This window comes from Xenopus laevis, chromosome 3L, assembly GCF_017654675.1.
Source record: "Xenopus laevis strain J_2021 chromosome 3L, Xenopus_laevis_v10.1, whole genome shotgun sequence".
Classification (NCBI taxonomy): domain Eukaryota; kingdom Metazoa; phylum Chordata; class Amphibia; order Anura; family Pipidae; genus Xenopus; species Xenopus laevis.
This window is the reverse complement of record NC_054375.1, coordinates 161180897-161312768: the sequence shown is the minus strand read 5'-3', so window position 1 is coordinate 161312768 and position 131872 is coordinate 161180897. Positions and strand designations below refer to the sequence as shown.

At 44.4% G+C, this 131872-nt stretch overlaps 4 protein-coding genes and 1 long non-coding RNA gene across 5 annotated transcripts; 3 read left to right on the top strand and 2 right to left on the bottom strand.

Annotated features, from left to right (window-relative positions):
- Positions 1 to 17225: 17225 nt before the first annotated feature.
- polr2a.L (polymerase (RNA) II (DNA directed) polypeptide A, 220kDa L homeolog) lies at positions 17226 to 33411 on the bottom strand. The gene is made up of 29 exons (XM_018253921.2): positions 33170 to 33411; positions 29490 to 29622; positions 28726 to 28862; positions 28378 to 28551; positions 27920 to 28201; positions 27388 to 27549; positions 26941 to 27161; positions 26727 to 26859; positions 26149 to 26273; positions 25857 to 26067; positions 25545 to 25754; positions 25294 to 25462; positions 25086 to 25180; positions 24736 to 24939; positions 24402 to 24624; positions 24130 to 24313; positions 23737 to 23908; positions 23513 to 23618; positions 23221 to 23426; positions 22910 to 23134; positions 22581 to 22827; positions 22407 to 22507; positions 21613 to 21717; positions 20428 to 20610; positions 20071 to 20274; positions 19811 to 19997; positions 19225 to 19338; positions 18977 to 19126; positions 17226 to 18806 (listed from the first exon to the last, which is right to left on the bottom strand). Exons 1-29 carry the CDS (start codon positions 33254 to 33256, stop codon positions 17650 to 17652), a joined length of 5907 nt encoding a protein of 1968 aa, XP_018109410.1. The 5' UTR covers positions 33257 to 33411; the 3' UTR covers positions 17226 to 17649.
- A 447-nt stretch (positions 33412 to 33858) lies between these two features.
- On the top strand, positions 33859 to 35369 carry LOC108711841. Its single transcript, XR_001934950.2, has 2 exons — positions 33859 to 33997; positions 35289 to 35369. It is a non-coding gene; the product is annotated as an uncharacterized LOC108711841 (long non-coding RNA).
- Positions 35370 to 63258: 27889 nt separating this feature from the next.
- On the top strand, positions 63259 to 68381 carry atp1b2.L (ATPase, Na+/K+ transporting, beta 2 polypeptide L homeolog; the record flags this gene model as incomplete). The annotated part of the gene is given in 6 exon segments (NM_001086893.1): positions 63259 to 63487; positions 64410 to 64538; positions 64838 to 64948; positions 67055 to 67260; positions 67531 to 67602; positions 68271 to 68381. Coding segments are annotated over 6 exon segments (741 nt in total), but the record flags the coding sequence as incomplete, so codon positions are not given.
- A 12766-nt stretch (positions 68382 to 81147) lies between these two features.
- tp53.L (tumor protein p53 L homeolog) lies at positions 81148 to 103930 on the bottom strand (the record flags this gene model as incomplete). The annotated part of the gene is given in 11 exon segments (NM_001088098.1): positions 81148 to 82215; positions 82323 to 82405; positions 84829 to 84914; positions 87302 to 87423; positions 87505 to 87614; positions 87764 to 87876; positions 88456 to 88642; positions 89103 to 89279; positions 89419 to 89467; positions 93877 to 93969; positions 103851 to 103930. Coding segments are annotated over 10 exon segments (1089 nt in total). The 5' UTR covers positions 93948 to 93969; positions 103851 to 103930.
- A 478-nt stretch (positions 103931 to 104408) lies between these two features.
- slc16a13.L (solute carrier family 16 member 13 L homeolog) lies at positions 104409 to 110714 on the top strand. The gene is given in 5 exon segments (NM_001095423.1): positions 104409 to 104657; positions 107482 to 107685; positions 108499 to 108642; positions 108855 to 109589; positions 110194 to 110714. Coding segments are annotated over 4 exon segments (1560 nt in total). The 5' UTR covers positions 104409 to 104657; positions 107482 to 107486; the 3' UTR covers positions 110676 to 110714.
- The last annotated feature ends 21158 nt before the right edge of the window (positions 110715 to 131872 follow it).

Sequence of the window (131872 nt, the reverse complement as noted above, 5' to 3'; positions counted from 1 at the left end):
TCTATAACCCACACATTTCTGCTGCACTTTAGAGAGAGATTGTACATCATTCCCATCAGCCCCAGTGAACTTACACTCTAATGTCCCACATTCCCATAGGTCTCTGCCCCAGTGAGCTTACAATCTAATGTCCCTATCATATTCCCATCACTCCCTGCCCCAGTGAGCTTACAATCTAAGGTCCCTATCACATTCCCATCAGTCCCTGTCCCAGTGAGCTTACAATCTAAGGTCCCTATCACATTCCCATCTGTCCCTGTCCCAGTGAGCTTACAATCTAAGGTCTCTATCACATTCCCATCAGTCCCTGCCCCAGTAAGCTTACAATCTAAGGTCCCTATCACATTCCCATCAGTCCCTGCCCCAGTGAGTTTACAATCTAAGGTCCCTATCACATTCCCATCAGTCCCTGTCCCAGTGAGCTTACAATCTAAGGTCCCTATCACATTCCCATCAGTCCCTGTCCCAGTGAGTTTACAATCTAAGGTCCCTATCACATTCCCATCAGTCCCTGCCCCAGTGATCTTACAATCTAAGGTCCCTATCATATTCCCATCAGTCCCTGTCCCAGTGAGCTTACAATCTAAGGTCCCTATCACATTCCCATCAGTCCCTGCCCCAGTGATCTTACAATCTAAGGTCCCTATCATATTCCCATCAGTCCCTGTCCCAGTGAACTTACAATCTAAGGTCCCTATCACATTCCCATCAGTCCCTGTCCCAGTGAGCTTACAATCTAAGGTCCCTATCACATTCCCATCAGTCCCTGTCCCAGTGATCTTACAATCTAAGGTCCCTATCACATTCCCATCAGTCCCTGCCCCAGTGATCTTACAATCTAAGGTCCCTATCATATTCCCATCAGTCCCTGTCCCAGTGAGCTTACAATCTAAGGTCCCTATCACATTCCCATCAGTCCCTGTCCCAGTGAGCTTACAATCTAAGGTCCCTATCACATTCCCATCAGTCCCTGTCCCAGTGAGCTTACAATCTAAGGTCCCTATCACATTCCCATCAGTCCCTGTCCCAGAGAGCTTACAATCTAAGGTCCCTATCACATTCCCATCAGTCCCTGTCCCAGAGAGCTTACAATCTAAGGTCCCTATCACATTCGCATCAGTCCCTGCCCCAGTGAGCTTACAATCTAAGGTCCCTATCACATTCCCATCAGTCCCTCAGTCCTGCCCCAGTGAGCTTACAATCTAAGGTCCCTATCATATTCCCATCAGTCCCTGTCCCAGTGGATCTTACAATCTAAGGTCCCTATCACATTCCCATCAGTCCCTGTCCCAGTGAGCTTACAATCTAAGGTCCCTATCACATTCCCATCAGTCCCTGTCCCAGTGATCTTACAATCTAAGGTCCCTATCACATTCCCATCAGTCCCTGTCCCAGTGAGCTTACAATCTAAGGTCCCTATCACATTCCCATCAGTCCCTGTCCCAGTGATCTTACAATCTAAGGTCCCTATCACATTCCCATCAGTCCCTGTCCCAGTGAGCTTACAATCTAAGGTCCCTATCACATTCCCATCAGTCCCTGCCCCAGTGATCTTACAATCTAAGGTCCCTATCATATTCCCATCAGTCCCTGTCCCAGTGAGCTTACAATCTAAGGTCCCTATCACATTCCCATCAGTCCCTGTCCCAGTGAGCTTACAATCTAAGGTCCCTATCACATTCCCATCAGTCCCTGCCCCAGTGATCTTACAATCTAAGGTCCCTATCACATTCCCATCAGTCTCTGTCCCAGTGAGCTTACAATCTAAGGTCCCTATCACATTCCCATCAGTCCCTGCCCCAGTGATCTTACAATCTAAGGTCCCTATCATATTCCCATCAGTCCCTGTCCCAGTGATCTTACAATCTAAGGTCCCTATCATATTCCCATCAGTCCCTGTCCCAGTGAGTTTACAATCTAAGGTCCCTATCACATTCCCATCAGTCCCTGCCCCAGTGAGCTTACAATCTAAGGTCCCTATCATATTCCCATCAGTCCCTGTCCCAGTGAGTTTACAATCTAAGGTCGCTATCACATTCCCATCAGTCCCTGTCCCAGTGAGTTTACAATCTAAGGTCCCTATCACATTCCCATCAGTCCCTGTCCCAGTGAGCTTACAATCTAAGGTCCCTATCACATTCCCATCAGTCCCTGCCCCAGTGAGCTTACAATCTAAGGTCCCTATCACATTCCCATTAGTCCCTGTCCCAGTGAGCTTACAATCTAAGGTCCCTATCACATTCCCATCAGTCTATGCCCCAGTGATCTTACAATCTAAGGTCCCTATCATATTCCCATCAGTCCCTGTCCCAGTGAGCTTACAATCTAAGGTCCCTATCACATTCCCATCAGTTCCTGCCCCAGTGAGCTTACAATCTAAGGTCCCTATCACATTCCCATCAGTCCCTGTCCCAGTGAGCTTACAATCTAAGGTCCCTATCACATTCCCATCAGTTCCTGCCCCAGTGAGCTTACAATCTAAGGTCCCTATCACATTCCCATCAGTCCCTGCTCCAGTAAGGCCCCTATAATATTAACACACTCTAGGAAGAATTTTCTCAGGAATCAGTTAACCCTTGTGTATGTTTTTGGAGCATGGGAGGAAACCCAGAGAGACAATAAACACACTCCAGGCCAGAATCGAACCCAGGACCACAGTGCTGCAAAGTTAATGTTGTACCCACTGAGCCTCCTTTCTGCCTGTTAGACCCCATTGAAACATTCAGGGTCCAAGAACAGGAAATAGAATGGAGGGTGGGGGTGATGTTATTTCCTGTCTGTCACATGTCCACGTGGGCTTAACCCTATAGTGCCCACTGCAATGCAAAGTACAAGGGATCCAATCAGAGAAGAATATCCAGTCCATTCAGCTCTTATAGACATTTGTGTATTAACAGAGATCTTAAATTCACTCCATGTTCTGCTATAGGTGAGGTTGTTGTAGTAAAATAGAACATCTCCAAGTTGAACTATAACTCCCACTCACACAAACATCTGGAGAGCCAGTGGTTCTAGAGCAGGAACAATGGATGAATTGTAAATAAAAGAAGAATTTAGCAAAGTAGATTCTCCTTGGTCTATAAGTGAATGTCAGTCGGGGAAGCTCTTTACTTTCCTTGCACTTTAGGCTCCTCGGGGTTCTAAGCAGGTTAGAGCCCCAGTCAGTGGGTTTAGTTAGTGGCTTGTATCCAAGAGCATCAGGATTAAAGAGGAGGCGCAGGACTATAATCCCTGGGAATATAATCCATTTCTACTGGATTGTCTGGATCTAAGAGCAGTGTATATAGACACGTGGCACCAACATGACGTGGCCTCGCCGCTCACTCACTGCTCTGCATTATCCATTGTGTCTTTCTTTTATGCTTCTCATTTACTTCTTCTAGGAACGTAGAGACTTCTCTTCTCACTCATTAGAAATTCAGCATCTTCTGGGGGTGCACCATGATATCAACCCTATTAATAACATTGGGATCACTGACCTTCCTATATATTTCTCTTTATTCCCTATTAATAACATTGGGATCACTGACCTTCCTATATATTTATCTTTATTCCCTATTAATAACATTGGGATCACTGACCTTCCTATATATTTATCTTTATTCCCTATTAATAACATTGGGATCACTGACCTTCCTATATATTTATCTTTATTCCCTATTAATAACATTGGGATCACTGACCTTCCTATATATTTATCTTTATTCCCTATTAATAACATTGGGATCACTGACCTTCCTATATAATTATCTTTATTCCCTATTAATAACATTGGGATCACTGACCTTCATATATATTTATCTTTATTCCCTATTAATAACATTGGGATCATATCACTGACCTTCCTATATATTTATCTTTATTCCCTATTAATAACATTGGGATCATATCACTGACCTTCCTATATATTTATCTTTATTCCCTATTAATAACATTGGGATCATATCACTGACCTTCCTATATATTTATCTTTATTCCCTATTAATAACATTGGGATCATATCACTGACCTTCCTATATATTTATCTTTATTCCCTATTAATAACATTTGGATCATATCACTGACCTTCCTATATATTTATCTTTATTCCCTATTAATAACATTGGGATCACTGACCTTCCTATATATTTATCTTTATTCCCTATTAATAACATTGGGATCACTGACCTTCCTATATATTTATCTTTATTCCCTATTAATAACATTAGGATCACTGACCTTCCTATATATTTATCTTATTCCCTATTAATAACATTGGGATCACTGACCTTCCTATATATTTATCTTATTCCCTATTAATAACATTGGGATCACTGACCTTCCTATATATTTATCTTTATTCCCTATTAATAACATTGGGATCACTGGCCTTCCTATATATTTATCTTTATTCCCTATTAATAACATTGGGATCACTGACCTTCCTATATATTTATCTTTATTCCCTATTAATAACATTGGGATCACTGACCTTCCTATATATTTATCTTTATTCCCTATTAATAACATTGGATCACTGACCTTCCTATATATTTATCTTTATTCCCTATTAATAACATTGGGATCACTGACCTTCCTATATATTTATCTTTATTCCCTATTAATAACATTAGGATCACTGACCTTCCTATATATTTATCTTTATTCCCTATTAATAACATTGGGATCACTGACCTTCCTATATATTTATCTTTATTCCCTATTAATAACATTGGGATCACTGACCTTCCTATATATTTATCTTTATTCCCTATTAATAACATTGGGATCACTGACCTTCCTATATATTTATCTTTATTCCCTATTAATAACATTGGGATCACTGACCTTCCTATATATTTATCTTTATTCCCTATTAATAACATTGGGATCACTGACCTTCCTATATATTTATCTTTCCTGGAGAACTGAAGAGGCTTGTGACCTGTATTATATCTCAAAGTTCTGTACAAATACATAATAAAAAGAACTTTGAGAATGAATCTTTACAAACAATAATGAAGGTGGATGAGCAGGACCAGCAGATGATTTTTTGTACATAGTGATCAGGACATCTTGGAATGGACTGAGTTCTTTATGTAATGGTGTAAGATCCCTAAGTGGATCCTCCATGCAGGGGCGATCCTGGCCCCTCCGCCGCCTGAGGCAGCAGCAGTTGCTGCTGCCCCCCCCTACCCCGGAAATTCACTCTTAAAGTACCAGGAGTAGCATTTTTGCACCCCTGCCTCCATGAATATATGAAAATTCGCAAGCCCATAATTGCCAGGATCAGAGGAAGGTTAAGTCTTTTTCAGGAATTTGGGCTGCCTTGATCAAAGATCATTGGGTTCGGGAGGTAATTTTTTTAAAAAATTGTATTTTATTGAATTCCTGGAGGTGACTCTCAAGAAGTATTTATGTAGAGCTGGCAGATGTCTATTTGCAGAGGACATCACAAAATTCAAGTCTTCCATTTGGCCTTTTGGCATCTCCAAGGGTTCTGGTTACACTAATAGCAAACAGGGTATATGAATATTCTATTTGGACAATCTGCTAGTGTTGGTCTTTCCCAAACAGGAGAAGTGAATACAGATGAAGATAGTGATTTAGAGGTCATGTTTGGGTGCTAAATTATCAGAAAAGTCATGTAATACTGACCCAGTCCCTAATTTATATGAGAGCCTTGTTCCGGACACAAAAGGGTATAGTATCCCTTCCAGAAAGCAGGAGACAGAAGTGGTGGTAGTGGTCACATCTTTGCTAGACAAGCGGTAGATACCAGCAAGCAATTATATGTGAATAGTCCCAAGGGCAACGTAGAACATGAGATATTCTCAAAACAATTTCCAATGGAACAAGAGGAGTCATTGTCAAAGGATTGTGCTCCCAGATGAACTGAAGATGGAGATAACCTGGTGGCTGTCTCAGCACATCTGAAGAGTGGAGTGTGGCTGTTCAGACCAGAGTGGGAGATCTTAGTCTCAGACACCAGGGAATGGGGCTGTGGAGGTCACCTGGGCCCCCATTATGTACAGGGGAATTGGCCAGCTCATCTGGACAAACATGAATAGTATTTAAAGGAACATCTAGTGTAGGTAAATCTAAAAACAACTGGACTTGCTGAGTAATCAATGAAGACGTTTCACATCCGAGCAGCTTCTTCAGTACAACTGACTGGTGTGGGAAGTTCTGGGCATATAAACTCTTCCACTAATCCAATCACAATGGCACATTGTAACTCTTCAGAGAGGTGAAACTCACAGAGGTGTAGATTGTGTGTAGTTACTGTGATAGGATTATCCAATGTGTCATGTGACTCCTAGATACAGCTGTTACTTGTGAGAGTTACATGAATGGATGTGTGACGTGTTCTGAATCCCCCGGGTACAGATGTTAGAACAGTTTAAACTCAGCTCTTTCTACACCTAAAAGACAAGGGACACTCCTTTGAAGATAACAAGGTCCAAATCTTGGATAAAAAAGACGCTGGTTTGAACGAGGCGTGAAAGAGGCGATTCATGTCAAGGTGGAGAAACCATCCCTGAACAGAGGCGGGGGCCTTCGACACCACCTGTCTGCTACATACAATGTGTTCTAACATCTGTACCCGGGGGATTCAGAACACGTCACACATCCATTCATGTAACTCTCACAAGTAACAGCTGTATCTAGGAGTCACATGACACATTGGATAATCCTATCACAGTAACTACACACAATCTACACCTCTGTGAGTCTCACCTCTCTGAAGAGTTACAATGTGCCATTGTGATTGGATTAGTGGAAGAGTTTATATGAACTTCCCACACCAGTCAGTTGTACTGAAGAAGCTGCTCCTATAAGTAGTGAAACGTCTTCATTGATTACTCAGCAAGTCCACTTGTTTTTAGATTGACCTATACTAGATATACCGTGACCTGGATGAATGGAAATCATCATAGTCATATTTAAAGGAACAGTAACATAAAAAAAAGTGTTTTAAAGTAATGAAAATATAATGCAGTGTTGCCCTGCACTCAGGGCCGCCATCAGGGGGGGACAGGGGGGACTGTTGTCCCAGGCCCGGATGTTTTGGGGAGTTAAGGGGGGCCCGGCCATGCTGCACTTACTTGCACTTACTTGCAAAGCCGGGCCCCTGCATCCGAGCTCCGATGACTTCTTCTTGTGTTCTGATTCGCCAGTGAAATGTAAGTCCCGGTAAAGCCACATGCGGATTGGTTGGGAGAAGTTTGAACCTCCCCTCTACTTCATCCAATCACCATGCGGCTTTACCGGGACTTACATTTCACTGGCGAATCAGAGCACAAGAAACTGAAGATACCGGCATCTGAACTCCCTGGCTAAGGTACGTGCAGTTTTTTTTTTATTTTAACTTGTGGGAGCCCTGACCAATTGTTTTTTTTAAATGTGTGGGGGCCCTGGCTAATAGTTTTTTTTTTTTAAATGTGTGGGGGCTCTGTGCTAGTTTTTTTTTTTTTTTTTTTTAAATGTGTGGGGGCCCTGTCTAATAGTTTTTTTTCTTTAAATGTGTGGGGGCCCTGTCTAATAGTTTTTTTTTTTAAATGTGTGTGGGCCCTGGCTAATTGTTTTGTTTTTTTTAATGTGTGGGGGCCCTGGCTAATTTTTATTTTTTTTAATGTGTGGGGGCCCTGGCTAATTGGTTTTTTTTAATGTGTGGAGGCCCTGGCTAATTGTTTTTGTTTTTTTAAAATGTGTGGGGGCCCTGGCTCATTGTTTTTTTTTGTTTTTTTGAATGTGTGGGGGCCCTGGCTAATTGTTTTTTTTTAATGTGGGGGGGCCATGGTTAATTGTTTTTGTTTTATTTTTTTAATGTGGGGGGGCCATGGCTAATTGTTTTTTTTTTTTAAATGTGTGGGGCCCTGGCCACCAATGTTTTTTTTCTTTAACCACCACCTGACCACCAAAACTTGTAGGAGAGATCTGGGCACCAAAGTTATTTTTTTAACTTGTAGGGGGGCACTTCATGTTTTAATGCCTGTGTCTTGTGTGGCCTTCATACTGAGGGAGGGGTGGCGAGGGGGGCCCAGTAAATTTTGTTGTGCGGGGCCCCGTGATTTCTGATGGCAGCCCTGGGTGCACTGGTAAAACTGGTGTGTTTGCTTCAGAAACACTACTAATGTTGATATAAATAATATGCTGTGTAGCCATGGGGCAGCCATTCAAGCACAGGATACACAGTAGATAACAGATAAGTACTACTATAGTTTATATAAACAAGCTGCTGTGTAGCCACGGGGGAAGCCATTCAAGCACAGGATACACAGTAGATAACAGATAAGTACTACTATAGTTTATATAAACAAGCTGCTGTGTAGCCATGGGGGCAGCCATTCAAGCACAGGATACACAGTAGATAACAGATAAGTACTACTATAGTTTATATAAACAAGCTGCTGTGTAGCCATGGGGGCAGCCATTCAAGCACAGGATACACAGTAGATAACAGATAAGTACTACTATAGTTTTTTTAAACAAGCTGCTGTGTAGCCATGGGGCAGCCATTCAAGCACAGGATACACAGTAGATAACAGATAAGTACTACTATAGTTTATATAAACAAGCTGCTGTGTAGCCATGGGGGCAGCCATTCAAGCACAGGATACACAGTAGATAACACATAAGTACTACTATAGTTTATATAAACAAGCTGCTGTGTAGCCACGGGGGAAGCCATTCAAGCACAGGATACACAGTAGATAACAGATAAGTACTACTATAGTTTATATAAACAAGCTGCTGTGTAGCCATGGGGCAGCCATTCAAGCACAGGATACACAGTAGATAACAGATAAGTACTACTATAGTTTATATAAACAAGCTGCTGTGTAGCCATGGGGGCAGCCATTCAAGCACAGGATACACAGTAGATAACAGATAAGTACTACTATAGTTTATATAAACAAGCTGCTGTGTAGCCATGGGGCAGCCATTCAAGCACAGGATACACAGTAGATAACAGATAAGTACTACTATAGTTTATATAAACAAGCTGCTGTGTTAGCCATGAGGGCAGCCATTCAAGCACAGGATACACAGTAGATAACAGATAAGTACTACTATAGTTTATATAAACAAGCTGCTGTGTAGCCATGGGGGCAGCCATTCAAGCACAGGATACACAGTAGATAACAGATAAGTACTACTATAGTTTATATAAACAAGCTGCTGTGTAGCCATGGGGGCAGCCATTCAAGCACAGGATACACAGTAGATAACAGATAAGTACTACTATAGTTTATATAAACAAGCTGCTGTGTAGCCATGGGGGCAGCCATTCAAGCACAGGATACACAGTAGATAACAGACAAGTACTACTATAGTTTATATAAACAAGCTGCTGTGCAGCCATGGGGGCAGCCATTCAAGCACAGGATACACAGTAGATAACAGACAAGTACTACTATAGTTTATATAAACAAGCTGCTGTGTAGCCATGGGGGCAGCCATTCAAGCACAGGATACACAGTAGATAACAGATAAGTACTACTATAGTTTATATAAACAAGCTGCTGTGTAGCCATGGGGCAGCCATTCAAGCACAGGATACACAGTAGATAACAGACAAGTACTACTATAGTTTATAGTAAACAAGCTGCTGTGTAGCCATGGGCAGCCATTCAAGCACAGGATACACAGTAGATAACAGATAAGTACTACTATAGTTTATATAAACAAGCTGCTGTGTAGCCATGGGGCAGCCATTCAAGCACAGGATACACAGTAGATAACAGATAAGTACTACTATAGTTTATTAAACAAGCTGCTGTGTAGCCATGGGGCAGCCATTCAAGCACAGGATACACAGTAGATAACAGATAAGTACTACTATAGTTTATATAAACAAGCTGCTGTGTAGCCATGGGGCAGCCATTCAAGCACAGGATACACAGTAGATAACAGATAAGTACTACTATAGTTTATATAAACAAGCTGCTGTGTAGCCATGGGGGCAGCCATTCAAGCACAGGATACACAGTAGATAACACATAAGTACTACTATAGTTTATATAAACAAGCTGCTGTGTAGCCACGGGGGAAGCCATTCAAGCACAGGATACACAGTAGATAACAGATAAGTACTACTATAGTTTATATAAACAAGCTGCTGTGTAGCCATGGGGCAGCCATTCAAGCACAGGATACACAGTAGATAACAGATAAGTACTACTATAGTTTATATAAACAAGCTGCTGTGTAGCCATGGGGGCAGCCATTCAAGCACAGGATACACAGTAGATAACACATAAGTACTACTATAGTTTATATAAACAAGCTGCTGTGTAGCCACGGGGGAAGCCATTCAAGCACAGGATACACAGTAGATAACAGATAAGTACTACTATAGTTTATATAAACAAGCTGCTGTGTAGCCATGGGGCAGCCATTCAAGCACAGGATACACAGTAGATAACAGATAAGTACTACTATAGTTTATATAAACAAGCTGCTGTGTAGCCATGGGGGCAGCCATTCAAGCACAGGATACACAGTAGATAACAGATAAGTACTACTATAGTTTATATAAACAAGCTGCTGTGTAGCCATGGGGGCAGCCATTCAAGCACAGGATACACAGTAGATAACATATAAGTACTACTATAGTTTATATAAACAAGCTGCTGTGTAGCCATGGGGGCAGCCATTCAAGCACAGGATACACAGTAGATAACAGACAAGTACTACTATAGTTTATATAAACAAGCTGCTGTGCAGCCATGGGGGCAGCCATTCAAGCACAGGATACACAGTAGATAACAGATAAGTACTACTATAGTTTATATAAACAAACTGCTGTGTAGCCATGGGGGCAGCCATTCAAGCACAGGATACACAGTAGATAACAGATAAGTACTACTATAGTTTATATAAACAAGCTGCTGTGTAGCCATGGGGGCAGCCATTCAAGCACAGGATACACAGTAGATAACAGACAAGTACTACTATAGTTTATATAAACAAGCTGCTGTGTAGCCATCGGGCAGCCATTCAAGCACAGGATACACAGTAGATAACAGATAAGTACTACTATAGTTTATATAAACAAGCTGCTGTGTAGCCATGGGGCAGCCATTCAAGCACAGGATACACAGTAGATAACAGATAAGTACTACTATAGTTTATATAAACAAGCTGCTGTGTAGCCATGGGGGCAGCCATTCAAGCACAGGATACACAGTAGATAACAGATAAGTACTACTATAGTTTATATAAACAAGCTGCTGTGTAGCCATGGGGGCAGCCATTCAAGCACAGGATACACAGTAGATAACAGATAAGTACTACTATAGTTTATATAAACAAGCTGCTGTGTAGCCATGGGGGCAGCCATTCAAGCACAGGATACACAGTAGATAACAGATAAGTACTACTATAGTTTATATAAACAAGCTGCTGTGTAGCCATGGGGGCAGCCATTCAAGCACAGGATACACAGTAGATAACAGATAAGTACTACTATAGTTTATATAAACAAGCTGCTGTGTAGCCATGGGGGCAGCCATTCAAGCACAGGATACACAGTAGATAACAGATAAGTACTACTATAGTTTATATAAACAAGCTGCTGTGTAGCCATGGGGGCAGCCATTCAAGCACAGGATACACAGTAGATAACAGATAAGTACTACTATAGTTTATATAAACAAGCTGCTGTGTAGCCATGGGGGCAGCCATTCAAGCACAGGATACACAGTAGATAACAGATAAGTACTACTATAGTTTATATAAACAAGCTGCTGTGTAGCCATGGGGGCAGCCATTCAAGCACAGGATACACAGTAGATAACAGATAAGTACTACTATAGTTTATATAAACAAGCTGCTGTGTAGCCATGGGGGCAGCCATTCAAGCACAGGATACACAGTAGATAACAGATAAGTACTACTATAGTTTATATAAACAAGCTGCTGTGTAGCCATGGGGGCAGCCATTCAAGCACAGGATACACAGTAGATAACAGATAAGTACTACTATAGTTTATATAAACAAGCTGCTGTGTAGCCATGGGGGCAGCCATTCAAGCACAGGATACACAGTAGATAACAGATAAGTACTACTATAGTTTATATAAACAAGCTGCTGTGTAGCCATGGGGGCAGCCATTCAAGCACAGGATACACAGTAGATAACAGATAAGTACTACTATAGTTTATATAAACAAGCTGCTGTGTAGCCATGGGGGCAGCCATTCAAGCACAGGATACACAGTAGATAACAGATAAGTACTACTATAGTTTATATAAACAAGCTGCTGTGTAGCCATGGGGGCAGCCATTCAAGCACAGGATACACAGTAGATAACAGATAAGTACTACTATAGTTTATATAAACAAGCTGCTGTGTAGCCATGGGGGCAGCCATTCAAGCACAGGATACACAGTAGATAACAGATAAGTACTACTATAGTTTATATAAACAAGCTGCTGTGTAGCCATGGGGGCAGCCATTCAAGCACAGGATACACAGTAGATAACAGATAAGTACTACTATAGTTTATATAAACAAGCTGCTGTGTAGCCATGGGGGCAGCCATTCAAGCACAGGATACACAGTAGATAACAGATAAGTACTACTATAGTTTATATAAACAAGCTGCTGTGTAGCCATGGGGGCAGCCATTCAAGCACAGGATACACAGTAGATAACAGATAAGTACTACTATAGTTTATATAAACAAGCTGCTGTGTAGCCATGGGGGCAGCCATTCAAGCACAGGATACACAGTAGATAACAGATAAATACTACTATAGTTTATATAAACAAGCTGCTGTGTAGCCATGGGGGCAGCCATTCAAGCACAGGATACACAGTAGATAACAGATAAGTACTACTATAGTTTATATAAACAAGCTGCTGTGTAGCCATGGGGGCAGCCATTCAAGCACAGGATACACAGTAGATAACAGATAAGTACTACTATAGTTTATATAAACAAGCTGCTGTGTAGCCATGGGGGCAGCCATTGAAAGGAGAAAAGGCTCAGGTTACACAGCCGATAAGCTCTGTAGAAAATAGCAGTGTTATCTGTTATCCGCTATTCAACCTGTGTCATATAGCCTTTTTTACATTTCTGCCATTGCTATACAGCAGCTTGTTTATATGAACTATAATAGTGTATATGAAGCAAACACATCAGTTTTACCAGTGCAGGGCAACTGTACATGATATTTTCATTACTTTAACACACTTTGTTTGGTGTTACTGTTCCTTTAAATCCTCAGGTGTTTCAGCAAGTGTCCGGTGATTTATTGGCCTCATCAGAAAATACAAAGTTATCAAAGTTCTTCTCAAGAGAGTTCACCAAAGCAGAAAGCATAGATACCACATCATGTCCTGGGCCAGACCAATAACTGTAAGTGTTTCCAACTGTACCTCGGATTATACCATTTCTCTGCAAAGTGTGGGGGGGCTCATAGCAATTACCTTGTATTGCCTTGTTGCCATGGTTTCCACTCCTGTTGGTGTTTAAAATATTTTATTTGATTTTTCATTAAACAATAGAAATCAATCTGACTGCAAATGCCATGTAGACTCAGCAGATGTGCTGCAATTGGTACAATGATGTTCTATTTTACCATTTCTAACAATGTATGAGAAATACATAGAAAACTACAACTAACCAAGCCAGTGGATGTAAAGACAAAAATAAAGACAAAAATAAATAAAAAGCCCATTGTTTCCGGGAATGTCGGAATACCCAATAAATCTTCATTTATCATTCGAAGGAAAAGCGATATTTAACCACTGGTACTGGAGTCCAAGTGAGGAGACCGAGTCTAATGGAATCTTTGGGAATATTTCCTTTTGTTTTATCTTTAAAGTTTCCTGACAACCACATTGGTTCATGTAAGAAATGATGTGAGATAATGAGAAGGGCTCGTTATGTAGCCAATAATTAAATAAAGCTTTCCTGGAAGCAGCCAAAAATACAGTCGTCAATGACTTACTCATTTGTGCGAAATAGATTTTATCTTAGAATGTGAACAAAGCTTATTATTATTATTATTATTATTATTATTATTGTTATTATTATTATTATTATTGTTATTATTATTATTATCATTAGATGAAATAAAGCACAACATGGATACAAGTTTAATTTCAGTCTAATGTCCCTCCCTCCAAAATAGACGAATCTTTGGGCAAGACCATAGATTAGTGGAAAAGGGAGACATTAGTCTCATCATATTTGGGACAATATGATACGGGACTAGTAAAGGTGCCTTTACAAAACAGTTTCCATAGCCTAAGTGTTAAAATGTTAAAATCTTAAAATGTTGTATCCTCCAACTCTCTGGTAAAATTATAATCATTATATATAGACTTTAGCAAATCGGAGGAAGCCACTTGACATCGTAAAACTCAGCCCATTTGGTGGAAACTTTTAGTAACGGATGTGGGTCTGACCCATAATCATAGCAGAATTATTTAGATAGCAAGTTGATAGAAATCAAAGTTCCACAAACTCAGCCAAACCTTCAGCTGATCAGCCTGTGGTCAGATAAAACAAGGTTTTTATTACATAACAAAGGTCACACATAATAATATCTATTTGATTCATGAAGCTCACACTTTTTTTCACTTCTGACCAAGATATTAGGGCCCCATTAAGTGTATCTAATAAGCCTTTTACTAAGACTAGTGATTTTCTCTTTCTAGAAAATAAAAAGGAATCGGACTTTTGAAAGTCTGAAGGTTTAAGTAAGAGCTTTGCCAACATAAGAGGAGTTTGCTATGTCCAGACAATAAATGTTTCCACACAAAAATCCCGAGAGAGGATTCTTCTTAAATCACAAGGAACATTTCTCCATTTACTGTGTAGAACAGATAAAATATCGGAGTCGGGTTCTTGAAAAACTTTCAGGATTAGTACATTTATTACCTTGAGAGATCCACTCAATGAGATATCTGGTGAGGGATGATAAATTAAAAGCTCGGAAATTGGGGCAATTTAAATCCCCACGTTTAACTGGAGCTCTCAACTTATGGAGGGCAATTTTAGTTTTTTCACCAAATAAACTTTATTAATGCAGAATCAAGCATCTTCATATCAGGATGTTTTATAAGCAAATGAAGATTAATTAATGGGTATATCAGCTTGGGGAATATCAAAGACTTAAAAAACAGCACTCGTCCCTTAAGATTAAGGGGAGCATTGGCTCATTTTTCACACATGGAGGAAACCTTCTGACAAGCTGTTGTAATATTTAATGAATAGAAGTGGTTTAAATCTGATGGAATTATTAAACCTAAATATTTTATCAGATTTTTTGGTTAAGTTGAAATTTTTTTAGTAGAGAGTTTGAAAGAGAACCATATATATTCATTAATTCATATTTGTTGACATTGACTTTATAGCCAGAAAAAGACTGAAAGTCTTCAAGCAACAACCTTAAGAGAGGACTCTGGGTTTTTTAAAATCAGCATTAAATCATCTGCGAAGGCCAATTCCTTGAGTTGCCTATTATTGATGGTGATTCCCTTAATCAACTTAGATGAATCAAGGAAACGGTTCTAGTGCAATATTGGATAAAAGGGGTGATAAGGGACAGCCTTGCCTCGTACTAAATATTTCAAAAGGTGATGACTTTAGTAAGAGGCAAGGCTGTCCCTTATCACCCCTTTTATCCAATATTGCACTAAATATTTCAAAAGGTGATGACTTTGCTCCCCCCAAGATTATTTGTGTTTTGGGACTTTTAAAAAAAATAAACCACACACGCCAGTTGAGAAGCACTTTTATTTAAACAAACATAGTCCAGCAACATAGAGATGGAGGTATTAGAGGAAATAAGTATCCCACAAAGAGGTGGAGATTAAAAGCGCCTTCTCTTACAAAGGGAAACATGGTGGATACATAAAATGGACACAGTTGGAGCATTTGGCATGAATGAAGTAATGTCCTATAAATGCTTTATATGATAAAGGACTTCTTTCAGATATATTCTGGATTAATCATGGATCATTTAGGGGTTCAGATACTAATGGACTAAATAATGTTCGAATACTACTGCTGTAGGAGAGAACTACTGATACACTAGACTTATAGATTTATTTCATATACAAGTAATACTGTTATACAGAATAACTACACATTGGTGCTTAGTGAGCAGGTCACAAGATGGCAGTACTTTTATGTTCTGTGGATTCTTTATGTACCTGGACACATCATGGAGCGGATGTGACTTGTTGGTGGGGTGACGTGTTTATGTATTTCCTTGCTATGTATTTTTTACCTGATGAAGGTGAATGTGCCGAGACATGTTGTGCATGTTTTTTCTGCAATAAAAACAGAATGATGATTTGAACATATGACATGCTCTCCGGGTAACACTTTATTGCTACTTGGAATTTTGGCATCCTGACAGGGGGGCTGCAACCTTGATGAGTACCATGATACAGAATTGGAAACTTAAGGACAATTGTTTTCAATGTTGACACTCTCCCATACATCCCTTACATCCCACCAGAGCTCACACAAGGGTGTCCCAGATGCCGACTACATCGGGTCTGGCCATGTCCATAGCTACATCGCGCTTGGGGGAAAGTAGCTGAACACGTACATAATAGGACAGGCACAATCAGGGCCATTATTAGAAATCCCGGGGCCCCATACCGCATCATTTTTGGGGCCCACCCAGACCCCGTCCACTCCACACCACAGTTAAAAGACCACACAGAAATCAGCGCTAAACCCCCCCCCCCATAAGTTATAAAAAGCTATTGATGGTCAGGGCCCCTCTACAAGTTTATAAAAACAAAAAAACACATTGGTGGCAGGGCCTATAGACAAAATAATACATTGGTGGCCAGAGGTGTTCAATAGAACTAAACTTGTAGCTTCAGGACTTCTTCGGCTATTTTCATGACGGAGTCTATTCGTCCCTTCAGGACTTCCTTTGACTCGGGGCTTTTGTGGCTTCAGCTGTTCGGGACTTCAGGGGAGGCGGCATGGCTTGGGCACTGTCAAGGCCCCCCCTTCAGGCCAAGGCCCAGTAATCTTGTACCCCCCTGTACTCTGTGGCTGCGTGCCAAAACCCAACTGCTTTATTCTGGAGACCTGCTCGGGGCTGACAATTAGCGCATGGGAAGCAACAATTGAATAATCCGCTACCCCCTGTACCTATAGGAAAAGGATCATCTCAACTGTGGCGCAGACTCACAACGACGTCCTTTATAATGAGACTCCACCCCCTGTCCCAGGAGACAGACAGGAGACACAGGAGATTTTGGAGCAATTTATTTGAGAAGTACAAGCGACTTTACATTAGACATTTATGAACGTTCCTAAATAAACCTTTAGAAATGTGTCTATTGTCTCCACACAAGGAGAGGAAAATCTCTGCAGAACAAAAAGCAGCTTTAAAAGGAATCGAAAATCACAATACAAAAAAAAAAAACTTCAAGTCCAACCCCCCTTTCTCTTGCCGATACTAAAGGAATCGTTTGCCGACAGGTAAGTGCAAATAAAACTGTACGGTGGGGGGTCAGAACGTGTTAAAATTCCCATTACAATATAGAAATAACCAACATCTCCATCAATTAAAGGTCCAACAGTCAAAGTGTCAGTCAGTGAAGCCCACAGGTCATGTTGTGCCCAGACAGAAACATGGCCGACTCTCCAGAATGCCACCACCACCACCACCACCTCAGTTGTCCTCATCACTGTCATCTGGACTGATTGCCGGGCTGGTGAGACTGTACGTTGGAGACGTGGGGCTGTAACCTGGAGAAGTAGGAGAGTACGTGGAGCCTTTGGGGCTGGTTGGGGAATAAGTCGGGGAGGTAGGGGAATATTTGGGGGAGGTGGGAGAGTAAGTGGGAGAGGTTGGCGAATACTTGGGTGAGGTTGGGGTGTAAACAGGGGAAGTTGGTGAGTAGGTTGGGGAGGTTGGGGAGTATTTTGGAGTTGTAGGAGAATATGTGGGAGATGTTGGCGAATACTTGGGTGAAGTTGGGGAGTATTTGGGTGATGTTGGAGAGTACTTGGGAGAAGTTGGGGTGTACTCTGGGGAGCTGGGGCTGTAAGATGGACTTGTTGGGGTGTATTTGGGGCTGGTAGGAGAGTAACTGGGAGAACTTGGGCTGTAACTGGGAGAGCTTGGCGTGTAGCTGGGAGACTGTGGGGTGTAACGAGGACTGGAGGGGGAGTAACTGGGAGATGTGGGAGAATAACTAGGGCTGGTTGGACTGTAATTAGGAGATGTGGGAGAGTAACTGGGAGAGGTAGGACTGTAACTGGGAGAAGTGGGAGAGTAACTGGGAGATGTTGGCGTATAGTTGGGGGAAGAAGGGGAGTAGTTGGGGGAAGTAGGGGAGTAGGATGGGGAGGTGGGGCTGTAAGATGGAGATGTTGGCGAGTAACTGGGGCTTGTAGGAGAGTAGCTGGGACTTGTAGGAGAGTAGCTGGGCGATGTTGGGCTGTAACTGGGAGAAGTAGGGGAGTAGCTGGGGGATGTTGGGCTGTAACTGGGAGAAGTAGGGGAGTAGCTTGGTGATGTTGGGCTGTAACTGGGAGATGTTGGGCTGTAGCTGGGTGAAGTGGGGGAGTAGCTTGGGCTTGTGGGAGAATAGGAAGGAGAGGTGGGGCTGTAAGATGGAGATGTTGGAGAGTAGCTGGGAGAAGTGGGAGAATAGCTGGGAGATGTTGGAGAGTAGTTGGGACTTGTGGGGGAGTAAGAAGGGGATGTTGGGCTGTAGGAGGGAGAAGTTGGTGAATAGCTGGGGCTCTGGGGAGTGTAGCCTCCAGGGCTTCGGGGTTCATAAGCAGGGGAGGTAGGAGAGTAACTTGGAGACATAGCGCCACCTGCAGGAAGAGCAAATAATTATATGAATGCATTATTTTATGTAAATCACCCACTGTACAAGTCATACATTCTCTCTCCTGGGTCCACTCAAGGAAATACCCTTAAAGTTTACTGGATTCTTTCTCCCTTTTTCCCAACCACACCGCTGAGATAAGAAAAACCCACTCACCTGGGGAGGGAATGTAGGGACTTGAAGGCCCTGGAGATCCAGGAGAACCAGGGGTGGGGGACCAAGCCGGGGAGTAACCTGGGCTGAAGCCACTGGCATCAGAAGCGGCACTTGGAGAGAAGCCGGCAGCTCCGGGGGTCATTCCACTTCCTGGAAAAAGAGCAACAGAAGTCAGTGCCACAGACAACTCCTTCCATATTGGTTCCAGTCAGACCAGCCATAAAGCATCAAGTGGGTTATCTACTTACCGATACTTGGGGACCAGGCTCCATATGCCGGGGTGGCTCCCTGGTTCCAAGGGGTCATGGCAGGTGACATTCCTCCCATAGGGCTGGGGGCAGTGCCAAAAAACATGCCGGTGGCTGAAGAGCAAATATTTACACAAACAAGTTTAGCAGAGAAAACTGGAGATAAATAAGGGAGCCCTCCCTCCTCATTGTCTGTGCCAATCCTCAGTACTCTCCCCCTGCTCTGCATAGCTCCACCCCTTGCCCTGCATAGCTCCACCCCTTGCCCCCCTGCTCCATGCAATAGCCAGAAACAGTGTGCATACAGCAGTACATGGAGTCAGAACAAATAGTGAATAATAACAGTGAATCTCCTTTTTGCCCCCACCTTCCTGGCGTTTCCGTGGGTATGGCGACACTTATGTTCTCCCGACACGCCATTGAGCCTTTTCAACCTCCCTTTGCACTGCCACTGCCTGAATCATCTCCCCTCTACACCCCTCTATAAGGCTCATTTACTCCCAGCCTGCTCTACACACGCTGGGCCTCCCATCAACCTCTCCTCTGATTGGCCATCCACTCGCTGCCATGAGAAGACTCCACTTACGTCCACCTGCTCCAAGGCCAGGAATGTTGGTGGGAATCTCCATGCCGAATTTACACTTCTCTGCATCCAACAGTAAGTCAAAGCAGCCCGTTCCTGCTGGAGCCAGTTGTCCCAACATGATATTCTCAGACACCCCCTTCATGGGATCAGACTCTCCATGAGCAGCGGCTTCCATCAGCACATCCACCTATGGGAGAGAAGAGTCACTGAGCAAGAGGGATGACAACATGGCAGCTCCCAGCCACTAGATCATTACTCACCGTCTCTTCAAAGGAACATTTCATGAGTGGCCCCGTGTCCTGCCTGTTGACTCCATGACGTGTGATAGCCATAAGATGCCCCCTGCAGGTCATGGTGTCGCACAGTAGCGCCAAGTGGCGGTAATTAACGTATGAACCATCAAACGAGATGACGTGGTACAATTCCCTCTCCAGGGCTTTTCTGACAGCTTCTATGCCCAGGACCTGTGAGGAACCAGAACATGGTGCAGAAGATTTACTAAAAGTGATATATATTGTGTGTGTGCAATAGATATATATATATATATATATATATATATATATATAGAGATATAGGAGACCAGCTGGCAGGGGCACCGTAAATCAGAGGATAAATACCGTAAATATCTCCACAATATCGTTTGAGGTGGTTCTGACTGGATCCACGTCCTTCTCACTGAGGACACGCATCAGGCTGACACCGTCTGTTTCCAGAATCCATTCCTGAAGGGCCTTGAACTCCCCGTCCTCTGTAATAATGATCTTTTTCTTATTGTCAGTCTGGGGGAGATGCATGTACACCTGCCAGAGGGCCATACGGGAATTGTACGGTTAGAAACACAACTACCCACACAACTACAACTTCCCAGCTCTCCCTGTAACACCCCTTTCCCTCCTCTAATCTCATTGGCTCCCTCCTGTCTGCTGGGAGGAGCTACTGGGGAATAAAGCATCCGACCCTTCCTTGTACCTATCTAATGTATCAGCCTGTACCCCTGATTCACTTCCCAGCTCTCCCTGTAACACCCCTTTCCCTCCTCTAATCTCATTGGCTCCCTCCTGTCTGCTGGGAGGAGCTACTGGTGAATAAAGCATCCGACCCTTCCTTGTACCTATCTAATGTATCAGCCTGTACCCCTGATTCACTTCCCAGCTCTCCCTGTAACACCCCTTTCCCTCCTCTAATCTCATTGGCTCCCTCCTGTCTGCTGGGAGGAGCTACTGGTGAATAAAACCTCAGTTTATTGTACAGTGTTATCCTTAAAGAGATACTGACACCAGAAAAAAACCTTTTTTTTTATACCTATCATTATCACTAACATTATCTTTGAATGCTATTTATCATTTTGCCATAAAAGTATTTGCCTGATGCTTTTACATGACCTTTCTTACCCCCATGTTCCCATACGAGGGGGCGGCCATATTTGTGCAGCAGGAGTCCATTAGAATTAGAAACTAACTGGTTGAGTTGAGAAGGGACAGTCAGGTTGGCAAAACTGTCAGCTTTAGGATCTTCAAGTGACACTTACAAAAGCAGAACGATCAGTGAAAAATTATCAACATGACCTATAGGAAACTTAATGTAGATTAATGTTTTGAAAAGAAAATGTTTAGTGTCAGTATCACTATAAAGAATAAGCCACTGTTCTGAATCAGTTTATCACAGAACTCAGCATGGTGTGTGCAACCCTCAGCACAGGCTCACTAACCCTAAACTAGAACTAAGGACAGGAAGACTAGGGAACACCTCTAAACTAGTAGGTAAGAGCTGAACAGCAACTGAAGAAATTAAATATGGCGCACCTTGCTAATCTGTTCAATCCCTTGCAGAGTCATATCTGTCAGCATGTTGGACTCAATGCAGCGCAGGAACACATCATCGTCCATCTTGTCCACGACTTCCTCCTCCTGTCACAGAGAATGGTTAATATTACACCGTCCCCATAGTCTGAAGATAGTCTAGAGCAGGGATCCCCAACCTTTAGAACCCATGAGCAACATTCAGAAGTAAAAGGAGTTGGGGAGCAACACTAGCATGAGTAATGTTCCTGGGGTGCCATATAGGGGCTGTGATTGGCCATTTAGTAGCCCCTATGTGGATTGTCAACCTACATTGAGACTCTGTTTGGCAGTACAACTGGTTTTTATACAACCAAAACTTGCCTCTAAGTCTGAAATTCAAAAATAATCTCCTGCTTTGAGACCACTGGGAGCAACATCCAAGGGGTTGGGGAGTAACATGTTACTCACGAGCTACTGGTTGGGGATCACTGGTCTAGAAGATCCACTTGTTTGGTGAAGTTGTTTGTGAAGCCGACAATGGCAAATCTACCGTATGAAGCGCTGGAGCAAAGATCATATGAACTAGTATGTACAGTCCCCGCCAGGTCAACTACAGGCACATTTTTGGCCAGATATCAGTTGGGGGGGTCAGAGATTCCCACACATGGGCAGATCAACTGCTGAATTGGTCTAAAGGGCATATTAAATGTGAAAGTGTATGGCCACCTTTAGACTGATGTTTTTCTCTTTGCTCTTCCCACAGGCTCAATTTGAAAGGAACCTACAGCAGTTCCACACCCTACCCTAGTACTTACGTCCTGCATCTTGTTTTCTTCGCTGTTCATAATCCGGATTCTCAAAACCAGTTTCTCAGCGTTGTCATCATTGAATATACAGTTGAGATCATCCCCAAAGCCTGCAGTGAAAGGAGTCTGTATCAGGGACACGTTTCAGGAAGTAAAAGAGAAGAGTTCAGGGGTCCTACTGACCTGCATTAATCTTCTCCGCTATCTGCTCCATGGTCAGTTTGCGGTCAGTCATGTGCTTGCGGTCCAGTTCCACGCGGAGCAGCCAGGGGGAGATTCTCGTCACATCAAAGTCGGGCATTTCATAGTACACATTAACCCATTCCTGGTCCTCTGCAACCACCGTATTCTGAGGGTTTGGATCATAATAAATGGCAGTGTTGGCTGTGACCTTGCGCAGTGTTGTGTGCTCCAGGCGGCACAGAATATCCTGAGGGACAAATGACAGATACATGAGTTCAGCCATTAGCCATTTCTCACAGGTTACCGCAGAATGACAACACGTTGCCAACCTTTGCCCTCTCAGCATCCCGAGCAGACTGCCCCAGCAAGAAGACCGTCAGAGAAGGGGTCTTTGGTTTCTTCGAGATGTTGATCAGTTCCTTTAGACGTGGGACACCCAGGGTGACGTTTTTAGCCGACACACCGGCGTAATGGAAGGTGTTCAGGGTCATCTGAGTAGCTGGCTCTCCTAGAGACTGGGCAGCCAAAGCCCCCACCATCTCTCCTGGATGTGCCTGAACAGCAATGGTTAAAGGTCAGTGAATGCTCATTTATGCAGGAACCCCCCACTGCCCATTCCAACATGCTCCAGGTTACTTACAATGGCTTGATTGAATTTAGACTCAATCTCCCCCAAGAGCCAATCAAAAGCCTCTCCACTGAGCCTGAACTCCTCGATCATTCGCCGGCTACTGAGGGTGGAGCGCAGGTGGATGTTAAACAGGAGGGTGGCATTCTCCTGCGCCTGTCGGCTGAGGGGATCGTCCCCATTTACAATCACCAGTTTTTTGCTGAGCTCCCTTACCCCTAAGGAAGGCACCGAATATTTAGTAAGAGCAAAAACAGAACCTTGGGGTACATGAAGATCAAACAATGAGGTGTAAACCACATACCATCTACAACTTTAATGGGGTGAAGATCTGAGGGCATGCGTGTGTTTATATGAAATATCTTCTGAGCGTTCCAAATCATTCTTTGCAGGTTACAGGGAAGGACGACCTTTGGGCAGAAAGCAGTGAAGTCAGAATGTAGTGCAGGATAATAATGCCCCTCTCCCTCACACCCAGTTACATTCTGCTGGAATACATTTCCCTGAGAATATCCTGCCAATTCTCACCTTGCTGTCCCCAGTTGGGAATATGACCCTCAGAACTTCTCTGTCCTCCTTCATCTTCTCAAACTCCTTCTCCAGTTCATTCTGTACATGGGCATCGCTGAGAATCTCCTTCACTACATCCTCCTGCAGCGTCCTGCGTAAAGCCCGCTCATTGGCATAATCAAACTTGAACCTGCCAGGGAAGAGTGGGTACAGGAGAGGTTAAGTACAGCCATGGAAGCCAGATTTCAGCGCCAGGCACCCAGGGGGTGAGTACCAGTCTTGTGTTTGAACAATATGATTTGTGCAAAACCTGTTCTGGAAATGTAGGGTGCCCCACAGAGTAATAACTGCAGCACCCTATGTAACCAGTCAGTGCTTTGGAGTAAACAAACAAAAAAAAAAACCACATACTTTTTTTCAAATGCTTTGTTTGAAGGCTTCAAGGTGGCCAAATTCTGGAACTCTACACCCTCCCCAGCCAGACCATCCTCTCCGTATCTCAGCTGCACCACCTGGTTGATGGAATTTCGCACTGTGGCGTCATACTTTACCATGACAGACTCCATAGACTTGATCAGTCGTCTCTGGATGTAACCTGAGTAAGAAGAAGAGAACGTTCATGGGATCCAGAAGCTGCCATGTTGTTGCACAAGACAAGGTGGGAATCCAGGTGAGCCCCTTACCTGTCTCAGCAGTTTTTACAGCTGTATCAATCAGACCCTCTCTGCCTCCCATGGCATGAAAGAAGAATTCAGTTGGGGTCAGACCAGCAAGGTAGGAATTCTCCACAAAGCCCCTACTCTCAGGGCCGTAATCATCCTTAATAAAGTGTGGGAGCGTCCGATGTTTGAACCCAAAAGGAATTCTCTTTCCCTCCACATTCTGCTGGCCGACCACAGCAATAACCTGCACGGGATAAAGTGGGGGTTGAACAGCGGTTTAGATCCGCTCTCCAAAAAGGACCCAGCGACTGTACCATTTGCCCCAGACTATCCCACTGACCAACAAAGAACTCACCTGGGAAATGTTAATCTTCGATCCCTTGGCCCCAGACACCACCATGGACTTGAAGTTGTTGTACTCGGATAGAGATTTCTGGGCAGAGGAGCCAGTTTTGTCTCTGGCATCGTTCAGGATCCTGTTTACCTGGTTCTCAAAAGTCTGACGCAGGGTGTTACCTGGCGTGGGCTCCAGTTCATTGTTATGGGCTTTCTCTATGACCTGTAGGGAGAGAATATAGAAGTTCAGCAATTAGACGGGTTTCCAAGTTCCCCACTAGGAGAAGCCCACCCACACTCACAATGCATGTAATAAACACATAGGATTCCCGTATTCCCCCGGCAACTAGATTGTTGTGTCAGTCTCACCTCTATTACATCTTGCTTGGCCTTTTTGATGGTATTCTGAATGTCCTGATAGGTTTTGGCATCAGCAATGGAGTCACCAATTCCAATTGTATGACCTAAGAAACACAGAGCAGACTGATATGAATACAACCCAGGCCTCCCATTGTCAAATAAACTCAGTTTATTTCCTCAGATCCCCCTCATATAAACATTTATACCCGAGACTCACCCTCTATAAGTAGCCAGTTGTTGATGACAGTCTGAATGTTGGAGTAGAACAGACGGGTAGTGTCGTGGCCCATTTCCAAATAGGAAATATGAACCAAGGAACCAGCTGAAGTTCCCAGAGATTTCTTACACAGAATTCCCATGACAAGCTCCCCATTTTCCACAATCACCTGCAGAATGAACAATCTGCAATGTTAGTAATGAGCAGAGCTACGTCTGGCAGCACAAGGTAACCAGGCAGATATAACATACCTTTGTGTCTCCTGGAGAGATGTGTTTATACGGGCCACTGTCCTCATCGTCTGGATGTGTGCTGTGGGTTCGGATACAGTTAATGTGCCCTGGGACAATGAGAGAGAAGATCTGCTTTCCAGTCCACAGAGGACGTGGTTTCAGGATGGCCGGTTGTGGGACCTTCCCATCCCACGTGGACAAGAACATCAGCAAATTCATCACCTCTCCCTATAAGGGAAAACATTATTTATTCATCCCAGAGTGGTGGGAGCAAAGAGAACAATTCCACGATTTACCATACAGCAAATGCAGCCATCTTGTCCTACTCACCCGTTCCAGAAAGACGTCTCTTTTGGTAAATTTGCGCACAGCTGTGAGAGTGTCTTGCACAATACCCATGACGGGTCTGTTGGACTGAGGAGTCACAATCATCCTGGGAACCATAGCCAACTCCTGAATTTCTGCCCGGGTCTCCAGAGACTGAGGAAGGTGAAGGTTCATTTCATCCCCATCAAAGTCAGCATTGTACGGAGTGGTTACACTGTGGGGCAGGGACAGGACAGGTTACCCTATGTGCAGGCAAACATGGACACGTCATCTGTGAGCAGAACAAAGCTCTCACCTCAGGTTCAGACGGAAAGTGGACCATGGCAAGATCCGAACTCTATGTCCCATCATAGACATCTTGTGCAGCGTGGGCTGTCTGTTAAAGATCACTATATCTCCGTCACACATGTGTCTCTCCACCTAATCACCAACCAAAGAGGGCAAGTGAATGGAATAGCTCACCAGTAATACAAAATACAAGAACATACACCTGGGTCATTAACAGTAACATTGGGAGCCCCACAGAACGTGTGGTTCCTATTCAGAGAAGTCCATGTAGTCGGGTGGCAGTTAGTGCAGTTTTATAATCAGGATTAAGGGAGAACAAATTCAGCTCATGCCTCACTGTGGATTGTGGCTTTCAGAATGAACTCCAGGGCCTGATTGGTGCAAAGGGATCTAAATGTGGGCTCCATTCCCTGGCTGAGCAAGCTGTTGGTTCTCATTGAGCCACTGGTAATTTTTGAACAGAAAAATCTCTGGTTTATGTCCTTGCATTATACTGAACCACATACAGACAGCTAGCTACTGTATATGGGATGCAGCGTGGCTACTGTATATGGGAAACTGTGTGGCTAGAGAAGGAATTCTCACCTTGTAACCAATCTGTAAGTGTAGATCGCTGGGTTTGGGGTGAAATCGCAGGTCAATACGATCACCATTATCTCGGATAATGTACTTGGCCCCAGGATACTGACTGTTCCCTCGGCGGACCAACTCCTGCAGCCTAAACCAACACAGACAGGACATCAGTACAGACATACAGACAGATGCAGCTACAGCACTACAACCTGCATGTGTTACTGACCTATCAATGTTGAAAGGAGTGACAATCTCAGGGAAGCTCATGTTTGCAGCGATGGACCTCGGCACCCCAACCTGATCGATGGAAAGGTTGGGGTCGGGAGTGATGACAGTTCGAGCGGAGAAGTCCACACGCTTGCCCATAAGGTTTCCTCTCACTCTCCCCTCTTTGCCTTTTAACCTCTGCTTTACAGACTTTAAGGGACGTCCGGACTTCTGCATGGCCTAGAGACATCACAGGGATTATTAGACAACACAAGCATCATCCTCTCCCAGTACATCTACCCACCTCCCATGACAACCAACAGCCCTAAGCCACAGGTAGATAGTGACATCAGCTAATCACCTGACTCTTGTATAGGAGTCATACTGTGTGTCAGTGCTGATACACAAGACCTTCTATAGGGACAAATCGTTTGCCCATATGAGCCCCTCAGATCAGAGTCCTTACCCTGGGCAGACCAGGAATCTCATTATCCACCATTGTTGCCACGTGGAACTGAAGCAGCTTTACATCCTCTGCTATGACGTGGGCTGCGGCTCCATTCTGCTCATTTCTCCGGAGTTGATTATTAATCTTCACAATATCAGCCAGTTTGTGTGTCAAGTCGTCCTGCACAAACAATGGAATGTCACATGATAAAGAGCCCCACACTATCACCTAACTTTCATATACTGTAGAAAGCAATCCAGCAGCACACTGATTTTTGATGCAATAAGTGATATTATTTATTCAGCCCATATACATACAAGATTATGTTATGTATATGGGCTGAATAAATAATATCACTTATTGCATCAAAAATCAGTGTGCTGCTGGATTGCTTTCTACATTGTATGCTGGAAAGGGTCAACCAGAACAAGCACCTGACACCCTGCATAGGGTTACTGTGAAGGGTCGAGCACTCCGAATTTTGCAAATACTAACTTTCATATACGGCCTCTCTCTGCACAGTTACTAAAGCTCCTTTCTGCAGTCTCACCTGATTCCTGGCCGAGCCCTGCATTACGACTGCTGGTCTCACACACAGGGGGGGCACAGGCAGGACAGTGATAATGAGCCACTCAGGACGTGCAAATCGGGGATCCATTCCCAAAATGAAGCATTCCTCATCTGTGATGCGCTTGAAGATCTCGTGCACACGCTCAGGACTCAGCAAGATTTTCTTCTCCTGGGAATCCTCGTTTACGTGTTTCCACTCAGCATAGAGCTCCAGCCCAGTGCGGCGAATACGTGGTTGGTAGCGGCCACAGCCACCATGTCCCTGACAGCATCAAATAATAATATAATCACTTATATTAGATATAACAGCAAAAAGTGTAATGAGCCAAATGTTTTAAAACCCCCAGATGTGTCAAGACTCTCCATGATGTATTGGGGAAATCCAAGATAACTTTGTAGCACCCTGATCAATAGCGCATATGTGATGCTTGAACTTACCTTTTCTTTCTGAATGTCCTCATCACCCTCGGTCTGCTCCACCCCAAACTTGTTGTCCATCTCTTCTCCCCCCTCACAAATGTTTTTCCCCTTGCACAACTCATACACATGGGTCAGTCGCTTCTTAGGTTGCCCTTTGGACTTTATTAGGATGTCCTTAATCTTTGGGTTGTTCTGTTTGGGAGTAGAAGAAAGTATAAAGGAAAAAAGAATGTAGCAAATTGTCTAGACGGTGGATTGGTAGAACAATTTCAGTGCTGTGGTCTCCACACATTAATATATAGGAAGGACAGACACTGGACAGACAGCAGGCGTATGATATTGATACAGAGTTACTGGGGTACTTACAGCATCAACCAGAAGCTTGGAGCAGAAGAAGCACACACATCTCAACACTTTCATGGTCTTGACCAGAAATCCAACATGATAGACTGGTTTGGCCAATTCAACGTGCCCGAAGTGGCCGGGACATTCAGTCATGTTACCTGTAACAAGGAGGTGGAGCTGAAGAAATCAGTGTGCAGAGAAGCTAATGGAACGGCTTCAGCAGAAATTGGTGAAATGTGGGACAGAAGAAACGAGGCAAAACTCTGAGCAGGGCTCCACTTGTAACTGGAGAATCTGCACAATTGAATTCAAGCAACGGAAATGCTGAAGAGCACAAGGTGGGGCTTTAGGGGCAGTTGCACACAGTATTCCCGCTGTACTACCTACCCGCACACTGTACTACCTACACATTTTACTAGCTACCCGCACACTGTACTACCTACCCGCACACTGTACTACCTACCTTGAAGAGATTACCAGCAGCACACTGCTGAATTTGCAATAGTGCTCAATGAAGAATTTATTCAGCCCATAGCATACAAAAAGGCAATGTTTGAAGTTTGATAAAGGGCCTGGTATGCCCAAAACGTTGCCTTTTTGTATGCTTTGGGCAGAATAAATTCTTCATTGAGCACTATTGCAAATTCACCAGTGTGCTGCTGGTAATCTCTTCAATGCATTGATGTGACTCTGACAGGATTGAGTCTTCTGGGACAGCACCTGACACAACAAAAGTGTTTTATTTTGGGAGGCGAGCGCTCCACATTTGTGACTGTACTACATACCTGCACATGTCTGACATCTCCCACTCCTCTCAATGACACCCTGCCGTGGGTCCATCAATCCTCCAAGCTTGGGGCGACCACCCTCTGTAGTCTCTGAGTATTTAATTCCACCTTCTGTTACAGACATCCGTTTCTGAGAAGAAAGACGGCCAATGAGATTTGCAGAGAGGAGACACCACAACCAGTAGCCCCCGGTAAGTTTAGGTTTCCCTCTGAGACCCCTCCAGTTATTCTGTTGCTACAACAGTCTAGTAAAATGGCTGCCACTTTAGTGAATGGGGAGCACTGGGCATGGGGGTGCTACTGGGCAAAGGCTACTAAAAAGTACTAAAATACCAGTTAAACAATACAGCACATGTAACACAGACTTTGTAATATATGGCTTGAAATGTCCCTGTGGGAACATGTATGTGGGCCAAACCTCTAGGAAGGTGAGAATAAAGATTAATGAGCAGAAGAGATCGATAACCAATTTTAACCCTAAAGAAGCTAAAACTCATAAGCCTGTGGGAAAACAAACATGCGGAAGCTTCAGATGGTGGAGACTGAAAAAGATTGTTGTTACAATGTGAAGAAAAAGGGATAGTTATGCTGAATACCCTTCAACCACATGGTCTTTATGATACACAAAGCTTTAAATGTTTCTTATAATAAAATGTCTGTATTTTATACAGGAATTTGGACTTTGATACTTTGAGTGTGTTAGTGAAGCAGGTAGGGTAGTAACAATGTACAGGTTTACTACAATTACAGACATTTCATGCTACGAAGGCCTTGAGTAAATACTCAACTATTGGAGTAGGTCCCTGGAGGGCAGAACTGCAGTCACTTAGTGTCAGTTAGTGTCTATGTAACATAATGTGTCTGGCCGGACTTTGCAACTGACATGCGTGTTGGTGTTTTTTGGTGATAAATTGGGGCATTGGGTTATGTACCCTGTGAACACCAGCACCTGACGAAGGATCATCCTGATCCAAAACATGTCGTGCAAATCAATAAAGGATCATGTGTTTGAAAAGCATTGGTTCTCCACTCTAATAGAAGAGACTCAAGTGCTGGAGAGAGAGAGAAGAGATTACACGAGGGAAGAGTCACTAATAGAAGAGACAGAAGTGCTGGAGAGAGAGACAAAGAGAGACACAGAGAGAGAAGAGAGGGACGAGATGACACGAGGGAAGAGTCACTAATAGAAGAGACAGAGGTGCTGGAGTGAGAGACACAGAGAGAGAGAAGAGAGGGAAGAGATGACATGAGGGAAGAGTCACTAATAGAAAAGACAGAAGTGCTGGAGTGAGAGAGACAGAGAGAGAGACACAGAGAGACAGAGAGAGAGACACAGAGAGAGAGAGACAGAGAGAGAGAGAGAGAGACACCGAGAGGGAAGAGATGACACGATGGAAGAGTCACTAATAGAAGAGACAGAAGTGCTGGAGTGAGAGACAGAGAGAGAAGAGAGGGAAGAGATGACATGAGGGAAGAGTCACTAATAGAAGAGACAGAAGTGCTGGAGTGAGAGACAGAGAGAGAAGAGAGGGAAGAGATGACATGAGGGAAGAGTCACTAATAGAAGAGACAGAAGTGCTGGAGTGAGAGACAGAGAGAGAGACACAGAGAGAGAAGAGAGGGAAGAGATGACATGAGGGAAGAGTCACTAATAGAAGAGACAGAAGTGCTGGAGAGAGAGACACAGAGAGAGACACAGAGAGAGAAGAGAGGGAAGAGATGACATGAGGGAAGAGTCACTAATAGAAGAGACAGAAGTGCTGGAGAGAGAGACACAGAGAGAGACACAGAGAGAGAAGAGAGGGAAGAGATGACATGAGGGAAGAGTCACTAATAGAAGAGACAGAAGTGCTGGAGAGAGAGACAGAGAGAGAGAGGGACGAGATGACATGAGGGAAGAGTCACTAATAGAAGAGACAGAAGTGCTGGAGAGAGAGACAGAGAGAGACACAGAGAGAGAAGAGAGGGAAGAGATGAAACGAGGGAAGAGTCACTAATAGAAGAGACAGAAGTGCTGGAGAGAGAGACAGAGAGAGACAGAGAGAGAGAGGGACGAGATGACATGAGGGAAGAGTCACTAATAGAAGAGACAGAAGTGCTGGAGAGAGAGACACAGAGAGAGACACAGAGAGAGAAGAGAGGGAAGAGATGACATGAGGGAAGAGTCACTAATAGAAGAGACAGAAGTGCTGGAGAGAGAGACAGAGAGAGACAGAGAGAGAGAGGGAAGAGATGACATGAGGGAAGAGTCACTAATAGAACAGACAGAAGTGCTGGAGAGAGAGACAGAGAGAGACACAGAGAGAGAGAGGGACGAGATGACACGAGGGAAGAGTCACTAATAGAAGAGACAGAAGTGCTGGAGAGAGAGACAGAGAGAGACAGAGAGAGAGAGGGACGAGATGACATGAGGGAAGAGTCACTAATAGAAGAGACAGAAGTGCTGGAGAGAGAGACACAGAGAGAGACACAGAGAGAGAAGAGAGGGAAGAGATGACATGAGGGAAGAGTCACTAATAGAAGAGACAGAAGTGCTGGAGAGAGAGACAGAGAGAGACAGAGAGAGAGAGGGAAGAGATGACATGAGGGAAGAGTCACTAATAGAACAGACAGAAGTGCTGGAGAGAGAGACACAGAGAGAGACACAGAGAGAGAGAGGGACGAGATGACACGAGGGAAGAGTCACTAATAGAAGAGACAGAAGTGCTGGAGAGAGAGACAGAGAGAGACAGAGAGAGAGAGGGACGAGATGACATGAGGGAAGAGTCACTAATAGAAGAGACAGAAGTGCTGGAGAGAGAGACACAGAGAGACACAGAGAGAGAAGAGAGGGACGAGATGACATGAGGGAAGAGTCACTAATAGAAGAGACAGAAGTGCTGGAGAGAGAGACACAGAGAGACACAGAGAGAGAAGAGAGGGAAGAGATGACATGAGGGAAGAGTCACTAATAGAAGAGACAGAAGTGCTGGAGAGAGAGACAGAGAGAGACAGAGAGAGAGAGGGAAGAGATGACATGAGGGAAGAGTCACTAATAGAAGAGACAGAAGTGCTGGAGAGAGAGACAGAGAGAGACAGAGAGAGAGAGGGAAGAGATGACATGAGGGAAGAGTCACTAATAGAACAGACAGAAGTGCTGGAGAGAGAGACACAGAGAGAGACACAGAGAGAGAAGAGAGGGAAGAGATGACACGAGGGAAGAGTCACTAATAGAAGAGACAGAAGTGCTGGAGAGAGAGACAGAGAGAAGAGAGAGAAGAGAGGGAAGAGATGACACGAGGGAAGAGTCACTAATAGAAGAGACAGAGGTGCTGGAGACAAAGAGAGACACAGAGAGAGAAGAGAGGGAAGAGAAGGCCCAGCATTCAGTATTAGAGAGAGATGACACGAGGGAAGATTCACTAATAGAAGAGACAGAGAGAGAGAGAGAAGAGACGACATGAGGGAAGAGACAGATGTATGAGGCAGAATTGCATAGTAAATGTCGGTGGCAGTTGAATCAATAAATAATAAAGCAAATGCGCCGGTTGCTCGTGAGCCGGAGACTAAGAATAAAGCTACAGATTCTCTAGTGAAAACAAGGCGCGCGCCCGCAGGAAACACGCACAGCGCTGAGCGCTCCTTCTGTGACCCCCTTAACTTCCGGGTAGCGCTCGGTCACAGGCCCCGCCCCTTACCAACTCGTCAGGCCCGATGACGCCGAACTGGACTCGTTTGATGGTACGTAGCGGACAGGCGCTATCCCCGGAGGGAGCCCCGTGCATGTTTGCGGTGAGGTGGAGACGCGCGCGGGCAACGTATGATACAGATCACTTCTGTTATTCACTCAGCGCTTTACTGCCCAGCAGCGATTCCTCTCCTAGAGTTCCACCGCAGCTGGCGCTCACAGCGCTTCTGGAGCTCTCTGTCTCGGCTCCTTCTTTATATAGCCTGAGAAAGAGTGTACGGGGATTCCCTAGCTGGTTTCCACGGGCCCAGGACCCTGTTCTTTATCGTAATTGGACAATGGACTATCTGTAGGAGGGGCCGGCGCTACTGTTAGACGCATGCGCTTTGGACTCTCAGCTTTGGAACTTCCCAATTGTTTCGTAAGACCGCTCAATAGAAACTGCTGTGTGACGTTAACAATTGATTGAACTGAACGTGTTAAAGGGGCGGGCTTTATGCTGGATGGACGTGCAATGGCGCCAATAACATGCCACATGGATGAGTCAATGGACGTGCGGTAGCTGCTGCGCATGCGTGGAGTGTTGAGCAATATCTGTGCTGGGATAAAGAACGAGAGTAGACTTGGGGGTCCCGGTGGATGTAATTGTGCTTCAGTTCGCTCTTCCTGACTTATAATGAACGCTACACGGCCCGTGCTCTGGGAATCCGGCGTGCCAGTAGTGGGCCTCAAATCCCCTGGCTCGAGTATTTTCCTCAGCAGACTGGGCTTCATGGAGTTCGGATTCCTCCTCAGGAAAGTCCCCGGTGTCACGGCTCTTCCAGGCCCAGCGGTGTCGGTGAGTGTCTGTCAGTGACTGAGGCAGGGGAGGTGGGTCTGAAACAGTCTGTGGCCCCTGTGACAGCTCCGGGTATTTGTATCTCTGCTCTCGGCTCCTCGTTACTGGCCGGACCCAGCGGCCTCGTCTCTTCCGGTATAAATGTTTCACCGGAAGTACCGAGCGGCCTGCTCTTTGTACCCCGTGTCTGTACATGGGGGGGGGGGGGGTTACATACATTACTGACCAGTTATTTGTACATAGGGGATGTTAGTAACTATCAGTCACGTCCTCTACTTTTTTCTTGTTTATTGTGAAATCAGGGGTCTCTTGCCGAAAGAGCTTACAATCCATGTCCAAGGTCTCCGGTCACTGTGTGTGTGTGTGTGTGTGTGTATATATATATATATATCTCTATCTCTGTATGTATGTATGTGTGTGTGTATATATGTATGTGTATATATATATATATATATCTATCTCTGTATGTATGTATGTGTGTGTGTGTATATATATATATCTCTATCTCTGTATGTATGTATGTGTGTGTGTATATATGTATGTGTATATATATATATATATCTATCTCTGTATGTATGTATGTGTGTGTGTGTGTGTGTATATATATATCTCTATCTATCTATCTATCTAGTATTTGTCTCCGCACGGTTGAAGACTAGAGTTGATAGTGAAGGAGAGATGATTGACATGAGCGTGGGCTGAAGATCTATTGGATTATTAGGGGATCAGGAGGGGCTACAATTTCATATTGACACTGAGTCCTGTGTGGGACATTGTAATGTTAATAAAGTTTAGTTTAATAAACAAAATGTCTCTTTGTGTTGATATAAATGTATGAGTGAGTCGCTGCCATCTCTGCTGGGTTTCCTTTCCCTGTCAGCGGAGGGAACAAATGGATTCCTTTAGTCACAGTTGTGATTTCTCAGTTGTGTGTATTGTCATGTGATTGTGTATGTTACACTGACATTCCCCGTCTTCAGTCAATATACCCCCCCCCCATTCTACCCTCTTGCAATTGGTCGGCAGACATTTAGTTTTAGCCGTGATGTAATTGTGTAAGAGCTGCGGCCCATGATGAGCTGAGTCAATCACATTACAATATAATACAGACGGGCTGATAAACCTTTCCTGCCCATCCCCCGGCGGCATAACATTTGGCTTTATTCTCAGCAGTATTGTCAGGACAGGGTTAATAACGCAATGCATTTAATCCCCACCCCTTCCTGTCCCCCCCCCCCAGTCTTTTATTGTTTTCTTCTGTTCTGTCCAGGACTAAATCATTTCTTTTTAGAACTCGCTGGGCCGATGTTGCTCCGTTGTGATTGTGGCGGCACTTTATCAGGCTCCCCTATTACAGATACAGACAGACCAGTGTGATCAGTAAGTGCAGCTTCATATTGCCGGCAGCCTGTGTCTGCTTCATCTTGTGTGTCGTCTCACATCAGTTTGAGCAGAAATACTCCCACAATGAGTTGTGCAATAAGTGTGTCACTTACAGCCGTTATGGCTTCTGCGTTTACTTGCCCTGCTCAACAGACGGCCTGGAAAAGACACCGGTCACAGGATAAACATGTTGGACCCTGTAAAGCACATACAACAACTGCTCTCCCAAATAAGAGGCTGTGGGGCAGAGACATTCCACCAGGCCAGTAGTCCGCTCCACTCCTACGTTTATCACTGGCCCCTTCAATATCCAGAGAGAGGTCACACAATGATACATCAGCCCGAGGATTGAACAACTGCTCAAGTGGCTCCTGTAATCCAGTGTAATCAGTCTGAGGAGTCGGATTCAAGTTGTGAGGATACTTCTTCTTTCATATGAAATATATACCAGACCTTATTAAATAGTCAGGCCTGCATTAGTGTTGGGGGAGCACGATCAGTCAGCAACTAATGTGTTTTTTTTTTTGCCAAAAAAAGCAAAAAAAAAACCCCCCACCCATTTCCAGTGCACAAAGAGGTGCAGGAGATTATGGCTTCAGAGTGGCACAAGATGGAAGGGGCCTGTGGAGGCCAATACATTCAATACACCCTTGAGACTTCACTTCAAGTAGCCAATACCTTACTTCCATCCACAGCAATCTATCCAATGTATATCCAATATGTATCCAATGTATATGTATATCCAATATGTATCCAATGTATATCCAATATGTATCCAATGTATATGTATATCTAATATGTATCCAATGTATATGTATATCCAATATGTATCCAATGTATATCCAATATGTATCCAATGTATATGTATATCTAATATGTATCCAATGTATATGTATATCCAATATGTATCCAATGTATATCCAATATGTATCCAATGTATATGTATATCTAATATGTATCCAATGTATATGTATATCCAATATGTATCCAATGTATATCCAATATGTATCCAATGTATATCCAATATGTATCCAATGTATATGTATATCCAATATGTATCCAATGTATATCCAATATGTATCCAATGTATATGTATATCTAATATGTATCCAATGTATAGGTAGAAATGAGCGCAGAAGTACTGTAGCAAACAAGTGCCTTTATTCACTGCTCTTTATTAAGTGTAACGTAACCCAACAGTATAAATACAATAAGCCCCTCCCACCATTCATTTGATTGGTCAATACAGCCGCTGCTGTGAGGATTTGCAGCCTGACTGGCTGAAATAACGCAGGTGTGTGAGTGTCGCAGGAGATGAAATCCAAGTCCAAATGTACATTCATTGTCCTCAAGCGGATCCACAGGAACGAAACCAATGTCCTTAAACCAGGGTTGTTTTTCCTCTTTTTATGGTGGAAATTGGTAAAGTCTATTAACCACCTGCTGAAGAAGCAATGTTAAAACAATGTTAATTGAAACATAAGTCTCATGTTTGAACAAATGTTACGATCTAATCTACAGACGCTACAAAGTTAACACTATTGCTGCCAATACTTCAATGTAACAAATGTATTACTAATGTATTTCACCATAGAGGAGAATCAAAGGCAGCTCCATCTGTTTGGAGAAGGAACACGATTAGTATTTGGTTCTATAGAAAAACAAGCCACACTCCATTGGTCGTTTAAACCCAATGGTTCCAGTGCATTACGTGTTTTTTATCCATAAAGCTTCCCTCTGTAGGAGTATTTTGTTTGTCACCTCCTCTTTGGGTTCACGTTCCACCTCTAATACCAACCACCTTACCTGTGACATATTGTGTCTGTTGTGATTGACGTGTGTGACTCAGGGGTATCTGTAGGTTTAATGTTCTTAATGTTCCTTTGTCCTGGCTTTTGTTTGTTTTGCTGTTTGGCCTACGTAGACTTTCCCACAGGGGCACCCCACCATATTATAAGTAGCATAGTGTTTAAGATGGATACTATTACCCTTAGTAATGTTGCACAACTTCCCCTTTAATGAGCAGCAAACACGACAAGGAAAAGTTCCTATGTTTGGTTTACTTTTAAATACTCTTTCCATTCTTTTAGGTTCCCTAGCTTCCACAGTGTATTGGGGTTATAGCCGGTGCATTGGGGTTAGGGTTAGCTAATACAATAGCAGAGGTATTGGCCCCCCAAAATGCAGTCATTAGACTACAAGGAACATCTCACAGAGAAGTGGTTCCTCCAGGAAAGGGTTACAAGCAATTACCAGGGGTATAATGACTCTCCTACTGCAGGTAATTGCTGCCATTCCCACAGTGCCCCAGTAACAGAGAATCCCCCACAATAATGAGGTGTCCCTATAGTGGCAGATGCCAGTCACAGTTCAGGCTGCATTTGGGGTAACTGAGAAAGAAATGTCTCACCAACTCCCATTCATGGGCACCTACATACAGACAAGGTCTCCTTCTCCCAATGGGACAGGCACTTGGCACCCAGTCTCCAAGGGTTCAGCAGCTCCCCAGTTCCATTAGGGGAACCCTCTTAGTACCACAGCCACTGCTCAACACTCGGCAACAACCAACTAAAACTGGGCAAATGCCAAATGAGCAAATCTTCCCCCACTATGCCCACCTTAACACCTTGACAATATTATCTGTTGTTTTGGCCACAGTCACAGGGAGAGGACTGCATCACAGATTATTGGCTAGATATGGGTTGGGTAGGCCTGTCGGAGAGGCCCATACATGGGCAGATAAACTGCCAACTGGGTCTGAAGGAATGAAATCAGCAGCTACAATGTGTATGGCCACCATTACTCAAGCTGGCCATACACAGGCTGATAAAAGCTGGCAAGAGGCCCATGTGTGGGGCCCTCCGACGGGCTTGCCGTATCAATATCTGGTCGAAAGTCAGCCAGATATAGATCAGGCAGGGTTAAAAATCCCATAGGATTATGCCCGCCCAAAATCACCCACCGCAATGTGGGCATGTTGGGAAGAGATCCTCTCGTTTGGCAAAATTGCCAAACGAACGGATCTCTACATGTTTGTCCACCTGGAGGCTCCATAGTCAGCTTGAAGGTCCTGGTGCTTGAGATCCCAGTTCCATTGTTCCTTTGGCTGGACATTGCTTTAAGTCACTGAGGGTGGGCCACGGCCTCCCATTGTTCAGTCAGACTTGTGTATGTGACTTGCAGCACAACCTACAGTTGGTCTTGGCTCTTTCCAAGTAAAGCTCCTCCCACTTATTTTTATCTAAAAAAAACTGTGAGCAGGTCCTGTGTCCTCTCTATAGACTTGCCTACAGTATCGGCACAGGCAGGAGAACCATGGACTCTGTCTCTCCAGATAGATTTGTACTCCGAGAATCTCTAGTTTTCACTCCTGAGCATCTCACACCCACAGACTGGAACTCTTTTCTCTTCCCTAGAGGGCAAAATAAGGTAAGACACGTATAAGGAATGACATATGGCCAGCTGGATAGTTTTAGGCAAGAATAATATATGGTCTACCATAGAGATGTTAAAACCTGGACCAGGGAGCCCTTTCCTTTTTCACCCATGAGCCATATTCAAATGTTAAAGTTGAAGAGCAACACAAACATGAAAAGGTTAGGAGGTGCCAAATAAGGGCTGTGATTTGGGAATGGTAGTCCCTATGTAGACTGGCAGTACAACTGGGTTTTATGCACCAAAACTTGCCCCCAAGCCTGGAATTCAAAAAGGGAGTAACTGCCAAGGAGTTGGGGAACAACATGTTCCTCATGAGCCACTGTTTGGGGATCACTGCTCTAGACTATAATAGGGTATAGCAAGTTTGGAAAACATTGTGTTTGAAGATGTTTGTTCTAGATTAGGATACGACATTCCAAGTTTGGCAGACATTCCCTCATACACTATATAAATAAGGGCTAATCCCAAGCCTTAATTTAGATATTTAGGGCATATTATCCCTATGGATTTGAGGAACTGAAACTCTTAAAACATTTCCCCTGCTATTGTGAAGGTACAGTCCCTCTACCACAAATTAATGAGAACCCATTTTTTATCTAAAGGGGAAGATAGTGTTTTGCAAAATGTGAATTCATTTAATTAATTAATTTATCCTTTAATTAAACATTCTGATGTTAAAAAATGTAATTTTATCTGGAGTAATAAAATACCTAAAATGGCTGTAAACTTTGTTCTTACAAGTTACGAGGTTTAAAGCCTCCTAACTTTAGAACTTTAGTTGGCAGATGCGGAGTAAATTCACACGTTTGAATTTTTATCCCCCTATTCAAATGTAAATATGAGATTTATCACACCTCCACCGTGGAAACAGTCCTAATTCAAATATTCGCCACCTAAAACCTGAGTTCATGTACAAGTACAAGCTCTGTTGAGCCATTTTGAAGATGTTAATTGCCTTCCTGACATTCAAGTTTTTTTTTGGAGGGAAAACAGTGATCTGTTGGTTTTTATTGGAAAAATTCAATAAAAACATTTGAACTCTCACAAATAAGTGCTTGGACTTTATCCCGTAGGAGTTTGCGAGCCATGGGGAGCTTAGGGTTTGCACCAGAATACAATATACCAGTGCTGCTCATTTCTGGTTTTATACCAGAATATTTTATATTCCCTGGAGATATTTCCTATGGATCAGAAGAACCAATGGTAAACCCAAGGAATAATAGGTTCTAGACCAGGGTAGGATATAGTGATCATAGGGATGTTGGGTTCTGGATTTGGTAGGATATAGTGAGCCTTAGAAATGCTGGGTCCTAGACCAATAGGGAGAAGATGAGTGTGAGGGATGTTGGGTTTGAGACCAGTGTGGAATACAGTGTGCCTAAAGGATGTTGGATTCCCAACTTGGGTGGGTTCTAGACCTAGAAGGACTATAGTGTGTTTGAGAGATGTTGGGTTCTTGGTGGATTGGGATATAGTGTGTCAGAGATATTGGGTTATATACCCAGTGGGATATAGTGGCAGTGTGTTCTCTTATTTGCATTTATAATAAAGTGTGGGATCTATTATCTGGAATGCATGGGACCCGGTGTTTGGATTTGTAGTATGTTTGCTTTCTATAATTTAGACCACTCAATGATAAGGCTACTAAAACAATGTAAACATTAACAAATAGGGTTATTTTGTCCCCAGAATGGATTTCTGCAGATTCTTTCTTTGCTGGTTAAAAGGATTATTAATTGCTCCATTCACATCTGTAGGACATCAGGTGCCTTGTACTAATGATTGTACCTTTAGCTCCTCCTCCTTAACCTGTCCATGTGACATCAGGTGAGTCTCACTGTGCCTTGTACTAATGATTGTGGGTAATAGGCAAGAGACTGCAGGCTCCTATATAAAGGCCAATAAGGGAGGGCACTCACTTTATCAACTAAAAAGATCTCATCTGTCAGTTGGTGAATTGAACAACTCAGGGGTTATATCTATTAGCTGTTGGCACAGATTATGGAGAAGGAACAAACACTGTGGAACCAATATGCAGAGTGTGAGGTTTCAGAGGGACTATCTCAACTGACGGACTCCCTTGCTGTGTTCTGTGCTACCCTGGAGATCCGCAACTGTGAGAAATGTTGGCGTGATGCGGAGGATTATAGCTCCAGTATACAAATGGCGCACTACATCGGAGCCTAGACAACCCATGGGACGTGAATAGAGCCGCAGTTGCAGTATGAGAGACCATAGTGGAGAACCACAGGGACAGGAGACGGTGAAGAAGACAAACGCCAACTATACCTACAACGGCTTTTTTATCCAACTCCCAGACATCCCTGAATACAAGCGACGTAAAGTGATACTGACACTAAAAAATGAATTTTAGCCTATGAATGTACATTAAATGTTACCTATAGGTCATGTTGATCATGTTTTGCTGAGAGGTTTGTTTTTGTATATAATTGTTAGTTCAAGTTCCTAAGCCTGACTCTCTAACACTCTGACTTTGCCAACCTGACTGTCCCATCTCAGCCTGTTAGTTACAGTTTCTAATGCTAACGGACTCCTGCTGCACAAATATGGCAGCCCCCTCATACAGGAACATGGGGGATCAGACAGGTAATGGAAAAGCATCAGGCAAACACTTTATGGCAAAGTTAGAAGTAGCTTGCAAAGCCAATATTATAATAGATGTAAAAAAAAGTTTAATTTCAGGTGTCAGTATCTCTTTAAGCGGAGAGGAGGCAGGAGGGCAAAAAAATATGTGATAAATATCACAGGAGTGGAATTGAACCCAGATAAACTAAAGGTATTGAGCGAGGGTCTTTCATTTGCACTAGTGTCTGGCCCAGGTTTATGTTGAACTTGATGTGGCCTTGTTCCACTTCTGTAGGACTCTGAGACTTCAAGTACAATTTCCACTAAACTAAAGGAAATAATTCCATTGACTCTTTTAAACTGATTTGGTCTCCCTTTTTTGAAGCTTGTCATTCTAATACAGGTGATCAAATAGGACGGTTTCTCCATTTATAAGATGTGTTTTCAGACATTCCAGTCAATGAATGGACATTTTTCTTTATTTCTTTCAATATGTTTACATCCACTGGCTTAGTTCATTTTAGTTAGTTAGTTGTCGGTTTCATTAAATGGTATTTAGTTTTTAATAATGTTATGCCATTGTATCGATTATAACTTGTCTTTCATCTGCATAATATTTGCTGTCATACTGTTATCATTTGTTTAACATGAGAATCAAATAAAATATTTTCTTTTTTTTTTTTTTTTAACTTTCTCTTTATTGATTTTTCACATTATCATGTACAAGAAAGCTTTGAAGTTACAAATTTTCTGTTACAGAAAGCATTGGTTTTTCACATTGCCGTTGACCATATAATCAACAGTATATAACCAATAAACCTGTGTCATTTCACACAATTGGTACGATCGTACAATTTCCAAACATGAATACTGTTGTTGAGAGTGCGGGGATCAATACATTTTGTGCTAAAATTAGTACTTTTCACGCCCAATGTTAAAAATGCCCCTGTTGAAACGTGTATTAAGAAGGTTAAGGTCAGATATTAAAAAATGGGAATTATCCTATAGAGGGGGTGATATTGTAACAACTCCACCCAACTTGTCCAAGGATGAGACTGAGGCTTTGAAAAGGTTCACCAATAGGAAAGACTTGATCTTTAAAGCCGCTGACAAGGGGGGTGCAGTTGTCTTCATGTCAAAAAAATATTATGTGGGTGAAATCCAGAGAATTCTAGCAGATATAGCACTACATATAAACTATTAGCTGGGGATCCAGTTTTTGAAATGAAAAAGAAAATTCGAACTTTGGTGTCTAACGCTAGACAATGTGAAGTGATTGAGGAAAATTTGGTGGGTTATTTAATACAGGACAATCCAGTGACTCTTGTGTTTTATGTCCTGCCAAAAATGCACAAGAATCTGATCAGACCACCAGGCAGGTCAATAGCGGCTGATATAGACTCAGTATTCACCCCCTTAGCGAGATTTGTAGTCATTAGACCGTATGTTACCTCACAAGATACTAGTGGTTTTTTGAATAAGCTTTCATTAATTGATGAGATTGCGTTGGTCACAATGGATGGGGAAAGCCTCTACAACTCTATCCCACATGATGAGGCAGTTTGTTTGTATTTGGAACAACAATATGGGGCCCAAAATTTTGTATTAAACTGCCTTGAAATAATTATACGATGGAATTATTTCATGTTTATGGATGAACTCTTTTTATAAATTAAAGGCACGGCCATGGGGTCGAACGTAGCGCCCTCCTATGCAAATATTTATATGGGGAAATAATTACGCTATATTGATGATGTGTTCATGCTATGGAGGGGGCCACGTTCATCGCTTGACCAATTCTTTTGGGAAATGAATTCTGTATGTACAATTTATGCTAATCCCAAGGAGAGAGCGTTCCTGGATACATGAGTAGACTTGAGTTCCTACAAAGTGTTGTTCTATACGTGGGAAAAGTGCACCCGTGAATCAAGTTGCAGACAAGTGAGTGTGACCTGAATTCACTCCATTAACTGCTGTCTCCTGTTAAAGGACAAGTAAAACCTCCTGTCGGTTAATAAGTTTTAGCAACAATGCACAGATCATCCAACACCCCTCCCCAATGACATCACTTGCACCAAATTAACTGTGACCCTCATAGCATGTCCACAACTGCAGAGCCACACCCCCATCTTTGGCCATGTGACTTTCATTCCCATCATGCATCTGAATTAGGAAATTGTACAGTAAGGCAAGATCCTGATTTAGGTGCCCGAGTGAATGCACTTCTTGCTGATCTCCGCGATGGATAGTGGGAATAGAAAATTGGAACCAAAAGTAAAAACTTGCCAGGGAGGCTTTACTTCCCCTTTAAATAATGATTTCTATGATATGTTCAGACAAAATGCTAATATTGAGTCAGTATTAAGCAGCAATTAATTTAAATGGGAAATAAAATTTTTTAAACGATTTCATGTTGGTAATAAGTGACTTTTATACATAAATTGGTACAACATACACTTGTTTATAAAAGCCCTAACCAGGCTGTGTATGTGGTTTTATTGTCTGGTTACACAGAAACTGGGGCGCGTACCCTGATAAGCTGGGGATCCCCTAGAAAATGCTAATGAGGGGGGAGGAGTCTGGAGGCAACATTGCAGAGCTGATGCAGGGGGGGGTTACATTCATCTCTACTTCATTCAAAATCGTATTATTTTTCTTCTCTGTTTTGGTTGATTTTAATGACATTTTCTTGTAAGTGTCCCGTAAACCAGGGTTAGACTGAGAAAACGTATTTATATGTAAAGCGAGGCAACATCACGTGACGCATCATGGGGGGCAGGGCATTGGCACTGTGGGTGTCGGCTAGCAGACTTGGGGAATGGGTGGGGGGCCCTAAACACCCCACTCCAACACTGCTCTAAACTGTCTTTCACCAAAACATTTAAAGTGGTGGTTGAGTAGGAGTTTTAGGAGACATCTGGGGAATATTGTTCCTATATTGGCCACTAGATGTCACTAGTTCAGCAATGAGTATAGTGTGGGAGCAGTTAGAGACAATTAGTGACAACTAAGGGGAATATTATGACTATGATGATTTCCATTCATCCAGGTCATGGTATATCTAGTATAGGTCAATCTAAAAGCAACTGGACTTGCTGAGTAATCAATGAAGACGTTTCACATCCGAGCAGCTTCTTCAGTACAACTGACTGGTGTGGGGAGTTCTTGATAAGGGGAATATTGTTCCTATATTGGCCACTAGATGTCACTGGTGCAGCAATGAGTATAATGTGGGAGCAGTTAGAGACAATTAGTGACAACTAAGGGGAATATTGTTCCTATATTGGCCACTAGATGTCACTGGTTCAGCAATGAGTATAATGTGGGAGCAGTTAGAGACAATTAGTGACAACTAAGGGGAATATTGTTCCTATATTGGCCACTAGATGTCACTAGTTCAGCAATGAGTATAATGTGGGAGCAGTTAGAGACAATTAGTGACAACTAAGGGGAATATTGTTCCTATATTGGCCACTAGATGTCACTAGTTCAGCAATGAGTATAATGTGGGAGCAGTTAGAGACACATGGAGCACTATTTCTATGTCCCTGCTCTGCAGTTTATTCCTTGCTCCATATCCTTTGTTTTGATATTGGGGTGACATATGCAAAAGGTGGAGCTTACACTCTGTGTCCATATCTCTCCTCTGCAGCGTCACAAGAGGAATCCGTGCGGCATTTCCGTCTGCAGAACATCATGGTCCAGGGAAGTGTCATGGACTTGGACTCTGCCTGGTATAAAAGTAACAGTGTCTGGTCCCACAGCTCCCCCCCCCTGCAGTCTTTGGACTGAACCCCTTAATTCTTGCCAATCACCCCACTGAGCCCCATCCCAAGCTCCCAGCAGTGGATATTCCATCAGTTGTACTTAATCAGCTTCTGCTTTTATTTAGGGAACTCCCCACTGGCCCGAATTCTGGGAATAATTTCTCTGGATGGATTTTACACGGGGAAAGTCACAATCAGTTCCCTGTGTAAAATCCATCCAGAGAAATTATTCCCAGAATTCGGGCCCGTGGGGAGTTCCCTAAATGAAACCAGAAGCTGATTAAGTACAACTGATGGAATATCCACTGCTGGGAGCTTGGGATGGGGCTTTGCTTTGCAACGACGTTCCTTGCTTACAAGTGGAATATACTAACAAGTAGATTTATTATAAAGACTTCCCATTTTTGTTCTGTGTTTAACCCTGTGAAAAGCATTTCCCACTTAATATGTCACAGAGATGCCCTTATACTGTCACAGTTTGCACGTCTGAAATTTAGTGTTTTAGTTACTCCCTTATAGAATTGCTTCTGCAACAGAATCTCAAAGGAGACCATGTTATGATCACTATTCCCTAAATGCCCCTCACCCACACAAATGTTAGAGATGAGTTCAGTATTGTTAGTTATTACAGGTACAAAAGAGAGTTATTCCTAGTAGGTTCTTGAACGAGCTGGAATAAAAAGTTGTCATTCAGCATATTTACAAACCTACTAGCTTTTTGTGTCTTAGCAACCCCATTACCCCAGTCAATGTCTGGATAATTGAAGTCACCCATAGTAACAACGTGACCCAGCTGTGAAGCCGCTTGTATCTGCAAGAGTAGCTGGGCTTCATACTCAACACTTATACCAGGTGGTTTATAACATACACCAATGAGAATTCTCTTTGTTACCTTTTGCCCAGTCAAAATCTCTACCCAGAGGGATTCTACCCCCTCACCAGTGCCAGCTATTTTTATTTCTTTAGCGCATGGCTTTAATTCAGGCTTTACATACAAACACACTCCTCCACCCGCTATTTAATCCCTCTGTCCCTCCTAAAAAGGGTGGAACCATTTAAATTCCCAGTCACATGTTTCATCCCAGCAGGTCTCAGTGATACCAATTATAGCAGAATTATAGCAGAATTATAGCAGAATATTTAGAGCGTTTGCAGCAGAGAGCGGAGGTTACTACTTTTATCCGTGTGTCATGTCTGTGCATCACATTCATTCTCCTATTGATCCAAATCCCATGGTTCTGGTACCTGTGGCCCCATATTCTCTCAAAGTTCAAGGGCCTGAGAATAAAATGCCGAGATCTCTTTTCTTTGTGGAATTATATTTGCCCTAAACCCAGTCTTAATCTTGGGTCAGTTATTTCCTATGGCACGAGGATCTCACACTGACCCCCTTTCTATAGAGTGAGGCCTCACAGTGTCACATTCATTCTGAGAGTTCAACACAGCTCATACTGGGGGCAGAGACTGCTCATACTGGGGGCAGAGACTGCTCATACTGGGGGCAGAGACTGCTCATACTGGGGGCAGAGACTGCTCATACTGGGGGCAGAGACTGCTCATACTGGGGGCAGAGACTGCTCATACTGGGGGCAGAGACTGCTCATACTGGGGGCAGAGACAGCTCATACTACTGAGGGCAGAGGCAGCTCATACTGGGGGCAGAGACAGCTTATACTGGGGGCAGAGACAGCTCATACTACTGAGGGCAGAGGCAGCTCATACTGGGGGCAGAGACAGCTCATACTGGGGGCAGAGGCAGCTCATACTGGGGGCAGAGACAGCTCATACTACTGAGGGCAGAGGCAGCTCATACTGGGGGCAGAGGCAGCTCATACTACTGAGGGCAGAGACTGCTCATACTACTGAGGGCAGAGACAGCTCATGCTGGGGGCAGAGACGGCTGAAAAAACTACTGAATGTATAATGAATATTTCACAATTAATAATATTTTTATTCCATTTTATACCAATCACCGTTCACCTCGTTTCTTCAAAACCATAAATATCTTTCTATAAATATGTGTTGGGCAATCAGTGGCCAACGTGACAACAATCATTTGGGAGGGAGGAGACTAATAAGGGGGGGGCACACCCAAGAATAATAACTAATTCCTTACTTAGTAATTTGTGCCCAGTGTGGAGCCATGGCATGTGCTACTGGGAGGTGCCCCAGGTAACATCTCATCCCCATAGCAACAGCCGCCAGTCATCCAGATCCATACACATAAATAGGTCAAGTACAAATAAAATGACAGTTTCACATGAGGGGAGGGGCAATGGCAGTTTCACATGGGGGGAGACATAATACGTTTCAGGAACTTGAATTTTCCAACAGTGAAACAAACAATGGGTGAAAGTGAATCTCCCCACCCGCGAACTGCCCTTTATTCACTGTCACTAGTGTTTGTGGGGCACAATCCAACTGCCAGTTACCTTTGTGCTCAGTGTGGGCAGAATATTAAATCTTTCTCATATTTACCCACCACAATGTCTGTCCCATCCCCTGTTCTTCCCACTGTGTCTCTTTCTTTCAGACTGTCTCTACTGTATTTTTGTTGATACCCTAGAGCCATGTTTTGGGCAGCGCAGAACAGAGTGGGGGTTCAGGGGGTGCAGTGTATTTGGAGACGTTACCTGGTATTGGAGCGACAGATACTAAACTGAAGGCGCATAACTCAGATTCTTCTTTGGATAGAGACACTATATGAAAGAACTGTATCAAATCTTCTTATATTGTTTAAACTTGATTAAAAACACAGAAATCGGGATGAGCAGGGGAGTGTATGGCTCAACGCGTTTTGTGACTACAGCGGTCACTTCATCAGAAGCCAGAAGCGCCCCCTACTGGCAACATATTTATACATATTCGGTAAAAACACCAGGGGGTTATTTATCAAAGAGTGAAGTTAATTGTGAAGTTCTGCCACTAGAGTGAAATTCCGCAGCTCTCCATTCATTTCTATGGGATTTTTATAGGCGTATTTATCAAAGGGGGAACTTTCACTTTTACCCATTGATAAATACGCCTTTCAAAATCCCATAGAAATGAATGGAGAGCTTCAGAATTTCACTCTAGTGGTGGAACTTCACAATTAACTTCACTCTTTGATAAATTTACCCCCAGCTGATCCCAATCAATCTAATTAAAAACATCACAGTCACAATGACATAAATCCCAGTATGTATTTTTGAAAACATATCCAGTCAGTGTGATATATTCTAATGTGACAATATAAACCTAGGGAAATATGTATATATATATATACTGTATATTTATATGTACATAACATTAATGAGTTATATGTAGTGTAAATAAACAAGTGAATAAACAAGTCCGGAGCCCACAGAGAAAGAGCTGCTGTGATAATGCAATGGAGACTATAGAGATGGAAACGAAAAGAATGGAAATGAAAAAGAAAGAAGAACTTTAAAAAGATATGATGAAGAATGTCTATAGATGTGTATGAAAAACCAGCAGTGTAAAGATTAAAATGAGAATGTGATCTATAAATCAGTTCAGTTCTCATTCTCTATTTAAGCCTCTAGGTGTCGCCGTATCCAGAGTAAAGATCCAGAAGAACTTTCTCTACGTCTCCTCCTGACCCCTCAGACAAACTCTATCAATAACCTGAAAAGACATTTTTTGTCTCCATGTTGTTCTATTAAGTGTTTGGCAATGGCCGAGCTCCTATCACCTCTCGTTACTCCATTCGTATGTTCAGAGATACGTTTCCTCACTGATCTATTAGTTTTACCTACACACTGAGTGCCACAAGTGCAAGTAGCCAAATATATTATATCTCATAGAAGCTAATATTGTGTTTGTACGAGTTATTTCTACACACAAACGGATTCATCAAGGTACCGGCCTGACATCTATAACAGCCCTTAGCATTAAACCAGTAAAGGTGGCCATAGACACACAGATCGGATCGTATGAATCGAGGATTCGTACGATTTTCGGATCGTGTGTGGCGTGTGCCGACATCTTTCTCCAGCGGAGATCGGTCGTTTGGTCGATCGGTCAGGTTTGATTTTGACCCGACTGATCCCGCCGGAGCCCACGGCACATCGTAATCTGATCATACGGCGAACAATCAGATTACCCCCGATATAGCCATGCCTGTTAATGGCATATAGGGGAAAGATCCGCTCGTTTGGCAACATCTCCAAACGATCGGATCTTTGCATCTATGGCCACCTTTAGAGGGGCCCATTGGGTTCTCTTCCAAAAATAAACTCGGACATAACGATGAGCCAATAGTTTTACCCCTTTTAAAGACAAACCTGGTTGGGAGGATAAAATCCTTTGAAGAACAGGGTCCTGTGTCAATACACCCCAATGTTTGCGTATAATTTTCTTCAGAGAGGGGGTATCCCTCAAGTATGTGGAGATGATCTTAGGAAAATCAGCCTGTTTGTTACACATTGAGCTACATATCTAATGCATCTATTAGAATACAAGTTCCTAACGCCCCGTGTTCCAAATTTTTCTCTTGGTTGGCTTTTTAGTAAGTCATTGCGATTCTCACCCACGGCTCTATCATACGCTCTTTTTATATTTACAGTGGCATAAACCCCTTTCAGAAAAGTGATCCCACAAATCCATCGCTTGAGAGTTAAAGGAATCCCACGTGGTACAGATCCTGCGCAACCTTAAAAACTGCCCAAAAAGTTTACCCCTCAAAACATGTTTAGGGTGACTACTGTTTGCTTGTAATAGAGTATTACGGGTGATGGGCTTACAGTATAAATCTGTATCTATAGTTCCCATTTCAGATTGATATCCAAAAATGCAATTGTATTGGCATACGTTTCACTAGTAAAGGAGATGCCCCGACCCGTATAATTACAATAAAGTCGCCATCCCAGACAAAGATTAAATCATCGATGAATCGATAGTAACTTACAATATTATCACAAAATGGATTAGAATCATCATAAATGAATTGATGCTCCCATAGGCCCATAAAGAGGTTGGTATAAGAGGGTGCGAAACGCGCCCCCATTGCTGCACCCCTTTTTTGTAGATAAAATGACCCATTGAACATGAAGTAATTAGTACTGAGGAGGTAATGTAAGGCCTCCATCAGAAATTTGTTCTGAATACTTGAGTAGAGTCCATAGTGAGCAGCCAAAATTGAACAGCAGATGTGTATATATATATATATATATATATATATATATATATATATAGCAGAATATAACGCAGACAAATCCATAGTTACCCCTCTATAGGGATGTAGCGAACTGTTCTGCGGCGAACTTGTTCGCGCGAACATCGGCTGTTCGTGTCCGCCGCAAGTTCGCGAACGTCGCGCGACGTTCGCCAATAGGCGTTCGCGTCAAAATCGTTCGACCATTCGATCGCTAAAATCGAACGATTTTCGTTCGATTCGAACGAAAATCGTTCGATTGAATGATTAAAAATCCTACGATTGTTCGAATCGAACGATTTTCGGATGTTCGAAGTTCGCGAACAGTTGTTCGCATTTTTTGCCGGTGTTCGCGAACGGCGTTCGCGAACACATACTCGGCGGTTCGCTACATCCCTACCCCTCTATATGATGCCTTCCATACGACTTTCTGTAGTTAATACAATCAGTGGTGTCTCTCAAATAACTGGACCATTGAAATACCATTGGAAGTAAAAGGCCATCTCTGTATTCTGATAGGGGTTCATTCAAGGAACCAATGGCTGATACTGTGGGTCTATCCTTAACCTCAGTCAGGCTTTTATGGACCTTGGGAAGCCAATGAGAGGTAGGTAGTAGGTACACATGGATTAGTTCTATTCACATACAAATATTCAGAATCATTCAAAATTGATTCAACTTTGGCCCAATCTGATAATCTCAGAAGTCTAGTATGGAAGACGGTAGTAGGATCATTATCCAAAATACGTGGTTGGATCATGTAAGTGTCGCAATGGTTCTGACTTCTAATAATCCACATCCAGAACCACAATGGCGCCCCCCCCCTTATCAGCTTCTTTATAACAATTGACTTATCTGCTCTGAGATCATTCAGGTCCTTAAACTCGTGATCAGTTCAGTTTGTGGATTTCTTAGTAAAGGAGCGACAGGTACAGGTTGTTTTTGTTCTCAGGCAGGAGAGGAATCTGGACTTGTTACATTTTTCATCTGAACTTGTAGTCGTGTGACCTGAATGTTCTGTGTCTCCAGTTCTTTTTGGAATGTTCCTCACATGGTTCTTTATGGTGATTATGTTTATGCCCTGTACCCCCTTATACATCCAGAGCAAGTATACATATAGAATAGGGTACATATATCTATTTATAATATTATATCTGGGGACATTATACTTTGCACTGGCAGCTGTAGCACATGGGCAGTGTTGGGCCAAGACCAGTTCCATACAGACCAGTGATAGACAATATCATTCTGATCCGCTGCTCATTCTCTGTGGCTTTAGGATTTTAGGGTGTCGGCTGCTGTGAATGTGATTGGCGAGTGCCAGTTATATAGATTCCCCAGATTCAGTAGCCAGACTCCCATACACAGCTGCCAGCCATGCCCAATTGTGTGATATATACGACTATACACTCATATACACTGATTTACACTGTTATACACTGCTATACACTGATATACACTGCTATACACTGATATACACTGCTATCCACTGTGTATATATATATATGATGATCATGATGATATAAGTAGCCAGACCTAGAGATACAGATATTCCCAACTATATGAGCCCATTAAAGGAACAGTTCAGTATAAAAATAAAAAGTGGGTAAATAAATAGTCTGTGCAAAATAAAAAATGTATCTAATATAGTTAGTTAGGCAAAAATGTAATGTATAAAGTCTGGAGTGAGTGGATGTGTAACATAATAGCCAGAACACTACTTCCTGCTTTTCAGCTCTCTAACTCTGAGTTAGTCAGTGACTATAAGGGGGCCACATGGGACATAACTGTTCAGTGAGTTTGTAATTGATCCTCAGCATTCAGCTCAGATTCAAAAGCAACAGAAATGACCCATGTGATCTCCCCTCAAGTCTCTGATTGGTTACTGCCTGGTAACCAGGGTAACCAGTCAGTGTAAACCAAGAGAGCTGAAAAGCAGGAAGTAGTTTCTGACTGACATGTTATACATCAAATCACTCCAGCCTTTATACATTACATTTTTGCCTAACTAACTATATTAGATACATTTTTTATTTTGCACAGCCTATTTATTTACCAGTTTTTATTTTTATACTGAACTGTTCCTTTAAGCCCAACCCCCAGCACAGTCTGTCCCAGTCTATCTGCCCCCCCCAGTTTCAGTTGACTGATCTCCCCCCCAGCTGCCCCTATACACTGGCTCTGCTGCCCAACCAGACTGGGAACCTCCACCAACCCAACTGGTTAGACTGGGAGGGAGTCTCTAATGGGACAGAAGAACTGGGACATCCAGTGAGAACCAGAACAGACTGGGAAAGTCCCACTCTCTCTCTCTGTGTTCAAAGGTAAAAATAAACAGGTATTTGTATTTATATACAGACGCCTATAGACCTGGAACAAACATTGTGTACTGATTATTATTATATATTATTATATATCCAGCCAATAATGGAATATACACACAGTATATACAGATATTATATATCCAGCCAATAAATATATATATATTCACACACAGTATATACAGATATTATTTAATTTCCAGCCAATAATAAAATACACACACACAGTATATACAGATATTATATATCCAGCCAATAAATATATATATATTCACACACAGTATATACAGATATTATTTAATTTCCAGCCAATAATAAAATATACACACACAGTATATACAGTAAAACCTGCACAGATGTATATTAATATATATTCATACATTAGATAGAGACTAGCAAGGAACAGATCTAAATGAATATTAAATATTAGCAGAAATGATTCACATATATTATTATTATATAGTGAATAAAGTACCCCCTCTTGTAAAATATAAGGATATTATAAGTTACCGAGGAGTTTCATGACCATATAAAAGTACGAGGCCGAAGGCTGAGTGTTTTTATACAGGTCATGGAACTCCGAGGTAACTTCTAATATCCTTATATTTTACAACTGGGGGTACTTTATTTATTATAATACACAAGTTTCAGTGAGTCATGTGACAGAAATGACATCACTACTCACCGTTTATAACTGATGACATCACTACTCACCGTTTATAAGGATATAATTTACAGGATATTCATGGCTTTTGTGTATTATATATATATAAATCACAATTACAGGAAGGACTTGTATTGCCAGACTCTATTCTGTATCAAATCAGTCTGTTTCTCTGTCTCAATAGGTGTCTGGGGAGAACCAGTAGAAACCAGTACTTACACTTCTATCTATATCTGTCAGTCTGAAGTATTTGCCTCCCAGCCTGTATTGTATTGGTCCAGTGATGCATCTGTGTAATGTACTGAATGAGTCCAGTGATGCATCTGTGTAATGTGCTGAATGAGTCCAGTGATGCATCTGTGTAATGTACTGAATGAGTCCAGTGATGCATCTGTGTAATGTACTGAATGAGTCCAGTGATGCATCTGTGTAATGTACTGAATGAGTCCAGTGATGCATCTGTGTAATGTACTGAATGAGTCCAGTGATGCATCTGTGTAATGTACTGAATGGGTCCAGTGATGCATCTGTGTAATGTACTGAATGGGTCCAGTGATGCATCAGTGTAATGTACTGAATGAGTCCAGTGATGCATCTGTGTAATGTACTGAATGAGTCCAGTGATGCATCTGTGTAATGTACTGAATGAGTCCAGTGATGCATCTGTGTAATGTACTGAATGAGTCCAGTGATGCATCTGTGTAATGTACTGAATGAGTCCAGTGATGCATCTGTGTAATGTACTGAATGAGTCCAGTGATGCATCTGTGTAATGTACTGAATGAGTCCAGTGATGCATCTGTGTAATGTACTGAATGGGTCCAGTGATGCATCTGTGTAATGTACTGAATGGGTCCAGTGATGCATCTGTGTAATGTACTGAATGGGTCCAGTGATGCATCTGTGTAATGTACTGTATTGGTCCAGTGATGCATCTGTGTAATGTACTGTATTGGTCCAGTGATGCATCAGTGTAATGTACTGAATGGGTCCATTGATGCATCTGTGTAATGTACTGAATGAGTCCAGTGATGCATCTGTGTAATGTACTGTATTGGTCCAGTGATGCATCAGTGTAATGTACTGAATGGGTCCATTGATGCATCTGTGTAATGTACTGAATGAGTCCAGTGATGCATCTGTGTAATGTACTGAATGAGTCCAGTGATGCATCTGTGTAATGTACTGAATGGGTCCAGTGATGCATCTGTGTAATGTACTGAATGGGTCCAGTGATGCATCTGTGTAATGTACTGAATGGGTCCAGTGATGCATCTGTGTAATGTACTGAATGGGTCCAGTGATGCATCTGTGTAATGTACTGTATTGGTCCAGTGATGCATCTGTGTAATGTACTGAATGGGTCCAGTGATGCATCTGTGTAATGTACTGAATGGGTCCAGTGATGCATCTGTGTAATGTACTGTATTGGTCCAGTGATGCATCTGTGTAATGTACTGAATGGGTCCAGTGATGCATCTGTGTAATGTACTGAATGGGTCCAGTGATGCATCTGTGTAATGTACTGAATGGGTCCAGTGATGCATCTGTGTAATGTACTGAATGGGTCCAGTGATGCATCTGTGTAATGTACTGAATGGGTCCAGTGATGCATCTGTGTAATGTACTGTATTGGTCCAGTGATGCATCTGTGTAATGTACTGAATGGGTCCAGTGATGCATCTGTGTAATGTACTGTATTGGTCCAGTGATGCATCTGTGTAATGTACTGTATTGGTCCAGTGATGCATCTGTGTAATGTACTGAATGGGTCCAGTGATGCATCTGTGTAATGTACTGAATGGTCCAGTGATGCATCTGTGTAATGTACTGAATGAGTCCATGATGCACTGTGTAATGTACTGAATGTCAGTGATGCATCTGTGTAATGTACTGAATGGTCCAGTGATGCATCGTGTAATGTACTGAATGGGTCCAGTGATGCATCGTGTAATGTACTGAATGAGTCCAGTGATGCATCTGTGTAATGTACTGATGGTCCAGTGATGCATCTGTGTAATGTACTGAATGAGTCCAGTGATGCATCTGTGTAATGTACTAATGGTCCAGTGATGCATCGTGTAATGTACTGATGGTCCAGTGATGCATCTGTGAATGTACTGAATGGTCCAGTGATGCATCAGTGTAATGTACTGAATGGTCCAGTGATGCATCAGTGTAATGTACTGAATGGGTCAGTGATGCATCTGTGTAATGTACTGAATGAGTCCAGTGATGCATCTGTGAATGTATAATGGTCAGTGATGCATCTTGTAATGTACTGATGGTCCAGTGATGCATCTGTGTAATGTACTGAATAGTCCAGTGATGCATCTGTGTAATGTACTGAATGGTCCAGTGATGCATCTGTGTAATGTACTGAATGGGTCCAGTGATGCATCTGTGTAATGTACTGAATGGTCAGTGATGCATTGTGTAATGTATGAATGGTCCAGTGATGCATCTGTGTAATGTACTGAATGAGTCAGTGATGCATCTGTGTAATGTACTGAATGGTCCAGTGATGCATCTGTGTATGTACTGAATGAGTCCAGTGATGCATCTGTGTAATGTACTAATGGGTCCAGTGATGCATCTGTGTAATGTACTGATGGTCCAGTGATGCATCTGTGTAATGTACTGAATGGTCCAGTGATGCATCGTGTAATGTACTGTATTGGTCCAGTGATGCATCGTGTAATGTACTGAATGGGTCCAGGTGTGCTCTGTAATGTACGAATGAGTCCATATCATCTGTGTAAGTGTCTAATGGGTCAGTGATGCATCTTGTAATGACGATGGGTCCAGTGATGATCTTTAATTACTGAATGGTCAGTGATATTTGTGAATTATGTATTGTCATGATGCATTGTATTCCCCCCCCCCCCCCCCCCCCCCCCCCCCCCCCCCCCCCCCCCCCCCCCCCCCCGTGATGCATCTGTGTAATGTACTGAATGAGTCCAGTGATGCATCTGTGTAATGTACTGTATTGGTCCAGTGATGCATCTGTGTAATGTACTGTATTGGTCCAGTGATGCATCTGTGTAATGTACTGAATGAGTCCAGTGATGCATCTGTGTAATGTACTGAATGAGTCCAGTGATGCATCTGTGTAATGTACTGAATGAGTCCAGTGATGCAACTGTGTAATGTACTGTAATTGGTCAAGTGATGCATCTGTGTAATTTTTTTTTTTTTTTTTTTTTTTTTTTTTTTTTTTTTTTTTTTTTTTTTTTTTTTTTTTTTTTTTTTTTTTTTTTTTTTTTTTTTTTTTTTTTTTTTTTTTTTTTTTTTTTTTTTTTTTTTTTTTCAGTGATGCATCTGTGTAATGTACTGAATGGGTCCAGTGATGCATCTGTGTAATGTACTGTATTGGTCCAGTGATGCATCAGTGTAATGTACTGAATGGTCCAGTGATGCATCTGTGTAATGTACTGAATGAGTCCAGTGATGCATCTGTGTAATGTACTAATGGAGTCCAGTGATGCATCTGTGTAATGTACTGAATGGGTCCAGTGATGCATCTGTGTAATGTACTGAATGGGTCCAGTGATGCATCTGTGTAATGTACTGAATGGGTCCAGTGATGCATCTGTGTAATGTACTGAATGGGTCCAGTGATGCATCTGTGTAATGTACTGTATTGGTCCAGTGATGCATCAGTGTAATGTACTGAATGGGTCCAGTGATGCATCTGTGTAATGTACTGAATGAGTCCAGTGATGCATCTGTGTAATGTACTGAATGAGTCCAGTGATGCATCTGTGTATGTACTGAATGAGTCCCCAGTGATTGGCATCTGTGTAATGTACTGAATGGTCCAGTGATGCATCTGTGTAATGTACTGTATTGGTCCAGTGATGCATCTGTGTAATGTAACTGAATGGGTCCAGTGATGCATCTGTGTAATGTACTGAATGGGTCCAGTGATGCATCTGTGTAATGTACTGAATGAGTCCAGTGATGCATCTGTGTAATGTACTGAATGAGTCCAGTGATGCATCTGTGTAATGTACTGAATGGGTCCAGTGATGCATCTGTGTAATGTACTGAATGGGTCCAGTGATGCATCTGTGTAATGTACTGAATGAGTCCAGTGATGCATCTGTGTAATGTACTGAATGGGTCCAGTGATGCATCTGTGTAATGTACTGAATGAGTCCAGTGATGCATCTGTGTAATGTACTAAATGGGTCCAGTGATGCATCTGTGTAATGTACTGTATTGGTCCAGTGATGCATCTGTGTAATGTACTGTATTGGTCCAGTGATGCATCAGTGTAATGTACTGTATTGGTCCAGTGATGCATCAGTGTAATGTACTGAATGGGTCCAGTGATGCATCTGTGTAATGTACTGAATGAGTCCAGTGATGCATCTGTGTAATGTACTAAATGGGTCCAGTGATGCATCATTGTAATGTACTGTATTGGTCCAGTGATGCATCTGTGTAATGTACTGAATGAGTCCAGTGATGCATCTGTGTAATGTACTGTATTGGTCCAGTGATGCATCTGTGTAATGTACTGAATGGGTCCAGTGATGCATCTGTGTAATGTACTGAATGGGTCCAGTGATGCATCTGTGTAATGTACTGAATGGGTCCAGTGATGCATCTGTGTAATGTACTGAATGAGTCCAGTGATGCATCTGTGTAATGTACTGAATGGGTCCAGTGATGCATCTGTGTAATGTACTGAATGAGTCCAGTGATGCATCTGTGTAATGTACTAAATGGGTCCAGTGATGCATCTGTGTAATGTACTGTATTGGTCCAGTGATGCATCTGTGTAATGTACTGTATTGGTCCAGTGATGCATCAGTGTAATGTACTGTATTGGTCCAGTGATGCATCAGTGTAATGTACTGAATGGGTCCAGTGATGCATCTGTGTAATGTACTGAATGAGTCCAGTGATGCATCTGTGTAATGTACTAAATGGGTCCAGTGATGCATCATTGTAATGTACTGTATTGGTCCAGTGATGCATCTGTGTAATGTACTGAATGAGTCCAGTGATGCATCTGTGTAATGTACTGTATTGGTCCAGTGATGCATCTGTGTAATGTACTGAATGGGTCCAGTGATGCATCTGTGTAATGTACTGAATGGGTCCAGTGATGCATCTGTGTAATGTACTGAATGAGTCCAGTGATGCATCTGTGTAATGTACTGAATGGGTCCAGTGATGCATCTGTGTAATGTACTGAATGGGTCCAGTGATGCATCTGTGTAATGTACTGTATTGGTCCAGTGATGCATCTGTGTAATGTACTGAATGGGTCCAGTGATGCATCTGTGTAATGTACTGAATGAGTCCAGTGATGCATCTGTGTAATGTACTGAATGAGTCCAGTGATGCATCTGTGTAATGTACTGAATGAGTCCAGTGATGCATCTGTGTAATGTACTGAATGGGTCCAGTGATGCATCTGTGTAATGTACTGAATGGGTCCAGTGATGCATCTGTGTAATGTACTGAATGAGTCCAGTGATGCATCTGTGTAATGTACTGTATTGGTCCAGTGATGCATCTGTGTAATGTACTGTATTGGTCCAGTGATGCATCTGTGTAATGTACTGTATTGGTCCAGTGATGCATCTGTGTAATGTACTGAATGAGTCCAGTGATGCATCTGTGTAATGTACTGAATGAGTCCAGTGATGCATCTGTGTAATGTACTGTATTGGTCCAGTGATGCATCTGTGTAATGTACTGTATTGGTCCAGTGATGCATCTGTGTAATGTACTGAATGAGTCCAGTGATGCATCTGTGTAATGTACTGAATGAGTCCAGTGATGCATCTGTGTAATGTACTGAATGAGTCCAGTGATGCATCTGTGTAATGTACTGAATGAGTCCAGTGATGCATCTGTGTAATGTACTGAATGGGTCCAGTGATGCATCTGTGTAATGTACTGAATGGGTCCAGTGATGCATCTGTGTAATGTACTGAATGGGTCCAGTGATGCATCTGTGTAATGTACTGTATTGGTCCAGTGATGCATCTGTGTAATGTACTGAATGGAAATATAAAGAGAAATGGTGCCAGGCTTGTGTTTCCTCACTCAGTAATAAGGATTTATCAGGGGATCTCAGTCCCGCACACACATATAATACTTCCCTTGTTCTCTCAGTCCCTGATCCGACACTGTCCCGTCCTTATTAGGGGGGATCTGTCGTCAGTGTCCCCAAGTCTCCTCCAAGGTGGAAAAGAATCAGGACACAAGAGCTGACGTGTTACCTGCTCAACTGACATGGGATCTTATTTTATTACAAGACTGTGTGATACAGTGATATTATATAGTGATATTATATAGTGATATTATATAGTGATATTATATAGTGATATTATACAGTGATATTATACAGTGATATTATACAGTGATATTATATAGTGATATTATATAGTGATATTATATAGTGATATTATACAGTGATATTATATAGTGATATTATACAGTGATATTATACAGTGATATTATACAGTGATATTATACAGTGATATTATATAGTGATATTATACAGTGATATTATATAGTGATATTATATAGTGATATTATACAGTGATATTATACAGTGATATTATATAGTGATATTATATAGTGATATTATATAGTGATATTATACAGTGATATTATATAGTGATATTATATAGTGATATTATACAGTGATATTATACAGTGATATTATATAGTGATATTATATAGTGATATTATACAGTGATATTATACAGTGATATTATATAGTGATATTATATAGTGATATTATATAGTGATATTATACAGTGATATTATACAGTGATATTATATAGTGATATTATATAGTGATATTATACAGTGATATTATACAGTGATATTATACAGTGATATTATATAGTGATATTATACAGTGATATTATACAGTGATATTATATAGTGATATTATATAGTGATATTATATAGTGATATTATACAGTGATATTATACAGTGATATTATACAGTGATATTATACAGTGATATTATATAGTGATATTATATAGTGATATTATACAGTGATATTATACAGTGATATTATACAGTGATATTATACAGTGATATTATACAGTGATATTATATAGTGATATTATACAGTGATATTATACAGTGATATTATACAGTGATATTATACAGTGATATTATACAGTGATATTATATAGTGATATTATATAGTGATATTATACAGTGATATTATACAGTGATATTATACAGTGATATTATATAGTGATATTATACAGTGATATTATACAGTGATATTATACAGTGATATTATACAGTGATATTATATAGTGATATTATATAGTGATATTATATAGTGATATTATACAGTGATATTATACAGTGATATTATACAGTGATATTATACAGTGATATTATATAGTGATATTATATAGTGATATTATATAGTGATATTATACAGTGATATTATACAGTGATATTATACAGTGATATTATACAGTGATATTATACAGTGATATTATACAGTGATATTATATAGTGATATTATATAGTGATATTATACAGTGATATTATACAGTGATATTATACAGTGATATTATACAGTGATATTATACAGTGATATTATACAGTATCCAGTGTGCTGGGCCTCATATAAATCGCATTAGACATTCCAGCGCTGCCAAATCATGTGCCAAACAGGAGCTGTACTCTGTGTAACAATGTGTGGGTCTGGCAAATGCTAATTTATTGGGCCTGTGGCTACTTGGGGTCCAGCTGGAATTTCCTACATTGGGCATGAGAGTGACGTGGGGGCCCTACATCGGGGGACCCCGGAGCTATGGCCTGTTGTGGAAGTGTTGCTAGAATGGGTGTGACTGCCAATGTCTCCCATATTGCCATTCCTGTTACCCCTCGGCTATTTCTACACCAGCCCACGTGCCCAGCTGTTGCCAGTCAGTAATGCGAAGTCACGGGCTGGAGTGGCGCATGGAGTGGCGCATGGAGTGTTACATGGAGTGGCGCATGGAGTGTTACACGGAGTGGCGAATGGAGTGGCGCATGGAGTGGCGCATGGAGTGGCGCATGGAGTGGCGCATGGAGTGTCATGGAGTGGCGCATGGAGTGGCGCATGGAGTGGCGCATGGAGTGGGCAGAGATGGTTTCCTAGTAAACACTTGAGGTAAGTCCAATTGTCAGTAGCAGGAGGAACAGCAGTAAGTGCTCCAGTTACATTGGAAAGACCAGATGGACCAGTTCTATTGTCGTCACTTTTGTGCTGCTCATCACACGCCCTCCTTTCTGGGTATTAGACAATGTTTATTTGCTTTAATAAGTGTTGTAACCTCACAACTCATTGACACACACAGTAGTAACAACCCCCACTGAGCATCACTGCACCCCAATACTTTCCTAGTCACCCCCAAAATCTCATCTGCCAATGTTTCCTCTATTTATATGTGTTTCTATAAGAAGTCTATGGTAGATAGGACTAAACCAGTGATCCCCAACCAGTAGCTCGTGAGTAACATGTTGCTCTCCAACCCCTTGGATGTTGCTCACAGTGGTCTCAAATTATTATCTTATTTTTGAATTCCAGGCATGAAAGCAAGTTTTAATTACATAAAAACTAAGCATATGGTCAAGTAGAGTCTCCTGTAGGCTTCCAGTCCGCATAGGGGCAACCAAATGGCCAATCACAGCCCTTATTTGGCACCCCAAGGGACTTTTTCATGCTTGTGTTGCTCCCCAACACTTTTTACATTTGAATGTGGCTCACTGGTAAAAAATGGTTGGGGACCCCTGGACTAGAGAATAAATATACGCAGCTGCAATAAAGTCCCTGACCTGAAGAGCTTACGATCTATAGCAGCGTTTCTCTGTCCCTTTACTGGGTAACACTCACAATTATTCTTTCATTTATCATTTTCCAGCATTTTATCTCCTATTCCCTCTCTGCCCCTAAAACTCCTCAGTCTTGTGCCAAGAATGAAGCCGTTGGACTGGGCAATACCCTATGGACTGGGCACATCATGGAAATCTTTTCCTTTACAAAGACCCCCTGACATGACACAGGAATCAGAGCCTGGACTTTCCCAGCAGCCTCAGCGGCTCCGTTCTGCTCACAGTGACCCTGATACTGATCAGAACATCTCAGGTATTTTAATGATGAGGTGAAGAGAGAAGAAGAAAGGTTTCCAGTCTGTACCTGAATCAGCAGCTTGTGTCCCAGTCGTCATGGGGTGTCAGGGGTCCCACGTGTACAACATGCCCCTATCATGTTGCCTCGGGGGGGGGCCCAATACACATTCTGCTCAAATCCTTCATTAGTGACTGGCCAAGTGAAGGACCAATAAAAGACATAAAATCATTCAGAGGTTGTCAAACCTACAGAGAACTACATTTTGTGTATATCCCCCCCTTTAGTTCATAACAAGGTCACAGATATAGTTAATATCGGTTTATCAGACGTTATTCTAACAATATGTAGCGTGGAAACTTAATGCTCTTCCCAAATCTCCCCCAACTGGCCTTGGAGTTGGGCTTTGTGGTCTATATACGAGAGATAATGACCATTCTCCACAAATCTCCCCCAACTGGCAGACTCCACAGCTCCTTCTCTCCAGCGTTGGACTGGGGGGGGGTGTCTAGGGCACAATGGGGTTACAGCCTCACCCCTCTGGGACACCCACCCCAGTGGTACAGTCCACTCAACGTGCCACCCCCTTTCTGCATTTGCCTTGTATTCTGCAGCAGTGATCAAGGGAGAAGGTCAGGGGGTGCTCTGAAAGTTTCAGGGGGGGGAGCCTCTGGGTTTTTTCCTGTTGTCCCCCAGTCTGACCCTTTCTCTCTCTCTGTGTCACCCCCTGTGGGGCTGGAAGAGCCTGAGCAGATTAGGGAGGAGACAGCAGGTGGGCGGGGCCAGAGATGAATATTAATGAGCTGAGGGATAAAAAGGTGAAACTGAGCTCAGGGAAGACACAGGGAGCTCAATGTGAGACACAGAAAGAAAAGGAGGGGAAAGAATCAAGTCACTCGTCAGTCCACTCAAGTCTTCTCCACCAGCTCATTGACTGAAGGAATCACTATGGCAGCCCTGAGTCAGAAGAGAAGCTGTGGGCAGATCATGAATGAATTTGGGGAATTTATGTGGAACCCAAGGACCCGGGAATTCATGGGCAGAACCGCAAGCAGTTGGGGTAAGTGAATGGGCCACGTGTGGGTGGGAGAGGGGTACGTGGATAGGGTTTCAGCATTTACATTTCTTGTGTAAGGAAAATTAGGATTTGGGGCATTTGTGGAAAAAGCCATTGAAAAATAAAAAACGTTTGTTCTGTTTATTTGCTCCATTCAGTCCAGTGGATTCTACAGTCTTACGCTAGAATTTGTGCCCATAATGCAGTGGGCTGATATATATATATATATATATCTTATACAGAGTTACCTTTATATAGGCTGCTCCACTGGTTCTTCTAGGCATCATATGTATCATCTTATATAGAGCTGCTTATAGCACCCATACTCCATCCTCATGTAGAACACCACCATGGGCTGCTACTGGGCTGATTTGTTGCTTCTACTTGTATATCTGTATTTCTATAGAAGCCCATCAGCATAGGGGAACATGGGGAAGGTTAGAGGTTATGATTGGCTACTATTGAGGGTAGATAGTGAATGTGAGTGGATACATGTGGAGGGTAAGTAGAGGAAGGTGGTTATGACTGGGTACTATTGGGGATAGCTAAAGAAGGTTGGAATCTAAGTGGGTCCCTTTGTAGGTAGAGAAGGTTGGGTGTGAGTGGAGGTAGAGAAGTTGGGTGTGAGTGGAGGTAGAGAAGTTGGGTGTGAGTGGAGGTAGAGAAGTTGGGTGTGAGTGGGTTAGAGAAGTTGGGTGTGAGTGGAGGTAGAGAAGTTGGGTGTGAGTGGAGGTAGAGAAGTTGGGTGTCAGTGGAGGTAGAGAAGTTGGGTGTGAGTGGAGGTAGAGAAGTTGGGTGTGAGTGGAGGTAGAGAAGTTGGGTGTGAGTGGAGGTAGAGAAGTTGGGTGGACCTGTTGGAAGGGACTGGTAGTACTTACATTGCACAATGGTTTTACTAAATGAAATTCCCTCTTGTCTTTTCCAGTTTTGATTGTTACTTTCTATGTGGTGTTTTATGCCTTCCTCACGGGCATGTTTGCCCTCTCTATTTGGGTGATGTTACAAACCATTGATGACTACACCCCCAAATACTGGGACCGACTGTCTAGTCCAGGTAAGGCCACATTCTACCAACCCCAATACATTTCTGTTTCCCAACTGCTGGAGGGCCTTTGCCAATCTCTGCTCTTGGTCACATGACAGGGGAACGACCCAGGGGTCAGACAATTGAGAAACTTTGGGGGGCCCAGGATCCCTGTTCTCTTTTGCTGTTACAATTGATTATTTCCAGTGAGTTGTGACATATATGTTTGAGTGCACACTAGTCTTACTCTGAGGGTCCCACTGTCTGAGTACTGTGCAGTGTAAGTCTGGGAGATAAGCACTAAAGTCACCCCAATTCTCTCCATTCAGGGCTCATGATTCGCCCCAAAACAGACTCTCTGGAGATTGTTTATAACATCAATGATACTGGAAACTCTGGCTGGGGGGCCTACGTGGCTAAACTAAACTCAGCTCTGGAAGGTAAGTCAATGATCTTCTCTTGTACTCAGCCTCTCCTACTCCCTTACACTCACACTCTCCTACTCCCTTCTACTCACACTCACCCAGCTCCTACTCCCTTCTACTCACACTCACCCAGCTCCTACTCCCTTCCACTCACACTCACCGGCTCCTACTCCCTTCCACTCACACTCAACTAGCTCCTACTCCCTTTTACTCACACTCGCCCAGCTCCTACTCCCTCACACTCACCCAGCTCCTACTCCCTCACACTCACCCAGCTTCTACTCCCTTACCATCACACTCACCAGCTCCTACTCCCTTACACTCCCACTCACCCAGCTGCTACTCCCACTCACCCAGCTCCTACTCCCTTACACCAACACTCACCCAGCTTCTACTCCCTTCTAATCACACTCACCCAGCTCCTACTCCCTTCCACTCACACTCACTGGCTCCTACTCCCTTTTACTCACACTCACCCAGCTCCTACTCCCTCACACTCACCCAGCTCCTACTCCCTTACACTCACACTCACCCAGCTCCTACTCCCTTACACTCACACTCACCCAGCTCCTACTCCCTCACACTCACCCAGCTCCTACTCCCTTACAATCACACTCACCAGCTCCTACTCCCTTACACTCCCACTCACCCAGCTGCTACTCCCACTCACCCAGCTCCTACTCCCTTACACCAACACTCACCCAGCTTCTACTCCCTTCTACTCACACTCACCCAGCTTATACTCCCTTCTACTCACACTCACCCAGCTCCTACTCCCTTACACTCACAGTCACCCAGCTCCTACTCCCTTCCACTCACACTCACCCAGCTCCTACTCCCTTCCACTCACACTCACCCCGCTCCTACTCCCTTCCACTCACACTCACCCAGCTTCTACTCCCTTACAATCACACTCACCAGCTCCTACTCCCTTACACTCCCACTCACCCAGCTGCTACTCCCACTCACCCAGCTCCTACTCCCTTACACCAACACTCACCCAGCTTCTACTCCCTTCTACTCACACTCACGGCTCCTACTCCCTTCCACTCACACTCAACTAGCTCCTACTCCCTTCTACTCACACTCACCCAGCTCCTACTCCCTCACACTCACCCAGCTCCTACTCCCTCACACTCACCCAGCTCCTACTCCCTTACAATCACACTCACCAGCTCCTACTCCCTTACACTCCCACTCACCCAGCTGCTACTCCCACTCACCCAGCTCCTACTCCCTTACACCAACACTCACCCAGCTTCTACTCCCTTCTACTCACACTCACCCAGCTTCTACTCCCTTCTACTCACACTCACCCAGCTCCTACTCCCTTCTACTCACACTCACCCAGCTCCTACTCCCTTACACTCACAGTCACCCAGCTCCTACTCCCTTACACCAACACTCACCCAGCTTCTACTCCCTTCCACTCCCACTCACCCAGCTCCTACTCCCTTACACCAACACTCACCCAGCTTCTACTCCCTTCTACTCACACTCACCCAGCTCCTACTCCCTTACACTCAGTCACCCAGCTCCTACTCCCTTCCACTCACACTCACCCAGCTCCTACTCCCTTCGACTCACACTCACCCGCTCCTACTCCCTTCCACTCACACTCACCTGGCTCCTACTCCCTTCCACTCACACTCAACCAGCTCCTACTCCCTTTCACTCACACTCACCCAGCTCCTACTCCCTTACACTCACACTCACCCAGCTCCTACTCCCTTACACTCACACTCACCCAGCTCCTACTCCCACTCACCCAGCTCCTACTCCCTTCCACTCATACTCACCCAGCTCCTACTCCCTTCTACTCACACTCACCCAGCTCCTACTCCCTTACACTCACAATAACCCAGCTCCTACTCCCTTCCACTCACACTCACACATGGTGAGACATTAAGGCTCTACTCATACTCACCCTCCATACACAGAAAGTTACAAAGAAAAGCAAAGACTTTACTGTTGTTGCTTCTCAAAGAGAGCAGAAAGAAGTGGCCTACTGAGTTCAGCAATTGCAAAAGAGCTTACTATTCCCTGTGGTCAGATAATATAAGGGAGGTGATATTTGCCCCTGCCCTCAGCACTAACACCATTTCCATCTTCTCCCCCCAGTGTACAACGACAGTGTGCAAATGCAACAGGGGTCAGTGTGCAACCAGGGGGTGTTTAACAAACAGGACAATATGGGGGACGTGAAGAATAACCACAAGAAGGCCTGTCAGTTCCTGAGAAGCTCCCTGGGCAACTGCTCTGGGCTCGATGACCCCACTTATGGCTACAAGGACGGCAGCCCCTGTGTCCTCATCAAAATGAACCGGGTGAGCCCCTCCCACGTGTGTGTCCCTTTATATATAATTGTGTGTGGAAATTACCTGCGTGTCCCTGTGGGGGCGGGGCAACAGATTGTCACCTGTGGAACTGGAATATCCGCATTGTGTCCCAGAGATTCCCAGACTAAATGGCTCAAGTTCCTGTGCGGGGGTGAGAGCTGCACCTGAGTTTCTGCCATGTTACCCCTCCCTGCCCAATCTCTCTGCTCCCTGGAGAAGCCCCCGTCCCTCTAACATTCCTTTATTCTCTATTTCCAGATCATCAACTTTCTCCCTGGTGTTATTCCAAGTCTCTCCAACTCCTCCATCACCATAAACTGCACAGGCAAGGTAAGTTCCCCAAGCAGACACTCCATGAGTGAACCTTAGACTGTCTCATTTCAGTGTGTCTCAGTGTGTCTCTCTCTTGGTGTCTCCAAAAACCCAAATCTGCTCAGAATGACACGGTAAGAGGACGATCCAGTAGAGTAAATCCTCCTCAGTCACCCACTTCTAGGAACCCCCTGTAGATGCCTCCTAAACATACTGGGCCACAATCAGCTCCAGGTTTGGGTTGAACTGGATGTGATACCTCCTCCTGAGGTTCTTCTCATGAAACTGATTGTGTCCCAATAAACTTCATCCCTCGTCTGTGAGAAGCTCAATAGTTCTGACCCTGGAGAACAAACCCAAAGTTCCTGCATTGAATGACCTGTAGAACCTATAGACATAGTCCTTAGCAATGGTGCCAGGGGAAAGTGAGGGGCTGGCAAATGTAACTCAGGAAGCCCCCACTGTACTGCTATAGGGCAACTCTAAGGTAAATACCCCATATGCGGCAGATGGAGGGCAGATTTCGGGAGTGCTCTATACATTTAAGTGAATTGAAATGCATTGAAGTCTGGGGGCAACAACATTTTTTTGACGTGTGACAAATTCTATGACCCGCTGCAGTCTATGGGTGTCATTGGGTGGCGAAACATTTCCCTCATGTGACGTTATGAATGTGTTTGTTTCAGACCACAGACACTGAGCTCATGTTGGGGAGACGCACGTATTACCCCAGTAACGGGACAGTTTTGGGCACCATGGATCTCATGTATTTCCCATACTATGGAAAGAAAGCACAGGTGAGATTTACCCCCCATTCCTACACGGGGGATCACTAACTTGCCCCAGTACCCCTGCAGTCTTACAGCACACTCCTCACTTCCTTCCCCTACCGCTGTCACCCCCTTCATTATCTCGCCCGGGGTTTTCCACCCCCCCTTTATTTTTTTCCCCCCGCTGTCACCCCGCAATTTCCCTTTGGGTTTACCCCCCCATTTTCTAAAATTTCCCCCCCTCATTTTTCTCAAAAGTCAACCCCTTCATATCTCACTGTACCCCCCCTATTTTTACTGGGGACCCCCCCCTTAAAATCGCTTGGGGCCCCCCCTTTCCCACTTTTCTCGGGGCCCGGGGAAAACCCCCTTTATTTCCCCACTGGGGCCCCCCCTTTCATATCTCCTTTTCCCAACCCTTTTTCCCCCCTTTTATTTCCCCCTTCCAACCCCCCCCCCCTTTTTCCCCACTGTTACCCCCCTCATACTTCCACCCCTTTTCCCCCCTCATATCTCACTGTCACCCCCTCATAAAATCACCCGTCCACTCCCACATCATTCCCCCTGCCAAAGGTGTCATTTTCCCGCCTTTTCCCCGATATCCCCCCCCAAAAAGGGCCCCTCTGGATGGGGTGGTTTTTCAAATGGAATGTTCCTATTTTGTGACCCCACCTGATGTCATTAAAGACTAAACTACAAACGCAGCCCCCCGGTGGGGTCCGAGTTTCCCCCAACGGGGGGCCGGGGAAACCGGAACCCCTTTTTGGGAATGTCGCGCCAACGCCCCAAATATCAAAAAGCAAATGACCGGGGCGGGGGCAATTTTTTCGGGGGATTTTCCCCCCCCCAAATTTTTGGGCCCCCAACCCCAAATTTTAAAAAACCCAAATTGTTTAGTGACAACACGTGGGCGGCATCCCCCAATTCCAAAATTCCCTTTCCCCGCTGGCCACCGGGGACCAACAAACCCCACCCCCACAAAAAATTCCCCCCAAAAACAAAATAAAAACCCCAACCCCCTTTTCCCCCCCTTAAAGGGAACACACCCTTCGACCCCGGACCCCCAATCCCCGGGGGGGGGTTTGCAAAACCTTGTTTACTTCCTCCAGGGGGGCCAAAACCTTCCCCCTTAAATAGGAACAGGGGAAAAGGAAAAAAGGGGAGGGGGAAAAGGGGCCTTTGGGCGGAAGGGGGCTTTTCCTCAATTTAAATTTTTTAAAAGGGGGCCCCCTTTTTTTGGCTTTCAATTTAAAGGGTGCTTTTCGGGGGGACCAAAAATTAGGGCCTTTGATTTTAAAAAAACCCGGAAAACCCTTTTTTTTAAAAAGAGGAAAATTCAAAGGGGATAAAATAAAAAATGGGGGAAATAAATAGTCCCGTTTTCCAAAAAACAAAAATGTTCCCTTTTATTTTGTTTTTTGTTTTGGGCAAAAAATGTAATTTTAATTAAAAGGGTGGGGGGGTGATGGGGAATTTTTTTGAAAACCATAAATAAGCCCCGAACACTTAAAAATTCCCTTTCCCTTTTTTAAAACCTTTTTGGGTTTTTCCCAATGACTGGTTTTCCCCATTGGGTTTTTCCCCCCCCAGGTAACCCAAAACAGAGGAAACCCCCTTTTAGGGGGAAGGCCCCCCATGGTTTTCCCCCTTTCTGTTGGCCTTTTTTTTTTGGGAAACTGAAAACCCGGAAAAGCGAGAAATTCAATTTTTTAAACTTTAACTGAACGTTTTTGTTCCCCCCTGGGGGGCCCCCCCCCCTTTTAAATTTTCCCCTTGGGGCTAACCCTTCCCCGAAGGGTTTGGAAGGAGTTTAAAAGCGGGGAAAATTTGTTGGTTTCCCCCCGGCCCAAAATTTTGTTTTACACCATTCCCACTCAAAAACCCCCCGGGCCTTTTTTAATTAAACCCTTAACAAATTTTTTTGCCTAAAAAAACTTTTTAATTTAGAAAAACAAGTATTTTTTTTTTGCCCCCCCAGACCTTAAATTTTTTTAAACCCCCTTTTTTTTATTTTTTTTCACTGAAAATTTTTTTCCTTTTTTTAAACCCCCCTTCCCCCTCTTTATGGCCCTTTTCCCCCCTGCAGTTTCCCAAATGGGGGGTTTAAATAAGAATTTTTCCCCCTTTTGTCCCCCCTCCCTTTTTTTAACCCCCAAATAAAGTTCCCCCCCAAAAAAACCCCCAAAACCCCCGTTTACCCCCAAACCTTTCCCCCTTTTTTTCCCCTTTTCCCTTTTACCCCGACCCACCCCCCCAAAAACCCCCCCCCCCCAATATTTCTTCCTAAAGGGAATTACTCCAAATACTTGGAATTAAAATTAACCCGAGGGGAAAAGGAAAAAATCCTTCCCTACTTTTTTTAATGTTTCCCCGGAAAATGAAAACCCGGGGGGAACAGGCCTTTTTCCCAATTAGGAAAAAGGTTTTTCCAAGGAAAAGGGGCCGGGGGTGCTTTTTAATTTTAACCCAAAATTAACCTCCCCCCCCCCCCAAGAAAAAGGAAAGGGGGCCCAAATTTGGGAAAAATTAAAAAGGGGGGGGAATTTTAGGGGGGGATTAACAGGGGGAGGGAAAACCTTTTGAAGGCAAAACCCTCCCACCCAAGGTTTTCCCGCCGGAGGGAAAAACCCCGGAAAAAATTTAAAGGGGGAAGGGGGGGAACCAAAAAGGGTTTGGGGGGTAAAACCCACCGGCCTTTAAAACCCTTTTTTAGGTTTTCAAGGGGGGGTCGGATTTTTTTTATTTAAACCCGTAGCTCCTTTCCCCGCCCGACAAAAAAAGGGCCCTAAAAAAAATTTAAAAAAAGGAGGGAAAAGGGGTTTTTTTTAAAAGGGAGAGTTTTGGGAAAATTGGGTCAAAGGGTTTTAACAGGCCCCCCGATAACTTTAATAGGTTTTCAAGGGAAAAAGGGCCCCGGTTGTTTTTTTATTCACCAGTAACCCCCCTTTCCCCGACAGACAGGAGGGAAGGCCCAAATTTAGAAATTTTGGAGGAAAGGAAAAGGGGCCAGACAGGAGGAGCCATGAGAATTAGAGGAGGGAAAGGGGGGTTACAGGAGAGCTGGGAATGAATCAGGGATAGGGATACATTAATAGTACAAGGAAGGGTCGGATGCTTTATTTCACCAGTAAGCCCTCCCAGCAGACAGGAGACCAATGAGATTAGAGGAGGAAAGGGTCTTACAGAGAGCTTGGAGTGAATTCAGGTACAGGCTATACGATTAGATAGGTACAAGAAGGTCGATGCCTTTTATTCACCAGTAGTCCTCCCATGCAGACCAGGAGGAGCCAATGAGATTAGAGGGCAAAGGTGTTACAGGAGAGCTGGGAAGTGAATCAGGGGTATAGGCTGATACATAGATAGGTACAAGGAAAGTGTCGGAGCTTTATCACCAGTAGCTCCTCCCAGCAAGACCAGGAGGGACCAATGAGATTAGAGAGGAAAATGGTGTTACCAGGCGAGAGGCTGGGAAGTAATCAGGCATGTACAGGCTCATACATTAGATAGTTATAGGAAGGGTCGAGCTTAATTCCACCATGCTCCTCCAGCAACAGGAGGAGCCAATGAGATTAGAGGAGGAAAGGGGTGTTACAGGGAAGCTGGGAAGTGAATCAGAAGACAGCGCCTGATAACATTAATAGGTACAAGGAAGGGATCGGATGCTGTATTTCACCATAGCTCCTCCCAGCAACAGAGAGCCCAATGAGATTAGAGCGAGGAACAGTCCGGTGATACAGGAGACTGGGAAAGTGAATCAGGGTACAGGCATCGATACATTAGATAGGTATAAGCGATAGGGTCGGATGCTTTATCACCAGTAGCTCCTCCCCAGCAGAAGGAGGGAGCACAATGAGAATTAGGAGGGAAAGCGGTGTACCAGGGAAGCTGGGAAGTGAATCAGGGTACAGCTTGATACATTAATAGTACAAGAAGGTCGATGCTTTGATTCACCGTAGCTCCTGCCAGCGACAGGAGGGAGCCAATGAGATGTAGAGGAGGAAGGTTAAGGAGAGCTTGAAGTGAATCAGGGGTACAGGCTGATACATTAGATAAGTACAAGCAAGGGTCGGATGCTTTATTCACCAGTAGCTCCTCCCAGCAGACAGGAGGGAGCCAATGAGATTAGAGGAGGGAAAGGGGTGTTACAGGGAGAGCTGGGAAGTGAATCAGGGGTACAGGCTGATACATTAGATAGGTACAAGGAAGGGTCGGATGCTTTATTCACCAGTAGCTCCTCCCAGCAGACAGGAGGGAGCCAATGAGATTAGAGGAGGGAAAGGGGTGTTACAGGGAGAGCTGGGAAGTGAATCAGGGGTACAGGCTGATACATTAGATAGGTACAAGGAAGGGTCGGATGCTTTATTCACCAGTAGCTCCTCCCAGCAGACAGGAGGGAGCCAATGAGATTAGAGGAGGGAAAGGGGTGTTACAGGGAGAGCTGGGAAGTGAATCAGGGGTACAGGCTGATACATTAATAGGTACAAGGAAGGGTCGGATGCTTTATTCACCAGTAGCTCCTCCAGCAGACAGGAAGGAGCCCAATGAGATTAGAGGAGGGAAAGGGTGTTACAGGGAGAGACTGGGAAAATGAATCAGGGTACAGGCTGATACATTAGATAGGTACAAGGAAGGGTCGGATGCTTTATTCACCAGTAGCTCCTCCCAGCAGACAGGAGGGAGCCAATGAGATTAGAGAGGGAAAGGGGTGTTACAGGGAGAGCTGGGAAGTGAATCAGGGGTACAGGCTGATACATTAGATAGGTACAAGGAAGGTCGGATGCTTTATTCACCAGTAGCTCCTCCCAGCAGACAGGAGGGAGCCAATGAGATTAGAGAGGGAAAGGGGTGTTACAGGGAGAGCTGGGAAGTGAATCAGGGGTACAGGCTGATACATTAGATAGGTACAAGGAAGGGTCGGATGCTTTATTCACCAGTAGCTCCTCCCAGCAGACAGGAGGGAGCCAATGAGATTAGAGGAGGGAAAGGGTGTTACAGGGAGAGCTGGGAAGTGAATCAGGGGTATAGGCTGATACAATTAGATAGGTACAAGGAAGGGTCGGATGCTTTATTCACCAGTAGCTCCTCCCAGCAGACAGGAGGGAGCCAATGAGATTAGAGGAGGGAAAGGGGTGTTACAGGGAGAGCTGGGAAGTGAATCAGGGTACAGGCTGATACATTAGATAGGTACAAGGAAGGGTCGGATGCTTTATTCACCAGTAGCTCCTCCCAGCAGACAGGAGGGAGCCAATGAGATTAGAGGAGGGAAAGGGGTGTTACAGGGAGAGCTGGGAAGTGAATCAGGGGTACAGGCTGATACATTAGATAGGTACAAGGAAGGGTCGGAAGCTTTATTCACCAGTAGCTCCTCCCAGCAGACAGGAGGGAGCCAATGAGATTAGAGGAGGGAAAGGGGTGTTACAGGGAGAGCTGGGAAGTGAATCAGGGGTACAGGCTGATACATTAGATAGGTACAAGGAAGGTCGGATGCTTTATTCACCAGTAGCTCCTCCCAGCAGACAGGAGGGAGCCAATGAGATTAGAGGAGGGAAAGGGGTGTTACAGGGAGAGCTGGGAAGTGAATCAGGGGTACAGGCTGATACATTAGATAGGTACAAGGAAGGGTCGGATGCTTTATTCACCAGTAGCTCCTCCCAGCAGACAGGAGGGAGCCAATGAGATTAGAGGAGGGAAAGGGGTGTTACAGGGAGAGCTGGGAAGTGAATCAGGGTACAGGCTGATACATTAGATAGGTACAAGGAAGGGTCGGATGCTTTATTCACCAGTAGCTCCTCCCAGCAGACAGGAGGGAGCCAATGAGATTAGAGGAGGAAAGGGGTGTTACAGGGAGAGCTGGGAAGTGAATCAGGGGTATAGGCTGATACATTAGATAGGTACAAGGAAGGGTCGGATGCTTTATTCACCAGTAGCTCCTCCCAGCAGACAGGAGGGAGCCAATGAGATTAGAGGAGGAAAGGGGTGTTACAGGGAGAGCTGGGAAGTGAATCAGGGGTACAGGCTGATACATTAGATAGGTACAAGGAAGGGTCGGATGCTTTATTCACCAGTAGCTCCTCCCAGCAGACAGGAGGGAGCCAATGAGATTAGAGGAGGGAAAGGGGTGTTACAGGGAGAGCTGGGAAGTGAATCAGGGGTACAGGCTGATACATTAGATAGGTACAAGGAAGGGTCGGATGCTTTATTCTGCTTCCCTGAGCCCAATTACTGCTATCCCAAAGGGTCTCATCCAATAAATTCTTTTATACAGGCAGTTGGATCCTTCAGGATCAGAGAGGTATGAGCAACAGAAAGTGGACAAATGCATGGCAGTGACTATGGTCTTCAATGGAAACAATTGTTACAATATAAAAAGATACTAAGGTAACATACTACAGGTAACCAAAAATAGAGGTACTCTGCTAAACTGTGATTGTTGTTTTTCTATTATCAAAGGAGAAGTGATTAAAGGGATACTGTCATGGGAAAAAATGTTTATTTCCAAAATGAATCAGTTAATAGTGCTGCTCCAGCAGAATTCTGCACTGAAATCCATTTCTCAAAAGAGCAAACAGATTTTTTTATTTTCAATTTTGAAATCTGACATGGGGCTAGACATATTGTCAGTTTCCCAGCACCCAGTTCTGGGTGTGGGTATAGACGCGGGTCGGTGGTCTTCTCAATAGCGACCTTTACTCCTTTTTTCTGATCACGCCTACTTCCAATGATGTCACTTCCTTGTTTCTTTGATTCTTGATGGTCAGTGGGTTGTTAGTCCGGGTTGCGGATAAGGTACTAGTGGGTAGAGTAGCCGGTCCAAGCGGGTCAGAATGTGGGTTGTTGGTATAGTGGGTATGGGTCGGGTACGGGACCCAAAAAATGGACCCGCGCAGGTCTGGTTTTTCCCAACCGTAACCCGCCGTTCCTCAGCCCACGCCCAGATCCGACTTCCAGGTTCCTTTTATTGACCCGCGCTGACCGGCCCTGCCGATTACATCACAAAATGGGCGGTGACACATAGAAAATAGAAAGTCATTAGAAAAAGTCGTTAATTCTGGTGATCTATCACCAACTCGTTGTTTGAAGGTGAAGCACCCCTTTAAGAAAGAGTCACCAAATGATAGGACAGTCTGTAGCCACTTCTATGAGGCGAAGCATTGCCCCTTCCAACTGTACTGAATGAATTAGAAGTAATTGAGTTCCCCGAGATGTGGCAAAATTAACAAATGACTTTTACAAAGAGAACTTGAGTCGTTACAAGACACAGGTCTGAATGACAAGAAATGTTTTTGGAACAAATATCTTGATGCTAATTAGCCGACGCACAGTAATACTTTCCTCTATTACTTCTATTATTACTTCTATTAATACTTCTCTTACAGACTATGAATGTTACCCCAGTATTAGTAGAGTGAAGAGCAGAGAAATCATCAACGAGTCACATAGTCATGAAACGTGCGACATTTGTGTAATCATTTTAGTGAAGTACTTTATACATTTGGATTTTACAAACTCGTTAATGAACACCGCTACATGGTGGGCTACATGGTGGGCTACACGGTGGGGTTTCATGCTCCAGCACATGACCAGTGTGGAACAGCCATAACCAGCAGCAGTTGATCCCTCCCCATCTTGTCTCCGGGTCATGGACTCCCGTGTAGTGTGTTCCCTTTGGCTCTAGTGTATAATAAATGACTTTAATGAGATTAATTGGGCAACCCTACATGTATTTAAGTTAATTACTATTGTTCTTCCATTTATGTTTTTGAGACAAGTCTGGATCTCCCTGAAAGCCGTGTCTCCTACTTGAACTTCTTTATTGGTTGGACAACTCAAGAACTTTAGAGTTAGGCCTTAAAGGCATTTTCTCATTCTTGGATTTATTGATCTCAGACGAGACTTGAACACTATTAAGAACTTTAGTGGTGACTTGAAGGGTTACTTTGTCTCAATATGTCACATTTACCAGTATATGTCATGAGATTGACCAATCACATCAGCCTAATTGATGGGAGGAGTCACTGGATTCTTATTTCCCAGTTCCAAAGTGCCCTGATTGTATCACTTGATAAAGAGCGAGTTGTGGTAATAAAACTCACGTGCAGCTCGTCCTGCTGTCTGTGTCTTACACCCTTCTCTTCCCCACATCACTTTTGTCCTTCATAAGGTGTCTGCACCCACAATAAATACATTTTATTTTCTTCTGATATTGGTCTCCAACAAAAAGGTACTGACCAGGCCCTGCCCCGGCTGACTTCTGAGATACAAAGGCAGATACATGGGGAGCAGAGATCCAGAGGCAGATGCATGAGGAGAGAAGATCCAGAGGCAGATGCATGGGGAGAGGAGATCCAGAGGCAGATGCATGAGGAGAGAAGATCCAGAGGCAGATGCATGGGGAGAGGAGATCCAGAGGCAGATGCATGGGGAGAGAAGATGCATGAGGAGAGAAGATGCATGAGGAGAGAAGATGCATGAGGGGAGAAGATGCATGAGGGGAGAAGATGCATGAGGAGAGAAGATGCATGAGGAGAGAAGATCCAGAGGCAGATGCATGAGGAGAGAAGATCCAGAGGCAGATGCATGGGGAGAGGAGATCCAGAGGCAGATGCATGGGGAGAGGAGAGAAGATCCAGAGGCAGATGCATGAGGAGAGAAGATCCAGAGGCAGATGCATGAGGAGAGAAGATCCAGAGGCAGATGCATGAGGAGAGAAGATCCAGAGGCAGATGCATGGGGAGAGGAGATCCAGAGGCAGATGCATGGGGAGAGAAGATCCAGAGGCAGATGCATGAGGAGAGGAGACCCAGAGGCAGATGCATGAGGAGAGGAGACCCAGAGGCAGATGCATGAGGAGAGAAGACCCAGAGGCAGATGCATGAGGAGAGAAGATCCAGAGGCAGATGCATGGGGAGAGAAGATCCAGAGGCAGATGCATGAGGAGAGAAGATCCAGAGGCAGATGCATGAGGAGAGAAGATCCAGAGGCAGATGCATGGGGAGAGAAGATCCAGAGGCAGATGCATGAGGAGAGGAGACCCAGAGGCAGATGCATGAGGAGAGGAGACCCAGAGGCAGATGCATGAGGAGAGAAGATCCAGAGGCAGATGCATGGGGAGAGAAGATCCAGAGGCAGATGCATGGGGAGAGAAGATCCAGAGGCAGATGCATGAGGAGAGAAGATCCAGAGGCAGATGCATGGGGAGAGAAGATCCAGAGGCAGATGCATGGGGAGAGAAGATCCAGAGGCAGATGCATGAGGAGAGAAGATCCAGAGGCAGATGCATGAGGAGAGAAGATCCAGAGGCAGATGCATGGGGAGAGAAGATCCAGAGGCAGATGCATGAGGAGAGGAGACCCAGAGGCAGATGCATGAGGAGAGGAGACCCAGAGGCAGATGCATGAGGAGAGAAGATCCAGAGACAGTAGATAATGGAAGTAAGAGATGCAGAGAGAAAGAGATGCATTGCAGTAAATGGCACAGGCCCCACATTAATTGATCTACAGTGGGGGTCATTTAAATAAAGTTCGCACAGCGCATATTTATTCGCAAATGGTTGTATTGACCATGTTTTTTCTGGAACGCTAAAAAATTGCACTGCTGTGCCCGTCTTTCCGGTTTTTGCGAATTCGCATCGAGAATACATTTTCGCCAATGGCTCGCAAATGAGACGGCGGTTTGTGTGAGTGCGCCCACTGTGCGACGTTGTTCTACGTGAAAATAGCGTTGACAGAAACTTGAATTCGCAATTCGCAAAACTGTTTTGCGAATATTTTCTCTGCCGTGAAAGTTGTGGCTTAATTCAGTCGCAGAGAGTGCGCATAAATACTCCCTTTGTGAACCAACCTGCGCCAAGTTTTAAATGAGCCCCTGCGTGCAAATACATATTTGATATTCTTGTCATATTTAATAAGATAGATGATCGATAGATATACTGTATATATCACACAAGGGAAAGTTGTGCTCACCACTAATTTATATAAAACCATTAGGCGGGGGTGCAATGAGGCTGTGACCACAAAATACATATAGTCAACTACAAGAGTCCTCTGCACTCAACCCATTATCAATATATTTAAGACACCGACATTTTGTGCTACTGCTACTGAATATGACTTACCCTTTAAACAACACAGGGATTGTTTGTCCATATATTGCAATATATTTAATAATAAAGTCATCCCATATCTGGCCAGTCCTACGCTCAATTTTATCTGATTCATTAAGAATTCTATTGCTTCATTATACATTTTACAAAGGGACTAAGTTTTACCTGCAACTTAACTTGCTGCTTTCAAAGTAAACCTCCCAAACTTGGCTGCCCAAATATGTCTTGAATATATTGATAATGGGTTGAGTGCAGAGGACTCTTGTCTCTCTCGACCCCTGCTCCTGCCCCGACTTTATTCAATTGGTAGGAGACCGGGAAAACTGCCACTTAGTATTGGGCTGCCACCTAGTGGCCTGAAATTCAGTGGAATCCATGGGGGTCTGCTTGTCTAACAGTCCCACAATGTAGTCTGGGGGATATTTAAAGGCACAGTCAATAGATCCTGCAGCTGTGTATAACAAGTGGCATTTATAGGTAGGTAAAGAGACAGTTCTGAGCGGCACACTTAGGGGCAGATTTACTAAGGGTCGAATATCGAGGGTTAATTAACCCTCGATATTCGACTAGGAACTAAAATCGTTCGACTTCGAATATCAAAGTCGAACGATTTAGCGCTAATCCTACGATCGAACGATTATTCGATCGAACGATTAAATCCTTCGAATCGAATGATTCAAAGGATTTTAATACAACGATCGAAGGAATATCCTTCGATCAAAAAAACGCAGGCAAGCCTATGTGGACCTTCCCCATAGGCTAACATTGACTTCGGTAGCTTTTAGCTGCCGAACTAGGGGGTCGAAGTTTTTCTTAAAGAGACAGTACTTCGATTATCGAATGGTCGAATAGTCGAACGATTTTTAGTTCGAATCGTTCGATTTGAAGTCTAAGTAGTAGTCGAAGTAGCCCATTCGATGGTCGAAGTAGCCAAAAAAAACTTTGAAATTCGAAGTTTTTTTGATTCGAATCCTTCACTCGAGCTTTGTAAATGTGCCCCTTACTCTTTCCCACATGCTTGGCTGCTGGAGATCTGCACAGGCATTGGGTGAAGGGGTCCCTTCCCATTTCGGAGGGGCGGTACCTTTAAGCCTGGGAGTAGGGGAGTGTTGCAGCCAGATACGAGTCACTAGACTGACACACGGCAGTCACAAAGGCTAACAATCGCAGCCCACAGTATGTGCGAGAGCTTGGGGCAGGGAAAACTCCAGAAGTCTATTCTCAGGAATCAGAAAGATAGTGCAGCTGCTCAGGAGGTGCATTAAAGGAGAAACAAACCCCTTATTAAAAAAACATTCTACCCCCCTACCATACATAGAGCCCTCCCTCCTCACCCCCAGCCTTGATGCTACCCCCAGGCAAATGTCCCTACATATTTTTTACTTACCCCTCGGTGCAGATTCAGGGATCGGAGTTTTGCCATCGCTTCAGCAATTTGCGTCCATTTCGGCGCATGCGCAGTTGTCTCAGACGAGGAAATTGCTCCAAATCATCCCGTGCTGCTCCGTCTCATTCTCAGATTACACAAGAAGAGGAACATGGCTGCCGTGAACTCCGATCCCTGAATCTGCACTGAGGGGTAAATAAAAAGTTAGGAGCATTTGCCCAGGGTACCAGTTAGGCTGCGGGGATGGGGTTTTTTTTTGAATAAGGGGTTTGTTGCTCCTTTAAAACCCAGCGGGGAATCCATGGAGACAACACTTTCTTAACCCTTTCCATACTGCATATGGCACAGAAGTACCAGTGTGCCACTCTATTCTATATGCCAGTTACAATCCATGCGTTAAGTCCTGCAGCAGGTCCTGCACCCTGGGGGGTGCGGGTATAGAGGCGGGTCTTCTCAATAGCAATTTTTACTCCTTTTTTCTGATCACGCCTACTTCTGATGTCACTTCCAGTTCACGACAGCACTTCCTGTTTTACTCCTTTTTTCTGATCACGCCTACTTCTGATGTCACTTCCAGTTTACGACAGCTCTTCCTGTTTTACTCCTTTTTCTAATCACGCCTACTTCCGATGATGTCACTTCCTGTTTACAATGAGAGCACTTACTGATTCTTGATGGTCAGTGGGTCGCGGATAAGGTACTTGCGGGTCCAAGCGGGTAAGAATGCGGGTTGCGGGTACAGGTCGGGTTCCAAAAAAAATGGACCCACGCAGGACTCTATCATGAGTTGCTAAGAGCAGAACAGTGAAACTGAAAGCACTTCCATGTTGTAAGTAGGAGGAGAAAGAGCTGATTTGGCAACATTGCCAACAAGCACACCCAGTGAGCAGATGCTAAGCCACAGTGCTGACAATCTGATAACATGAAGAGCCGTATCCACGCGAGTCTGCAGGAAACTAAATTATTGGCCCAATGTCCAGTCAAGATAACACTCAGACACAACCATGTATATCGTAAGCCCAATATATATCAGCTCTATATGTCTGTATAAAGAATTGCTCCCTATCTGTAAGCTAGAGACACAACAGGCAGAACTGGTCCCTATTGGTTCTGCTCAGATCCATATTGTCAGGTACCGGCTACCACATGTCTGGCTCCTTATTTAGAGGGGGACGTGAACTCAAGAATAAAAATCTTTGCTTCTATACAAACTGCTACATTATTTCAAGAGACAGAACCAGCAGTGTGACTAGGGACAGACACAGATTTCCACAGCAATTACATTCACACATTGAAATCCACCAATAGATTAATAGAATTTTTATTAAAAAAAGAAAAATACAAAATTTGGATGGCAGTGAGTGTTAGTACAAAGGAAGTATTGGGGGAGACAGGGGCAGATTTGGGGGAGCCCCAGCAGTTGAAGAATGATCAGAGAATTTTATCTGGAACCTGATTGAGAATTTACAATGTGCATAACCCGTGTTGGTGTTGGAGGAGGGAAATACAACTGCCCCCCCCCCCACATACAGGGAGCGACCAACTCATTCTGTGTATGGCTCACCCAGTGTATGGCTGGAGGGCACTATTACCCCTCCCAAACTGGCCACAGCAGGGCTCATTCATATCCTCACAAATAGGGTCACATAATAAAAAGCCTGCAGTAGCCCAAATAAATAACTGGTTGTCCCACACACAGATGCACTATGGGACTGAAGCCCAGTAAGAGCCGGTTTCCCACCTACCTCCTTCTCACCGTCCCATAATCAGCTCCTTGGCCAGTGGAATTGAATCGAAGCCCCTCCCCCACTGCATTAGCTCCGCCTCAGGAGGGGCAGGCGTAGAGGGTTTGACTTTCCCTGAGGAAGAGACAAGCCCCACCCACACAGTGACTGGGTACCAGTCCATAAAGTACAGGCTTCCCATAATGCACTGGAACCAGAGACACGGTGGGTCGGGGGCCCTATTGCTTTGTTTCTGCTCAGACAGGGTTCATGTGCCTTTAATTGTACAACAATCTGATATGACATTTGTTTCCCTTAAATACATTATAGGGGGAGAGCGTGTACCCCCATATCTTACAGTGAACCCATAAAGGGTGTAATGGAGCCTCCAACCCATAATGACTAACTGGATAAACATATTGGGTGCTACATGAAACAGGCAATACTGAACCTCTAAACTAACTAAAAGGAGGGAGGCAGTTTAAAGAAAACAAAACGATCGGAGAACCGGCCACCGATATCCCCCCTAACTGTTCGTTACATTCATTCGGGGGTCCTCATTCCGAGTCGGGCTGTTCATCTTTAACCAGCAGCTTCTTTCCTTTCTTGGGTTTGATTTCATCCCGGCACTTGCGGCACTTAATGGTCCTGCGGGGGTGAAGCAGCACAAATGAGCAGGTGACAGTTGCACAATGGCAGCTACATAAAAAGATATCCAATAACAGATGGACCCCACCCTGTGAGCCGACACTTACACTTTCTGCTGATCGAGGCTTTCTTGTAATTCAAGTGCGTCATTCAGTTTCTTAATCATCTCATAGCGGCTGCGCCCCTTAATCTGAAGGTGAAAAACTAAATCAGTACTGAGCATTATTCTGTATATAGTGAGAACTAGTCTGTAGATTCTGCTGTAACAGTCCTGTCCTGCTTTATGGCAGCTGAGATTCTAGCTATCTGTATAACAGAACATTCTGTCCCAGTGGCTGCACAGATCTTATCTGATCCCCATTGTAAGCAGCAGTCCTGTCCTGCTTTATGGCAGCTGAGATTCTAGCTATCTGTATAACAGAACATTCTGTCCCAGTGGCTGCACAGATCCTATCTGATCCCCATTGTAAGCAGCAGAGTTGCCCTGCTTTATGGCAGCTGAGATTCTAGCTATCTGTATAACAGAACATTCTGTCCCAGTGGCTGCACAGATCCTATCTGATCCCCATTGTAAGCAGCAGTCCTGTCCTGCTTTATGGCAGCTGAGATTCTAGCTATCTGTATAACAGAACATTCTGTCCCAGTGGCTGCACAGATCCTATCTGATCCCCATTGTAAGCAGCAGTCCTGTCCTGCTTTATGGCAGCTGAGATTCTAGCTATCTGTATAACAGAACATTCTGTCCCAGTGGCTGCACAGATCCTATCTGATCCCCATTGTAAGCAGCAGTCCTGTCCTGCTTTATGGCAGCTGAGATTCTAGCTATCTGTATAACAGAACATTCTGTCCCAGTGGCTGCACAGATCCTATCTGATCCCCATTGTAAGCAGCAGTCCTGTCCTGCTTTATGGCAGCTGAGATTCTAGCTATCTGTATAACAGAACATTCTGTCCCAGTGGCTGCACAGATCCTATCTGATCCCCATTGTAAGCAGCAGTCCTGTCCTGCTTTATGGCAGCTGAGATTCTAGCTATCTGTATAACAGAACATTCTGTCCCAGTGGCTGCACAGATCCTATCTGATCCCCATTGTAAGCAGCAGTCCTGTCCTGCTTTATGGCAGCTGAGATTCTAGCTATCTGTATAACAGAACATTCTGTCCCAGTGGCTGCACAGATCCTATCTGATCCCCATTGTAAGCAGCAGTCCTGTCCTGCTTTATGGCAGCTGAGATTCTAGCTATCTGTATAACAGAACATTCTGTCCCAGTGGCTGCACAGATCCTATCTGATCCCCATTGTAAGCAGCAGTCCTGTCCTGCTTTATGGCAGCTGAGATTCTAGCTATCTGTATAACAGAACATTCTGTCCCAGTGGCTGCACAGATCCTATCTGATCCCCATTGTAAGCAGCAGTCCTGTCCTGCTTTATGGCAGCTGAGATTCTAGCTATCTGTATAACAGAACATTCTGTCCCAGTGGCTGCACAGATCCTATCTGATCCCCATTGTAAGCAGCAGTCCTGTCCTGCTTTATGGCAGCTGAGATTCTAGCTATCTGTATAACAGAACATTCTGTCCCAGTGGCTGCACAGATCCTATCTGATCCCCATTGTAAGCAGCAGTCCTGTCCTGCTTTATGGCAGCTGAGATTCTAGCTATCTGTATAACAGAACATTCTGTCCCAGTGGCTGCACAGATCCTATCTGATCCCCATTGTAAGCAGCAGTCCTGTCCTGCTTTATGGCAGCTGAGATTCTAGCTATCTGTATAACAGAACATTCTGTCCCAGTGGCTGCACAGATCCTATCTGATCCCCATTGTAAGCAGCAGTCCTAGGCCCCAACAGCCATTTTTGCGGCAAAGCATCAACTGGTAAGTTCAAACACATCCCCATCTACTGTACCCCCACTGTCTGGCTACAGCAACCCACATCATATAAAGTCATGTGAATTACTACTACTGAAGGTACAACCCTCTATATGAACTGCCATGTGACATCATCCACCATGTCTCAGCAATGACATATTTCTCATCCAGAGTATTACAGTATATACTCTAGTATAAGCCGAGTTTTTCAGCCCCCAAAATATGCTGAAAAACTCTACCTCGGCTTATACTCGGGTCAAACGAAAAAAAAGTTGCCGGCGTCCAAGAATAGTCTCCAAGAATATTTGTCGGCGTCCAAGAATGGTCGCCGGCATCCAAAAACGAGACGCCGGCACCTCCAATGGGAGCAGAAACCCTCAATTTTTTGATTGAAACTTACCAGCAGCTGCTGCATTTCTCACCCTAGGCTTATACTCGAGTCAATAAGCTTTCCCAGTTTTTGGAGGTAAAATTAGGTACCTCGGCTTATACTCGAGTTTATACGGTATCAGCTCACCAATTTTACTGGTCAAGCTTGTTGCATTTGTAATACTGGCCCCATGGCATTATCTCCCTAGGCTTCTGCTGCCTCTCTAATTTGAATGTGTGGTCCTCTGCTTCTCCCCTAGTTCTGAAGACATTCCTGGAGAAGGCAAGTCTGCGTAGACTATTATTCATAATAATAAACAGACAGTGAGTGGAAGGCGAGGGGGGGTAAAGAGATTGAGCGATCTTACTAAGTACTTACCCGCAAAGTGAAGATTTCTTCATCATCATCAACAACAAGACGCTTCTTAGGAAGTGGTGGTTCACTGGATGGTGGGTGAGCAAGTTCTGGGAAAGAGAACAGGTTCCACATTTACTTAGTCAACATTTTCAAAAAAGGAAAATGTGAGTATCCCCCGAAATAATGAAATCAATTATAAAATTGAAAAATGTATTAGGACATCAGAGCAAGACCTAATGCGTTTCATGCTTGCTGGGGCACTTACTCATACAGCTATGTGTGTGCAGAAAGCAAGTGTTGGCCTGTGACTGTGCAGACTGAAGCCAGTAACTACACACAGGCTGCTAGCCGGCACTATGCCACATAGCCTTTAGGGCAGGGGTGCCCAAACTTTTTGCAACGAGGGGCAGATTTGGGGAGGTGAACATGTGTGGGGGCCGACCATTCAGCTCGACATTCTTTGAACCATTAACATTAAATTACAGGAATGGAGTAATCGTAGCAGTAATATTTGGGCACATTAGTAAATGATGTGCCACTTGGTCTATACTGCTGCCCGTGTGTTGAAGGGGTTAGTAATAGACACGTACTAGAACGTAGTGACGCCATACTTCTTTACTGTACTGGCACGTCAGTATGTCTATTGACTCCTTCAGCCCTAAAGAAGTGTGTGAAAACATTACGTCTCTACGTGCCAGTATGTGTCTATTACTAACACTTCAGCACACAGGCAGCAGTATAGACCAAGTGGCAGATCATTTACTAATGTGCCCAAATATTACTGCTATGGCATTCCTGATCGCACTGTGCTGGGGGCCTTATTATTATTATATGATGTAGGCTGAGGGCCGGTGTAAATTTTAAAAAGGGCCGCAATTGGACCCCGGGCAGCACTTTGGACATACCTGCCTTAGGAACAACAACATAGGCTTTTAGGTGAGCCCCTTAAAGGGATTCTGTCATGATTTGTATTTCTAAATGACTGTTTACACTGCAAATAATTCACTGTACAATATAAAATGTCATTCCTGCAAGTGTATTTAGTTGTAATATTGGTGTGTAGGTGCATCTCAGCTCATTTTGCCTGGTCATGTGATTTCAGAAAGAGCCAGCACTTCAGAATGGAACTGCTTTCTGGCAGGCTGTTGTTTCTCCTACTCAATGTCTTAGTGGGACCTGGATTTTACTATGGAGTGCTGTTTGTAGATCTACCAGGGAGCGGTTATCTTATGTTAGGGAGTGGTTATCTGGTTACCTTCCCATTGTTCTGTTACTGCTGCAGTACAGCAGTAAAGAGAGACTGAGGTTTATTAAAGTACAAGTCACATGACTGGGGGCAGCTGGGAAACAATATGTCTAGCCCCATGTCAGATTTCAAAATTAAATAAAAAAATCAAACTGATTTGAGAGCAGAATTCTGCTGTAGCAGCACTATTAACTGGTGCATTTTTTTCTATGACTGTATTTAAATGGACCCTTTAAATGGACTTGTCTGCATCTAGGCAAGGAGTAAACGAAATCTTGAGGCCCAGCCCTTGAGAAACTGTAACTCTCCATCAACATCAAGGACACGGGGAAGAGTAAAACATAAGAATAGAAGATCTGCACCTTCCTAGGATTTCCTTGCTCAGCCTGACCATGAGACCCTTCAAACATATACAATTCTAGGGAACCTCCGTTCCATCCCATATAACAAGCAAAATCCCACAGGAATATGCTTATCCACAAAAAAAAAAGAAAAAAAAAGTTCTTTTTATTAATAAACCGCCTTTGAGGGTCAGGCAAGAGACTTTTGGCTAGGAATTAGGACAGCAGGCACATCAGAGAGGCATATAGACACGCAGTGGCAACAACTAGAGGTAGTCTTAAAGTGGACCTGTCACCTACACATAAAAAGCTGCATAATGAAAGTCCTTTGCAAATTAAATATGAAACCCCCAAAAATTTTTCATTAAAACATCAATACCTGTTATAAAGGTGTTTAAATATCGAAACTGTCAATCAAATATTACCTGCCCCGCCTCTATGCCCGTGGTATAGAGGAGGGGCAGACAATTACTTTCACTTTCCATTCAGCACTTCCTACATGTCACTGCTCTCCTCACATTCCCCCTTCCCTCCTCAGGCTCTATAATTGTGTAGGACATGGCACATGGACATTAGGTCCCCCATTCTGGTGCATACACAAGATATTGGGGTGATACACAATTTCCCTTAATAACCGTGTCCACAAAATGGCAGCTGCCTGCTTGCTGTGATTGTAGAATTCCAAGACAGAAGGAAACAAAATTTAAATAATAAATACAGTGTAAGTAAAGTTTATTTTGCTCAACAAACATGATTGAAAGAATTTGAAATTATTTCTTAGGGTGACAGGTCCCCTTTCAAAAGGTTTACCCCCAAAAATGTAATTTTACTATATAGAACCAGGCCCTAGAGTGCCAATATGGTGCCTCTCTTGTTGGAATTCCCCATTCACCCTCTCTATACCAACCTCTCTTGCCGCTGGGTTTCAGGCCCCTCTTTTTTGTGTAATTGTCTTCCTCTGTGCGACGATCCCTCCCTGGGCAGGCACACACTCGAACCTCAAAACAGCGGCGGCCAAGAAGTAGCCCCCTAAAAGGAAAGCAAAAGACATAGGACTTCTAGGAGTGGGAAGGTACCATCCCAGGCAGGCGGGGGGGCAGAATGACTCACTCTGGGGTCTCGAGGGTGATGATGGTGAGAATGGGCCGGCGATTCATCCCTCCCATACAGGAGCTGTTACACATATAATTGTACAGAACTGTTGTACATTCCGTTCCAACCTGCAGGAGAGACACAAGGCAGTCAGGACTGATGAGCCAAACGTGAAGCACATGAACAGATAAAGTATTTACTTCTATATAGTGTTACAGGGATGAGAGACGGGGTATGGAAGGATACACAATACAATAAGTGCCTCTCCCCATGTTACCTGAGGCCCCTCATAGGGAACACAGACACTATGGCGCCCGCTATTTACATCCTCCATATAAGAAGCCTGGAGATTTCCCTCCACTCGCATCAGGTGACTGGGAGGCGCAGCATCTGCAGAACAAAACAAAAGTGATTCCATGCAAACCCATCTCCATAATGGATCCCAAGAGAAACTAGGGGGATACCGTCAAATATTCCTCCAATCCCCTCACAGCCACAAGATTATATACAGTCTCCCCAGAAATGCCAAGCTGCCATTATGACAATAAGTAGGTCATACCCCCAGCAATCTTATATCACCAGCAACTAGTAGTGTGTGGGTAGAGAAATTCTCAACCAGTCCCTAACCCACCCCTCCAAGCTGTGGGTTTGGGGGCGACACACAGATCACTAGCAGCAGCCCCTCCCCAGCATACAGTACAATGAGCACACAGCAGAACCCCAGGATATACCTGCCCTCCACCTCCCTTAGCATGTACCCCAGAAATGCCCCCCACCCTCTGTAGTGCAGTAACCCCCCTATAAGAGCTCAGCCCCCCTGTATATGAGAATAACTAGATTATAGAACAATCAGCAGCAATTCCATTCCTCCCCTGTATACAGTATAACAGCCAACTGCTAGCAACCCCTCCCCCGTACAGTAGCCAGATGACTTGCCCCCAGCACCCCAATAAGAATGAAAGCACTCACCCTCCCCTGGCTCCACACTGCGCTCATGGTGGGGGCATCTCTTCACCACCTCGGCCACATGCTCAGATTTCTTGTAGACGGCCGTAGCCCGGAGAATGGAGCCGCGAGGCGGGGGGCTCTCCACACGCACCAGCAAAGGGCAAGTCTTGGCCAACTGGCAGAAGAGTTTGTTGAGCTCTGGGGAATACTGGGGAGACAAGGGCAGGGTTATTGAGTGACTGATGTGCTGCCAGCACCCTCACCCCTCTCCCCAACACTGGCTACTGAGGAAAGGCTAGCCGAAGCCTGAATCTTTCTTGTATGTCTCAGTAAAGTGTGAAGAGGCTTGTGAGCTGACAGTCCGTAGTCCCTGCACAGCCGCCTCTTTAACCCCTCCCTGGCTGCTGTGGGAGGGCAGAGGAGTGGACTTGCCCAGACTTGTTTGTAATTGAGAATCCCTGGGAGAACATGTCTGAGACTTGTAGAATAATAATACAATGAACAACTAAAGCCCGTTACATTGCTGCAGAGAAGCCCCCCGAGGGGCTGGTGTTGGGGCTAATCACACAGGGGTATCAGACAAAAGCTAAAGTGTCAGCTAAGAGGGCAGATGTGGGGCAGAAGGGGTAACTAAGTGCAATTGAGGAGAAAGCACAAGAGGGACTCACCGTGCAGGTAACAGACTTTGCGGTGCCGTTCTGTTGGAAGTCCAGTTGGAGCCCATACTTCCCAGCATAATCGTCAGTTGAGGGGACAGCACATGAAGTGACGGTGGGAACAGCATTACCCATAAGCCCCTCCTGTAGGACCGTCATGTCTGCTGCCAGGGGATAGTCTGGAAACTCCTAGAAGGAAACAATGGGAGCGCTATGGAGGTGGGAACATGGTAAGAATAAGCAGCAGTGGCTATTAATGACCGCGCCTTTCCCCTCCCCCTCCCCGGAAATAAGCGCCTGGAAAAGGATCAGATTGGCTCCTACTTACCGATAGGTTGTCCAGCCGACACGTGACAGTCTGCAGGGGGTCAGGCAACCTGGGGAGAAGCACAGCAGGGACAATGTGACGCAGCACAGAGAGGTGTATAGAACACACAGGGCAGTGTATAGAAACAATAGCACCCACAACCCCAACAGGGTGACACACAAGCTCTGGGGCTCATCACCCTAAACACGCAACAAAGCAACTAGACTCATAACTTCCCTTCACTGAACACACTCCCTAACCCCTCCCCTGCACAGTGACACACAGGAGGAGCCCAGTGCCCGCCAGGGCCATACACAGAACAAGCTGCAAGTCCCTCCCCCTGCAGGGTGATACAGTGACACAGACAGAAGGAGAGTCCCTCCCCCTGCAGGGTGATACAGTAACACAGACAGAAGGAGAGTCCCTCCCCCTGCAGGGTGATACAGTGACAGACAGACAGAAGTCCCTCCCCCTGCAGGGTGATACAGTGAGACAGACAGAAGGAGAGTCCCTCCCCCTGCAGGGTGATACAGTGAGACAGACAGAAGGAGAGTCCCTCCCCCTGCAGGGTGATACAGTGACACAGACAGAAGGAGAGTCCCTCCCCCTGCAGGGTGATACAGTGACACAGACAGAAGGAGAGTCCCTCCCCCTGCAGGGTGATACAGTGACACAGACAGAAGGAGAGTCCCTCCCCCTGCAGGGTGATACAGTGACACAGACAGAAGGAGAGTCCCGCCCCCTGCAGGGTGATACAGTGACACAGATAGAAGGAGAGTCCCTCCCCCTGCAGGGTGATACAGTGACACAGACAGAAGGAGAGTCCCTCCCCCTGCAGGGTGATACAGTGACACAGACAGAAGGAGAGTCCCTCCCCCTGCAGGGTGATACAGTGACACAGACAGAAGGACAGTCCCGCCCCCTGCAGGGTGATACAGTGACACAGACAGAAGGAGAGTCCCGCCCCCTGCAGGGTGATACAGTGAGACAGACAGAAGGAGAGTCCCTCCCCCTGCAGGGTGATACAGTGACACAGACAGAAGGACAGTCCCGCCCCCTGCAGGGTGATACAGTGACACAGACAGAAGGAGAGTCCCTCCCCCTGCAGGGTGATACAGTAACACAGACAGAAGGAGAGTCCCGCCCCCTGCAGGGTGATACAGTGACACAGACAGAAGGAGAGTCCCTCCCCCTGCAGGGTGATACAGTGACAGACAGACAGAAGTCCCTCCCCCTGCAGGGTGATACAGTGACACAGACAGAAGTCCCTCCCCCTGCAGGGTGATACAGTGAGACAGACAGAAGGAGAGTCCCTCCCCCTGCAGGGTGATACAGTGAGACAGACAGAAGGAGAGTCCCTCCCCCTGCAGGGTGATACAGTGACACAGACAGAAGGAGAGTCCCTCCCCCTGCAGGGTGATACAGTGACACAGACAGAAGGAGAGTCCCTCCCCCTGCAGGGTGATACACTGACACAGACAGAAATCCCTCCCCCTGCAGGGTGATACAGTGACACAGACAGAAGTCCCTCCCCCTGCAGGGTGATACAGTGACACAGACAGAAGTCCCTCCCCCTGCAGGGTGATACAGTGAGACAGACAGAAGGAGAGTCCCTCCCCCTGCAGGGTGATACAGTGACACAGACAGAAGTCCCTCCCCCTGCAGGGTGATACAGTGAGACAGACAGAAGGAGAGTCCCTCCCCCTGCAGGGTGATACAGTGAGACAGACAGAAGGAGAGTCCCTCCCCCTGCAGGGTGATACAGTGACACAGACAGAAGGAGAGTCCCTCCCCCTGCAGGGTGATACAGTGACAGACAGACAGAAGTCCCTCCCCCTGCAGGGTGATACAGTGACACAGACAGAAGTCCCTCCCCCTGCAGGGTGATACAGTGACACAGACAGAAGGAGAGTCCCTCCTGCAGGGTGATACAGTGACACAGACAGAAGGACAGTCCCGCCCCTGCAGGGTGATACAGTGACACAGACAGAAGGAGAGTCCCGCCCCCTGCAGGGTGATACAGTGAGACAGACAGAAGGAGAGTCCCTCCCCCTGCAGGGTGATACAGTGACACAGACAGAAGGACAGTCCCGCCCCCTGCAGGGTGATACAGTGACACAGACAGAAGGAGAGTCCCTCCCCCTGCAGGGTGATACAGTAACACAGACAGAAGGAGAGTCCCGCCCCCTGCAGGGTGATACAGTGACACAGACAGAAGGAGAGTCCCTCCCCCTGCAGGGTGATACAGTGACACAGACAGAAGGAGAGTCCCTCCCCCTGCAGGGTGATACAGTGACAGACAGACAGAAGTCCCTCCCCCTGCAGGGTGATACAGTGACACAGACAGAAGTCCCTCCCCCTGCAGGGTGATACAGTGAGACAGACAGAAGGAGAGTCCCTCCCCCTGCAGGGTGATACAGTGAGACAGACAGAAGGAGAGTCCCTCCCCCTGCAGGGTGATACAGTGACACAGACAGAAGGAGAGTCCCTCCCCCTGCAGGGTGATACAGTGACACAGACAGAAGGAGAGTCCCTCCCCCTGCAGGGTGATACACTGACACAGACAGAAATCCCTCCCCCTGCAGGGTGATACAGTGACACAGACAGAAGTCCCTCCCCCTGCAGGGTGATACAGTGACACAGACAGAAGTCCCTCCCCCTGCAGGGTGATACAGTGAGACAGACAGAAGGAGAGTCCCTCCCCCTGCAGGGTGATACAGTGACACAGACAGAAGTCCCTCCCCCTGCAGGGTGATACAGTGAGACAGACAGAAGGAGAGTCCCTCCCCCTGCAGGGTGATACAGTGAGACAGACAGAAGGAGAGTCCCTCCCCCTGCAGGGTGATACAGTGACACAGACAGAAGGAGAGTCCCTCCCCCTGCAGGGTGATACAGTGACACAGACAGAAGGAGAGTCCCTCCCCCTGCAGGGTGATACACTGACACAGACAGAAATCCCTCCCCCTGCAGGGTGATACAGTGACACAGACAGAAGTCCCTCCCCCTGCAGGGTGATACAGTGACACAGACAGAAGTCCCTCCCCCTGCAGGGTGATACAGTGACACAGACAGAAGGAGAGTCCCTCCCCCTGCAGGGTGATACAGTGACACAGACAGAAGTCCCTCCCCCTGCAGGGTGATACAGTGACACAAACAGAAGTCCCTCCCCCTGCAGGGTGATACAGTGAGACAGACAGAAGGAGAGTCCCTCCCCCTGCAGGGTGATACAGTGACACAGACAGAAGTCCCTCCCCCTGCAGGGTGATACAGTGACACAGACAGAAGTCCCTCCCCCTGCAGGGTGATACAGTGACACAGACAGAAGTCCCTCCCCCTGCAGGGTGATACAGTCAGAAGGAGAGTCCCTCCCCCTGCAGGGTGATACAGTGAGACAGACAGAAGGAGAGTCCCTCCCCCTGCAGGGTGATACAGTGACACAGACAGAAGGAGAGTCCCTCCCCCTGCAGGGTGATACAGTGACACAGACAGAAGGAGAGTCCCTCCCCCTGCAGGGTGATACAGTGACACAGACAGAAGGAGAGTCCCTCCCCCTGCAGGGTGATACACTGACACAGACAGAAATCCCTCCCCCTGCAGGGTGATACAGTGACACAGACAGAAGTCCCTCCCCCTGCAGGGTGATACAGTGACACAGACAGAAGTCCCTCCCCCTGCAGGGTGATACAGTGACACAGACAGAAGGAGAGTCCCTCCCCCTGCAGGGTGATACAGTGACACAGACAGAAGGAGAGTCCCTCCCCCTGCAGGGTGATACAGTGACACAGACAGAAGTCCCTCCCCCTGCAGGGTGATACAGTGACACAAACAGAAGTCCCTCCCCCTGCAGGGTGATACAGTCAGAAGGAGAGTCCCTCCCCCTGCAGGGTGATACAGTGAGACAGACAGAAGGAGAGTCCCTCCCCCTGCAGGGTGATACAGTGACACAGACAGAAGGAGAGTCCCTCCCCCTGCAGGGTGATACAGTGACACAGACAGAAGGAGAGTCCCTCCCCCTGCAGGGTGATACAGTGACACAGACAGAAGGAGAGTCCCTCCCCCTGCAGGGTGATACAGTGACAGACAGAAGGAGAGTCCCTCCCCCTGCAGGGTGATACAGTGACACAGACAGAAGGAGAGTCCCTCCCCCTGCAGGGTGATACAGTGACACAGACAGAAGGAGAGTCCCGCCCCCTACAGGGTGATACAGTGACACAGACAGAAGGAGAGTCCCTCCCCCTGCAGGGTGATACAGTGACACAGACAGAAGGAGAGTCCCTCCCCCTGCAGGGTGATACAGTGACACAGACAGAAGGAGAGTCCCTCCCCCTGCAGGGTGATACAGTGACACAGACAGAAGTCCCTCCCCCTGCAGGGTGATACAGTGACACAGACAGAAGGAGAGGAGATCCAGATAAACAGGGGGTGACAGAGAAATGAGGGTGTAACAAGGAGGAGTATGAATATTGGGGTGACACTTACAGACTCCACAGATCCTCGAATGTCTCCTGGCTGAGGGGGGGGTCCATGCCGGTCTCAGAGGAAGGTTCCATTATGGAGGCAGCAGAGGGGTGGCTGAAAGGGAAAGTGACGGCTCCATTCATTGCACACAAGTTACTGCAGGGATTCCAGGATTAGTCAACTGGGGGACATTATGTGACAGGATTAGTGGGGTACAATGTGTGTGTGACAGGATTAGCGGGGTACAATGTGTGTGTGACAGGATTAGTGGGGTACAATGTGTGTGACAGGATTAGTGGGGTACAATGTGTGTGTGACAGGATTAGTGGGGTACAATGTGTGACAGGATTAATAGGGTACAATCTGAGTGAGTGACAGGATTAATGGGGTACAATGTGTGACAGGATTAATAGGGTACAATCTGAGTGAGTGACAGGATTAGTGGGGTACAATGTGTGTGTGACAGGATTAGTGGGGTACAGTGTGTGTGAGTGACAGGATTAGTGGGGTACAATGTGTGTGTGACAGGATTAGTGGGGTACAATGTGTGTGACAGGATTAGTGGGGTACAATGTGTGACAGGATTAGCGGGGTACAATGTGTGTGTGACAGGATTAGTGGGGTACAATGTGTGTGAGTGACAGGATTAGTGGGGTACAATGTGTGACAGGATTAGTGGGGTACAATGTGTGTGAGTGACAGGATTAGTGGGGTACAATGTGAGTGTGTGACAGGATTAGTGGGGTACAATGTGTGACAGGATTAGTGGGGTACAATGTGTGTGAGTGACAGGATTAGTGGGGTACAATGTGTGCGTGTGACAGGATTAGTGGGGTACAGTGTGAGTGTGTGACAGGATTAGTGGGGTACAATGTGTGACAGGATTAGTGGGGTACAATGTGTGTGAGTGACAGGATTAGTGGGGTACAATGTGTGCGTGTGACAGGATTAGTGGGGTACAATGTGTGTGAGTGACAGGATTAATAGGGTACAATGTGAGTGACAGGATTAGTGGGGTACAATGTGAGTGACAGGATTAGTGGGGTACAATGTGTGTGAGTGACAGGATTAGTGGGGTACAATGTGTGACAGGATTAGTGGGGTACAATGTGTGTGAGTGACAGGATTAGTGGGGTACAATGTGAGTGACAGGATTAGTGGGGTACAATGTGTGTTGAGTGACAAGGATTAGTGGGGTATCAATGTGTGACGGATTAGTGGGGTACAATGTGTGCGGTGTGACAGGAATTAGTTGGGGTAAATGTGTGCCGTGTGACAAGGATTAGTGGGGTACAATGTGTGTGAGTGACAGGATTAATAGGGTCAATGTGTAGTGACAGGATTAGTGGGTACAAATGTGTGAGTGACAGGATTAATAGCAGGTACAGTTGAGTTGTGACAGGAATTAGTGGGGTAGCAATGTTGTGTGAGTGACAGGAATTAGTGGGGTAACATGTGGAGGTGACAGGATTAAGTGGGTACATGTGGTGGTGACAGGATTACGTGGGGTACAATGTGTGACAGGCATAGTGGGGTACATGTGTGTGAGTGGAACAGGATTAGTGGCGAGGTACAATGTGAGTGGACAAGGAATTAAGTGGGTACATGTGTGTGACAGGATTAGTGGGGGTACAAAATGTGTGTGAGTGACAGGAAGTGGGGTACCAAATGTGGTGACAGGAATTAGTCGGTACAAATGTGGTGCGTGTGACGGATTAAGTGGGGTACAATGTGTGCGTGTGACAGGATTAGTGGGTCAATGTGGTGAGTGACCAGGATTAGCTGGGTTACAATGTGTGGAGTGACAGGATTAATTAGGGTAAGTGGGTAGTGTGCACAGGATTAAGTGGGGTACATGGTGTGAGTGACAGATTAGTTGGGGCTACATGTGAGTGCAGGATTAGTGGGGTACATGGTGACAGATAGTGGGGTAACAATGTTGCTGAGTGCAGGATTAGTGGGGTACAAATGGTGAGTAGACAGATTAGTGGGGTACAGTGGACAGGATTAGTGGGGTACAAATGTGTGACAGGATTAGTGGGGTACAATGTGTGTGATGCAGGATTAGTGGGGTACAATGTGTGCGTGTGACAGGATTAGTGGGGTACAATTTGTCGAAGTGCAACAGGATTAGTGGGTGTACAATGTGTGTGAGTGACAGGATTAGTGGGGTACAAATGTGTGTGTGTCAGGATTCTAGTGGGGTACAGATGTGTGTGAGTGGCACAGGATTAGTGGGGTACAGATGTGTGTTGTGACAAAGGATAGTGGGGTACAATGTGTGTGTGAAAACAGGCTTAGTGGGTCAATGTGAGTGTGACAGAGGATTAGTGGGGTAGCAGATGTGTGGTGTGACAGGATTTGTGGGGTACAATGTGTGTGTGACAGGAATAGTGGGTACAATGTTGACAGGATTAGTGGGGGTAACTGTTGTGACAGGATTAGTGGGGTACAATTGTGTGACAGTTAGTGGGGTATCAAATGTGTGACAGGATTAGTGGGGTACAATGTGTGTGAGTGACAGGATTAGTGGGGTACAATTGTGTGCGTGTGACAGGATTAGTGGGGTACAATGTGTGTGAGTGACAGGATTAGTGGGGTACAATGTGTGTGAGTGACAGGATTAATAGGGTACAATGTGTGAGTGACAGGATTAGTGGGGTACAATGTGAGTGACAGGATTAGTGGGGTACAATGTGTGTGAGTGACAGGATTAGTGGGGTACAATGTGTGTGAGTGACAGGATTAGTGGGGTACAATGTGAGTGACAGGATTAGTGGGGTACAATGTGTGACAGGATTAGTGGGGTACAATGTGTGACAGGATTAGTGGGGTACAATGTGTGCGAGTGACAGGATTAGTGGGGTACAATGTGTGCGTGTGACAGGATTAGTGGGGGTACAATGTGTGCGTGTGACAGGATTAGTGGGGTACAATGTGTGCGTGTGACAGGATTAGTGGGGTACAATGTGTGTGTGACAGGATTAGTGGGGTACAATGTGTGTGAGTGACAGGATTAGTGGGGTACAATGTGAGTGAGTGACAGGATTAGTGGGGTACAATGTGAGTGAGTGACAGGATTAGTGGGGTACAATGTGAGTGACAGGATTAGTGGGGTACAATGTGTGCAGGATAGTGGGGGTACAATGTGTGACCGGATTAGTGGGGTACAATGTGTGTGAGTGACCAGGATTAGTGGGGTACAATGTTGTGCGTGGTGACAGGATTAGTGGGGTACAATGTGTGCGTGTGACAGGATTCAGTTGGGGTACAATGGTGTGTGACAGGAATAGTGGGGTACAATGTGTGCGTGTGACAGGATTTAGTGGGTCAATGTGTGTGTGACAGGATTGTGGGTACAGTGTGTTGAGTGACAGGATTAGTGGGTACATGTGTGTGTTGACAGATTAGTGGGTGTACAATAGTGTGTGAGTGACAGGATTAGTGGGGGTACAGATGTGAGTGTGACAGGATTGTTTGGGGTACAATATGTGTGCGCTGTGACAGGATTACGTGGGGGTACAATGTGTGTTGTGACCAGGATTAGTGGGGTCAAGTACGTGACCAGGAATTAGTGGGGTACAATGTGTGACAGGATTAGTGGGGGTAGACATGTGTGACAGGATTAGTGGGTACAAGTGTGTTGAGTACAGGATTAGTGGGGTACAATGTGTGCGTGTGACAGGATCTAGTAGGGGTACAATGTGGTAGTGAAAAGGATTAGTGGGGTACAATGTTGTGAGTGACAGGATTAATAGGGTACATGTTGAGTGACAGGATTAGTGGGGTACAGATGTTGAGTGACAGGATAGTGGGGTCAATGTTGTGTGAGTGACAGATTAGGGGCAACGTGTGTGAAGTGACAGGATTAGTGGGGTACAATTGTGAGTGACGGATTAGTGGGGTACAATGTGTGACAGGATTAGTGGGGTAACACCTGTGTGTGAGTGACAGGATTAGTGGGGTAGCAATGTGTGTGTGTGACAGAATAGTGGGTACACCTGGTGCGTGTGACAGGATTAAGTGGGGTAACAACTGGCTGGTGAGGTAGACAGGATTAGTGGGGACGTACAATGTGTGCGTGTGACAGGATTAGTGGGGTAGCAATTGTGCGTTGACGGACTTAGTGGGGTACAAATGTTTGAGTGAACAGGATTAATAGCGTACACATGTGTGAAGTGACAGGATTAGTGGGGTACAATGTGAGTGACAGGATTAGTGGGGTTAACAATGTGTGTGAGTGACAGGATTAAGGGGGTACAATGTGTGTGAGGTGACAGGATAGTGGGTAACAATGTGAGTGACAGGATTAGTGGGGTACAATGTGTGACAGGATTAGTGGGGTAATGTGTAACAGGATAGTGGGGTACAGTGTGTGTGGAGTGACAGGTTGTGGGTACAATGTGTGCGTGTGACAGGAGTAGTGGGGTACAATGTGTCGTGATGACACGGATTAAGTGGGGTACAATGTGTGCGAGTGACAGGATCTAGTGGGGTACAATGTGTGTGAGTGACAGGATTAGTGGGGTAATGTGTGTGTGTGACAGGATTAGTGGGGTTACAAATGTTGTGTGAGTGACAGGCATTAGTGGGGTACAATGGAGTGTGACAGGATTAGTGGAGGTACAATGTGTGCGTGGTCGAACAGGATTAGTGGGCGTACAATGTGTGTGAGTGACAGGATTAGTGGGGTACAGTTGTGAGTGAACAGGAAAATTAGTGGGGTACAGTGTGTGAGTGACAGATTAGTGGGGTACAATGTTGAGTGACAGGATTAGTGGGGTACATATGGTGTGTGTGACAGATTAGTGGCGGTACATGTGTTGTGTGTGGAACAGGATTAGTGGGGTACCACATGTTTGAAGTGATCAGGATTAGTGGGGTAGCTTATTGATGTGTGAGTGGCACAGGATTAGTGGGGTACAATGTGTGAGGACAGGATTACGTGGGGTAACATATGTGTGTGTGTGACGGCCGATTATTGGCGGGTAACAATGTGTGTGGTGACAGAATTAGTGGGGTACAATGTGAGTGACAGGATTCAGTGGGCGTACAATGTGTGACCAGGATGAGTGGGGTAACAATGTGTGTGAGTGACAGGATTAGTGGGGTACAATGTGGTGACAGATTAGTGGGGTAACAATGTGTGCCGTGTGACAGGAATTAGTGGGTGACATGTGTGTGATGTGACGGAGGAATTAGTGGGCTTAAATGTGTGCGTGGAACAGGATTAGTGGGGTACAATGTGGTGCGTGTGACCAGGATGTGGGGTACAATGTGTGTGTGTTGACAGGTTGTGGGGTACAATGTGAGTGACAGGATTAGTGGGGGTACAATGTGTGACAAGGATTAGTGGGGTACATCGTGGTGAGTGACAGGCATTAGTGGGGTACAATGTGTAGTGACGAGGATAGGGGGTAAATGTGTGCGTTTGACATGGATTAGTGGGGTACATATGTGTGTGAGTGACGGATTATGTGGGGTACAATGTGTGTGAGTGACAGGCTTAGTGGGGTACAATGTTGCGTGTGAACAGGATCTAGTGGGTAAAATGTTTGTGAGTGACAGGATTAGTGGGGTCCAATGTGTGTTGAGTGAATCAGGAATTAGTGGTACAGTGTGTGAGTGACAGGCTTGTGGGTCAATGTGTGACAGGATTAGTGGGGTACAATGTGTTGGAGCGCGAGGGATAGTGGGGTCAATGTGTGCGGTATGTGAACAGGATTTAGTGGGGTAACAATGTGTGTGAAGTGACAGGATTAGTGGGGTACAATGGTGTGCTGGACAGGATTTAGTGGGGTAAAAGTGTGTGCGTAGTGACAGGATTTAGTGGGGTACAATGTGTGGTGAGTGACAGGATAGTGGGGTACAATGTGTGTGAGTGACAGGATTAGTGGGGTAAGTGTGTGAGTGACAAGATAGTGGGGTACAAGTTGTTGCGTGTGGAACAGGATTAGTGGGGTACACTGTGTCGCGAGTGACATGGATTAGTGGGGTACGAAATGTGGTGCGTGTGAAGGATTAGTGGGGTACAATGTGTGCGTGTGACCGATCTAGTGGGGTACACATGTGTGCGTGTGAAACAGGATTAGTTGGGGTACAATGTGTTGCTGTGGTGCACAGGATTAGTGGGGACAATGTGCAGTGACAGGATTCAGTGGGTACAATGTGTGACCGGATTAGTGAGGGTACAATGTGTGTGAGTGACAGGAGTTAGTGGGGTACAATGTGAGTGACAGGATTACGTGGGGTACAATGTGGCTGCGTGTGACAGGATTAGTGGGGTACATGTGTGCCGTGTGACAGGATTGACGTGGGTAGCCAATGTGTGTGAGTGGACAGGAATTAGGTTGGGTACAATTCGTGTGCTGAGTGGACAGGGATTAGTGGGGTCAATGTGTGGCGTGTGACAGGATTTAGTGGGGTACAATGTGTGCGTGTGACAGGAATTAGTGGGGTTACAATTGTTGGTGCGTGTGCAGGATTACAGTGGGTACAAATGTGTGTGTGGTGCAGGATTAGTGGGGGTACAAGTCGAGTGGACAGGATTAGTGGGGTACAATGTGTGACAGGATTAGTGGGGTACAATTGTGTGTGAGTGAACAGGATTAGTGGGGTAAATGTGAGTGACAGGCCTTAGTGGTGGTAGCAATGTGTGCGTGTGACAGGATTAGTGGGCGTAACAATGTGTGTGAGTGACAGGATTAGTGGGGTACACATGGTGTGAGTGACAGGATTAGTGGGGTACAATGTGTGCGTCGTGACAGGCCTAGTGGGGTGAATGTGTGTGAGTGACAGATTAGTTGGGGTACACATGTGTGTGAGTGACAGGATTTGGGGTACAATGCTGTGTGAAGTGCAGGATTAGTGGCGGTCAGTGGTGGTGAGTGACACGGATTAGTGGGGTACAGATGTGGTGACAGGATTAGTGGGGGTACTCAATGTGTGACAGGATTAGTTGGGTAGCAATGTGTGCGTGTGGACAGGACTTAGGTGGGGTACAATGTGGTGTGAGTGACAGATTAGTGGGTACAAATGGTGCGTGTGACAGGTTATGTGGGTACAATTGTGTGCGTGTGACAGGATAGTGGGGTACATTGGTGAGTTGGACAGGATTAGTGGGAGTACAATGTTGTGAGTGCAGGAATTAGGGGGTACAGTGTGTGAGTGACAGGATTAGTGGGGTACAATGTGTGCGTGTGACAGGATTTAGTTGGGTCAATGTGTGTGAGTGTTACAGGATTAGTGGGGTACAATGTTGTGGTGTGAAACAGGATTAGTGGGTACAATGTGTGCGTGTGCAGGAAGTTAGTGGGGTACAAAGTGTGCGTGTGACCAGGATAGTGGGGTATCAATGTGTGTGTGTGACAGGATTAGTGGGTACATATGTAGTGACAGGATTAGTGTGGGTACCAATGTGTGACAGGAATTATGTGGGTGTCAATGTGTGTGGAGTGAAGCAGGATTTATGTGGGTACAATGTGAGTGACAGATTATAGTGGGTACAATGTGTGCGTGTGACAGGATTAGTGGGGGTACAAATGTTGTGTGAGTGACAGGCATTAGTGGGGTACAATGTGTGGTGAGTGACAGGATTGTGGGGTACAATGGTGTGCGTGTGGCAGGATTAGTGGGGTAAATGTGCTGTGAGTGACAGGATTAGTGGGGTACAATCGTGTGTGAGTGACAGATAGTGGGGTACAGTGTGTGAGTGACAGGAATTAGTGGGGTCCAATGTGTGACAGGATTAGTGGGGTACAATGTGTGACAGGATTAGTGGGTACAATGTGGTGCGTGTGACAGGATTACGTGGGGTACAATGTGTGCGTGTGACAGGATTAGTGGGGTACAATGTGTGCGTGTGAACAGGATTAGTGGGGTACAATGTGTTGTGTGTGACAGGATTGTGGGTACAATGTGAAGTGACAGGATTAGTGGGGTACAATGTGTGACGGATTAGTGGGGTACAATGTGTGGGTGAGTGACAGGATTAAGTGGGGTACAATGTGATGTGACAGGATTAGTGGGGTAGCAATGTGTGCGTGTGGATCAGGATTAGTGGGTAGTCAATGTGTGTGAGTGACAGATTAGTGGGGTACAATGTGTGTGAGTGACAGGATTAGTGGGGGTACAAGTGTGGCGTTGTGTGACAGATTAGTGGGGTACAAATGTTGTGTGAGTGACAGGTTAGTGGGGTACCAATGTGTGTGAGTGACAGGATAGGTGGGGGTAACAGTGTGTGAGTGACAGGATTGTGGGGTACAATGTGTTGACAGGATTAGTGGGGTAGCAATGTGGTGGACGGAATTAGTGGGGTAAATGTGGTGCGTGTGACAGGATTTTAGTGGTTATCAATGTTCGTGGGAGTGGACCAGGATTAGTGGGGTAGCTGTGTGCGTGTGACAGGATTAGTGGGGTACAATGGTTGTGAGTGACTAGGATTAAGTGGGGTACAATGTGTGTGAGTGACAGATTAGTGGGTACAGTGTGTGAGTGACCAGCATTAGTGGGGTAAATGTGGTGCGTGTGACAGGATTAGTGGGTACAATGTGTGTGAGTGACAGGATTTAGTGGGGTACAATGTCGCTGCGTGTGACAGAGTTAAAGTGGGGTACAAGTGTGTGCGTCGTGACAGGATTAGTGGGGTACAATGTGTGGCGGTTTGGACAGGATTAGTGGGGTAAAATGTGTGTTGTGTGACAGGATTATGGGGTACAATGTGAGTGACAGGATTAGTGGGGTAGCATGTGTGACAGGATTAGTGGGGTCAATGTGTGCTGAGTGACAGGATTAGTGGGTACAATGTGAGTGATCAGGATTAGTGGGGGTACAATGTGTTGTGAGTGACAGGATGTAGTGGGTATCAAATGTGAGTGACAGGATTAGTGGGGTACAATGTGTGACAGGATTAGTGGCGGTACAATGTGTGCGTTGTGACAGGATTAGTGGGTAACAATGTTGCGTGGGTGACAGGATTAGTGGGGTAAGCAATGTGTGCGTGTGACAGGATTCAGTGGGGTATCACATGTGTGCGTGTGGACAGAATTATGGGGGTACAATGTGCTTGGTGAGTGACAGGATTATGTGGGGTACAATGTGTGTGAGTGACAGGAATTAGTGGGTGACATGTGTGTGAGTGCAGGATTAGTGGGGTACACATGTGTGACAGGAACTTAGTGGGTACAATGTTGTGACAGGATTAGTGGGGTACAATGTGTGCGTGTGATCAGGATTAGTGGGGTACAATGTGTGTGAGTGACATGGATAGTTGGGGTTACAATGTGTGTGTGACAGGATTAGTGGGGGTATCAATGTGAAGTGACAGATCGTGGGGTACAATGTGGTGAGTGACCGGATTAGTGGGGTAGCAATGTGAGGTGAGTGACAGATTAGTGGGGTACAATTGTGTGACAGGATAATAGGTACAGTGTGTGTGTGACGCGGATTAGTGGGGTACAATTGTGTGACAGGATTATAGTGGGGTCACAATGTGACGTGACAGGAATACGTGGGGTAATCTAAATGTTGAGTTGACAGAAGTGGGTACAATGTGAGTGACAGGATTAGTGGGGTACAATGTGAGTGACAGGCATTATGGGGTAATGTGAGTGAGTGACAGGATTAGTGGGGTAGCACGATGTGTGACAGGATCAATTAGGGTACAGTGTGTGTGTGACAAAGGATTATGGGGTACAAGTGAGTGATCAGGATTAAGTGGGGTAACAATCGCTGAGTGGGACAGGATTAATAGGGTACAATGTGTGACAGGATTAGTGGGGTACAATGTGAGTGACAGGATTAATAGGGTACAGTGTGTGAGTGACAGGACCGAGGGAGACGGAAGGAGTTGCTAAGGGGCGGGACTGTGTTGCAGGTAACGGGGTTTCTAGTTGAGGCAATAAAACGCCTGTTCTGCGCCAGAGAAACTCACGAAGACAACACGACAGAGTGACCCGAGGGCCGAAGGAGAAAACGAAGCCCCGGGAGGAACGTACCTCGCTGCAAAGGACCGGTAACGGGACAAGAAATGGCGACTCTGATTCTATCCTCTCTGCTTCCTCGTGTTGGGGATTCCCCGACTCCCAGCATGCACTGCTCTCTAACACCCGCCCTTTTATTTACTTCCTATTCCACCCTGAACCGCAACCTGCTTTTACACCACTTCCGGGGCAGCTTCCGCGTTCCATCTTGCGCCCGCCTCCTAAAGTCAGCTGTCAGGCATCTTCCACGCCTTTCCTTTGTCAGGTATTTGTGCCGTCCCTCTTGCACTGCCATTTTCACCCGCTCCATTTCATATTGTGCGTCTGTCTCCTCCATCATTACAGCAATGTTGTGCAGTTTATTCCTCCTCACAGTGTATCAGGCAAGTGGCTAATCCAATCACAAATCAGAAAGGACCGCCCCTTTACAAATCGGTCAATCCCTGTAAACTAGCTATGCCCGCCCCCTGTGGCTTCTGATTGGTTGGGATGCAATGTCGTTTAGGATACACACAGTGAGGAGAGAGAGCTGACACCTGACAGACGGGAAGGGGGAGGGGACATATGCAGAACTGCTCGGGCTCCAGTAGGAGGAGAAGTGACGTCTGGCAGAGGGGGATGGGCACGTATATAAATGAATAGGAATGTACCGCTGCTACAGGAGCAACTGACAGGGGCGGGGCTGAAACTGCTTCCTTATTGTGCGTGTGTGTCATTGGCTACTTACTTCCTGTGGGCGGTCCCGAACTGAAATAAGTAATTCATTATAATGAGCCGCATGGAACTGTCCTGCTGTCACTCACGTGACGTCGTTGTGAGCCGGTAAGTGGCCCGAGGTCTGTCCTTCCTACCGGGCGCCATTTCCTTCTCTCCCGGACTCTCCCCTCTCTCTCCTCTGTCTGTTTATTCACTGGCCTCTGTCTGCTGTCTCTCTATTGGCTCTGCTCTATCTCCCTCACACCTCTCTCTCTCTATCATATATTATATTATATTTCTCTCTATTATATATTATATTATATACCCACTCACTTTATATCTATACAATATCCTTATCATTTACAGTAGGGGGTACATTATCCCTTATAATACATGAGTGATACTCCAGAGTTCCCTGTATAACTCAGCCTGCAGCCTTGTGCTTTATATGGTCACAGAACAACCCCTCAGTGACTTCTAATATCCCTTATCATTTACAGTAGGGGGTACATTAATCCCTTATAATACATGAGTGATACTCAGAGTTCCCTGTATAACTCAGCCTGCAGCCTTGTGCCTTTATATGGTCACAGAACAACCCCTCAGTGACTTCTTAAATATCCTTATCATTTACAGTAGGGGGTACATTATCCCTTATAATACATGAGTGGATACTCAGAGTTCCCTGTATAACTCAGCCTGCAGCCTTGTACCTTTATATGGTCACAGAACAACCCCTCAGTGACTTCTATATCCTTATCATTTACAGTAGGGGGTACATTATCCCTTATATACATGAGTGATACTCAGAGTTCCTGTATAACTTCAGCCTGCAGCCTGTGTCTTTTATATTGGTCACAGACAACCCTCAGTGACTTCTAATATCTTATCATTTACCAGTAGGGGGTACATTATCCCTTATATATCATTGAGTGTACTTCCAGAGGTTCCCTGTATAACTCAGCCTGCAGCCTTGTGCTTTATATGGTCACCAGAACACCCTCAGCTGACTTCTAATATCTGTATCATTACAGTAGGGGTACATTTCACCTTATAATACAATGAGTGATACTCAGAGTTCCCTGATATACTCAGCCTGAGCCTTGTGTCTTTATATGGTCACAAGAACAACCCCCTCAGGACTTCTAATATCCTTATCATTTACAGTAGGGTACATTATCCCTTATAATCATGAGTGATACTCAGAGTTCCCTGTATAACTCAGCCTGCAGCCTTGTGTCTTTATATGGTCACAGAACAACCCCTCAGTGACTTCTAATATCCTTATCATTTACAGTAGGGGTACATTTCCCTTATAATACATAAGTGATACTCAGAGTTCCTGTATAACTCAGCCTGCAGCCTTGTGTCTTTATATGGTCACAGAACAACCCTCAGTGACTTCTAATATCCTTATCATTTACAGTAGGGGGTACATTATCCTTATATACATGAGTGATACTCAGAGTTCCCTGTATAACTCAGCCTGCAGCCTTGTGTCTTTATATGGTCACAGAACAACCCCTCAGTGACTTCTAATATCCTTATCATTTACAGTAGGGGGTACATTATCCCTTATAATACATGAGTGATACTCAGAGTTCCCCTGTATAACTCAGCTGCAGCCTTGTGTCTTTATATGGTCACAGAACAACCCTCAGTGACTTCTAATATCCTTATCATTTACAGTAGGGGTACATTATCCCTTATAATACATGAGTGATACTCAGAGTTCCCTGTATACTCAGCCTGCAGCCTTGTGTCTTTATATGGTCACAGAACAACCCCTCAGTGACTTCTAATATCCTTATCATTTCAGTAGGGGGTACATTATCCCTTATAAACATGAGTGATACTCAGAGTTCCCTGTATAACTCAGCCTGCAGTTGTGTTTTATATGGTCACAGAACAACCCTCAGTGACTTCTAATATCCTTATCATTTACAGTAGGGGGTACATTATCCCTTATAAACTGAGTGATACTCAGAGTTCCTGTATAATTCAGCCTGCAGCCTGAATGTCACAGAACACCCCTCAGTGACTTCTAATCCTTATCATTTACAGTAGGGACATTATCCCTTATATACATGAGTGATACTCAGAGTCCCTGTATAACTCAGCCTGCAGCCTTGTGTCTTTATATGGTCACAGAACAACCCCTCAGTGACTTCTAATATCCTTATCATTTACAGTAGGGGGTACATTATCCCTTATAATACATGAGTGATACTCAGAGTTCCCTGTATAACTCAGCCTTGTGCCTTTATATGGTCACAGACCAACCCCTCAGTGACTTCTAATATCCTTAATCCCTAATGTATAAACTGCCTGTACCCACCCCCACTGCCTGTACCAAACTCTTTACCTGTACCCCTGGCAACTGTCTGTACCGAGCCTTAAAGGGATACTGTCATGGGAAAAAAAAATGAATCAGTTAATAGTGCTGGTCCAGCAGAATTCTGCACTGAAATACAATTCTCAAAAGAGCAAACAGATTTTTTTATATTCAATTTGGAAATCTGACATGGGGCTAGACATATTGTCAATTTCCCAGCTGCCCCTGAACAGCAGCTGGGAGTCACATGGGAGTCACAAGGTGAGTGGGGGGTGAGTAGAGGCAGTTTATACAGGTGAGTGGGGGGTGGGTACAAGAAGTTGCAGCAGATACAGGTGATTGGGGGTGGGTACAGGCAGTTTATACAGGTGAGTGGGGGTGGGTAAAGGCAGGTGCCATGGGTACAGGTGAGTGGGGGGGATGGTACAAGAAGTTGCAGCAGATACAGGTGAGTGGGGGTGGGCAGGGGTTGGTGCTAGTGAGTGTTTAAGTGTAATTGTCACACAACTTACATATTTTCAGTGTTACACAATATGAACTCTGCCCTCAGTCCCAGCGAGAGAGAGAGAAGGGCAAATAGTGTGAGAGTGACCTGTGTCTGTGCTCTGTCCCCAGGTGGAATGTCCCACTCTCTGCCCCGGCAGGGGGATATTTGGGGGGTGGTGCTGTTGCTCTCCTGCTTCCTGCAGGCCGGCCTGGTCTTTGGGACAGTTCGCTCTTTCGGAGTTTTCTTCCCGGAGTTTGTGGAAATCTTTGAGTCGGCAGCTGGGAGCGTCTCGTGGGTGACCTCTTGTGGCGTGGCTGTGCAACAGCTGATGAGTGAGTAGCACCTCTGCACCCTAATGTGCTGCACCCACTTCTCTGCACCTGCAAACCATTTCTCTGGGGTCATGTGATGGCTTGCTTAGGGGAGATGCTCTGCAGACATCCTATAAATGAATGTGGGTAGGGGGGATGCTCAGCCTGGGGCCCCTGCAGAGATGCTTGGGTGTATGTCCATTGGCCCTGTAAGCCAGCTGGGTGATGCCATAGTAGTAGTTGTAAACACTTTCTGACTGTGTGGGAGGGATATTATGGGGTGAGTATTATTGGATGGGTATAATGGGGCGATATAATGGGGCAGATAAAATGGGGTGAGTATTAATGAATGGGTATAATGGGGCGATATAATGGGGCAGATAAAATGGGGTGAGTATCATTGAATGGGTATAATGGGGCGATATAATGGAGCGGATAAAATACGGTGAGTATTAATGGATGAGTATAATGGGGCGATATAATGGAGCGGATAAAATGGGGTGAGTATTAATGGATGGGTATAATTGGGCGATATAATGGGGCAGATAAAATGGGGTGACTATCATTGAATGGGTATAATGGGGCGATATAATGGAGCGGATAAAATGGGGTGAGTATTAATGGATGGGTATAATTGGGCGATATAATGGGGTGAGTATCATTGAATGGGTATAATGGAGCGGATAAAATGGGGTGAGTATTAATGGATAGATAAAATGGGGTGAGTATCATTGAATGGGTATAATGGGGCGATATAATGGAGCGGATAAAATGGGGTGGATATCGGCAATGATGGGGGGACATCACCACTAATACAATGTCTCTGTCCCACAGGCCCCCTGGGATGTTCCCTCGCCCAGCGCTTTGGCTCTCGCCCTGTTGTCATTCTGGGGGGTCTCATGTCTGCCCTGGGAATGTTCTTTGCCTCCTTTGCTACTGAACTCTATCAACTGTACCTGTGCATCGGGGGTCTCTCAGGTAATCCCAGCAACTCCCATCACCTTCTGTCTGACCCTACTGGCTCTATGTCACCCTACAGACTAATTCCCACCCCTTCTGTCACCCTAGAGGGGGAGGGGCAGATTCCCACCTCCTCCCAGGCACTGTTTTATGTTGGAGGAAGGGACACAGTTGGGGCACATTTTGGGTCCAGGTTGGATATATTTACTTTCAGATTCTCTCCCCTATAGGTCTCGGATGGGCGCTGATCTTTTCGCCTACGATGGCGGCTGTGACCCGTTCTTTTGTCCGGCGCAGGTCGCTGGCTACAGGTTTTGTACTGATGGGGGTGGGCGTCTTCTCCTTTGCACTGAGCCCCCTGTTGCAGTACCTGCTGGAGACGTACTCCTGGCGGGGGGCCCTACTCCTGTTATCAGGCCTGGCGCTTCATTCTGTGCCCTGTGGTGCCCTACTGCGCCCGCTCCCCGGAGACCCTCGGGAATCCTCTTACTCATTCCTGTGGGGCTGGAAGCTTCTGGGAGAGGGGGTCTTCTTGCGCTACTGCCTGGCCATTACCTCCATCAACACTGGATACTTTGTGCCCTACGTGCACCTGGTGGCTCATATGCAGGCGCGGGGGGCGGGCGAGTGGCACGCTGCCCTGATCATGTCCGTGATTGGAGTAGCCGATGTGGGGGGGCGCCTCTTTGCCGGCTGGTTGTCTGATCTTGCCCCCCAGCGCACGCTGTTGTTCCTCAGCCTGTGGACAGCTTTGACGGGGGTGATCCTGGGACTCCTCCCCCTGGCCAAGGAAGTGGTGGCAATGGGAGCAGCCGCCGTGGCCTTTGGTTTCTGTGCCGGGGCTCTTACCCCAGGCGTCTTTTCTGCCCTGCCGGGGGTTGTTGGAGACCAAAGGGTTTTACCTGCCCTGGGATTGCTGCAAATGATAGAGAGTGGAGGAGGACTCCTGGGTGCCCCCCTATCAGGTAAGAAACCTGGGTGTCACGTATTAGGAGACAAGGTAGGGTGCTTGCGTGTAAGGGCCAGAGGGGGCATCTATAGAATAGAGGAGGCGCACACCCTCTAAATAAACGATGGGTTGCTGATCCATAGGAGGCTCCCCATAAGGATCTCCAAAAAGAACTAAAAATAATCAAAAATGGATAGCACACCCAATTAAAGAAAAATACATTTATTACAAAACAAAAGAGAAATTATATCAAAAAAATCCTTAGTGAGCCCAACGCGTTTCGACCTAATGCCCCTTTATTATTTGTGCCCCTGAGGAAGACCCTTAACGTCGAACCGCGTTGGGCTCACTAAGGATTTTTTTGATATAATTTCTCTTTTGTTTTGTAATAAATGTATTTTTCTTTAATTGGGTGTGTTATCCATTTTTGATTATTTTAAGGGGCAAAGTGGGGCAGATATATGTAGCATGCTGGAACATGTATATAAAATGGCTCACAATAGATAATATATAGCTCACTATTCAGTAGGTAGTTATGGCAGATGGGATTTATTTGGGGTGTGTGGCTGTCGGACAATGTGTGTATCATGTATGTGTCATGTATGATGTCTTTCCTATAGGATGGTTGTGCGACCTCACAGGGGACTTTACACTCTCGTTTGCTGTCGCCGGTTCCTTCCTTCTTCTTGGGGCGCTTATTCTCCTTACTCTCCCTAGAGTATTTTGTAACAAACAAACTGACCTATCATTGAAGGACAAAGCTGAGGGGCCACCACAGGGATCATGGGATGGCGAGTCAGGCAGTAGGGAACATCAGGACCCACCAACGAAGAACCAGTCACAAGGAAGGGACAGAAATGATCAGTCCTATTTCATTACCGTTGACCCATCACAAATCAGGACAGAGGGGAAATTAAGCGGATGCATGGACCAATCAGAATCACAAAAAGGTACAGGCCTACCTTTACTTGAAACTAATGGACAACCATGGAGCAGTTCAACCGGGAGTATATTCTTGTTCCCAGAAACAAACCACAACAATGGTGGAGCTTACTATCAAGTGGCCAACCAGGAGTCGCCTTCCCTGCGGGATGTGATCTGACAGATTTCCTATTACTAATAAATTTTATTTAGGTCCAAAGGTTTTTACCAAAGGTTCTACTATTATTGACCTTGGTTCCAAGGAGGTAGCTAAGTCCTGTTCTCAGCAGCTGCTGTGGATCTTATTGCTGCAAGAGATTGGACTCACAAGGTGCTCAGCTGCTGGTCACAACTTCTCCGAGATAATTTCTCTAGAGCATCCGAATCCATAGGAGAGAAATATATAATAATATGTCCAAGTAGGTCTCATCACCTGCAAAGTAACAACATAGAAAATAGAATAGCAGAGATTCAGCACCCACTCATACAAGTATAAGGAACATAACAGTACAGGATCCAACACCCAGTCATACAGGTATAAGGAACATAACAGTACAGGATCCAACACCCAGTCATACAGGTATAAGGAACATAACGGTACAGGATCCAACACCCAGTCATACAGGTATAAGGAACATAACAGTACAGGATCCAACACCCAGTCATACAAGTATAAGAAACATAACGGTACAGGATCCAACACCCAGTCATACAGGTATAAGGAACATAACAGTACAGGATCCAACACCCACTCATACAAGTATAAGGAACATATCAGTACAGGATCCAACACCCAGTCATATGGGTATAAGGAACATAACAGTACAGGATCCACACCCCAGTCATATGGGTATAAGGAACATAACAGTACAGGATCCAACACCCAGTCATACAGGTATAAGGAACATAACAGTACAGGATCCAACACCCAGTCATATGGGTACAAGGAACATAACAGTACAGGATCCAACACCCAGTCATACACGTATAAGGAACATAACAGTACAGGAATCCAACACCCAGTCATATGGGTATAAGGAAGGTAACAGTACAGGATCCAAACACCCAGTCATATGGGTATAAGGAACGTAACAGTACAGGATCCAACACCCAGTCATATGGGTATAAGGAACATAACAGTACAGGATCCAACACCCAGTCATACAGGTATAAGGAACATAACAGTACAGGATCCAACACCCAGTCATACAGGTATAAGGAACATAACGGTACAGGATCCAACACCCAGTCATACAGGTATAAGGAACATAACAGTACAGGATCCAACACCCAGTCATACAAGTATAAGAAACATAACGGTACAGGATCAAACCCAGTCATACAGGTATAAGGAACATAACAGTACAGGATCCAACACCCACTCATACAAGTATAAGGAACATATCAGTACAGGATCCAACACCCAGTCATATGGGTATAAGGAACATAACAGTACAGGATCCAACACCCAGTCATATGGGTATAAGGAACATAACAGTACAGGATCCAACACCAGTCATACAGGTATAAGGAACATAACAGTACAGGATCCAACACCCAGTCATACAGGTTATAAGGAACATTAACAGTACAGGATCCAATAAGGAACATAACAGTACAGGATCCAACACCGCAGTTCCATCCACGTATATAGGAACATAACAGTACCAGGATCCAACACCCAGGTCATACACAAAAAAGTAAAATAAGGAACATAACAGTACCGGATCACAACACCCCAGTCATATGGGTATAAGGAAACTGTAACAGTACAGCGATCCAAGCACCAGTCATATGGGTATAAAGGCAACGTAACAGTACAGGATCCAACACCGCAGTCAATATGGGTATAGAGGACATAACAGTACAGGCTCCAACACCCAGTCATACAGGTTCATTAAAGGAACTAACCAGTAGCAGGAATTCCACACCACAGTCATACAGGTTATAAGGAACATCACAGTTAACAGGATCCACACCCAGTCATACAAGTATACAGCAAACATAACGGTAGCAGGATCCAAACCAGCAACAAGTTAAGAAACATACAGGGTACAGGATCCAACACTCCAGTCACAGGTATAAGGAACATAACAGTACAGGATCCAACACCCAGTCATACAAGTATAAGGAACATACAGTACAGGATCCAACACCCAGTCATACAGGTATAAGGAACATAACAGTACAGGATCCAACACCCAGTCATACAGGTATAAGGAACATAACAACACAGGATCCAACACCCAGTCATACAGGTATAAGGAACATAACAGTACAGGATCCAACACCCAGTCATACAGGTATAAGGAACATAACAGTACAGGATCCAACACCCAGTCATACTAGTAATAATATAAGGAACATAACAGTACAGGATCCAACACCCAGTCATAATGGGTATAAGGAACATAACAGTACAGGATCAACACCCAGTCATATGGGTATAAGGAACATAACAGTACAGGATCCAACACCCAGTCATACAGGTAAAGGAACATAACAACACAGGATCCAACACCCACTCATACAAGTATAAGCGAACATATCAGTACAGGATCCAACACCCAGTCATATGGGTATAAGGACATAACAGTACAGGATCCAACACCCAGTCATATGGGTATAAGGAACATAACAGTACAGGATCCAACACCCAGTCATTACAGGTATAAGGAACATAACAGTACAGGATCCAACACCCAGTCATACAGGTATAAGGAACATAACAGTACAGGATCCAACACCAGTCATGTGGGTACAAGGAACATAACAGTACAGGATCCAACCACCCAGTCATACACGTATAAGGGAACATAACAGTACAGGATCCAACACCCAGTCATATGGGTATAAGGAAGCCGTAACAGTACAGGATCCAACACCCAGTCATATGGGTATAAGGAACGTAACAGTACAGGATCCAACACCCAGTCATATGGGTATAAGGAACATAAACAGTACAGGATCCAACACCCAGTCATACAGGTATAAGGAACATAACAGTACAGGATCCAAACACCCAGTCATACGGGTATAAGGAACATAACGGTACAGGATCCAACACCCAGTCATACAGGTATAAGGAACATAACAGTACAGGATCCAACACCCAGTCATACAAGTATAAGAACATAACGGTACAGGATCCAACACCCAGTCATACAGGTATAAGGAACATAACAGTACAGGATCCAACACCCACTCATACAAGTATAAGGAACATATCAGTACAGGATCAACACCCAGTCATATGGGTATAAGGAACATAACAGTACAGGATCCAACACCCAGTCATATGGGTATAAGGAACATAACAGTACAGGATCCAACACCCATTCATACAGGTATAAGGAACATAACAGTACAGGATCCAACACCCAGTCATCAGGTATAAGGAACATAACAGTACAGGATCCAACACCCAGTCATATGGGTACAAGGAAATAACAGTACAGGATCCAACACCCAGTCATACACGTATAAGGAACATAACAGTACAGGATCCAACACCCAGTCATATGGGTATAAGGAATGGTAACAGTACAGGATCCAACACCCAGTCATATGGGTATAAGGAACGTAACAGTACAGGATCCAACACCCAGTCATATGGGTATAAGGAACATAACAGTACAGGATCCAACACCCAGTCATACAGGTATAAGGAACATAACAGTACAGGATCCAACACCCAGTCATACAGGTATAAGGAACATAACGGTACAGGATCCACACCCAGTCATACAGGTATAAGGAACATAACAGTACAGGATCCAACACCCAGTCATACAAGTATAAGAAAACATAACGGTACAGGATCCAACACCCAGTCATTACAGGTTATAAGGAACATAACAGTACAGGATCCAACACCCACTTCATACAAGTATAAGGAACATATCAGTACAGGATCCAACACCCAGTCATATGGGTATAAGGAACATAACAGTACAGGATCCAACACCCAGTCATATGGGTATAAGGAACATAACAGTACAGGATCCAACACCCAGTCATACAGGTATAAGGAACATAACAGTACAGGATCCAACACCCAGTCATACAGGTATAAGCGAACATAACAGTACAGGATCCAACACCCAGTCATACGGGTATAAGGAACATAACAGTACAGGATCCAACACCCAGTCATATGGTATAAGGAACATAACAGTACAGGATCCAACACCCAGTCATACAGGTATAAGGAACATAACAGTACAGGATCCAACACCCAGTCATATGGGTATAAGGAACATAACAGTACAGGATCCAACACCCAGTCATACAGGTATAAGGAACATAACAGTACAGGATCCAACACCCAGTCATATGGGTATAAGGAACGTAACAGTACAGGATCCAACACCCAGTCATATGGGTATAAGGAACATAACAGTACAGGATCCAACACCCAGTCATAGGGTATAAGGAACATAACAGTACAGGATCCAACACCCAGTCATATGGGTATAAGGAACATAACAGCTACAGGATCCAACACCCAGTCATATGGGTATAAGGAACATAACAGTACAGGATCCAACACCCAGTCATATGGGTATAAGGAACATAACCAGTACAGGATCCAACACCCAGTCATAGGTTAAGGAACATAACAGTACAGGATCCAACACCCAGTCATAGGTATAAGGAACATAACAGTACAGGATCCAACACCCAGTCATATGGGTATAAGGAACATAACAGTACAGGATCCAACACCCAGTCATACAGGTATAAGGAACATAACAGTACAGGATCCAACACCCAGTCATACAGGTATAAGGAACATAACAGTACAGGATCCAACACCCAGTCATACAGGTATAAGGAACATAACAGTACAGGATCCAACACCCAGTCATACAATGGGTATAAGAAACATAACAGTACAGGATCCAACACCCAGTCATACAGGTATAAGGAACATAACAGTACAGGATCCAACACCCAGTCATACAGGTATAAGGAACATAACAGTACAGGATCCAACACCCAGTCATATGGGTATAAGGAACATAACAGTACAGGATCCAACACCCAGTCATATGGGTATAAGGAACATAACAGTACAGGATCCAACACCCAGTCATACAGGTATAAGGAACATAACAGTACAGGATCCAACACCCAGTCATACAGGTATAAGGAACATAACAGTACAGGATCAACACCCAGTCATATGGGTACAAGGAAACTAACAGTACAGGATCCAACACCCAGTCATACACGTATAAGGAACATAACAGTACAGGATCCAACACCCCAGTCATCAAGGGTATTAGGAAGGTAACAGTACAGGATCCAACACCCAGTCATATGGGTATAAGGAAACGTAACAGTACAGGATCAACAACCCAGTCATATGGGTATAAGGAACATAACAGTAACAGGATCCAACACCCAGTCATACAGGATAAGGAACATAACAGTACAGGATCCAACACCCAGTCATACAGGTATAAGGAACATAACGGTACAGGATCCAACACCCAGTCATACAGGTATAAGGAACATAACAGTACAGGATCCAACACCCAGTCATACAAGTATAAGAAACATAACGGTACAGGATCCAACACCCAGTCATACAGGTATAAGGAACATAACAGTACAGGATCCAACACCCACTCATACAAGTATAAGGAACATATCAGTACAGGATCCAACACCCAGTCATACAGGTATAAGGAACATAACAGTACAGGATCCAACACCCAGTCATACAGGTATAAGGAACATAACAACACAGGATCCAACACCCAGTCATACAGGTATAAGGAACATAACAGTACAGGATCCAACACCCAGTCATACAGGTATAAGGAACATAACAGTACAGGATCCAACACCCAGTCATACTAGTATAATATAAGGAACATAACAGTACAGGATCCAACACCCAGTCATATGGGTATAAGGAACATAACAGTACAGGATCCAACACCCAGTCATATGGGTATAAGGAACATAACAGTACAGGATCCAACACCCAGTCATACAGGTATAAGGAACATAACAACACAGGATCCAACACCCACTCATACAAGTATAAGGAACATATCAGTACAGGATCCAACACCCAGTCATATGGGTATAAGGAACATAACAGTACAGGATCCAACACCCAGTCATATGGGTATAAGGAACATAACAGTACAGGATCCAACACCCAGTCATACAGGTATAAGGAACATAACAGTACAGGATCCAACACCCAGTCATACAGGTATAAGGAACATAACAGTACAGGATCCAACACCCAGTCATATGGGTACAAGGAACATAACAGTACAGGATCCAACACCCAGTCATACACGTATAAGGAACATAACAGTACAGGATCCAACACCCAGTCATATGGGTATAAGGAAGGTAACAGTACAGGATCCAACACCCAGTCATATGGGTATAAGGAACGTAACAGTACAGGATCCAACACCCAGTCATATGGGTATAAGGAACATAACAGTACAGGATCCAACACCCAGTCATACAGGTATAAGGAACATAACAGTACAGGATCCAACACCCAGTCATACAGGTATAAGGAACATAACGGTACAGGATCCAACACCCAGTCATACAGGTATAAGGAACATAACAGTACAGGATCCAACACCCAGTCATACAAGTATAAGAAACATAACGGTACAGGATCCAACACCCAGTCATACAGGTATAAGGAACATAACAGTACAGGATCCAACACCCACTCATACAAGTATAAGGAACATATCAGTACAGGATCCAACACCCAGTCATATGGGTATAAGGAACATAACAGTACAGGATCCAACACCCAGTCATATGGGTATAAGGAACATAACAGTACAGGATCCAACACCCATTCATACAGGTATAAGGAACATAACAGTACAGGATCCAACACCCAGTCATACAGGTATAAGGAACATAACAGTACAGGATCCAACACCCAGTCATATGGGTACAAGGAACATAACAGTACAGGATCCAACACCCAGTCATACACGTATAAGGAACATAACAGTACAGGATCCAACACCCAGTCATATGGGTATAAGGAAGGTAACAGTACAGGATCCAACACCCAGTCATATGGGTATAAGGAACGTAACAGTACAGGATCCAACACCCAGTCATATGGGTATAAGGAACATAACAGTACAGGATCCAACACCCAGTCATACAGGTATAAGGAACATAACAGTACAGGATCCAACACCCAGTCATACAGGTATAAGGAACATAACGGTACAGGATCCAACACCCAGTCATACAGGTATAAGGAACATAACGGTACAGGATCCAACACCCAGTCATACAAGTATAAGAAACATAACGGTACAGGATCCAACACCCAGTCATACAGGTATAAGGAACATAACAGTACAGGATCCAACACCCACTCATACAAGTATAAGGAACATATCAGTACAGGATCCAACACCCAGTCATATGGGTATAAGGAACATAACAGTACAGGATCCAACACCCAGTCATATGGGTATAAGGAACATAACAGTACAGGATCCAACACCCAGTCATACAGGTATAAGGAACATAACAGTACAGGATCCAACACCCAGTCATACAGGTATAAGGAACATAACAGTACAGGATCAACACCCCAGTCATATGGTAAAGGAACGGTAACAGTACAGGATCCAACACCCAGTCATATGGGTATAAGGAACGTAACAGTACAGGATCCAACACCCAGTCATATGGGTATAAGGAACATAACAGTACAGGATCCAACACCCAGTCATACAGGTATAAGGAACATAACAGTACAGGATCCAACACCCAGTCATATGGGTATAAGGAACGTAACAGTACAGGATCCAACACCCAGTCATATGGGTATAAGGAACGTAACAGTACAGGATCCAACACCCAGTCATACAAGTCTAAGGAACATAACAGTACAGGATCCAACACCCAGTCATACAGGTATAAGGAACATAACAGTACAGGATCCAACACCCAGTCATATGGATATAAGGAACATAACAGTACAGGATCCAACACCCAGTCATATGGGTATAAGGAACATAACAGTACAGGATCCAACACCCAGTCATATGGGTATAAGGAACATAACAGTACAGGATCCAACACCCAGTCATACAGGTATAAGGAACATAACAGTACAGGATCCAACACCCAGTCATACAAGTATAAGGAACATAACAACACAGGATCCAACACCCAGTCATACAGGTATAAGGAACATAACAGTACAGGATCCAACACCCAGTCATACAGGTATAAGGAACATAACAGTACAGGATCCAACACCCAGTCATACTAGTATAATATAAGGAACATAACAGTACAGGATCCAACACCCAGTCATATGGGTATAAGGAACATAACAGTACAGGATCCAACACCCAGTCATATGGGTATAAGGAACATAACAGTACAGGATCCAACACCCAGTCATACAGGTATAAGGAACATAACAACACAGGATCCAACACCCACTCATACAAGTATAAGGAACATAACAGTACAGGATCCAACACCCAGTCATACAAGTATAAGGAACATAACAGTACAGAATCCAACACCCACTTATACAAGTATAAGGAACATAACAGTACAGGATCCAACACCCAGTCATATGGGTATAAGGAACATAACAGTACAGGATCCAACACCCAGTCATACAGGTATAAGGAACATAACAGTACAGGATCCAACACCCAGTCATACAGGTATAAGGAACATAACCGTACAGGATCCAACACCCAGTCATACAGGTATAAGGAACATAACAGTACAGGATCCAACACCCAGTCATACAGGTATAAGGAACATAACAGTACAGGATCCAACACCCAGTCATACAGGTATAAGGAACATATTATCAGTAACAGCACAGTAAACATTGTTACATAGAAGGTAAGTTCACTTATTACAATAGCTCTGGGTTTATGTTACAATGTTAATTTCCATATAACTCTGCCTGGACTATAAACTTTAACAAAAGGAACCTGGAATTAGATGTAATGCCTGACTGGGCAACAGTGTTTATTTGTAATGATTCTATATTGGCCAATGAGATTACACAGCGCACTCCAGATAAAGGGTGAACTTTAAGGCACCAGTAACAGCAGTTGTGTAGCCAAGCAGGGGACAAAAGAACGCACCCCTGTTATATTGTTTGTACCCCAAGGGTAATACCACTGTCACTGACCAACGGACTACGGAGGATTTGTGTAGAGCCAACAAAAGGGAAACTGAACACAGGCAGGTTGACTTTCATCTAATGGTTTGTTTCTCCTTTGCTCCAGTTTAGCCAAACCAGCTCTGGTGCCCCTAAGAACTCCTGGGTGATGGGTTTCACTTACTAATGTGTAAAGTAATTGATGGTGAGAACCCTTGGATATACAGTAACTAGCAACATATTAACAATCCATATATATAGGATTTTCTTTCAATTTATCAGAAAGCCTTTTAGTATGGACACACAATAAGAAGGATTTTGGATCACACACTTTTGCACCAAATGTATCACCTGCTTGGCCCAGAGCAATGTCAGCTTCTCGCATCTTCACCAGCCCGAGTCTATGGAAATAAAAACTTTAGGAGGCTTCTGATTTCATCAAAAATAAATACACACTTCCTTCCCACAGTACTTAAATATCACATGACTTTGTCCTTAAGATTATTCTCGCTCATAAGGTGACAATGACAGCGTTGGCTTTTTCTATAGCAATGGACAGACCATCTTTCCCAGAATTATCCACAGCGTTGATATCAGCTCCACGTTTCAGGAATAGGCAGGCCAGCCTGGAGGGGTGGCGCAAGAAATGGAAGGCTAGAAAAAAAAACCTTGAGATTTGACTGCAGGGGAGCAGTAGGGCAACGAGCAGGTACCACAGGCAAGTACTTCATGGAATACTAGGCTAAGGAGTGGATGGAGTTACCTTTGGGAAAGGTTGAGTAGTGGCCTCAGGAGACTAGAGAGGCAATTAGTAGGTACCCCAGGAAAGTGCCTTATGGAATAGTAGGGTAAGGAGTGGGGGGGGGAAGGTGTTTCCTTGGAAAAGGTTGAGTAGTGGACTCGGGAGACTAGTGGAGCAAAAAGTAGGTACCACAGTAAAGTGCCTTCTGGAATACTAGGGTAAGAAGTGGGGGAGGACGGTGTTGCTTTGGAAGAGGTTGAGTAGGGCTGCAGGAGACTAGTGAGGCTAATCAGCAGGTACCACAGGAAAGTACCTTATGGAATAGTAGGGTAAGGAGTGGGGGAGGAAGGTGTTACCTTGGGAGAGGTTGAGTATTGGCTGAAGTAGGGTTCAAGATTACAAATCCCCCTCAAGAAGACATGACCACTGAACTCCTATTTTACTTGAATCACATACTATGCAGATTTAATACGATGGTGCCAGGCTGAGTTTGGAAGATGGGGGTAATTGTAGATAATATATTATGGAGGGAATTGTATTACCCTGTGTGGCATGATGCAAGAGGCCTCGTCCATCCTTATCGGTTTGGTTCACACTCGTGCTAGTTTGCAGAAGAAATGCACACACAACAAGAGAATTCTGAAAGGTAAGAGAGAAAAGGGACTATTCAATATGATTCTGTCAGTTTAGGGGAAAATGTATTAGGAAATATCCAGAACCATCCAAGAAAGGAAATGAAGGGGGTCTCTGGCACAAGCTCCACAACATCATGAAACTTCACTGCCATTTTGGGGACAGGAAGAGTTTATAGACCAACGCCACTGCCCCCTTGTGGATAAGTGATATTGTCTCACAGGAGTTTTATGTCCTGAATCGGCACAAAACTGGGTTCTTGTAATGATGAACCTGATTGAACATGCCGCTATGAATAGCAGGTGATCAGAATATCCAACACTGTAAGAGGCTCAAGGAAGGCATTCACTGAAAGTACAGCCCGGATTAGTGGGGTGTATCCCCTCTCCTCGCTCCGCACCCAGTTCACATGTGCTCCATGAGCAAGAGCATCAGCCATAGTTCTACTGCTCGGTACAGAAGGGCCCCAGGATGGAGGTTACATACATCATTCCCATCCACAGTTTCAGCCCCTTGCAGTGAGACACAGTCATGGTTATTACCCCCTACTGACAATCTTTTCACATCCAACTCTTTCTGTATATAGAGTAAGAGCAACAGTTGCCCCTGGTGGGTGGTGAGGGGCAGTATGTGTGAGGGCTGGTGCTCCTAACCTCTAACAATCCCCATGTAATGGGTGGGATTCAGTGGCTTTGTGGGGTTATGAACATCTGTGCAAAAAAGTGTTCAACCCCATCCTTTCTGATGTCACCACCCCCTTATGGTCCTGTGCCAATAGAATTTACAATCTAAAGTCCTTGTCCCATTCACACACACTAGGGGCATTTTCATCAGGAACCAATGAACAAGCTGTATGTGTTTGGTGGAGCGTGGTATGACCAGAGAGTGCCCAGCGGGGCAACTTATAGTCACGCGCAGAGGGGGTGCCCAACACTGGTTTAGGCCTGAGTAATGGCCTGGTTGGTTTCCGTAGCCTGATTGGTCGGCCGTTTTCTGAGTCCGTCTCTGTTTCTTTAGTATTCTGTCTTTGTGACACAGGGCAGCTGATTGGTCGGCTATTCTCTGTTTGTGCAAAGGGCCTGCTCACTGGTTTTATCTCCGGCCGAGTCCTGGCTTTGGGACTGCTTGATGGAAGGTCAGGCTGACTGTGACGGGGGCTTGTAGGGAGCTTTGTGGGATCTTAGTGAGAAATTTACATATTTGGCTCAAATCTCCTTCTTGCTGCTGGGGGCAAATGTTATACAAAGGGTCACTGGGGGTTGAAATGTCATTTTTAAGTAAGAATTAAAATATTCTGTCATAAGGTTATCATATAAAAAGATTCAATTGATATCATGAGGCCCATAGTGCCCCTTGCCTGCATTGCGGATACAAGAAACCTGCATATAAGGACCTAACATTCTACCAATAACTGGATACGAATGAAAGGAGTAGTTCACCTTGAACTGGACCATTAGTAACATATAGACTTTTAGACTTTGTTTATTCTGTGGTTTTATTTGTTTTTTTGTTCAACAGTAGAGATGGTTTCTCGCACACAAATACTTATTTGGGATGCTGGGGTCAAAAAGTTACTGATGGATGTGGCTCTCCAGAGTGATAATGTTGCTGGTTTGTAAAGAATAGGAGATTGTTTAACACACTAAAAGAGTGAGAGTTAAGGTGAAGAACCCCTTGAAGAAGGTAAATGAGTTGGATCCCTGATTGTATCCAGTCTCAGAAGCCCCCATAGAAACCAATATTTCTAGATCACCGTGAACTGGCTGCTGTTGGTTTGCTCATGTTCTTATCTTCTACTCGGGCTTCGTAGATCCTGTTGATGGTATTTTAATCCATCAACCGAACAATTTTCAGATGATCAGAAAATTGTTAGGAAGCCTCTGAGGACCTTCCCCATACTCTAACATTGTCCTCAGTAGGTTTTAGGTGGCGAAGTAGGGGGTCAAAGTATTTTTTAAAGAGACAGTAATTCGACTATCGAATGGTCGAATAGTCGATGGTCGAAGTAACCATATTCGACCATTCGAAATTCTAAGTATTTTTTCTTCTAATCCTTCACTCGAGCTAAGTAAATGGGCCCCTCAGCTTTGGGGGGGGGGGCAGGAATTGCCAATAAATGTTTCTTCCCTTCCACCTTCTCCCTGATCCTTCCTTGTGCCACCAACGAACTCCCAGACCCAACTATACAGAGCAGAACATACAGTAAATCCAATGAGTCTGACCCAACTATACAGAGTAGAACATACAGTAAATCCAATGAGTCTGACCCAACTATACAGAGTAGAACATACAGTAAATCCAATGAGTCTGACCCAACTATACAGAGTAGAACATACAGTAAATCCAATGAGTCTGACCCAACTATACAGAGCAGAACATACAGTAAATCCAATGAGTCCTGACCCAACTATACAGAGCAGAACATACAGTAAATCCAATGAGTCTGACCCAACTATACAGAGCAGAACATACAGTAAATCCAATGAGTCCTGACCCAACTATACAGAGTAGAACATACAGTAAGTCCAATGAGTCTGACCCAACTATACAGAGTAGAACATACAGTAAATCCAATGAGTCTGACCCAACTATACAGAGTAGAACATACAGTAAATCCAATGAGTCTGACCCAACTATACAGAGCAGAACATACAGTAAATCCAATGAGTCTGACCCAACTATACAGAGCAGAACATACAGTAAATCCAATGAGTCCTGACCCAACTATACAGAGTAGAACATACAGTAAATCCAATGAGTCTGACCCAACTATACAGAGTAGAACATACAGTAAATCCAATGAGTCTGACCCAACTATACAGAGTAGAACATACAGTAAATCCAATGAGTCTGACCCAACTATACAGAGTAGAACATACAGTAAATCCAATGAGTCCTGACCCAACTATACAGAGTAGAACATACAGTAAGTCCAATGAGTCTGACCCAACTATACAGAACAGAACATACAGTAAATCCAATGAGTCTGACCCAACTATACAGAGTAGAACATACAGTAAATCCAATGAGTCCTGACCCAACTATACAGAACAGAACATACAGTAAATCCAATGAGTCCTGACCCAACTATACAGAACAGAACATACAGTAAATCCAATGAGTCCTGACCCAACTATACAGAACAGAACATACAGTAAATCCAATGAGTCCTGACCCAACTATACAGAACAGAACATACAGTAAATCCAATGAGTCTGACCCAACTATACAGAGCAGAACATACAGTAAATCCAATGAGTCTGACCCAACTATACAGAGCAGAACATACAGTAAATCCAATGAGTCTGACCCAACTATACAGAGTAGAACATACAGTAAATCCAATGAGTCCTGACCCAACTATACAGAACAGAACATACAGTAAATCCAATGAGTCTGACCCAACTATACAGAGCAGAACATACAGTAAATCCAATGAGTCCTGACCCAACTATACAGAACAGAACATACAGTAAATCCAATGAGTCCTGACCCAACTATACAGAACAGAACATACAGTAAATCCAATGAGTCTGACCCAACTATACAGAGTAGAACATACAGTAAATCCAATGAGTCTGACCCAACTATACAGAGTAGAACATACAGTAAATCCAATGAGTCCTGACCCAACTATACAGAACAGAACATACAGTAAATCCAATGAGTCCTGACCCAACTATACAGAACAGAACATACAGTAAATCCAATGAGTCCTGACCCAACTATACAGAACAGAACATACAGTAAATCCAATGAGTCCTGACCCAACTATACAGAACAGAACATACAGTAAATCCAATGAGTCTGACCCAACTATACAGAGTAGAACATACAGTAAATCCAATGAGTCTGACCCAACTATACAGAGTAGAACATACAGTAAATCCAATGAGTCCTGACCCAACTATACAGAACAGAACATACAGTAAATCCAATGAGTCCTGACCCAACTATACAGAACAGAACATACAGTAAATCCAATGAGTCTGACCCAACTATACAGAGTAGAACATACAGTAAATCCAATGAGTCTGACCCAAATATACAGAGTAGAACATACAGTAAATCCAATGAGTCTGACCCAACTATACAGAGTAGAACATACAGTAAATCCAATGAGTCCTGACCCAACTATACAGAGTAGAACATACAGTAAATCCAATGAGTCCTGACCCAACTATACAGAGTAGAACATACAGTAAATCCAATGAGTCCTGACCCAACTATACAGAGTAGAACATACAGTAAATCCAATGAGTCTGACCCAACTATACAGAGTAGAACATACAGTAAATCCAATGAGTCTGACCCAACTATACAGAGTAGAACATAAAGTTAACCCAATGAGTCTGACCCAACTATACAGAACAGAACATACAGTAAATCCAATGAGTCTGACCCAACTATACAGAGTAGAACATACAGTAAATCCAATGAGTCCTGACCCAACTATACAGAGTAGAACATACAGTAAATACAATGAGTCTGACCCAACTATACAGAGTAGAACATACAGTAAATCCAATGAGTCTGACCCAACTATACAGAGTAGAACATACAGTAAATCCAATGAGTCCTGACCCAACTATACAGAACAGAACATACAGTAAATCCAATGAGTCTGACCCAACTATACAGAGTAGAACATACAGTAAATCCAATGAGTCTGACCCAACTATACAGAGTAGAACATACAGTAAATCCAATGAGTCCTGACCCAACTATACAGAGTAGAACATACAGTAAATCCAATGAGTCTGACCCAACTATACAGAGTAGAACATACAGTAAATCCAATGAGTCTGACCCAACTATACAGAGTAGAACATACAGTAAATCCAATGAGTCTGACCCAACTATACAGAACAGAACATACAGTAAATCCAATGAGTCTGACCCAACTATACAGAGTAGAACATACAGTAAATCCAATGAGTCCTGACCCAACTATACAGAGCAGAACATACAGTAAATCCAATGAGTCCTGACCCAACTATACAGAACAGAACATACAGTAAATCCAATGAGTCTGACCCAACTATACAGAACAGAACATACAGTAAATCCAATGAGTCTGACCCAACTATACAGAACAGAACATACAGTAAATCCAATGAGTCCTGACCCAACTATACAGAGTAGAACATACAGTAAATCCAATGAGTCTGACCCAACTATACAGAGTAGAACATACAGTAAATCCAATGAGTCCTGACCCAACTATACAGAGTAGAACATACAGTAAATCCAATGAGTCTGACCCAACTATACAGAACAGAACATACAGTAAATCCAATGAGTCTGACCCAACTATACAGAGTAGAACATACAGTAAATCCAATGAGTCCTGACCCAACTATACAGAGTAGAACATACAGTAAATCCAATGAGTCCTGACCCAACTATACAGAGCAGAACATACAGTAAATCCAATGAGTCCTGACCCAACTATACAGAACAGAACATACAGTAAATCCAATGAGTCTGACCCAACTATACAGAGTAGAACATACAGTAAATCCAATGAGTCCTGACCCAACTATACAGAGTAGAACATACAGTAAATCCAATGAGTCTGACCCAACTATACAGAGTAGAACATACAGTAAATCCAATGAGTCCTGACCCAACTATACAGAACAGAACATACAGTAAATCCAATGAGTCCTGACCCAACTATACAGAACAGAACATACAGTAAATCCAATGAGTCTGACCCAACTATACAGAGTAGAACATACAGTAAATCCAATGAGTCCTGACCCAACTATACAGAACAGAACATACAGTAAATCCAATGAGTCTGACCCAACTATACAGAGTAGAACATACAGTAAATCCAATGAGTCCTGACCCAACTATACAGAGTAGAACATACAGTAAATCCAATGAGTCCTGACCCAACTATACAGAACAGAACATACAGTAAATCCAATGAGTCTGACCCAACTATACAGAACAGAACATACAGTAAATCCAATGAGTCTGACCCAACTATACAGAGTAGAACATACAGTAAATCCAATGAGTCCTGACCCAACTATACAGAACAGAACATACAGTAAATCCAATGAGTCTGACCCAACTATACAAGAGTAGAACATACAGTAAATCCAATGAGTCTGACCCAACTATACAGAGTAGAACATACAGTAAATCCAATGAGTCTGACCCAACTATACAGAAGTAGAACATACAGTAATCCAATGAGTCCTGACCCAACTATACAGAGCAGAACATACAGTAAATCCAATGAGTCTGACCCAACTATACAGAGTAGAACATACAGTAAATCCAATGAGTCTGACCCAACTATACAGAACAGAACATACAGTAAATCCAATGAAGTCCTGACCCCAACTATACAGAGTAGAACATACAGTAAATCCAATGAGTCTGACCCAACTATACAGAGTAGAACATACAGTAAATCCAATGAGTCCTGCCCAACTATACAGAGTAGAACATACAGTAAATCCAATGAGTCCTGACCCAACTATACAGAGTAGAACATACAGTAAATCCAATGAGTCCTGACCCAACTATACAGAGTAGAACATACAGTAAATCCAATGAGTCTGACCCAACTATACAGAGTAGAACATACAGTAAATCCAATGAGTCCTGACCCAACTATACAGAGTAGAACATACAGTAAATCCAATGAGTCTGACCCAACTATACAGAACAGAACATACAGTAAATCCAATGAGTCTGACCCAACTATACAGAGTAGAACATACAGTAAATCCAATGAGTCCTGACCCAACTATACAGAGTAGAACATACAGTAAATCCAATGAGTCCTGACCCAACTATACAGAGTAGAACATACAGTAAATCCAATGAGTCTGACCCAACTATACAGAACAGAACATACAGTAAATCCAATGAGTCCTGACCCAACTATACAGAGTAGAACATACAGTAAATCCAATGAGTCTGACCCAACTATACAGAGTAGAACATACAGTAAATCCAATGAGTCTGACCCAACTATACAGAGCAGAACATACAGTAAATCCAATGAGTCTGACCCAACTATACAGAGTAGAACATACAGTAAATCCAATGAGTCTGACCCAACTATACAGAGTAGAACATACAGTAAATCCAATGAGTCCTGACCCAACTATACAGAGTAGAACATACAGTAAATCCAATGAGTCCTGACCCAACTATACAGAGTAGAACATACAGTAAATCCAATGAGTCCTGACCCAACTATACAGAACAGAACATACAGTAAATCCAATGAGTCCTGACCCAACTATACAGAACAGAACATACAGTAAAATCCAATGAGTCCTGACCCAACTATACAGAACAGAACATACAGTAAATCCAATGAGTCTGACCCAACTATACAGAGTAGAACATACAGTAAATCCAATGAGTCCTGACCCAACTATACAGAACAGAACATACAGTAAATCCAATGAGTCCTGACCCAACTATACAGAACAGAACATACAGTAAATCCAATGAGTCTGACCCAACTATACAGAGTAGAACATACAGTAAATCCAATGAGTCTGACCCAACTATACAGAGTAGAACATACAGTAAATCCAATGAGTCCTGACCCAACTATACAGAACAGAACATACAGTAAATCCAATGAGTCTGACCCAACTATACAGAGTAGAACATACAGTAAATCCAATGAGTCTGACCCAACTATACAGAGTAGAACATACAGTAAATCCAATGAGTCTGACCCAACTATACAGAGTAGAACATACAGTAAATCCAATGAGTCCTGACCCAACTATACAGAGTAGAACATACAGTAAATCCAATGAGTCTGACCCAACTATACAGAGCAGAACATACAGTAAATCCAATGAGTCCTGACCCAACTATACAGAACAGAACATACAGTAAATCCAATGAGTCTGACCCAACTATACAGAGTAGAACATACAGTAAATCCAATGAGTCCTGACCCAACTATACAGAGCAGAACATACAGTAAATCCAATGAGTCTGACCCAACTATACAGAGTAGAACATACAGTAAATCCAATGAGTCTGACCCAACTATACAGAGTAGAACATACAGTAAATCCAATGAGTCTGACCCAACTATACAGAGTAGAACATACAGTAAATCCAATGAGTCTGACCCAACTATACAGAGTAGAACATACAGTAAATCCAATGAGTCCTGACCCAACTATACAGAGTAGAACATACAGTAAATCCAATGAGTCTGACCCAACTATACAGAGCAGAACATACAGTAAATCCAATGAGTCCTGACCCAACTATACAGAGCAGAACATACAGTAAATCCAATGAGTCTGACCCAACTATACAGAGTAGAACATACAGTAAATCCAATGAGTCCTGACCCAACTATACAGAGTAGAACATACAGTAAATCCAATGAGTCCTGACCCAACTATACAGAGTAGAACATACAGTAAATCCAATGAGTCTGACCCAACTATACAGAGTAGAACATACAGTAAATCCAATGAGTCTGACCCAACTATACAGAGTAGAACATACAGTAAATCCAATGAGTCTGACCCAACTATACAGAGTAGAACATACAGTAAATCCAATGAGTCTGACCCAACTATACAGAGTAGAACATACAGTAAATCCAATGAGTCCTGACCCAACTATACAGAGCAGAACATACAGTAAATCCAATGAGTCTGACCCAACTATACAGAACATACAGTACAGTCAGACTCATTGGTTTTACTGTATGTTCTGTTCTGTATAGTTGGGTCAGGACTCATTGGATTTACTGTATGTTCTACTCTGTATAGTTGGGTCAGACTCATTGGATTTACTGTATGTTCTACTCTGTATAGTTGGGTCAGACTCATTGGATTTACTGTATGTTCTACTCTGTATAGTTGGGTCAGACTCATTGGATTTACTGTATGTTCTACTCTGTATAGTTGGGTCAGACTCATTGGATTTACTGTATGTTCTACTCTGTATAGTTGGGTCAGACTCATTGGATTTACTGTATGTTCTGTTCTGTATAGTTGGGTCAGACTCATTGGATTTACTGTATGTTCTACTCTGTATAGTTGGGTCAGGACTCATTGGATTTACTGTATGTTCTACTCTGTATAGTTGGGTCAGGACTCATTGGATTTACTGTATGTTCTACTCTGTATAGTTGGGTCAGACTCATTGGATTTACTGTATGTTCTACTCTGTATAGTTGGGTCAGACTCATTGGATTTACTGTATGTTCTACTCTGTATAGTTGGGTCAGGACTCATTGGATTTACTGTATGTTCTACTCTGTATAGTTGGGTCAGGACTCATTGGATTTACTGTATGTTCTGCTCTGTATAGTTGGGTCAGGACTCATTGGATTTACTGTATGTTCTACTCTGTATAGTTGGGTCAGGACTCATTGGATTTACTGTATGTTCTACTCTGTATAGTTGGGTCAGACTCATTGGATTTACTGTATGTTCTACTCTGTATAGTTGGGTCAGGACTCATTGGACTTACTGTATGTTCTGCTCTGTATAGTTGGGTCAGGACTCATTGGATTTACTGTATGTTCTACTCTGTATAGTTGGGTCAGACTCATTGGATTTACTGTATGTTCTACTCTGTATAGTTGGGTCAGGACTCATTGGATTTACTGTATGTTCTGTTCTGTATAGTTGGGTCAGACTCATTGGATTTACTGTATGTTCTACTCTGTATAGTTGGGTCAGACTCATTGGATTTACTGTATGTTCTACTCTGTATAGTTGGGTCAGGACTCATTGGATTTACTGTATGTTCTGCTCTGTATAGTTGGGTCAGGACTCATTGGATTTACTGTATGTTCTGTTCTGTATAGTTGGGTCAGGACTCATTGGATTTACTGTATGTTCTACTCTGTATAGTTGGGTCAGGACTCATTGGATTTACTGTATGTTCTACTCTGTATAGTTGGGTCAGACTCATTGGATTTACTGTATGTTCTGTTCTGTATAGTTGGGTCAGGACTCATTGGATTTACTGTATGTTCTACTCTGTATAGTTGGGTCAGACTCATTGGATTTACTGTATGTTCTACTCTGTATAGTTGGGTCAGGACTCATTGGATTTACTGTATGTTCTACTCTGTATAGTTGGGTCAGACTCATTGGATTTACTGTATGTTCTACTCTGTATAGTTGGGTCAGGACTCATTGGATTTACTGTATGTTCTGTTCTGTATAGTTGGGTCAGACTCATTGGATTTACTGTATGTTCTACTCTGTATAGTTGGGTCAGACTCATTGGATTTACTGTATGTTCTACTCTGTATAGTTGGGTCAGGACTCATTGGATTTACTGTATGTTCTGCTCTGTATAGTTGGGTCAGGACTCATTGGATTTACTGTATGTTCTGTTCTGTATAGTTGGTCAGGACTCATTGGATTTACTGTATGTTCTACTCTGTATAGTTGGGTCAGGACTCATTGGATTTACTGTATGTTCTACTCTGTATAGTTGGGTCAGACTCATTGGATTTACTGTATGTTCTGTTCTGTATAGTTGGGTCAGGACTCATTGGATTTACTGTATGTTCTACTCTGTATAGTTGGGTCAGACTCATTGGATTTACTGTATGTTCTACTCTGTATAGTTGGGTCAGGACTCATTGGATTTACTGTATGTTCTACTCTGTATAGTTGGGTCAGACTCATTGGATTTACTGTATGTTCTGTTCTGTATAGTTGGGTCAGGACTCATTGGATTTACTGTATGTTCTGTTCTGTATAGTTGGGTCAGACTCATTGGATTTACTGTATGTTCTACTCTGTATAGTTGGGTCAGACTCATTGGATTTACTGTATGTTCTACTCTGTATAGT

What these genes read in the sequence shown, in the direction of transcription:
- polr2a.L (XM_018253921.2), bottom strand. Translation starts at nt 33,256, where the DNA reads ATGCACGGGGCTCCCTCCGGGGATAGCGCCTGTCCGCTACGTACCATC. An exon ending in TGTAAAAACTGCTGAGACAG is followed by an intron (nt 24,314 to 24,401) that starts GTAAGGGGCTCA and finishes CTTCTTACTCAG; the next exon opens with GTTACATCCAGAGACGACTG. An exon ending in CCCCATTAAAGTTGTAGATG is followed by an intron (nt 23,427 to 23,512) that starts GTATGTGGTTTA and finishes TGCCTTCCTTAG; the next exon opens with GGGTAAGGGAGCTCAGCAAA.